Below are 144,179 nucleotides of genomic sequence, written 5' to 3' on the forward strand. Positions count from 1 at the left end.
AAAGAGAGAGAGAGAAATAGGTTATACCTCGCTCGACCTAAAAGAAAATTTGCAGGCAAAATAGTGGACTCTTTTTTGTGTTAGGGTATATTTTTTTGGTGGATATACACAAAGTTTGCAGGGCTTACATCTTCCTTCTCTCTTGGGCTGATAACACTAGGCCGTGGTCTCGATTCATATAATCCAACTAGTTGTAGTTGTTTTAATCTCTTGTAAAATGGAGTGTACATAAACATGTTTTGGGTTTGCAGTATGTTGGGACTTAGTCAAAAAACCATATAGCCAAAAATTGTGTCAAATACCATACAAATTGATGGATCAGATGATACACATTTTTTTGGGGGATAAAATTGGGAGTAAAACATTTGGATTAGAAGGGGTGGTGGCCTTATGATAAGAAGTTTATGTATTTATGTATCTAATTAAAAAAGTTGAAAATTTGGGGTATATAGTAACCTTACTTATACCCTAATTTTTTTTTTCCCACTTGTATTTGAAAGAAGTGACGACCTTTTGGAATACAAGCTTAAAATGAACTTAAAAAAAAACACAAAAAACACACACATCTTTTTACGTTGCAAATATACAAGATTGGTTTGGACAAAAGCTTTTTAAGTTGAAAAAGTTGTAAAATGGACATAGATAGCAACTGATAAAGTTTATCGACACCTTTAAAACGTGTTTAAGGCTAACATATTTGTTGTCTTGTTTGCATGGATACATGTGAGGAATCTACCCTCTCTTGGAATTTTTTTGGCTTAGTTGTTGTCCGTCACTATTATACCAGACTCTTGCTACTTTTGTGAAACGATCAGTTGAGATTACCCTTTCTATATAAACACTAGAATGAGACCTCATTCTTATAGCTATGTACAAAAATAATTCAAAGGCTGAGTTGTTTTTGTGCTACCCATTGTCACTTGTCTCAAGCCAGCTTTCTTTTGAACTGTCATGTTCTTTTGTGTATATTTATTAATGTAAAACAACAACAAACACGTCCTAAACACAACACATCTCCTAGTTTTTTGGGGGAACTGGGATGCTGGCTTTAGAGATATGATTGGACTAAAGAGCTAAGTCCGATCCACTGTCTATAATTCCTGCTTAGGTTGGCTGGTGCTAGGCGGTCTATAGTTTAGGATTCCTCCTCATGGCTATCGTAGTCTTTTGGCTTCGCCTATTTTAGGCCGACATGTTAATCCACCTTTACTAACCTTGATTTTTATATAATCTTTCAGGATCACACTTAGTTTAAAAAGACTTCTCGCATGAGGTCATCCACGACCCAGAGAAACATGCAAGGATTCTAGAACAAACTAGATTTTACCTTAAAGACCATTCCTATAAAAAAACCAGTGTCCCTAGAGCTAGGCCCTTTCTTGCCCGAAAGGCCAAAATTTTGTAATCTTCTACCCATATAATCTCTTTCTAACTCATCAAAACCATTTGTTACAGGCCTTTTCACTCTCCCAAGGTCTGGAATTAACTTTCGAACCTCTTTCTGTGGCAACTTCCTTAGTCTTGAGATGTATAAGCAACTTGGAAGCTTCATAGCTTATCTATGAATCTACCCTGGCTTCTGAAGAAAAGTTTTCTATTTTACACATGCTCTCTTTTAATGATTAGGTCAAAATCTTGGCCGCTTTAGAGAAGGATAGTAAGGATGGTGTTGCTATGATCTCCCAATACATTGCCCAATCGCCTATACTAACTTTACAATACAACCAGCATTTAACTCAGTTCTCTTCCTCTCAGCTCTCTTCCTCTGGGGCTGAAATGTCCAATTTTCTTGAAAACTTATGTGGCCTCAATCCAACTTTTATTAGTACCCCTGCTACTCCTGCTATCCCACAAACTGGCGGTATCTTCTACAGAGATAGTGCTACTTTAGAAGCAGTCAAAGAATTTCAAAACAAACTTTGTTCCCTCAGTGACTCTAACCTGTTGGAGAAGGTTCCTAAAGTTTTCAAAGTCTTTTCCTTTCTGTTGGTCAAACAAATAGAAGCTGAATCATTTGGGGTTGACTATCAACTTTGGGTCCTCCCCACCAACCTATCCTAAGTGGGTGTAACTTGCCAACCTCCTTGCTTCCACTGCGGAGGACTGCAGACTCAAGGTTCTAAAATGTGGACAAAAGGGAACTCATCAAGGCACCCTTGAGCCTCAACTCTGTTGTGTTGACCACTCCTAGTGTTTGTCTAATTCTGGTCTATATATTCGTACAAAAGGGAATATGGATAAAAGCAATCCGGACATCGACACCGAGTCCATTTGGAATATTTTTTGACCTTACCAAAAATGTGCATGCAAGTTTCTGGACCCTAAAGCCTCACGTGATTCCATTATTATGTGGTTTGACCATGCCGTTTGATTTATTCTCAACCACTTAGAACAACTCTTCGCTGAGAAGCCAGTGGACTTTCATTTATCACTTATTTGCTCCTGGTTGGGCAGGCAAGCCTAACCACTAGTTATTGCCTTTTGTGGCCTAATGCTTGATATCTTAAAGAGCTCAAATCTAATGAAGCGGGTACTTATTTCATTGCTTATGCCAATTACAAAGGATATAAAATTATTATTGGACTACTCAAGCCTTGCATTGAAGATGATAATTCCCCCTCACTGAAAAGACCCAACTCTTTAACCACCCCCAATAACTCTTTCACATATTTTCTAACACTTAGCACTTCTGCTAGCTCTAATAGAGGAAAGTCTTGAAGCTTTACTAGAGGAAGAGGAAGAAACACACCTATCCGTCACCTCCTTGACTTGTAATTCTCTTTACCTTGCAGGAAATTTTTGGCCCTTGTGGAAGGAAGAGTCTCTCCAAAAAGACTTCTACGATAGATCTCATCTATATACATTGTTTGTATTAGAATGAACTTTTGGATTGGTTTTTGCCCAAGTCTATCTTCTGTGAGTGTTTTGATCTACTTTTTGGCAACTAAAATGTTAGACAATGCCCTTATTGGGTGGACTTATCATCAGCCTATTAAAAGTTTATTTTACAACAATGACTTTCTATACGCTTGGAAAGCCACTCACTTACTTTTATTTGGTGGAGAATTTACTTGACTTAATTTATCTCCTATTGAAGTCACCAATACCGTTGCTAATCATTGTAATAATCTCGGATATACTCTCGAGACTATTAAATCACCCGTTTTGTTTCCCACCTACAAATATCACAAACACAAATTCAATTGGATTTTTGATCCCTTGAACGGAATCTTTTCCAGCATTACCAAGGATATCACGTTTTGCCTTGACCTTATACTAACAGAGTTTGCATTAGTTTGTGCTTCAAAGCATAAAGTATGTTTGGACTTGATCAATATATAGTATAACCCCTTTTGGCTTGTTAAAAACTTCATCTCTTTTTTGTAGACATTACTCAATGTTACGAAATATTCCCCTTAATGGTGATAAAGGACTGAAGAATGTTCTGAAAGAAATGGCTAAGATTGCATTTAGCCATGCTCGGCTAAGGGCTCTTTCCCACATCTCTTTCATCAATAAACCTAGACGAATTAAAAAATTCAACGTGGCACATATTTCCCACTTTAATAAGAAGTAGTTGAATGATGTCATTACATGGATTCTTGTTATAACCAATGTCTTAGTATTCCCACGGGCTTTTCCTGCTCACCCATTATGTGCAATTTATACCTACCTTTTTTGAGTATAAATGGTTTCTTGAGACCATGAAAAACAAAAATACTATTCATAAACTCTCTTTGTTTAATCATACCTATTCATACATGGATGATAACCTTAGCCTCAATAACATCCTTAGCCTCAATAACATGACCTTCCTTAATGAAATTAAGCTAATTTATCATGACTTCCTTATGGTTGAACCTACTCTCGGTAATGGATTTAATATGTTTTCAGGTTTTTTCTCCACCTCTATACAATTCCTCAACTTCTCAATTCTACTACACAATCCTTGTAATGGTAACTATGAGTACCGCTTCATGTGGAAACAAGACAATCTTAAAATCTCGTCCATAGAATTTATCAAGAAAAGAAGTAACCGACCACATAAAGTGGCATTGAACACATGTATTAGTCTTGTTTATATGATGTAATATTCTTCTTCTAACTGCTTTGTAGCATTTGAAGACATCAAGTATCTCATTCACAAACTCTGTCTCAATGGCTTGAAAAAAAACGACCTAATTATCACTATCGTAAATGCTATTTCACAAAATGACTGGCCTGGCTTAGGATTTAATCGCACTAACCTCATTGCTTTAATTAGTAGTAAGCCCATTCACAATGGGCCTAGTGTCGACCCATTGTGGATGGTGCATGGGATAGAGCGGGTCACACACACACACACACACACACACACACACACACACAGAGTACTGCTTTTAACTATAAGTAACTAGAAGTCTGTTCCACACCTAAACACACTCACACACTCGCATGCATTTCTTTTTACCATACCCGTACAATTCTCCTAACCAAAACCTCTACAAATCTTCGGATGCTGTTTGAACCTCGCCTATAGATACACATTGGGCACCTTGTACCTTCCTGCATCGTATGTTGCTCAAGCTTAACTTATCTCCTCTTGTTCACCCCCCCCCCCCCCCCAAACAAAGGGGCTCCTGGCTCATTTCCCACGGTCAATTTATGTGACACTTACTTTAATGCATTATCACCTCTTGGCGGGTGTACATACTTTGCTAAAGCATCACGCCCCACTCTCTGCCTCACTCTCTACCCTCTCTTTGCTATGCATGCGTGCCTTCTACGTATAGGGCTCTACCTCTATCCCATTGGAGTTACCATGGTGGATGCCTCTTATAATCATAAGCCTCAGGATTCTGACATATTGATGAGCAGATCGGGAGTGGATTCTTCTTGCTGGCGCTACTCAATACATCTACCGGTGATGTATCACTATGTAATTGAGGTGAGGGTTTCTCTATGCTCCTCACTTAGCCTTGTCTTTGGGTATTGTGTGTGTATGTGAAAGAGAGTATTGAGGGCTTTCCCGATTGCCTTCTAACTATGTGGCTATGGAGTTGGTGGAACATGATGGTGCTTCTCAAGTTGGTACCCTGTCAAAACTGGCTTGGTTTATTGTCACTCTGCACTTGCTCGTTTAGATGGTTGTTAATAGTGCGATTGTTGAAGATTATTTTGTTTTGCTTATATGTTACAAGACTTCTGTCTTGATGTCGTTTTTTCTGATAAAAGAAAAAGATGGTGCAGGATTTTTTAAAAAAAAGAAATAGAGAGAAATAAATTATACCTCGCTCGACCTAATAATTTTTTGCAAGCAAAGCAGTGGACTCTTTTTTGTGTTAGGGTATATTTCTTTGGTGGATATACACAAAGTTTGCAGGGCTTACATCTCCCTTGTCTCTTGGGGTGATAACACTAGGCCATGGTGTCGATTCATCTAATCCAACTAGTTGTAGTTGCTTGATCTCTTGTAAAATGGAGTGTACATAAACATGTTTTGGGTTTGCAGTATAGTGGGACTTAGTCAAAAATACATATAGCCAAAATGTGTCAAATATCGTACAAATTGATGGACCGGATGCTACATATTTTTTGGGGGGATAAAATTGGGAGTAAAACATTTAGATGAAAAGAGGTGGTGGCCTTCTGATCAGAATTTTATGTATTTAAATATCTAATTTAAAAATGGTTGAAAATCTATAACCTTTTTTTTTCACTTGTATCTGAAAGGAGTGATGACGTTTTACATTACAAGCTTATAATGAACACAAAAAACACACACACCTTTTTACTTTGCAAAAATACAAGATTGGTTTGGACAAAAGTTTTTTAAGTTGAAAAAGTTGTAAGATGGACATCCATAACAACTCATAAAGTCCATTTACACCTGTAAAATGCATTTAAGGCTAACATATATGTTGTCTTGTTTGCATTGATGCAGGTGAGAACTCTATCCTTTCTTGTATTTTTTTTGGCTTAGCTGTTGTTTGACACTATTATACCAGACTCTGCTAATTTTGTGAAATGACCAGTTCAGATTACCCTTTGTATTTAAACACTAGAATGAGACCTCATTCTTATAGCTATGTACGAAAATAATTCAAAGGCTGAGTTGTTTTTGTGCTACCCATTGTCGCTTGTCTCAAGCTAGCTATCTTTGGAAGGATTTAATTGGGGTCTAGTACTCTACACAAACACAAGGTTACTCTACTTCACTTGAAAAGAGAAATTGAAAACACAATAAAGGAGAGAGAGAGGTAGAGAGAGAGAGACAAAAAAAGAGACAACACTCCATGCGGGATCCCACCCACCCTCAAGGGCCTCCTTGCTCTATTGCCAAAGAAAGTACTTGCTTTTTATTACTTGCACAAAATGCTGATACAATGCTGCTAATGCTGAGATGCTGACAGGTACTAGGTGTAGATGCTTGGTATTGCTAGGGGTGTTTGCTATGGATACTGGATAATGTGAGGATACTGAAGGGAACTTGCCGTTGGTACTTGCTACTGCGGGTCTAGACTTGAATATCTAGAATCCTGAATGTCTAGAGAAGTATTAAATCAATCCCAGAGAGAGAGAGAGAGAGAGAGAGAGAGAGAGAGAGAGAGAGAGAGAGAGAGAGAGAGAGAGAGAGAGAGATGTGAGTGCACAAATGTAGTGCATGTGTGAAGAGGGAGAAAAGAGAGAGAGAGAGAGAGAGAGAGAGAGAGAGAGAGAGAGAGAGAGAGATGTGAGTGCACAAATGTAGTGCATGTGTGAAGAGGGAGAAGAGGGAGAGAGAGAGAGAGAGAGAGAGAGAGAGAGAGAGATGTGAGTGCACAAATGTAGTGCATGTGTGAAGAGGGAGAAGAGGGGAGAGAGAGAGAGAGAGAGAGAGAGAGAGAGAGAGAGAGAGAGAGAGAACACAAGCTGGGCGTGAAGCATCTCACCACAATGTATGTGAGAGAGCCCCTTATTCTTCTATCTAGTAAAGAATAAGGTTTGTACAAGTGATGGGCGGTCGGATGTCTCTAGCATGTTCGACTCGGGCAAGAGGCACACTGCCTTTACCCTATGTCTCTAGCATATCCAACTAGGGTAAGAGGCACATTGCCTTTACCCAAATAATCTTCCACTTGGAGGTGAATGTGCCAATAAGTGGTGCTACTATAGGACCTAGTAGTATGTACAAGAGATATAGGGAGGAATATCGTCTCAACCTATGCCCGTTGCCTCTCTCCAAATGGATTCTATTGTATAGGCTCTATCGGTGTGTGGAAGCATATATCTCTACTAGAATCAGCATGCACTACTCCATGATGAATCATGCTAGTGTCAGTCATCACATGACTGACAATCCCAACTGCAAACACTCTCACTACAGCTGCTATGTCGAGTCTCAACACTAAGAGGTTGTACATGAGAGTCCCGAAGGCTAATGATAAACACGTAATCTTTGGTGGCATATCCATGCCAATCACATCAACTTCATGTCTAGTGACCTCTACCAATCTATCCGCAATCGGTATCTCGACCCTCATTGCATCACCACTAGACCTAGTCATGCATGGACGCGTCACATTGACTCTTGGGTAGTTTTCACTCCCTCATCGTCCATATGGAATGTATTCACATATCTATACATCACCATATCAGCTTCTAGCATGAGCATGTCAAAGAACTCCATATCACCCATCTCCATGGTAGGAGGCATCTCTATCCTAAGAGGATCGATCTGTTGTGTCTTGCTAGAGCATGGCCGCTCTAACTCTACATCTATAGACATGTCATGCACAACACTTTGGAGCTCGTCCATGAAAGATATGTGTCTAGTCTCTCACTAGAGCATGGCCGCTCTTACTCTATGTACATCTACAGACAAGTCGTGCACAACACTTTGGAGCTCATCCATGAAAGATATGTGTCTAGTCTCTCACTGACATGACTGTAATGTTATTTAGGCTATGTCCTCTCTCACCTCAGATACATGCATAGGGTAGACCACGCCAATCCTAGCTCCTCTTGCAATGACTAGAAAATCGTAATGCATCTAGAAAGAGTGCTCTCTAAGCACTACTTGACATTCACTATCTCTCAACTATCTCACCCATATCAAATTGTGTCTTAGGTCAGGAACATATTGCACATGACAAAGTGTATGTGATTCACCTATGGACAATGACAAACATACATCTCATGCACCCTCTATACCATACGCTGAACGTTGAACCATCAGCAAGTGGCACACAACAAAGTGTCCCACTAGAAAAACTACTAAACCACTCGCGACATGGTGTGACATGGAAAGAAGCATTGTCATCTAGTGACCAATGTGAAGAAAGTGTGCTATCCATAGACATATCAGCAAGAGGTATACTCGAGACCAGCGTGACATCACTATCAATGGCATATACCGCCACTGCAAATGTCAAAGCCGCATCTACATCTCGCATACATCTAAGCTACTGCCTTATGTGTCTAAAGCAACAATATCTAATGTCCCCTATGTAATGACAATGCTAATATGTCAAGTGTCAACATGAACAGATTGGTTTCTCACTTGAGTTGTCCTTGTGGACTCAAAACTATCACACATATGAACTTCCATAAGTGACTACCTGTAGCATGTAAACAATAGACTCACGATCGTAATATACGAGAACAAAAAACAATGCATAATGTGTAACTAGTAGCCACATTGAGCATACTCTATAACTTGACCAGTATCACCAAAACTATGGCCATCAAAATGGGATACACAAGAGCTATGCCTCAACAACATGTACAAGGTAAAATGCATAAACCAATGCCAAAGAGAAGTGCACCAAAACGTGGAACAAAAGGAGCTTCCTATGGGGAGAAAGCACTCTCAAAAGATCTCACCAGCATCCGTAGTGCTCAACCGCATCAACACATAAAATCTCCCACCTAAGTGTAACCATATTGTGCTCTGCAATTGTCACACTGATGTAAGTTTCAATTGACAAAAGTACATGAAACTTGTAAAGAAAATGGGAGAACAACTCAACCACTACCAAAGCTCAAATGATGTTAAAAACTGCTCGTATCCAAGAGCATTGTGGGTAATCGATGAATCTATCATCAACAATCTCCCTCTTGAAGAGAGTACCGCATACATGTCAAATTTACAGATATGACGAGTCAAACTCAAGCAAAAAGTGTGAATCACAACCGATGTCACAACACAATGCCAAAACACAATGGCAAAGAAACCACTGAGTGCCAAATGCAATCAAACAAACCACAAATTAATGCGCATAAACAAAAAAACTCACATACATGCCATAAATATGCTCAAGACCATGAGACAATCATGGGCAACACACTCAAGCATACATGAGTTGCACCAACATCTTGCAATCAAAGAAACCTGTGATGAATCCGCTCTCGAATCTTGAGAGTCCGCAAGAGTGCATACATCCACCAAATGTCCTCAACGTACACACAAGAGAACAAGTCAATTAGCCAATATCTTTCAAACCGTCGAGACTTTGTTGAAACTTGCTTCTACAAAGTTGTAGATCTTTAAAAAATGGAAAGGAATAATGGGAATGGGTATGAAAATGAGCCCTTTTTTGCAAGCCAAAACATATCTGTAAAAAAACTATCTACCCTCAACTTGCAGGCAGTCTGTCAAATGTACAACAAAATCGGTGCAAAATTTGGTAAAATTTTCAACTGGAAAGTTGTAGCTAGATCACGTCGTTTTTGGTAAAGATAGTGGAAACTAAGCTAAAAATTGACATTTTGCTCATTCAAAATTTCTACTGTAAAATAGTGCTGCTACGCACACAATTTTAGGGCAGCACCTTCAAAGTACGCACTATCTTCTAAACCCTCTTTTGAGCTTCCACAAGAGCATACATCACTCTTAGCTGATCTTACAAGCTCCCATTGTGTTCTCACAAAGCTTCCAATCTTTCTTGATCTCTCCACTACAAAGAGCGAGCAAGCTATCGCCTCGAATCTCTCGACACTTCTGTGCTCCCCACAATCGCGATGCACTGTGATACCAATTGTGAGTGCACGAATGCGGTGCATATGCGGAGAGAGAGAGAGAGAGAGAGAGAGAGAGAGAGAGAGAGAGAGAGAGAAATAAAAAGATGTCGATGGAGCAGCTCACCACAATGTGTGTGTGAGAGCTTCTTATTCTTCTATCTAGTAAAGAATAAGGTGTGTACAAGTGATGGGCGGCCGGACGCCTCTGGCATGTTCGACCGGGGTAAGAAGCACACCGCCTTTACCCCAACAAGAGAGAGAGAGAGAGAGAGAGAGAGAGAGAGAGAGAGAGAGAGAGAGAGAGAGTCCATGTGGATAGTTTGAGTGTCAAGTCAATTTCACCATCTATTCATGAAAATCTTCTAAGATTCAAGCCTTTGCTTGTTGTCAAATTCGAAAGGAATTTTATTTTTATACATAGAATTGTGAGTGGAGATATTATATTTACTCAGAAGAGAATATACAATCATTCTCAAGCACTACATGTACCTTAAGGGGTATTATTTACAAAAGGGGGCTTGTACAACTTTTTAGTAGGAAACTGACAAAGAACTACTAAGTACTACCACTTGAGTAGCCGATGCCACTAAGTGGATGTTTTCAATCTTTGGCATTAGAGCTTGCCCCTCTCCTAGATCTTGCAACATACATGTGCTCAGTGCTCACTTTCACAATATCATCTAATTGAGCTACAACATATTTTAGATAATAGTATTTGGTTATTTGGTTGCAAACCAAAATGGCTTGTTTATTCCCATCCACTCCCTCCTAGGATCAAGTCATATGTGTAAAATATAATCTTCCAGTTCTTCCATAGCCATTTGTAGATGTTTGTGACCAAACCCTGCGTGATAAGGTAGATTTAAACAAACGTAGGGGATCCTTTGAAACTGTTTCGCAACCAAAGCAAGTGTCAGAGCCAATCCCTCTAGCCCGAATCTTATTCTTAGTTGGGTTGTCTCCCCATATCACTTTCCATGTAAACATCTTCATGGAGTTTGGTCATTTAATCTCTCAGATGACATTAACACTCTTCCACCAATGCTCTTTTGACCTTTTTTTTTTTGCATATCTTGACTAGCGGAGTGAACCAATCCGCTTTATATATCACTTTTTATAGGTATCTTGGGTCTTGGGGAGTGCAAACACTTTGTCTTTTGGCCAATGCCAAGCTTTCCAACCCAGCTCTAACCCAGTCATACAATCTCACAAGTACCTTATCTCACCTTCATCAAATTCTAGGGGCCAAACTGGTGGTGTCTATGTGTAGAGAGAGTGAGTAAGACGTGGCATGTAAGTTGGAAGTGCCGAAATGAATTGCAATAGTGCATGCGTGTGGTGTGGTGATCTTATCGGTTGTGTGAGCATTGGGAATTGTACAGGAGAGGTCATGCTAGTGTGTTTTGTACTTTTTGAAGGTGTTTTTGAGAGGACATGGGTGCTGTGAATATCCTAAGCTATATAGGGACAACTGTTGTGTTTTGAGTGTGTTCTTCATTCCTCCTCTGCATCTTCTGGTGCCCCCAGGGAGGAGCATCTAATTTCTCCTTAGTTATCTCTCCCTAGATCACTCTCTTCCCATACTATTATGGGGGCTCATTGGGAGATATAACGTGCTGAGTACCCTTCTTGTAAGGCACATTTTGGCATTGCATGCACATACTACAATATGATTGGAACAAATTTCCATATGCAAATAAAAAGCATGCAAATCTCAGAGTAGTGATCGAGCACATGCCAACCATTTTTTTTGGTTGACGGCATCATGACCGCTTGCTCTGTTGGCATAGTACATTGCAATTTGCATCCCTATAATGTAATGTTAGATTTCACCCACACAAATAAACCTTGCATCATCATTATTGATTGGTGCATGACGATCAAAAGCGGGTGGCTAATAATTATGTACATAATGTATCTTAATCTTTGTTTGCAATTTTGGAAGCAAAGGACGCAGGAGAACGTGAGCTATCAAAGTGGTCATGGATTGCTTCAGAGACCTAAGGGTCCACAATATTTGGATTCATACACAAAGGCCAATGATATATATACGCTAGGTTTTTTGTATGAGATGTTGATAGATTTTTGGAGTGCAACTAGGAGAGCAGATGAAGTGTTTGTCACCCTAACCTCAAGTATCTCAAAGCTATTCAACGGAAGGTGACACATGGATAAAGTTAAGAGAGGGGTGAAGCGAGAAGAAACGCTTAGACATTTTGCTATTTTTCAAAGAGCATTTAAAGAGAGATCCTAACCATGTTCAATGCATTTTTTGTAAATGATTTGTCATATGGGTTTTTTAGTTGAAGCATCCATCTATAATTGATTGTGTTAATACTATTCACATGAATAGTTTTTCATTTAGGTCAATTGTCTATAATCAATGGTGTTGACTATTGTACACATGAAGTGTGTGCATCAATTATTGATAATCGTGCTAAGTAGGTCAATTGTCTATAATTGTGTTGATTACTCTGCTTAACCATTTTGATATCTTTGGTTTGATGTAATCTTGTCATGGTTGATAAATACTTTAAACTAAAGAGTTGCAAAGTAGATGTTTGAGAGAAAAATATTTGGCCAAAGTATTTAATAATTGTCTATTTGACAATTGCAGCCTTAAGACACCATTGCATGTGACGTTGGAGGGAATGGATAACACACTCGAAACACACACAATTGCCCCTATATAGTTCAAGGTATTCATAGCACCCTATCCTCTCAAAAACACCCTCAAAAGGTGCAAATCACACTAGCAAGACCTCGCTTGCACAATTCCCAATGCATACACAAACGAGAAGAGCACCACACCACACACATGCACCATTGTGGTCCATTTCGGTACTTCCAACTCACATGATGCCTCTTACTCACTCTCTCTACACACAAAAACTATCGGTTTGAGGGGCACACACATCCAAATCCGACATCACGGAGCAAAACAAGAGCAAAAGAAAGAGAGGGGGAAGGAAAAATTGACACCGCACATGGCAAAAATGCCTTGATCTTGATAAAAAAACACTTATAAAGCTTCATAATGCCATAAATATGGTAGCTTTAATAAAAACACTCTCTCTTGCCTTCACAGCCATCATACACCCTAAAAAACCTCCCTTGTGGCTTGACATGCACTCTCTACCTATCAAAAAGCCCGCCTTGGTCCCCAAAAGACCCCAAATTTTTTTTAAACAAAAAACCTCTTTCAGAGGTGCTTTACATTTATTTAGTATATCACCTCCCATTGGTCCATCTAACTCCTTGAATTAGAAATTTTGAGAGGGCAGTGCCCCCTTGTGCACCATGCAAGCCTCACATGAGATCTCCCCTTTATCAATGGTGCCCATTGCTACTACTGCCCCCCAATGGGTAGCTTTGTCATCAATAAAAGGGGTGAAGAGGGGCATGTGGGCATTCTTGAGTGTGAATGGACCCCTAACGGCACAACCAAGTCTGCCAAAAACTATTGATAGTGCTGCCAACCACCATCGCAACCAAACTCCATTGAGCGGCTGCCACAAAACGTCGGGTCAATGCGCACGCCCGTGAGGGGGAGGGAGAGAAGCCATCACTAGATCTCTCTCTCTCTCTCTCTCTCTCTCTCTCTCCCTTGTTTTGCTTTATTGGCATTGCACACCTCCAATATATATAGTGTGAGATCCTCTAATTTCATACCCCATGTGGGGCCATTTGCAATGCCACATGGCATTGCCTAGGGAGCCCTCCTTCATGAGCTCCAAAAAACCTCCCATCAATGCATTAAAAAAAGAATTTTGTAGTCCTCTTTGACCTCCCCTAGTTTCTTGCTCGGTCATTGAATGGACCGCCTGTAAAATTCCAATGTAAGTTTGGATCCTTATTTCCCTGCAATTGCTCCCACCTCCATATCTTGTCGCTCGAGATCCCAATTGACGAGCCATCAAATCCTGTTGACTCCACACTACATACAACCCTTGAGAATCCTAGAAATCTCAAGAGGATCCCTAACAACAGGCCCATTGAGGTGATCAAAACACATGAGATCTGGCTTCTTGAAAAAAAGACTTTGCTGGCCTATGGGACGTCAGAGAGAGAGAGAAAAAGAGAGAGGGAAGGATGAAGGCGGGCTTGCGAGTGGACCATGAAGGTGAAAAATTTAGCTAGGTTGCTAGCGAGGTTTGGGGAAATTTGAAGAAGGTGGGTTTGATGTAGGCGAATAGGGTGTGTGTGTGTGTGGATTTGTGTCCTAGCGCGAATCTCGAGAACGGCGCCAAATGTAGGGTGGCGTTGTAGCAATGGCCCAATCGCAACCCACATAAATTTATCAATCCGTGGATTAAAAACCTGGCTACCGCTTGGAGGCAGATGCATCAAAATAAAGGATTTAAGGGATCCTTCTACCCATCATAGAGAGAAGCCATGGATGGGGCTTCCTCTAATCAACCACACAATCCTACTTTCTAATCACTTTGCACACAATCATGTGATTGAAATTAACATCTCACATCAATCACCCTAATCACAAATCATAATCACACAACTACACAAGCACACAATTAACATACCTACTTTGCATTAGTGTGGCCATTCCGGTGCATCCCCTCAATGCAACATGTATGCACACACACTAACCACACACCTTGTAAAGAGAGAGAAAGAGAAGTAAGGCATAGCCTCACACACCATGGCCAATGGTGTGGATAGAAGAGATTAACTCAAAAAGGGATTAGAGATCTAACATCACACTAATACAATCTCACTTCACATAATCAAATCAAAGAAGACTAATAAGAAAGAAAGTGGAATTGATTATTAGAAATCAAGAGCTACATGGGCATGGAAAGCCCATGAGCCTCATGACCATCCACTCTACAAAGAAGAGAGCTCACCCAAGAATGCCTTGTCATTTAGCATAGGGCTCATTTATAGTTTAGGGATTCAAGCCCTTCCACTATGGGATAAAGTTGAGCCATTTTAGCCTAAGCTTATACAATTTGGAACTCCTAAATGAGCCAAGGCCTTATACAATAAATAGGAAATATTTTTCACAATAGCACATCCCTAGCTTGCTGCATAATCGGTGTAGCATGTGTTAGGCACTGCTAACATTCTCCCCCTCCTAATTTGGTACACATCCTCGTGTGCCATTGAAGCAAAGCACAATGACATGGTAGAAAGCACGTCCATGGAGGTATGTTAAGTTGCAAAACATAAGACAAGTCATGAGTATCAAAGGCCAACAAATATGAATAAAACATGAAGTGCAATGAACAATCATGCAAAGTGAATTTTTGCTTCTAAATAATGGATCAATCATTGTCAAAAACTAAATAACATAAAGCAAAAAAAAAAACCTAAACTGTTATGAAGATTAAACCATTGAAAATTTCATATTTATGCTTGTAACACAAGCAATCAATTATGATCCTAGACTAATGCAAAGTCATAAACCTACTAGCCTTAAAACCATATGATCAATCTTAATAAAGCATCCAATTCTATCATGTCTATGGACACAAAGAAGCTCCTAATCTATTAGTACACTGTCACATTTAGCCTTTTGAAGCTCATGGAAGATTTATTTTTAAAATTTTGATAGAAAAAAGTAAAACACATCACAAGGCTAGCACCGCAAGGCAAGTCTAGCTATGACTCTGGGCTCCTTGAACCCTCAAGGAGGTGTTCCAAGAATCTACTAGCCTACCAAGGTGACAGCTAACGCCTATCAACCCAGGGCATCAATTTGGGGCTTTGACCAAGCTAGCCAAGATGATTCTTCTCACCTTACCAAGTGTCAATAAGGCGCTAGGCCTCACATAGACACAAACATAACATAGAAACTTCCTTTTCATGTGTCTAGTAGCATTTGTGCTACTCTTTTTGGACACCTTTTCAACTTCATTGTTCATTTTTTTTCATTGTTTAGTTCTTCCGTTATGAGATGCTCATGGCAAATGGACTGAGGGACTAAATCCTAATCATAACCCTAGGTCATGTTAGAAGTGAGTGGAGTATTAAGTCAATCACCGAGAGTTTAGGACTAACAAGCAATGATCCTACGTTAACTTAAGGTCAAGGCCAATTACCCATGATCAACACACATAAAACCAAATTTCTATTGAGTTTAATATTCACAAAGCAAAGTGTTGAAACTTTAGTATGCCTTGCTTTAGTAGAAAATCTATGCATACACATCAAAATGAGAGAGATAATGCTTCTATATAAGCAAATTTTCCAATTTTTACAATCTCGCATGCATGATTAAAAGTTGAATAAGCACTAGGTCAATTGAAAACAAGCCAGGATTTAGAAATAATGCAACCTTTAATGAAGTGAATTGCTCTTGATAGACAATCTTTACAATTGAAAGCTCTCCAGAAGTTGGCTAACACTAGCTCAGAGCTAGAAATTACACAACTTTAATCAAATGATATGGGATGGCTCTAGATAGCCAAATTTTGCAATGTTGTGCAATGCGAGCACCTCATATTTACAACAAAATCCAGACCTTTCCACATCCCTTCAAAAATAACTCAACACAAAATCAAATCAAACAAGACTAAAAAAGAAAGAAAGTGGAATTGATTATTAGAAATCAAGAGCTACATGGGCATGGAAAGCCCATGAGCCTCATGCCCATCCACTCTACAAAGAAGAGAGCTCACCCAAGAATGCCTTCTCATTTAGCAGACAGCTTTTTTATAGTTTAGGGATTCAAGCCATTCCACTATGGGATAAAGTTGAGCCATTTTAGATTATCCAAATTGGAACTCCTAAGTGAGCACAAGGCCTTATACAATGAATAGGAAATATTTTGCACAATAGCACATCCCTAGCTTGCTACATAATCGGTGTCGTATGTGTTAGCCACTGCTAACATTCCCCCCCTCTTAATTTGGCACACATCCTCGTGTGCCGCTGAAGCAAAGCACAATGACATGGTAGAAATCACGTCCATGGAGATATGTTAAGGTGCAAAACATAAAACAAGTCATGAGTATCAAAGGCCAACAAAGATGAATAAAACATGAAGTGCAATGAACAATCATGCAAAGTGAATTTTAGCTTCTAATGATGGATCAATCATTGTCAAAAAATAAACATCATAAAGCAAAAAAAACACCTATACTATTTTGAACATTAAACCATTGAAACTTTCAGATATATGCATGTAACACAAGCAATCAATTATGATCCTAAGCTAATGCAAGGTCATAAACCTACTAGTCTTAAAACTATATGATCAATCTTAATAAAGCATCCAATTCTATCATGTCTATGGACACAAAGAAGCTCCTAATCTATTAGTACATTGTCACATTTAGCTTTCTGAAGCTCATGGAAGATTTATTTTTAAACTTTTGATTGAAAAAAGTAAAACATATCACAAGGCTAGCACCGCAAGGCAAGTCTACCTATGACTCTGGGCTCCTTGAACCCTCTGGGCTCCAAGAATCTACTAGCCTACCAAGGTGACGGCTAACCCCTATCAACCCAGGGCATCAATTTGGGGCCTTGACCAAGCTAACCAAGATGATTATCCTCACCTTACCAAGTGCCAATAAGGCGCTAGGCCTCACATAGACACAAACATAGTATAGAAATTTCCTTCTCATGTGTCTAGTAGAATTTGTGCTACTCTTTTTGGACACATTTTTTGCTTCATTGTTCATTTTTTTCCATTGTTTATTTCTTCCATTATGAGATGCTCATGGCAAATGGACTAAGGGACTAAAGCTTAATCATAACCCTAGGTCATGTTAGAAGTGAGTGGAGTATTAAGTCAATCACCGAGAGTTTAGGACTAACAAGCAATGATCCTACGTTAACTTAAGGTCAAAGCCAATTACCCATGATCAACACACATAAAACCAAATTTCTAATGAGTTTAATATTCACAAAGCAAAGTGTTGAAACTTTAGTATGCCTTGCTTTAGTAGAAAATCTATGCATGCACATCAAAATGAGAGAGATAATGCTTCTACATAAGCAAATTTTCCAATTTTAACAATCTCGCATGCATGATTAAAAGTTGAATAAGCACTAGGTTAATTGAAATGAGCAATTTAAAACAAGCCAGGAGCTAGAAATAATGCAACCTTTAATGAAGTGAATTTTCTCTTGATAGCCAATCTTTACAATTGAAAGCTCTCAAGAAGTTGGCTAACACTAGCTCAGAGCTAGAAATTACACAACTTTAATCAAATGATATGGGATGGCTCTAGATAGCCAAATTTTGCAATGTTGTGCAATGCCAGCACCCCATATTTACAACAAAATCCAGACCTTTCCACATCCCTTCAAAAATAACTCAATCATTAGTGCTCTTAAGCATATATTTGTTCAACACAAGCACTAAAAATGTCAAACTCAATCACAAACCCAATTTTTAATGTTATCTATGGTCATCCATACAAGCTCAATGATTGGTGCTTATGAAGTGATTTTTGGCATTCATATTAAGCACTAAAATTGTATCAAGCAATGTTTAAGCACAAATTATACCAACCATGCATCATCTCATCATCCATCAATGTGAAACGTCATGCTCAATTATAGACTTCATCCGTGTACAAAACCTCAATTTATGACACCAATGTGCTCTCATGTAGCAAGTTTATTTCAAACAAAGCAATATGGTTGATAAAAAATGGTTACTCAATCTCTCAAGTAGCTAATGTTGCTCCCACAACTTGTCATTCTCAAATTTATCAGATAACTTTGATGAATGGTCAATTGATGCTAGCATGCATAATTTCTTGGACGACTACCTTTGACTACTGGTCAAATTCCGACATAAGGTCGTTCAAAACAGGATTTGTTTTTTTTTTTCCTTTTTCGAGGGAAGGAAAGTGAGAACCCCTCTTTGATTTTATGAGAAAGGAAACCTTTTTATTTTATTTTGCTCTTAGTTTTCTGTGATGGCGGCATACGGCGGTCTATGGGGACGTTAGAGAGAGAGAAAGAGGGAGGGAAGGATCAACGTGGGCTTGCGAGTGGACCATGAAGGTGCAAAATTTAGCTAGACTGCTAGCGAGGTCTAGGGAAATTTGAAGAAGGTGGGTTTGATGCAAAGGAATAGGGTGTGTGGACGTGGGTTTGTGTTCTAACGTGAATCCTGGCAACGATGCCAAGTGTAGGGTGGCATTATAGCAAAGGCCTAATCGCAACCCACAGAAAATGATCAATATGTGGATCGGAAACCCGGCTAGCGCTTGGAGGCACGAGCGTCATAGAATGCATAAAAATAGAGGATTCAAGGGATCCTTCTACCCATCATAGAGAGAAGCCATGGATGGGGCTTCCTCTAATCAACCACACAATCCTACTTTCTATCACTTTGCACACAATCATGTGATTGAAATTAACATATCACATCAATCACCCTAATCACAACTCATAATCACACAACTACACAAGCATGCAATTAACATACCTACTTCGCATTAGCGTGGCCATTCCGATGCATCCCCTCAATGCAACATGTATGCACACACACTAACCACACACCTTGTAAAGAGAGAGAAAGAGAAGGAAGGCATAGCCCTCACACACAATGGCCAATGGTGTGGATAGAAGAGATTAACTCAAAAAGGGATTAGAGATCTAATATCACAATAATACAATCTCACTTCACATAATCAAATCAAAGAAGACTAATAAGAAAGAAAGTGGAATTTGATTATGTGAAGTGAGATTGTATTATTGTATTCTAACGTGAATCTTTGCAACGATGACAAGTGTAGGGTGGCATTGTAGCAAAGGCCATGAGCCTCATGACCATCCCCTCTATAAAGAAGAGAGCTCACCCAAGAATGCCTTCTCATTTAGTAGAGGGCTCTTTTATAGTTTAGGGATTCAAGCCTTTCCACTACGGGATAAAGTTGAGCCATTTTAGGGAACAACTCCATACACACCCGGAAAGTCGATACATGACTTGTATACGAAAGAGCAACCACCGAGAGGGTAGCCTCTCAAAAAACGACGTAGACAGAAAGAGATGATGGCTATCAAGTTTAGAGCTTCTTACTATGCTTTAGAATTGATTAAGGGCTACCACGAAGCCATCAAAGAGCGTGCACACCGTGAAAAGAGAGAGAAGAGAGTAAGCAAGTAGAGAGAGAATGTTCTTCTTTTTCTTCTTCCTGCGATAAGAGAGAAGATTTTATGGAGATGGTGATGGAGAGCTTGCACCACTGCATATAATAGATAGGTATTATCATACCGTAGTAGACGCAACTCTCGGTACTGAAAACTTAGCACCATAGATGAATTTATAGGCACTCTATCAAGCTGAAGTATATCCCAAGCTGAGATAGTGCACCCCTTCTTCTGCTTGGAATAGCTGGTTTCTTGTCTTTTCTAAAAACATGGCACAACTTCTGGTGGTCGACTCTCATCCTTATCCTTCATTTTTTACAGTAGAAATTGACTAATTGGCTAGTATCCAGGCAACAAATGTGACCATAAATAGACCATGATGCCCCAATATAATTATGACTTTTCATACTGTCACGACGTATTTGCGGTGTCGCTTTTCATAAAAATAATTCTCGTAAAATTTTTGTTTAATCCTGTTTTTTCTTCGGGTATTTGTTTTTAGATTTGACGATAACTAAAAATAATACTTTTATACTTAGGTTATCCAAAAAAGCATGTTGCTTTTCAAAAACACCAAAAGCTTTAAAAAAAGATTAAAAAAGCATACAAAGAAAAAATTGCAAGTGTCCCAATCGACCCATTTACTTGGGAGGGCCTTGTGTTTAGGACGTGTGCGTTGCTGTATTAAACTTAATACATATACTAAAAAGAGCAGAATGTTCAAAAGGCTGCTTGTTTAAATACCTGGACAGAGAATTGTACCAAAATGACTCAGTCTTAGATTAATTTATGTAAAAAATAATAAGAATGAGGCATCATTCCAATGGCCCTATACAAAAAAAGTACAGTTGTGTCGGTCATCCACTGTTAGAATTAGGGTTGCAGGAAAACACACACAGCTTGGAGAAGACGAAGGAAGCTCAAGACTTAGGGTGCAAAGGAAAAGATAGATAGCCCTAGAGTGATGGGCGTATACACAATGCACGGGGGAAAAAAACCTCCTAAAGAGGAAAAAAATGCCCCAACGGTCCTAGTGTGTTCACACAGATCACTACCACATGTATATGGTAACAAATCCCCCCTGGAGTGATGCGGTGAACGAGAGCTGGCACATGAGTAAAGGGAAGTGCCATGCCCTAAGGACATGATCAGTCCACAAAGGGGAGTAAGCCCAAAGCTTTGCGAAAAGCTTCGAGCTTCTCACGAGACAATGCCTTTTTGAAAAGATTTGCAAGGTTTTCCTGTGTTGGCACATATGCCAAGTTGAACCCTCATGCTGAGAGCCTCTCCCTGACATAGTGATAATGCACCTCAATGTGCTTTGTGCGATCATGAAAAACTGGGTTCCTTGCAACTACCAAAGCGCTTTGGCTGTCATTGTAGATAGTGTTGGCAGTGTCCTGTCCAACACTCAAATCAGCCATAAGGCGTCTGAGCCATACACACTCAACCGTACCTGTCAAGACTGCCCTGTACTCAGCCTCACAACTAGAAGTGGCCACAGTAGGTTGCTACTTGCTCAATCATGATATACATGAACTGCCAAGCATGAAACAAAAACCACTTGTGGACACTCGCGTGTCAAAACAACCAGCCCAATCTGAGTCTGAAAAAGCATGTAAGTCTGGCGGCAATGATCCCCCCTTAGGATAAAACAAGCCAAGATATAAAGTGCCACTAAGGTAGCAGAAAATCCTCTTGACAGCCTGCCAATGCTTAGACCCTAGGCTATGCATAAATCTACTGACCTGTGAGACTGCAAAGTGAATATCCGGCCTCGTGTTGCATACATAAATGAGACATTCAACAACAGTTTGGTAAAGAGTGAAATTTGCAAGATCACCAGCATCATGAAGACTCAATTTTAAACGTGTTTCCATGGGAGTGGCATTAGGTTTGCAATCCTCAAGTCCAAACTTACATAGCAATGTCTCCATGTAACGTTTTTGACACAAGGAGATACCACCATCACACTGCTTAAACTGTATGCCCAAGTAATGAGGCAACAACCCCAAATCTTTCATCTTGAAAGTAGCATTCAAATAAGACTTAAATTCAACAATATGTCTCTCATTTGGTCCAGTGATGATCAACAAATCATCTACATAAAGAACCACAATGAGAAGTACATCACGCTCACGCTTTACATGCAATGTGGTTTTTGTTGGATTGTTACGAAAGCCTCAAATGAGTGTCAGCTTTCTCATACCAAGCACGAGGAGATTGCTTCAACCCATGCAAAGCCTTCTTACATCTGTACACTTTGTCCACTTGTCCTTTCTTGACGAAACCGTGAGGCTGCGTTACATAAACTTCCTTAAATATGTCACCATTCAAGAAAGCAGTAACAATGTCTGATTGATGTACGTCCCAACCAAAATGAGATGCCAATGCACATAGAAAATGCACAATAGTCATACGACAAGTGGGAGAAAAAGTCTCTTCATAATCTATGCTTTTTGTTGTTCATAACCCTTTGCAACAAGTCGAGTCTTATGGCGATCGATCTCACCATCCGGCTTGCGTTTCAACTTGTAAATCCACTTCGTACCAATGGTCTTTTTGCCAGAAGGCAAATCACATAAAGTCCATGTGTTATTCTGATTGCATGGTAGCCATCCAATTTTTTGAATTCTGTGCTTCATCAAAAGACAGAGGTTCCTTAACATCATGTAAGCTAGACACAACCAAAGCATAACAATCTCATGCATAAGATACATGGCGAGAGCCTGAATGAGTATGACTAGACAAAGGTGCATCCAATTTACTGTCATGCAATGTATGCACCCACCATTTTGGCATACCTCTAGCCTCCTCATTTTCAGCCCTTTCCTCATCAAGTACATCATGTACATCTGCATCAGTAATAGGCTGATCTGTAACATTTTTGGAAACCCCATAGGTTGTACATTTTTCTCATTGGAATTTACATTCGAACTTCCACCACTGAAAAGAGGCAAAAAAGTGTCATAATCGTCCTATGAGCTTACATTACTGTCTCTAGTACATGACAAGAAGGGCTAAACAGAATCTTTCACAAACACTACATCCAGTGACACCAAAATACGCTTTGTTTGCGGATGATACAACTTGTAACCTTTGCTTTCAGCACTATAACCAACAAAAATATATTTGACAGCCTTATCATCCAATTTTCTGCGCTGCGTTTGTGGCACCAAAGCATATGCCAAACAACCAAAAACAGGCATGTGCTCAATAGAAGGCTTTCTATCATGCCATGTTTCATATGGATTAATAGAATGCAAAGCTTTTGTAGGACACTTGTTAAGTACATAAGTGGCACACATGATGGCCTCAAGCCAAAAGGAATGCAAAAAAGCTTGACTTTTGAGCATACATCGTGCCATTTCCATAAGTGACCTGTTTTTCCTCTCAACAACACCATTTTGCTGAGGCATATAAGGCACTGTATATTGGTGTTTTATCCCACGACTAGCTAGAAATGCATTAAATTCATGAGAAATATACTCCCCTCCTCGATCAAAGGACAGCTTTTGAGTTCAAACAGGCAAAACGGCTAGTTTATTTGAATTCAAATTTTTTTCCCAAAATGAAATTTAAAATCTATTGAGTAAAACCATATCATGTAGCATATCTATGGAAAGAGCTCAACGCGTAGATTGCAGATCTATGATCTTCACTCAAATCAAAGACCATGTTTGGGAGTTATAAAAGTCCGAAAAACATAAAATTGTTCATCTTCTTTTTTGGGAGAAAAGTGCATCCTTTGACCACTTTTACACATCTCTTACACACCCGCCATTCTTGCACACATGGCGTATACGTATTCATCAAAATTTTAATCACTTCCATAAGCTCATGGCAAATAAAGAGGCCCTCCTAGACCCCATCCTCTTCCTAATGGGCCATCCTTTTATTACCTCTAGCTTTGATGGATCCATTTGGATGCCATCTTGAGCGATAATGTGACCTAAATATTGAATCTCTTGTAAGAAAAACTCACTTTTCTTTCGATTAATATAAAGTTTATTCTCTCGTAAGACTTGAAATATCACCTGGAGTTGTTGCTTGTGTTTGTCTAATGAATTAGAGTAGATTATAGTGTCATCAAAGAACACTCCAGTAAAGGTTCGGTGAGGCCTGACTAGCTTCTCCATCAAGCGGTTGAATGTGGCTGGTGCATCGGTCAAACCAAAAGGCATGACAATGTATTCATAAAGACCAAACATAGTGCAAAATGTGGTCTTTACAATATCTTGATCAACTATCCATATTTGATGGTAGCCACTTTTTAGGTCAATTCTACTAAAGTAGGTCGACCCTTGTAGCTTATCAAATAGGTTTTCTACCCGTCGCACGGGAAACCTATTTTTGATAGCGATCATATTTAGTGCTCTATAGTCGACACACATAAGATATGTGCCGTCTTTCTTTTGCACTCATAACACGGGTGAACAAAATGGAGATGAGCTAGTCCTAACCATGCCCTTATCAACTAACTCATGCACTCGCCGCATAATCTCCTCTTGTTGAGATTGAGAAACTCTATACGGAGATTTATTAGATGGTGAACTTCTTGGAAGAAGTTCAATTGTATGGTCATCATTGATTCGTTTAGGAGGTAGTTCACAAGGGATGTCGTCAATAAAAACATCTTGAAATCCCTTGAGAAAATTGGATAACTCTAATTCTTTGTGATTGTTTAGATTTTCTTTTGCTAAAGCATTAGGTTCATTTTGAGAATCTTTAACAACAATCATGTACACGGAAATAGAGCTCTTTATTGACTTATTGAAAGCTTGCATATGTACTATGGGTATGGTGTTACCCAACTCCTTAGCATCTATGTACATATCTTTTTCCCTGAACCTAAAGTAGATTTTCCTTTCACGGAATTTTTGGCATCTATGCGATCAAACCATGGTTCCCCTAGGATTACATCCTCGTGCTTGAGTGGAGAGACAAAGAAGTCCTCTTTGTCCACATGGGTTGGGACATGGAGCCTCAATTTCTCAATTAAGGGACTGACTAAAGCTTCTTGCCCCTTTAAAGCACCATCGGTGGGTAGGACGTCCCATCTCATAGGCTTGGATACCTAGCTTGGTGGCCATCTCTGTGGATATGAATTCGTGAGTAGAACCAAGGTCAAAGAGAATAAAAGCATCATGTTCTCTTACCTTTCCCCAAGCATGGCATAGAGGAGATCCTTTGTGGTGAGCTTCCTCTTCTTGGATTTCAACCAAGGTAGCTCCAAGAGGCTCATAACGGGTGTTCTTTTGGGGGCAAGCGCGGAACGCATGCCCTTGCTCGTTGCATTTGAAACAACGGTTATCTTTATGATAACGCTCAAGATCTTCAGGAGAGAGTTTATTTTTACCTTTATAAACTCCCTTCTCCTTAGCTTTGTTGTTGTTGGTGTTGCCTTTAGGAGAATTTTGGACATTGTCCTTCCCCTTAGGCTCATTGTTATGGTCCTTGTTCTCCATGGGCTTAAGATTTCTCTTAACCCCTGTTTGGAAATTGATTCGTAAAGCCACCATAGTATGGTGTATGATCGCAGATATGGTGCGAGGCCTTTGGAAGCTGACATACTCCGCCATTTCTTCAGTTAAGCCCGCACAAAATTGTTGTTTTTGCTCTCCAAAATCCATCTTTTTGAAGACAATGGCTTTGAGATGTAAGTCCCAAAACTTGTCTACATATTTGTGAATAGATTCGTAAGGAGAGAGCTTCAAGCTTCACCATTCGGTGAGTACTTCGTCTTTGGCATCGGTGGCCAAAAATGGCTTCATGATGGAAGCTCTTAAAGCTTTTCATGTTTGTGGAGCTTCACTGTTTGCCCGCAGGCTAGACCACCATTGCCTGGTGGACTTTTGAAAATGCATAGCTACATGGTGTAGTTTAGAGGACTCCATGAGACCCTCATCTCCAAACACCGTATTGAATTGTTGGATGAAAGCCAAGACTTTATCTGTAGCACCAAAGGTGCCATCGTAGGTAAGGAAAGAGATGCTCTTTCCTCCTTTTTTGAACTTCTTGAGCTTGAACGACCTCTTCCACGCGGCATAGGATTTCCTATGGCCTCTTCTTTTTTATGGTTCAAAAGTTGCACCATCGCTTTCTTCAGAAGATGAAGAATTTGAGGAAGATGGAGAAGAAGGTGACCTCTTTCTCACCTTTTTCTTGCCTTGTTCCTCTTTGTCTGCACCATCACTTTCTTCATAAGAGGAAGAGGATGAAGAAGATGGAGAAGAGGGTGACCCCTTTCTCGCCTTTTCGTTCTCTTGTTTTTTGTCGTCCCCCTTTGAATTATGGTGTGGAGAAGTGTGCGATAGTCTTCTCCGTTTAGGAGGTGATGGAAAGCATTTTGCCCGCCGTCTTCGTGGAGCCATCTCCGCTGAGGTGACAGGAGACTCACTTCTTTCTCGCTCTTTTGGTGGGGGCTCTTGAGTTCTCCTTTGGGAAGGACATGCGTCGTCAAGTAGTAAATTTTTGAGCCCTTTGTAGGATCCTCTTCTTCTTCCCGAATTGGAGAGAGGCCTCTTTTGAAAGTCTCACAAGGAGGCTTCCTAGGTACTCTCTCTTCATAGTGGAGAGTTTGGAGAATCCCATGAGCACGAAGCTGCTGTTGCACTTCACTTTGGAGGGATGGATTGCCCATGACTTGTTGAAGCCTAGAAACAAGGTAGTTAACAAGCATAGGGGCATCATTAGTAGCCTGCTCATTAGCAAAATCAAAGCTAACAACATTAATTTCACTCTCTTTACTATTGTCAGCCATTCTAACAACTTTTAGGTCTAAACCTTTTTTAGGTGTACTCTGACACTTCAAGCCCTAGTCAGTGCTACTCCTCTTTACCCCTTTAGAAAAGAACTCCAAGCTATTGTACGTACGGCTCAAATATCATTAATTGCAAGGAATAGAAGAGAGGGTCTTCCAACACCAAAACAGTACCGGCTCTTGTCAAGCTTCTAATAGCTCAATAGTGGTTAAGCCATAGGCAAACCCCATAGGACTCCACTATAATGACCAGAACTCTTGACGGTGATGCCCCGTTATCTGCACGAAGGCAAGCGCACTGCAAAGCTGAAAAATCCCTATTCTACTTACTCAATTGCAATTAATAATACCAACCATTTATAACTAGCTTGAGGACCTCCCTTCTTAATCAAGAAAAGAGAAACCTTGTGCTCTGATACCAATGTAACATTTAATGGCCTAGTAACTTGTGTGTAGCAGAAAATAGCATAAACATAGTGAGCATTTCATTAGATTAGATTCCTAATGAGCATAGCAAGAGTGCTTGGATGGAGAGAGCAACAAAAAGCATAACACCTAGTTAGATAGGCATGAACAATACTTCAAAAGAGAGAGAAATTAAGCTATTGATAACAGTTGAGGACCGGATTTACATGGAGCCGGTCCCCCCTCCAAAAGGCTTTGTATTATAGGTTTCCCCCATCAAGGGAGACATTTTACAATACAATACTTTGTGTTCCTTCCATAACTTGTTGGTGCAATGAAGATGGAAGCTTCAAGCACCATGCACACAGTTATAAAATACAACACCAATTCCCTCACGGTCTCAGACCCAAGACCTCACACGCCTTCGAAGATGGTGAGAGCTAGCCGGGTATGAGAGTACATTGAGAGGAAGGAGTAGTAGTCTTATGAGAAAGAAGTATATCTCCTCACATAATCACTCATAATAGCTTAGCATAGCTTAGTAATTAGCATGGTAGAGGAGATGAGCATACATTGAAGCTTGGCTCTTGGTTGGATTTGCATCACAAAGCCAAGAGTTGTTGGTGTAGACCTGCCTTCTCACAAGCTTGGAGTAGATGATGAGCTTTTCATTAAAGCTTGAGAAGGAGAAAGAGAGTCTTCTTACTTCACACATGAGATTGTGTGTGTGTGTGTGATAATCCTTGCCAAAATCAACCCCCCCTCTCTCTTGGTGAACCCCTCATGGCTTTTACTCATATTGACATCCCAATGGACCCTGCAAAGCCTAGCCAATGATAATTAAGAACCATAAGTGATAGCCTTGTGATATGTGTCCCCCTTTCCCTTTTGTAAGAGCTTTTGGTAATTAATTAATGCAATTAAACTCTACCCCTTAGTCTTCTCGCCAATAGGAATCGAGCAAGCCATTGGGTTGTTGAATGCTCATTGGACCCCTTGGGAGACTGGCCAATAGTCTTCTAGAGAGCTTAATTCTTATTGGTTATTTTATTAAGTGTTTTTTAAATGAATTAAACTAGATTTACTCTAGCCTAATTCTCATTGGTCCACCTCTATGGCCATGCAATAGGATTTAAATGTACCTTGTGGGCAATTGGGCAATTGGGCTAGGGAGCTGATATGTGTCCACTATGCCCTTTGTGTAAAGGGGCTTGCATGAGTGTGTGTGTGTGTGTATGTGTGTGTTTCTCTCTCATCCCCTACAAAAAGGGCTCGCCCCCTCCTCTTTAGGAGCTTGCAAAGACTTTTTGTACACTATCAAGCATCCAATTTTCCTAAGCATTGACCAATGGACTTAACCTTTGAATTTTGGAACCTTAGCATTTTGGAAGTCTTAATGGACTGAACCTTAGGTCTTTGAAGCCCATTGCTCTTCTGCAGATGGTCCCCCTTTGGATCCCTGTTTTTTCTCCTTTGGATCTCTATTGTAACTAGTCTGCTAGCCTTACCAATAATCTAGCTTTTTCTCCCCTAGTACTTCCCCAGATTAAATGATCAGTTTAACATGAGAAAATCATTTAGGAGAATTAGATATTAGTTATTATGACAGAGGGTGTCCATAGTACATTTTGAGACATTTTCAGCCATAGCCAAAAATTGTTTGAACCACATAAAAACTTCGAACTTCGCTTTAAGCGAAAATACCCATGCATGCCTGGTAATCATCAACGAAAGTCACAAAGTAATAAAGATAATTGCCTAAGGATGCAGTTTGCATGGGCCCTCAAACATCACTATACACAAGCTGCAACCTACATGTGGCCCTAACTGAACCATCCTTTGGAAACTTCGAACGCTGCATCTGACCCAAAATACAACCTTCACAAACATGTTTGACAGGTGCTTCAAGATGCGGCAAAGAAGCAACCATATCAAATTTTTGCAAACGCAGTAAACTGGCAAAATTCAAATGACCAAAAAGTGCATGCCAAAGTTTTGCATCTGAAATAGCCCTTGAATCTGCAACTACATTTGCAAAATTTTATCCACATTTGTCATTTAAAGTGAGCTTATACAGCCCACGGCACAAAAGACCAGATGCAACAATTTCATCACCAAAACTGAGATCATGAACTGTACATCTGTCATCCACAAATTTGACTATATGAAGTGCATCAACAAGTGTGAAGGAGTTGCCATTTGCAATAGTAAGCACAATCTTTCCAACTCCCTAAACCGGATAAGAGGCATTGTTGGCATAAGTGACTGAATTCCCATGAGGGACAGACTCAAGAGAGGTGAACAATTCACGATGTGAGGTAATGTGCTTTGTAGCACCACTGTCAAAATACCACACATATGAATCTGCAGCAATTGACATGCATGCATCATGGACAACAGGATTGTAAGTGCACTCTGCACTAAAAGCCTATTCTGCATCAACATCAGCATCACAATCTCCTTTCAGAGAAGACTCAACAATGGCTGCATTTGTAGTGGAACCAACATTTGCAGTGGAACCGCCCTCAACTTAGAACACTGCTTGATCAAGTGATCATTAGCTTACAATAATGGCAACGCATCTTCTTTTAGCCCTTATTACCAGAATTTCTAGACAAATTACTGCCAACAGAAGTATTAAGAACAGGTGATTTTCAACTCGCGGAAGAAGTGGCTGCATTGCTATTACCACTGTTTCTTTGAGAGGAAATAAAAGCTTGTTCAACTGCAAGCTGTCTAGTCCTATTTTTTTTGGAAAGTGAATCTTACAACAGCAATGTGCACAATGCATCAAACTTGACAACTTTAGGATTTCCTTGGATCATAACTCTCCAAGTACTAGCAAAAATCTGGTAAGGCATCAAGAACAGTCTACACAAGGGAACTGTTTGAAATGACTTCACCTGCAAAAATAAGTTGATTATTGATATCCTTGACACCAGCAAGGAAAGTGTCCATATCATCTTCCTCATGCATAATCTTCGACTCGAGCTCTTTACGCAACAATGCAATTTTTGCCTCATTGCGGCTTGCATAAAGACCAGTCAGAATATCCCAAGTCTTTTTTGCAGATTTCGTTGAATGAATGTGAGGAGTAATGGTGCGCTTCACATACAACACAATCATGCATGAGCCTGCGCATCCTTTACATCACAACGAGCTTGTTTTCTCGTAGGCAAAACAACTCTAATAGCAACAATTCTTGCAACAAGACTTGCCACATCCTCAACATCGCCTACATCCTCAGAACCAGGATGTACATCAATGCCATGCACAATATTCTAGACGCCCTTTGACACAAGTACATGTTGCATCATGTAAGCCCACATAGGATAATTATCCCCATCCAATCTGTGCTCAATAGCAAACATCTTGAACGCATCAGTGTTGTTGTCAGCCATGGAAAATGCATGCACCTGATGTGAAAACTGTCCGAAATGAGAAGAAATTGAGTGAGACCAGCACGTACTATATAGCACAACCTGTAGTAGAGTGTGTAGGACTTGTTTTGCAGTATTTGGCACTGACAAAATCTGCACAAAATGACAAAAATTGCTTATGAAGACCTGGCTGTAGTGAAAACGAAGGCCGAAATGAGCCCGAATCAAAAATCAAAGCAAACTAAGCTGTTTTATCGACCTGCGAACGCTCGTCAAAGCTCACTGAAATCGAAGAAAAATGAGCAAGCGTGTGCTGGGACTGCTAGCGACTAAGCCCGGAAGGACGCAACCTGCACTTATACCAATTTTTGGAATTAGGGTTGCAAAAAAACACACACAGGTTGAAAGACGAAGAAAGCTCAAGGGACACCATAGAGTGTATTACTTAGTGTGCAATGGAAAAGATAGACAGACCTAGAGTGATGGACATATATACAATGCACGGGAGAAAAACCCTCCTAAAAAGGAAAAAAATGCCCCGACGATCCTAGTGTGTTCACACACGTCACTATCACATGTATATGATAACATCCACATTGACTCGACAGTGCTCTTCGAATCCGAACAGCAACTAAGCCAAAAAACTCTTAAGTAAAGATAGCCTTCTTACTTGCATCCATATAAACAAGACAATAAATTCGTTAGCCTTGAATTGTTAAAAACTTTTTAGCTTAAACTCGTTAATATTAGATCAAGACTATAGAAAACAGTTACTCAATGTAAACCAGTTAGATTTTAGCACTAGCATCAAAAGGATAAAATCTCAGCTAAGGGAACCATTTTATGTTTTCAATATTGGCACACTTTCTCCGGTATTACATCAACAAAGCAAGACCTACTCAAGCTAATATCATCACTACCCGCCTTGCTAGTTAGGAGCAAAAGTCATATAAAGGGGGGGTGGAAAAGATGTTTTTATATAAAGCCCATACTAGGGATCAATCATCCAGTTCTCACTAGCATATTATCATCTGTAGGACCAAAAAGGCCAGCAAACTATATAGCTAAAGTCAATTATTCAGAAGCAAAACATATCAAGACTTTAGTCATATGAAGCAGAAGCTCATCCCATAATAACTAAAATCTATATAAGAGAACTAGTCGAGATTCCTAGTAGGAAAGGGTTAGAATCAAGCGAAAACATCAAACCTTAGATTCCCAAGACTAGCTAAAAAGGTATGTCCCAACCATCAGTAATATCTAAGCCAAAATCACTAGTAATTGAAACCATTTCCAATTTTTACGTATGATCAAAGCATCAAGTAATAGCTCCATAATGCCTATTTGTATGAGCGGGCAAGGGAGACCAGTAATAGTTAGAAGATCAGTACAAGCCAAAGTCCCAAGCCATCCCCCCATTTTAACCTTGTCTACGTTCAAAGTGAATAACATCAGGTAGTTAGGCAAAAACCTGAGATGCAGCCCCACCATGGCCCAAAAATTACCAACTATATGCACGGCATTAAATCAAGCAGTAGCATAATGCAAATTAGACTTGCCCAATGTAAGGGACAATTTCATCAAATCAACTACATCTCTCCAATCAGTTTCGGTAGGAGTCCAAAAAAGGTATCAAAGCAAACTAACCCAGTGCAGCATAATTGATCAAAAGTATCTTTGCTTAGCAGAAGAAGTCATCCTTCAAACAACATTAATTTCCAGGCACCTTCCATTGCAGAAGATACACATGACAACCATCAGCCCCCCCCCCCCCCCCCCCCCCCCCCCCCCCTCCAAATTTTTTTAAGTAACCATAGTTTATGCTTAGCCATTTAACAGAGTAAATAATGACAGGTACTTCGTCAACAACGTGAGAAGCCGTAGATTTCTCGATCAATTCCATCATGCAAGCTTTAAAACCACCAGAAGCGCACACGATGATCATCTCTTTCCTTCACAGTTAAAAAAGAAAACAAAAGAAAATCAAGGCTAAGTGAGGGTGTATAAAACCCTTACCTGGGTTAAATAGGCAACCCATCTTTCGCTCAGCGTCTTCGAGATTGGCAAAGCATTAATCAAGGCCTGCAAGAGGATCTTTGAAATCTACACAATATCCTAGTAAGCCGGCTAGAGAATCCACATTCTAACCGAGTGTGCAAGAGCTGAGGGAATGTAGATTAGATGACCCAAATGTCGGGTCAGTTCTAGGGGCCATGTTCATACAGGATCAAGCTCGGTAATAAAAGTTATGCTTCCATAGGGCTTCAGAGAAGACAGAGATCGATATGTGCAGAGGGAAAAAGGAGAAGGATAGAGATACATAGAAAAGGTCGACCCCAATGCAGCTCACGAGGGAGTATAAGAGATAATCACAACTGGTACTTCACATTTAAAATGGTGGGTGGTAGACAAGTTCCCACACAAAGAGCCCCTATCCCAAAATATTAGTCTAAATAAGGTGAGTTCCCATGGATTAGAACAAGTAGCAAGGTAAGTCTCCACAACCAAAGCCGATTTCCCACTCAGTAGTGTTATGAATTGAGCAAGGCATATTGCCATGAGAGAGAGAGAGAGAGAGAGAATGTGATAGGAGGGCTAAAAATCACCCACAAGACAATGTAACCAATAGCTCCAATGAGCATAGCATGAGTCAAATATACCCATGGAGATTAGAGAAAGGTAAAGAGTACTAGTAATTACCCCATTGAGAAAAATACCAAGTCTCGTCACCTAGTAATCACCTACAAAACATTATATTCAACAGCTCATAGCTAACACCAGAAACTCTCATTAAGGGAAGTCCAAGATAGAGACTCAAGGAAATCACCAACGAGACATTATAACCAATAGCTACATTAGCAGCATAAGCGTAAATGTGTGTGTAGCTAGCTGGATGAGGTAGTTCCAACCAGATTGAAGTGACAGTGTGAGTGAGTGAGTGTGTGTGTGTGTGCGCGCGCGCGTGCATGCGCGCACGTGTGCACACAAATAAGAAGAGGAAATTAGAATTACCTTTCTATCACCCAAGTGTGGTAGATGGGTTATCCCGATTCCTCTAGAATATCGGGTCTTGAGTTGAAGACTCGTCAGCTATATCTTTCAGGTTTAGGGATTGTCCTTGCAACCTTAAAATTTCTCTTCTTCTTCTTTGCTAATCTGGTGAGAGAAATGTCGGAGTGTGCAATGGAAGAAGAAACACAAACACAGGAAACATGCAAGAAAGAGAGAGAGAGAGAGAGAGAGAGAGAGAGAGAGAGAGAGAGAGAGAGTGGGGGGCGGGGGGAGATGAAACTGGTAAGTCAATAATTACAGAGGCTAAGTGATACAAGATGGCTAGAGAGTGGAGTGATATAGTGAGCCAACTTTGGATTAGGAAAAACCTCTAAAAATACCCAACACAAAAAATCAACAAAACTATAAAATGGGAAAAATGCATGGCGCAAACCCTATATGTGCCTAGAAACCCTATTAGGACGGTGAAAGGGTGGCCAACCCACAACCAAGGGCCTAAGTGCATGTGAGAGAAGCCTCCAGTCTCCCGCTGTCATCAATATAGAGTCCTAACAATTATGAATTTTCAAGGTTAGTTTTCTTATGTTTTAGTCCTCAATATTTGAGTCCTTGAATTCTAAAATGCAGTTTAATGTTTAACTAGTAGAAAAAAATAGTAACTTTAGTTAAAGTCCTTAATTTGATGAACATAAAAGTAGCTTTACTTTTAGTCCTAAGTTTTAAGAGGTAGTCTTAATTTTAATTATGTGCAAATTTTGTAGCTTTAGGTTTTTTATTAAGTTTTAGTCTTTATCCTACACATTGATTAATATAAAGGAGATGTGTTCTTATTCAAAGGAAGGAAAAAAAGGGGGGAGGAAAGAGAGAGAGAGAGAGAGAGAGAGAGAGAGAGAGAGAGAGAGAGAGAGAAGCTTTATTGTTGTAGGCGCGATTAAAAGAGACCTCAAAGATCTTTTTGATGAGTCTTGAACTCAGGACGAGCTATTTTACAGAGAATGGGGGTAATCAATCCACCACACTTGGGTAATAGAAAGGTCATTGAAGTTCCTTCTTATTATTTATAGATACAAATACATTTGCATGCACATCCATGAAGAGAACTTTTAACATGCATAGAATAATTCCAAGAGACCTCAAAGATCCCAAAAAAATTTGAGAGGCCCAGAGACAGAGAAATGAAATGAAATGTTATATTAACGTCTTCAAAAGGCCAAAGTGACCTATGAGACCAGAAAGTTACGATGTGGTGGATCTGAGACCAAGTCAGAGTAACAAGATGACAAAATGACAAAATGATAAAACGACAAAATAGAATACTATGGAATCTTAAACTGCTAGGTGTGGACTAAGCAGCTAAACCGCTAGTTGGGATAGCTAGATCACAGAGATCCAGCATCGGTCATCAATCTCCTCCGTGGTCAGTAGTCTGACTGGGCGTCGTGCATGTCGAGCCAAAGTGACCCGAATCCTCTGATGCAGCCTCCGTCGATGTTGTGTAGTCCTCCGCAGTGGTGGGCGTTTGGATCTCCCCAACTCAGTCGCTCGGTCGGTCAGTATGCCTCTGGTGTAAAGCGACAAGCTCTGTTGTGGTAGTAACTCCTCCGGGTGTCCAATGGCAACTCTAAAGAAGTCTGTGATCTGTCTCTGAGACTGGCTAGTCTCTCCTCTCATCAGGCTCTCTCTGTGTCTGAGCAGCTTGAGCAAAAACAAGCCCAGGCATCTCTGATCCTCGTATCGCATGACTTTAGAGAATGGTCCAAAGCCCTCTCTCAACAAGCAATGGAGAGAGAGAGAGAGAGAGAGAGAGAGAGAGAGAGAGAGAAGAATTTCCAAGTAGTAGACCCAATCATTAAAAAAATGGCTTAAACGTGCCATGAAGGAATCCATGCATCATAGCTCCAACACAAAAAGAGTCAAAACAAGCGCTTGGTGCTCTCTAAAGCCTCCAATCAACTCAACATTTATCCACTTTTCTTAAGGCTAGAACTACATACCCTCACATATAGAAGCAAGCATGATACTCAAAAGCACATTTATACAGTCTCGTGCACATGCATTACATATACATTACACACAACTGCCAAAGATTTATGTCAAGCTTTTAGAATCAAAATATTGGCACAAGCCTTGAATTCCCGGTATCTTATTGAATAAGATGCATGGTTATTTGACAAGATTTTGAAATTAAAGCCAACATACATAGAAAACTCTAGTTAACTATGACATAATATGTATAGAATCCATATATATATCTCAGAGGCGGGCCACATCAACTATACAAACTCCATAGAAAGAGGGGTATATGACTCGTAGATAAGGGGGCACCTTAGAGCTATAAGATCCCTAGCTAGGGCCCCTCAAGAAGAGACAATTGCAACTCCAATTTGCCTTCTAAAAAACCCTATCCTCTTCCCTCAATTCTCCATCAACGCACATCCATGAGAGCTTCAACACTTCCACACATAAAGTTACGTACACTATGTACATTGCACTATCCACATACCGTATGTTGGCAAGGTTTCCAACAACATGGATCTTTTTCTTTCTTTTTTTCATTCCAAAAAATGCCTGACAACTCTTATCCTCATCTTAGGTGTGCCTTATATTCCCTCTAAGGTGGCGGTTCAATGCCGCCCCCCCCCCCCCCCCCCACCCCTCTTCCCCTTTTGTCAGCATATGCTTGCTTACCTTTTCTGTCCCCTCATCTGGTGATAGTTGCTCAAAAGGTTTGAGGTGCTATAAGTTGAGAGGATGCTGGAGTGTCTCCTACTTCAGAAGATGGACAAGGCATACTTTACTGATTTTTGTAATAAAAGAGTTTTTAACCCAGGCCCTTTATAAACTTTTCCCTTTCCTAGCCCTTGCAGCCGCAATCATGTTAGATTTTCATGTTTACCATTGTTATCAATTCCAAATTTTTAAGGCTTAGTTGTATAAGTTTTTGCAGGTATACAACTTTGTATTGCCTTAGGGATAGACCTACTGTGAGAGAGAGAGAGAGAGAGAGAGAGAGAGAGAGAGAGAGACGCTCACCTGGTAGATGTTGCCAAGTTATTATGCACAGTTTGCTAATCCTATCTTCATCCATGAACTACCTAAAGTTTGACAAATGGAGCTACAAAAGAGCACTCTTTGGTGTTTATTAAAGAGATTCAACTACAACAGCCGCAATGCAAAAACACAAGATTACGTATGCATATGTATCAGATCCCAAAATGATCTGACACAACACTCATTGAAATGTGTTAATCTGCTCAATTATGTATGGATTGCATTCATCTCCAGATTGCACTTAGACAAGCAAAATGTTGTCCATGGTAACCAGACATGGGAGAAACTGTGCGCACCAACTCAATATACTTATTCCCTTTGAATTTGTGTAATACACTATTACAATAGTCTGTCCAATTTGGAACTATAATGTGTACCTTGTAAGAAGGATCTCCAGTCATGGCCACTCATTCTCAGAGGAACCAAAATGTGGATGTAAAAATAGCTTACTATACACTTTTTTTGCCTAAAACCTCACTTAAGTGCTAGTTTCAGCTTTACGCTTTCGGGGAAAATATCAGGAAGTCAACTTGTTGATTATTGTTCTCATCATCACCTTATTCCCAGTTTGATGCCATCCTACACTGAAGGCCAAGGGTTAGTTATGCAAGGCTCCTGTTCGTCTGCCTTTGATGAGCCCTTGTTGATGGCCTCACCCAGCTCAAAAGAGCTGGATCTTTGCAGCAATGAAGCAAGCTGTTTCACTTGCAAAATTCCACGGTAATATCTATCTGATTCGATCAAAGCTCTCTGCTCATGGCTAGCATGGTTAGCCAGTTTAACCTTTCATGGTTCATTTCAAGCATTGCAGTCGATAAGTCCACCGCACATTGCTGGGTTGCCTAAGGGTCCTCTCTCAAGTTTGAAAGACCAGAAGATCCCATGGCTGACTTGTCGACAACACGCACATGGTAAAGTTCGTGAATCCTTGCTTTGTTTTCTTGCCACCATAGCTCTGCTTGTTTCTCGCTGAAGCGTTTCCGGCTGTGTAAAGCAGTTCATCCAATTTCCGTAAGAAAAAGACAAAGAGATGAAAAAATATACGGCTTGTAAGAATTATACAGAAACTAAGGCTTATTTACCTGAATCGCACACGCTTGAGATCTCTACCACCGCCAGGCAAAGACACAAGTGTGATATACACGCCTGCTTCGTCCTGCTCAACCCACTCTACTCCAGGTTCATAGTCACTCTCTGGTGGATGAGAACTGCCCCTTGTAGCATTCTCACTTCTATGATGTGTATCAAAGGTGTCGTTTGATGTCCTGCTTGAAGCCGGAGTAGCAGGCCCCCTTCCATAGCCGTGACCATCACTGGCATGAAAAGGAGTAGCCCCATTGCTTGTCACATTTGAAGACTCTTGACTGGCGTAATGCCGGTTGGCACCGTTAACTCCTGCTGATCCATACACATTTCGCACGGTGGTTGGTGCTTCTATAACGGAACTTGTTGCAGGTGCTAATCGATTGTGATGGTACATGTCTCCTGGCACTCTCTCTGTCATTCCTTTGAGCTGGTTTTCACAAACACGTTTGAGACCACAAATCAATCCATGTTGAGCAGGAGAATGCATCTAATGAGGTTACAGTGCAGTTAGGGGTCATGTTTTACAGATTGGATTGATGCGGTCTAGTGAAGCATCTTGAGACACGAAGTATGCTACTTAGCATGGTGAAGACTGCCACAATGGTGTGTAACTTCACATGCTGGAAATTTGATTCTAATAACTTAACACCCAATAAAAACACTTGCCTTTGTTGGCTACTAAGACCCAGACAAAACTCCACTGCATTCACATGCATGATAGGGCCTAGAGCTTAGTATAAAGATGATCCTTTCCCTACCCACCACATTTCACTCAGTCTAAGATAATTGATGAAAGAAAAAGTAACAAGCTTCTTGGACATCACACGTGCGCATTGAGCGCAAATGTAACATGAAGAAGAGATGTTTTTACCAATTGGATTGAAGAAGAAAAAGCTGACAAGCATAAATGATCAATCCCCAATGCAAATACAGGTTCTGTAAAAGCTGTTCATATATGCTCTCTAAGCACATTCTGAGGTTCTACTCACACCATATGGCACAGGAATAATCAAACAGTTGTCTCCATTGGGACTGATAGGTAGTAGATTGAATGACATAGCAGAAGCATAAATGTAGAGCATTGTTTCTTGAGAAAGAAAAGACCTCAAAAGAGATTTTACAAGCATACACTGACACCTTTCACATGCATGCCTTTGAGTTTGGCTATTGACTTCATGTGCATTTGCCTCTCAACTAGTAGCATGCCTATGCCTACATAAAAGCACCCAAGTATCCTTTCTTTTCGGATGAATAATCCAAAGAAGTTATTATTGGACCTTTCAACTCCACAGGTGCCATCATAAGCATTATTGAGCGAGAGACAAACTAAAATTTCTACATTTCCAAAAACAGTGATTGTAGCGACTGAAGTGCAGATAAATACCTGCACAGTTAAGGACTTGATCACATCCTTTGCAGCTTTGGATTTTGCTGCCTCCTCTTCTGCTATATTGAAGGCTTCTTGTAATTGTTTGGCTGAACGCTTCAGCTCTGCATCTTGAAGCTGGCATCGGCGTGTCAAATTTTCAACCTGGGTTAAACCAAATTTAAATGGTTCCATGTCATAATTTGCTAAACATGGTAGAATCTTCGTACCATTAACTTGTACAACTTGGTGAAGTAAAATCAAAATAAGAAATCATCACACTGTTTCAAAAAAATTTGAGTAAAACAATCATCACACCACCAATGCAAAGACTAGTACAAGCTCCCTCAAGCCAAAGAGAATTTGAAATAAATCATCTCACAATTATTGACATTAGACAGAAATACTGGGCCAACTTTATTAAAATAAAGAAACGTATATATAACCAGATCAAGCGATTCATTAAGATGTTGCTTTATGCAGCTAGTGAAAATAAGGTTTTTCATCTTACTCATTAAGCATACGCAAAACAACCCCCAAGTCTCTGCACAGAATTACCACTGCTTTACTGTTTAGCCAATTTCGGACCATTGTTACCAGATGTTGACGTGGCATAGCTTCTGTATGACGGACTCGAGCAGAAGATTAAAGAGCAGGAGAGAGAGAGAGAGAGAGAGAGAGAGAGAGAGAAATGAAATGAAATGAAATGTTATATTAACGTCTTCAAAAGGCCATAATGACCTCCGACACGAAAGTTACAAAGTGGTGGATCTGATACAGAGTCAGAGTAACAAAATAACCTAACAACAGTACAAAACAAAGATATATACTACGGGGTCCTAAGTTGATCGGTGATCGGTGTGAACCAAGCAAAAAACTAAGCAAAAAAATGGGCGGCTCATTGGGATAGCTGAATCACAAGAGATCTAGCATCGGTCGTTGGCGAATCTCATCAATTTCCTCCATGGTTAGTAGTCTGACCGGGCGCCGTGCATGCCTGGCCAGCGTGCTCCGAATTTTCTGTCGTAGCCTCCGTCGATGCTGTGTAGTTCCTCGCAGTCGCGGGCGCCTGGATTTCACCGGTTCAATCGCTCGGTCAATCAGTGTGCCTCTGGTGTGAGACGAGGGGGAGCTCTGCTGTGGTAGTGGCTCTTGCGGCGGTCTCGTGTCTGCTCTGAAGAAGTCTGTGATCCGTCTTTGAGACTGGCTAGCCTTGCCATTCATCAAGCTATCTCTGTGTCTACGCAGCTCGAGCAAGAACAAACCAAGACATCTCTGATCTTCGTATCCCATGACTCTTGAGAGTGGTCCAAAACCTTCTCTGAACAAGCAATGGAAGCGGCCTCGTATCTCGTAGTAGACGGGGCAGCGACATGTATAGTGTAGCTCTGTCTCAGGTTCCATATTACACAAGAGGCATGTCCTGTCCTCTGCTGGTACTCCGCTGTATCTCCTAGTCTCAATCCGCAACTGGTGAGAAGATGTGCGTAACTGACCAATAGCACATCGTATCCCATGAGACAAGTGGGTATCCATGTATCTGGGTCTCGCCACAAAACCATCTTCCGTAAGCTGGAGAAGGTGGTCTCTGTAGAAAGCCATCTTCATGCCCAATTCCTGTGCTGGTTGTATCCATGTCCTTCTGGTGTCTAGCTGGGTCAGGTCTTGGCGTATGAGCTTGGTGATCTCTGACTGTGTAAGAGTGAGAGATGGTGCATCCAATGAGTAATGGAATGGTGGCATCCGGTCTATGCTGAACCCATGTGCCTGAAACCATGATGTCATCTCCCCATACCAGCATGTTGTATCTCCTTGTATGGCTAACTGTCGAGAGGATTCAAGTGCTATGCGAGCATATCTGTCTCTAGGAAGTTCCCATGTGCGGTTTATGAAGGAGACCGATCTAGTAAGCGCCTCCACCACAAGTGGGGGGGCCGCTAGCTCTGCTCGGATAATGGCCCGTGGTACTGATGCCTTGGCTCTAATGAGCCGCGAGATCATAGAGACGAGAGGTTTCTCCATGTTCCCCCATCCGTCTGAGCGACCCAGGCTCCCGTGGTGATCCAGTGAAGGTCCCCATATCTCGGTTCCATAGAGCAATGCTGAAGCCACCAAGGTGTCAAAGAGCCAGAGCTTCGTCCGGGGCTCCTGAAACTGAACCTGCGAACACATCCTCTCCAATCTACCCAATGCTGCATGGGCTCTAGTAAGTCTGGTTTCTGCTGCTCTTTTGAGTGAGAATGTAGGTCCACTAAAAACCACTCCAAGGTAAGTGTAAGCGTCTGTGTACTCCACAGTCTCTTGGCCGTATGTGAATGTAGGTGCTGACCTCCTGATCCACTGTGGGGTGGTATTAAACACCATAACCTTGGTTTTACTCAGGTTGACAGACAAACCACTTTCGTGGGCAAACGCATGCAGAGCATCCAATTGACTTTGCATTCCCTCTGGGGATTCGGAGATCAACACTATGTCATCAGCATATAACAAAAGTGGAATCCATGTCCCTGCCAACTGAGCACCTTTATCCCCATCGCTGTCAATGTAGTCAGAAATCTCATCCACATACATACCGAAAAGAGTGGGAGAGAGCGGGCAGCCCTTCTTCACCCCAATAGTGGAGTGAACCGGTGTAGAAAGTCCCTCAGGGGTGCGTACATGCCCTACTACTGATCTGTACAATGCCATGATCCCCCAAATGAGTTCTGTGGGTACTCCCATTTCCTGTAATCTGCGCATCAGTCTAGCACTGGGTACCGTGTCGAAAGCTTTGCGGAAATCCACAAAGCTACAATAGATCCGTCTCCTATGAGATCTGCCTTCCTCGATGATGGCCCTGAGTGTTAGGATATGGTCAAGAGTAGAGAAGCCTCTCTTGAATCCTGCCTGCCCAGTTGCACGTATTCCTTCCCTCTCTGCCCATCTACTCAGCTGTTGCTCAAGAATGGATGCATACAACCGTGCCAGTGTGCGCCCAATCATAATAGTGCGATAATTCCCAGGCTCCATGGGGTCTCCTGATTTGAAGATAGGTACGATCATAGATAGGCTCCAAGTGTCCAGTAGGCCCTCACACATGACACGGTTAAACATAACTGCTAGAAGCTCTGCTAGTAGGTCTTTGGCATGCATGAAATGCTTAGCAACTAGGCCCTCATGATCATATGCTCTCCCAGTCTTCATCCTGTCAATAGCTTTCTTCACCATCTCAGCGGTGAAAAAGACACATGTATGTGGGCATGGGTCGGGGGGGTTGGGGAGGGGCAGCTGTTCAGGTACTGTGTACAAAGATGATGCGTACTGATCCCAGGTCTCTGTGGAGGAAATAGCAAGGGGGGGGGGGGGGGGGGGGGGGGGACTGCTCATGAAAGAGCCGCCACGCCTCACGCAAGTCTTGACTCAAGAATGGCTGATATAGATCCTGCTCGAGTCGAGCCAAAAAAGCCCTCTTCTTCCACCGCACCAGGCGTCGAAAATCTATCTGTGATTGTCTGTGGGTGACGTCCCCTAATAGCACCTCCCTCTGAAGTCTGGCTCTAGTCTGGCGGCACTCCTCATCGTACCAGCTGTTTTGAGGCATGCTCCCAGATCGGCGGCTCTGCTCAGACTGGGTGTGTGGGTATGCTTCTGCTGCTGCCTCATGTAATGTCTATGTCAGTATAGTAGTTAGCTCCTCCAAAGGTCGCCCCGGGTCCTCAGTGCATAGGCGTCTGTAGATTCCGTCCATGTATACAGAGTCCTTCTCCCTTGTGAATGTGTAGCGAGTAGGGGCTACTACTCGTGGTCTGTGTGCTACACTGAATTGGAAAGAGATGGTCATTGACACCAGAGCATGATCCACTGCCACCCCGACCGGTCTGGGCCCAATTGTGAGATCCTAGATACTAGAGATGAGATTCGGTTGTGCCATGACATAGTCCACCGTGCTGGCTCCATGTCTGTGTGGGAAGCATGTAAAACCTCCCGCAGCAGGAAATCTCTGTAGGCCGTTCAAGATGGCCAATCCATGTGCAGTGCCCATGTCTATCAGGTGTCGCCCATACTCAGTATATTCCATATCATGTGATAGTCTGGAAAGGCCCGTATCTGCCACATCTATCTCTCTTAGTATCTCCTCTGAAGTATCATAAAACACTACCTGGTGATGGGCAGTCCCCGAGGATGACAATGTCACCGTCCCTAGAGAACTCCCATATGTCATCATCCAAAATAGAGAAAGGGGATTGTCCCCTGGGTGGTGCATAAACTGATGTACTCGGGGGAAAGTAACAAATAGCTAGATAGAGGTATTTGCCTGTCTCTGCTTTCAGCCTCACCCACATGTACCTGGCCTGCTCGTCCCTGCGGGCTATGTGTATCAGTGGCTGCAGATCCTCTCTAAATAACACTGCCACTCCTCCCGAGCCCCGCCCTCTGTGCTCTGAGCGTGTCTCCTGTCTGTAGGCTATCTCCCACCTATATCCACTGATGTGAGGCATGGATTGCCCCGGGGCCTGGTGTGTCTCAGAGTAGAAGATGATGTCTCTTCCAGTAAAGCTATCCTCAAAAGCACCCACATCAAGACGCATAGATCCATTGCAGTTCCAGGCAGCTATTTTGAGTGTGGTCCCATAAGTCTCGCACCGTCATGTGGAGCGTCGCTCCAATATTACTACTTTTCCGTCTCGGTAAAAAGCGATCTTGCCTTTTCCCCTTGCCGCTCTAACTTCTTGCATATGAGCGATCTGCGAGAGGGTGAGATCATCCCCAAGAAAGATGCCAGTCTCTTTAAGAGTTGGTCTTTTCTTCAAGAATGACTTCTTTGCTTCCATGGAGGGAAAACGGAGGATGAGTGCTCTTTCTTTTGAGGTTTCTCCACTGCCTCCAATTTTCTTTATGTTGCCCACTCTCCATGCCCTTGTGTGTGTCGGCTCATGAATCCCCATCAAGGCTGTGAGTTCTTTTACTTCTTCGTCCACATTGCCTTTGTCTTTAAGACAACAAATTCTCACATATAAAGCGCGCACCCTTCTCCTCTGCTCCTCCTCTAGTGTCTAGTTAATGATGTTGTTGGGTGTGGACGTGGGCGTTATCTCCTTGTCTTTTCCTTTCTTGGCCACCTTGATCCATTTCTCGGGTTCGTCCGCCTTCTGTTGGGTTTTGGTAAGAACATCCACCCAAGAAGTCGTCGTTTCTTTGTGTTGTTCTTTTCCCTCTTTGATGGCCCGTACTTGTTCCTTGATCGTGTTGATTTCTTCAATTATAGAGGGTTGCAGTTTGCCCTCTTCCAGTGTGTTTCTTGAGCGGGCTTCGGCGAGTTCTTTCTTGAGTGACGCGATCTCTTCCTCTTGGGTCGTCACTCGGTCTTCCAGCGTGCTTATCTTGCTCTCTTGGATCAGCACACGTCCTTCGAGAATGTTTATTGTGCCCCAGAGATTGCGGTTCAGCTTGGTGATGGTCTCCGTCATTTCCTCTTTGCATTTTTGAATGGCATCCTCTAGGGGTTCGGCTTTATCGTTTGTCTTCCTCATGCTTGATCGCCGTCCGCAAGGGGGTTAGATGCACGTGTGCACCCACACTAGCAGCGGTCTCGGCTAGTGGTGGAGCGCGAGGCGGTACGGCCCGGGGGTGAAAACGGTAGTTACAAGAGAGAGAGAGGGGTGGGGGTGGGGGGGGGGGGGGGAATAAGTATGGTAGATAGAGTGGGGGGAAAGGGGGCGAGAGGGAAGAAGGCAAAAAAAAAAAAAAAAAAAACTCCCTACGCGTAGAGGATGGAAGTCCTACGTGTGAAAGAAAAAAAGGGGGGGGGGGGGAGGGGGACAAGACATACTACACATAGGAAAGGTGGGGGAGACATACTATGCGTAGAGGTTGGGGGGCTAGGGCAGCGTGCAGCGGGAGCGTGGTGCAGCGCACGAGCAGGGCATGGCGGCGGGAGGGCGGGGCGACGAGCGCGCGGGTGCAGGGCAGGGCGGGCGCGAGGGTGCAGCGCGCAGCGCAGGTGGCGAGGGGCAGAGGCGGGCGCGTGGATGCAGTGCAGGGCGGGGGAGGGGCGAGGGGGGGGGGGGGGGGGGGGGGGCAGGGCGCAAGCCAGGCAGCAGCACAGAGCCAAGCGAGCAGCAGAGAGAGAGAGAGAGAGAGAGAGAGAGAGAGAGAGAGAGAGAGAGAGAGAGAGAGAGAGAGAGAGAGAGAGAGAGAGAGAGGAGAAAAGAAGAAGAAGAAGAGAGTTTTAACGTCGTAGGAAACTATCCCAAGAGACCTTAAAGATCTATCCGACGAGGAGAGTTGAACTCAAGACCTGTTATGAGAGAGAGAAATGAAATGAAATGTTATATTGACGTCTTCAAAAGGTCAAAATGGCCTATGAGACCAAACTGTTACAAAATTGTGAATCTGATACCATGTCTGGGTACAAAAAGACTAGAACAAAATACTACTACTACTAGAATCCATCCTCATCTGCACTCTGGATGTCCAGAGATTATGGCTCGAATCCTCTGCTGTAGTCTCCATCGATGCTGTGTAGCCCCTCTCCTCAATCATGGCCGTCTGGATTTCCGTAGCTCCAACGCTCGGTCGATGAGAGTGCCGTTGAGAGAGAGAGAGAGAGAGAGAGAGAGAGAGAGATGAAATGTTATATTAACGTCTTCAAAAGGCCAAAGTGACCTATGAGACCAGAAAGTTACAATGTGGTGGATTTGATACAAAGTCAGAGTAAAAAACTAACAACATAACAAAACAAAAATACTATGGAATCCTAAGCTGCTCGATGTGAACTAAGCAAAGAGAGAGAGAGAGAGAGAGAGAGAGAGAGAGAGAGCTTATATTAACGTCTTCAAAAGGTCAAAATGACCTATGAGACCAATCCGTTACAAACTAGTGGATCTGATACCATGTTTGAGTACAAAAAAAAGAGAGACTAAATTGAATCTAGTAGTGCTACTAGCTGGAACTGTGTGATCACTGATACAATGGCCCATGGGTGCCCAATTACAAGAGAAAGATACAATGGGTGATGAATCCATTCTTCATCTCTTCTTTGGATGTCGAGATAGTACGGCTTGAATCCTCTGTTGTAGTCTCCGTCGATGCTTTGAAGCTCCCATCCTCGGTTGTGGGCGTCTCGATCTCCCTAGCTCCAATGCTCGGTCAATGAAAGTACCGTGGGTGTGAGTATGAGCTGAGCTTTGCAGTGGTGGCCGCTCCTATATTGTCCAATGTCTAGTGTGAAGAAATCAGTAATCTGTCTCTAGAATTGTCTCTCTCCAGATCTCCTTAGTAAACTATCTTTGTGTTTGTGTAACTCAAGTAGATACAGACCAAGACATCTCTGGTCCTGATAGCTCATGACTTGGGAGAAGGGTCCGAAGCCTTCTCTGAATAGACAGTGGAAGCGACCCCGTATCTCGTAATACACTGTGCATTGACATATATCATGCATCTCCATCTCTCGCTCTGTATGGAATAGGTGGCATATCCTGCTGGTATCCCTCTGAATCTACTAGTCTCAATCTCAAGCTGGTGTGAAGATGTCAGTATCTGACCAGTGGCACACCGTAACCCATGAGATAGATGTGTATCCATACAGCTGGGTCGAATCACAAACCCATCCCCCGTGAGTTGGAGAAGATACTCTCTATAGAAAGCCATCTTCGTGCCTAACTCCTGTGTCGACTCTATCCTGGTGTCCAATTGGGTCGGGTCCTAGCAAATGAGTCTAGTAATCTCCACCCGTGTAAGAGACAACGATGGTGCATCAAGGGAGTACTCGAAGGGAGGCAAGCTGTCCATGCTGAATCCATGTATCTGGAACCATGATGACATTTGTGCATACCAGCATGATGTGTCCCCCTGTAAAGCTAATTGTTTGGAGGACTCAAGGGCCAATCTGGCATATCTGTCTTTGGTAGTGTCCCATAAGTTGTGCATAAAGGAGACCGATCTGGTAAGCGCGTGTGGCACGGAGGCCTTGGCTCTAATCAACCAAGAGATCATAGATACCAAGGGCCTCTCCATACCTCTCCACCCATCCTGACCCACAGAGGGTCCCCAAACCTGAACCCCATAGAGCATAGCTGAAGCTACCAAGGTATCAAAGAGCCAGAGCTTTGTTCAGGGTTCCTGGAACTAACCTGCGAACACATCCTCCGCCGCATACGCTCTGGTGAGTCTAGTCTCTACTGCTCTCTTCAAAGAAAACTTTGGCCCATTGCAGACTACCCCAAGATAAGAGTATGCATCTGTGTACCCACACTCTCCTAACCATAAGTGAATGTAGGTGCTGATATCCTAATCCACTACGGTGTGGTGTTAAACACCATTACCTTGGTTTTACCAAGGTTTACAGACAATCCGCGTGGTCGATTACAGGGCCACAAAAGCTACTTTGAAGAATGAGGAGGGCAAAGAGATTGTACTTGATATAAAGCTGAAGGGCGAGTCCGTCCCACTTGTATCGGCTTCGATCATTTCCAAATTAATGAAAGCCAGTCTTTTTGTTTACTCGATCTTCTTGAAAGAACTGAATGATGAACAAAGGTCAAATATGTCTGATTTGGAAAAGGAACAACAAGAATTTCTACACGCACAGGCTAACTGTTTCTCTGAAGGCCCACCAGGCGAGTTACCTCCTCCTCATCTTGAGGATCACACGATTGATTTGATTCCCGGTAGTACACCACCGAACCGCCCACCTTACCGTGTTAGCCGAGCCCAAAATGAAGAGATAATGAATCAAGTAAAAGAACTTTTGAAAAAGGGTCTTATCCAACCTAGCACTTCACCCTTCGTTCACTAGTGCTTCTAGTATTAAAGAAAAATGGATCTTGGAGAATGTGCATCGACTATAGAGCTCTCAATAAAATCACCATCAAAATCAGATTCCCTATTCCTAGCATCGATGATATACTCAACAGACTTCAGGGGTCCACTTGTTTCAGCCGAATTGATATGAAGAGTGGATATCATCAAATCCCTATTGCTCCTGGAGACGTCTACAAGACAGCTTTTGTCACAAACTGATGACATGGCAGCCCCTGCAGTACGGACAGAGCTGTACGTATAGGCTCACGTGGCAGACAGTACGGATTTCCACGTTCTCCGCTGACAGTGCTGACGTGGCAGAGAGTACGGACTTCTGCGTTTTACACTGGCTGCTGATGTGGCTTGGCTGTACGGATTTCCACAATTAGCGCTGCTGCTTTTTGTTGGCAGATATTTTAACCAAGTTGTTTTTGGGAAGCATTGCTTTTGAGTTTTAATGCTTTTGGGTCTCTGCTTTTAGCAACCCTTGTAATCTTTGTAAGAGACCCAAGGGGGCTCACTTCTCAAAGCATCTAGATGCAGAGTCTGAGAGCGAGCACCCACGAGAAGTTGTACTTTGCTCACAGTTAAATATAAAAGAAATACCGAACGAGGCGCCAGTCTTTGAGGCCAATCTCTCTTGGCACGGAACTACGCCGGGTCATGTCGACTCTCTCGTAATTTGTAAATTGTTGTAAGGAATCTCTGCTGTGTCGCCACAGAATCTAGACTTGGGGTGTCCAAGTTTGTTACAGTGGTATCAGAGCACAGCCGATTTCTCTTCTACCGAGAAATCCGATCCTTTTTCTCGCGACACCTACGGATTCCGAAAAGAATCAATCGACCTCTTCTGCAACCGCTGAGGCGAGAGGAGGCAATACAGCAAATTCAAGCGATTTAGCAGAAGATGAGTACGGGCCACCTTGGCCTACACAGTATGAACTTTTGGAGATGCAACCTCGACAACAGGTTGACGAGTGCACAAAGCAGATGCTTCCCAAGTTTGCAAAATTTTTGACCCAGCAGTCCATGGCTAAAGTGCATACTCAGTGTGGCAGAAAGCCACCAAACCACCAATCAAACCGGCAATCAAGAAACCTCCTACTCCGAGGATGTTTACTGAAGAAGAACTTCAAGAGGTGGTTCAGACCCAAATCAGTCAGCTTTTGGACACGAATAATCAATCAAAAAAGAAATTGAAGAAGCGCAAGAAGGAGACTACTACCCTGCTTACTTGGGCCGTCAATCTTCTTTTGCATCTGCAAGAAAGCAGAAGAAGCGTGTGCATTTTGAAGGACTACCCAGTTCTTTCTCTTCTTTTGACGGTTCTTCTAGCTCTTTCGACTCGAGTGAGGAGGACAAAAAGGGCAAGAAGTGAAGCAAAAAAAAAATCTTTGGAAAGAACAAGAAAAAGGCAAAGAAGATCACATACCGACCAGTTTCTGATAGATCTACGGAGGAGTCATCCTCTGATAGTTCGGACTCCGACGACCACATGTTTTATGCGAAGAAGAAGCACTTTTACAGAGCCAACCAATAGGATTTCCTCGAAGATAAGAGCAAGAAGGCAAAGGAATTTAAAGAGGGTGGACAGTCAATAAAATTTGAATCCTTTTCTAGATTCCGAGATGCTCCGAGGGCCTTGGCCTTCATCCAACAGTTTGACATAGCCTTCTCTGGAGGGCATTACTCAGAGCACTCCAAGATCAAAAGGGCTGCATCATTTTTAAAAGGAAATGCTCGAACATGGTGGTCCACTCTTCTTCTGAGGAAAGAAGCCCCAATCAAGTGGTTGAAGTTCAAACGGCTCTTTATTTCTTCTTGGTTGAGTACGAACGAGATGTAAGAACCGCTTGGAACCATCTTCGGATGACCAAGGGAGATTCTTTGGATGCATATTGCGAGAGGTTTTGGGATTCTTTTCTATCGACCTCTTCATTTAAGAAGGTCACCTTTAAAGAACAGATTGAGCGGTTTTGCTGCGGACTCCCTACAGAGATCCGAGATTACTACCTTGAACAAATGTTTGAGTCTATTCAACAACTAATGGATCATGCGAAACGGGGATTCTCAATACCTTTGGAGACTTTGATCTACCCCACTGATGAAATTTTGACTAAGAGGACGAGACTCGAACAATGAAAATAGAAAGAAAAAGAATCCCCAAGAAAAGAAAGATACACGACCCCGATTGACTTTTAGAGAGAGGGATAATTATCTCAAAGAAGCGAAGTGTTTTGGTTGGGGGGAACAAGGACACATCTCTGGAAAGTGCCCCAAAAAGGCACAACGAGGTCAGACTGAAGACAAACCAGAGAGTTCTAGAGCAGCAAAGGAACGTAGCAAAAAAGGTAAGATGAAAGCAGGAGTCAGGACTGGTACCGGATGTCACAAACTGCTGACGTGTCAAAGCCCTAAAGAATGGAGCCAACTTGGAGATGCCGGCCGAGGGGCCTAAACCCTAAGAAGAACAAGTAGCAGAAGAAGAAGTCCTACTAACTTATGGGGACCCCGTCCGATGGGGCCCCCGGTGACATAACGGGTTAAAATAAAGCAAGACCCACACACACACACAGAGAAAGAATTATGTAGCCGTTGATGATGTGGCAGCTGTACGGAAATTGCGCTGACATGATGACGTGGCAGGCTGTACGGATTTCCGCGTTTTGCGTTGACTGTTGTACGGAATTCCGTGATTTACGCTGGCAACTTTTTGGCATTGCTTTTGGACCAGAAGCTTTTGAGTTTGAAGGCTTTTCATATAAACTGCTTTTCATAGGCCAAGGGCCTTTAAATATGTGCTAAGGGCTCATTCTCTGGCACGCTTCGGTGAGAAGGTGCAGAGCGCCAGTACCGGCATTGTACTGAGTTCAAGTAATATAAAGAAATAGCGAAAGTTGCACCAAGGTTTGGGGCCAATACTCTGTGGCGTGGAATTCTGGCACTCCGTGTCGCATGTCGTCTCTCTCTCTCTCAATTCAGTTGTTATTGAAGTGCTAAAAGTCTGTTCAGCCTGTTCTGTTCTATTGGCACGTGGTGCCCATCTTGTGATAGTAGTATCAGAGCAAGAGGTGTGGGCCTTTTTGAAAGCATACCAATCCTACAAAAGAGGAGACAGAGCTATTGGAGTTTTACTTGAAGTATCTTCGGTCCCGATCCCGGACTTATTAGGCACTCCCACCCTTACTTCTTTGCGCATTGGGCGTGCTCCCGTCTTCATCGTTGTCTTACAAGGCATAAGCCATAAAGAACCCAAGACATAGAATTCATGGATTCATCAGAATATTTGCAGTTTCTGCTCAACGAGCTTCACGACATTCTTTCGCGACATCCTCAGCAGAATCTACCGATGCTGCAAAGTTTTCAACAATTTTTGAACTACATGTTACCCCCTCTGATGCCCTAGGTGGTACCTCCTCTGGCATCAAAAAGTACGAGAGCTTCCAACCGGCAACCTTCTCAGCCGTTTGTTCCGATCGGGGGAGTCTTCAAGAATATGGTGCAGCCATCTGACCGTGATCCAGTGCAACCACCATTGCCCCCACCTCCACCTCCACCTCCACCGCCACCGCCACCGCCACCGCCACCGCCACCGCCACCAGGCTACAATGGTTGAAGCCCATATGGATACCCTTATTATCCATACCCGGGATATGCGTCTAACCAACCCAAAGATTTCAGAGATGGCAGCACAACAGTCAAATTTTTCACTTTTTCCGAGGTGAAAGATCGCAAGAAAGCATTGCAGTTCCTACACCAATTCGACAACATCTATGCTTTGGGGAACTATACAAAAGAATCCAAGATTTCTCGAGCAGCGGGATTTCTCAAAGGTAATGCTATGCAATGGTGGAGTTCAATCGCGACACAACCGCATGCTCCCAGGACCTGGGAAGCTTTCAAGACAGTTTTTGCACGTAGTTACATGACTTCGATGTTTGAAGTCCGGATTTTGGCAGAGTGGGGCAACTTGAAAATGCTTGCCACCGAAACCATGGCAACTATAACCAAAGGTTTCTTGATGTGTACCTTCCGGTGTCCTTTAAGTTCATTTCCTTAGAGGACCAGTGCGAGCGCTACACCATTGGACTACCATCACCATTGCAGGAATATTGTCTCTCCAAGCAAGTCTCTACCATGCAAGAGCTTATGGACCATGCCGCGATCGGCTACAAGCTCATGAAAGGAAAGTTGGAGTTTACCACAGAAGAACCTCCGGCCACTAACCAGAACTCTCGGCAACAACGAACAAATTCTCGGGAATCCCGTGAAAACCAACCTCAACGGCCTCGTCTGACACAACGTCAATGAGACGCCTTGGTACAAGAAGGCCGATGCTTCGAATGTTTCCAAACAGGACATACGTTCAATACATGTCCTGAGCGAGCCTCAACGTCCTCAGTGCAACCTTCTGCTCGCTGGTCAGACAGATTTCCAAGGCCACCTCCGGCCAAGAAGGCTAGACCTGCTATTGGACTAGTACCCAATATTTATGGTATACACCTCGAGAGTTTTAATGAATTATGCAGAGCTTATGGAAAAGACAACGGCTTGAAAGCCCTTATTTTCTTTGACCCCAGAGCTATGGAGAACTTCATCCATCAAGAATTCTAGAAGCAAATGCACTTTGATTATGATGCAGAGGGTGGAGAAATTGAAGTTGAGCTAGCCATGGGGCAAACTCAGAAAGTGGTACCGCTCATTGGTGCACTTCCAGTGACTATACAAGATTATCATGGAAAAGCCGATTTCCACATTATGAAGTTGGGCAATTGCGCGTTCTCTTGGGCATGCCTTGGCACGACAAGAATGATGCAACTCTCTAGGTTCGGAACCGAACCATCACTGTGATGCAGAAGGGTAAGCCAGTTGTCCTCAAAGTTCGGTTGTCCGAACAAAGCACTGAATGACCTCTCTAGTTGTTTTCTAGTTAGATACTTTTGAATTTTGTTTGAGAATTCGTTTGAGAACTTGTTTGGTGATCCTGTTTGAAATGGATGGTATCTGTTTTGAACCTGTCTTGGTGCCAATTGAATTGTTTGACTCTGGGTTTAATACTGGTTTCAATGATTGATGATTTTACTCCCGGGTGGAGAAGTGAAAATTATTGTTTTGGTATTGTTTGAACCTCGGAACGACGCACGCCGATGCTTGGGAAGCGTTCTGTTGTATGCTAGAAAACCTCCGAACGACGCAAGCCGATGCCTGGGGAGCGTTTGGTTGTATGCTTGAACCTCCAAGCGAAGCAAACTGCGGTCTGGGGAGCGTTTGGTTATACAGTCCTCTGAGCTCATGGCCCGGACCTTTTTAGGTTATTTGCGGCGGGAGTGACGAGGTAGTCGTTGAGTAGCTTCATACTGCAAACCGTTTGTCTCGGGGTAGTGCTCAACGGCGCTGTTTGTTGTGTCTTGTAACATGCATATATAAGCAATTGTATTGCATTGTGATGTGCCAACTACTGAATATTCCTGATTGGATGAGATTGCCTGGGTATGTAATTTTTACCCATGGAAGATCAGTGCGGTCTGGGTGTGATGGCTAATTTTACTACGCCAGAATATCGAGAGTTCCGATCTGGAAATAAGGAGAAGCCAACTCCTTGATCAAAAGAGTCGAAAGGAGAAGCCAACTCCTTGATCAAAAGAGCCGAAAGGAGAAGCTAACTCCTCAACAAAAAGAGCAAATTGATTGTCCCTCGGAATGACCCTCGAAAAATTATTTGAGCTAACTTGAGTTGTTTTACAGATATGCTGTGATCGCAGATGATTACTCTCTTTCAAGAAGGAGAGATGTCACAAACTGTTGACGTGTCAAAACAGAATGGAGCCAACTTGCAGATGCCGGCCGAGGGACCTAAACCCTAAGAAGAAGAAGTAGTAGAAGGAGAAGTCCTACTAACTTATGGGGACCCCGTCCAATGGCCCCAAGTGACATAAAGGATTAAAATAAAGCAAGACCCACACACACACACACACACACACACACACACACACACACATAAGAGAAAGAATTACGTAGCAGCTGATGACGTGGCAACTGTTCGAAAATTCCGAAAATTGCGCTGACATGATGACGTGGCAGGCTGTACGGATTTCCGCGTTTTGCGTTGACTGTTGTACGGAATTCCGTGATTTTACGCTGGCAGCTTTTTGGCATTGCTTTTGGACCAGAAGCTTTTGAGTTAGAAGACTTTTTATGTAAACTGCTTTTTATGTTCTAAGGGCTCATTCTCTGGCACGCTTCAGTGAGAAAGTACAAAGCCCCAGTACCGGCATTGTACTGAGTTCAAGTAATATAAAGAAATACCGAAAGAGGCACCAAGGTTTGGGGCCAATACTCTGTGGGGTGGAATTCCACCACTCCGTGCTGCATGTCGTCTCTCTCTCTCTCAATTCACTTGTTATTGAAGTGCTAAAAATCTGCTCAGTCTATTCTGTTCTATTGGCGCGTGATGCCCGTCTTGTGACACTGGATTGCATGGGAACCGATCCAAGCCAGATGAATGAAAGTACAGAACTTTGCCACGCTTGGGGCAAAGTGAAAGATAAGGAAGCCCTTATCTTTTTTAATGGAGGAGCCAAGGCCAACTTCATTTCACCTGAATTGGCGGTGCGGCTTGAGATTACGCATGACAAGATGGTGCCACCAACGGAGGCAGTTCTAGCAGCACTCGAACGGGATGTAGCCACTACGCCTGTCATTGGCAAACTACATTTGCATTGTCAAGGGTATTTAGGGCACGAGAACTTTTACATCATGCCTTCGGAAGGGTGTGACGTCCTCCTAGGAATTTCTTGGTACCATAAGAACAACGTCGTGATCGACTATCGGGCCAAGAAAGCGACTTTGACAAATGAGAAGGGCAGAAAAATTGTACTAGATGTAAAATTGAAGGGCGAGTCCATCCCTATTGTATCGGCTTCGCCCTTTTCAAAATTAATGAAATCTAGTCTTTTTGTTTGCTTGATCTATGTAAGAATTAAATGATGAACATCGAACGAACATGTCTGAACTGGACAAAGAACGACAATATTTTTTGCACACATACCGACTGTTTCTCATAAGGCCTGCCAAGCGAGTTACCACCATCTCGTCTTGAGAACCATATTATTGATCTGATTCCTGGAAGCACACCACTGAACCGGCCACCTTACCATGTTAGCCGAGCCCAGAATGAAGAAATCATGAACCAAGTAAAAGACCTTCTTGAAAAGGGTCTCATCCAGACAAGTACTTCACCCTACTGCTCTCCGGTTTTACTGTATTAAAGAAAGACGGATCTTGGAGGATGTGCATTGACTATAGAGCCCTTAATAAAATCACTATCAATAATAGATTTCCGATTCCAAGGACCGATGATTTTCTTAACCGACTTCAAGGATCCTCTTGTTGCAGCAAGATTGATTTGAAAAGAGGATATCGTCAGATCAGAATCACTCTGGGAGATGTCTACAAGCCAACCTTTCGGACAAGCTTTGATTTGTACAATTTTTTGGTGATGCCTTTTGGACTTACCAATGCTTCAGCGACTTTCAACCAAATGATGGATAGGATTTTCCGAGAGCATCGATCTTTTGTGGACACTTTCTTTGATGATATTATAGTTTTCTCCAAGGATGAAGCAGAACATCGACACCATCTGCAACAGGTCTTTCAGGCATTGCGTGATCACAAATTAGTTATCAATGCCAAAAAGAGTGAGTTTTTCTTGCCGGAGATACACTTTCTGGAACACATCGTCTCAGCAGTAGGAGTACAGATGGACCCGGCCAAGATTGAGACTCTCCGGGTTTGGACAGACTTGAAGAATGTTTATGAAGTTAGAAGCTTTTTGGGCTTGTGTTCTTACTATCGGCGGTTCATTCGGAAGTTTGCAGAGGTAGCTTCCCCTTTGCACATATTGACTCAGAAAGGAGTCCCTTTCTCGTGGGGACCGACAGAGGTGACTGCCTTTCAAACACTTAAGGAAAAACTGACTACTTGACCAGTGTTGGCTTGCCAGACTTGCAAAAGCCATTCGAAGTTTATAGTGATGCTTGTGGTTGAAGTCTGGGAGCGGTCTTAATGCAAGAAGGCCATGTGATTGCTTATGAAAGCAGAATGTTTTCAAGGCCAGAATTGGTAGCACAAATTTATGAGAAAGAGCTATTGGCAGTGATCCATGCTCTTACTCAATGGCGACATTACCTACTCGGAGCCGATTTCACGGTCTTTACTGATCATCAGAATTTAGGCTACTTCTTGTCACAGAAGCAGCTTTCAGAAAAGCACATGTAATGGGCTAGCATCTTGTCACAGTTTCACTTCCAGATTGTCCATGTTCAGGGACAGAAAACTTAATGGCAGAAGCTTTGTCTTGGAAGCCCCTCGTCTTGGCTATTTCCGCGATCCATCATAGAAGCTTTGAGGATATGGTTGATCAAGACACCACCGATCCGGATTTTTCTGATGTTTTTACTTGGATACAGAATGGGGAGATAGTACCAGGGTATTCCATATGGGATGGCTACTTGATGAAGAAAACAATGTTGTGTGTTACACAATCGTTGAGGAAAAAGGTTTTGACTGAGTGCCATTGTCCACCTTTTCCGGGTCACCGCAGCATTGACACCACCTTGAAAGGTGTGGAGCATTATTTCTTTTGACCGAGACTCAAGAAGGATGTGGACGACTTTGTTCGCAGTTGTTTAGTATGCCAAAAGGTCAAGTTTGATAGGCATAAGGCACAGGAATTACTACAACCTTTACCCATTCCCACCCGCCCCTGGGAAAGTATTGCAATGGATTTCATCTTTGATCTCCCGAAGACACAGAGTGGGCACGATGGCATTTGGACTGTCATTGACAGATTTAGCAAGCAATCTCACTTCATTCCAATGAAGAAAACAGTCAAGTCGGACCATTTAGCGAGACAGTTCATTACATAGATATTTCGATTACATGGCATGCCTGAGACAATAGTCTCCGACAGAGATCCCCGATTCACGAGTTTGTTTTGAAGGGCTATTTGGGAGAACATTGGCACGCGGTTGCAGTTCTCGTCATCATTCCACCCGCAGACAGATGGGCAATCTTAGATTGCAAATTCAGTTGTTCTGAATTTATTGAAGTCTTACATCTCTGATCATAAGACTCAATGGGGGAAAAAAATTCCTTTGGTGGAATTTGCCTACAATAACACGGTTCACTCTTTGACAGGGAAGGCGACATTTGAGATAATTGAAGGTGCTCTGAAGGTTCCACCCTTTCTCAGCACTAAAGACAAGATTTTTGAAGCAGACCGGTACACGAGAGACTTGGACATTGCTTTTGCTAAGGTCCGGGAGGCTTTAGAGAAATCTCAAGAACGACATAAGGCAGCAGACCAACATCGACGAGACTTGGAATTAAAGGAAGACCATTGGGTGTCTTACATTTTGAGAAGGCACGCCTAAGGAAACAAAAAGGACAGGAGCGGCTTGTTCCAAAGCTTAGCATGAAGTATTATGGCCCTTTCCAGATTAAAGAAAAGATAAATGATATTTCCTTTCGACTCAAGCTGCCCGATACTTGAAGGGGAAGGAGCGGCTTTTTCCAAAACTAAGTATGCAATATTATGGCCCTTTCCAGACTCAAGAAAAGATAAATGATGTATCCTTCAAACTGAAGTTGCCAGATACTTGGAAGATTCACAATGCTTTTCATGTGAGTCTCTTGAAACCTTTCAAGGGTGAGTTGTCAGTCGACAAGGAGCCTGAGGAGCAACCTGAAGTAGAAGAGAGCGAGGAGATGCTCGTTCTTGAACACATACTCGCTCACAAGGAAAGGAAAGTGAAAGAAAAAGTGATACGGCGGTTCTTAGTGAAATTCAAGAGTTATCCGACATTGGATGCGAAGTGGATGGAGGAGGAGGACCTAGCAAATACTCCTCGGATATTGGAACTTTACCATGAGGCTTTCGGTCTAGCTGCGTCTATTCTGAGAGATCCCACAGATCAGCAGGGTTGAATATGGTCCAAACGGGGCTGGACAAGAGGAGAGTTACTCTGCTCCTTTGTCACAGATTACCAAGATGGAATAAAGTCACTGATTTTCCTTTGGATTTCAGGGATACTGATGTGATGACAGTATTCTGCTTTATGACTTTATGAATGAAGTACTTTGAAATGGGAATTCCCGAAAATGAATCTCAGTTATGTGTGCTCTCTCATGTGATTGTGTTTGAGTGCAGGTTTGAAAGATAAACTGACTGCAACATTTTGGTCTTGAGATTCTATGGACGTGATAGCAATAAAAATTAGTCAATCCGGCATCAATAAGGTCCAGTGTGGATCTAGATGCGATTGCTAAACACGTTGCCGAGAGATCATGGTCCTAGATCTCGATCTATTTTATGTGATTTGATGTTCAGTGACTGTCGTTTTGTGCAAGCAACAACCCTAATACACATGAAAAGAAAAAAGAAAATGTGCATATCATGGAGTGCCACCACCGGCATGCCCCTTTTCTCTTGCTAGTGTCCCATACCACCCTATCAGAAGTATAGTGGACCTGTCCCGCTGGATCATCACAACCACAAGAGCTCTAATGGTTTCATGCATGTTGCCATGCCACAAAGAACAGAGAAGTTGCTCCCATACCAATGTTAGTGCTCCCCTAGGATTCATCCAGCCCACATGAGATAAGACGAGCAAACTTGCACATAAAACAGTATTAGGGATACACATTTTACTCACCTCCTAGCCATAAAGCCTAACCAGCTCACCCCCAAACCTAAGAGTCGGTAGCTACTTCGGCTTAATGCCACACATGAAGAACTGGCCTCCAATGCCACCAGCCCAGACCTTAGCTTGGCGTCCAGGTACACATTTTCCAATGGTCTTCAGTATAGGCATCGTGATCACACAAGATAGCTTACAAAAGATCCTAGGGTCCTATTTATAAGAGCCCCATAACCCCCCTAACCTTAGGGCCTAATGCGTCGTAGCCGGACATAACTTTAGATACATGTGTGCGTACGTGCTTGTTTAATATAAACTAAATACCCACAGCAAAGCAGAACAACTGTTACAAATGACGGCTGACAACGGAGAGGAAAGGTTTTTTGTACTATGATCCAAAAATTTCCAGATCTAGTACAAGAGGATTAGATCACAGTTTTGATAAGAATTGAGTCTTATCTATGTTTGAAGATCTTTGATCTTCCTTTGAACAACACCAAACCAAAAATGAGAGAGAGATCCTCACCTGCATTCATACAAAAAAAAAGACAATTGTTTGTTAGTCCTTTATGCATTTTGCAGGCCTCAGCAGACTCTCTACTTGTTATCAATGTCACTCACTTTGCTAAGTTCTACTATTCACATGCATTAATATGCTTTGTTCTAAAAAAAGCCACCAATCAAGCCTTTTTTTTTTTTTTAAATCCAAGTTCAAACCACTTTTGTATTGTTGTCCATGTTCACTCTCATTTATGTCACACATTTTCACTGCTTAACATGTTCTTGTGGATAGAGGCCCTTTTTCAAAAAACATGTATCTTTTTGTGCCTAAGAAAGCTTGAGCTGCAAAATCATGTTAGTGAGCCAAGGTATACCAAAATTGGCAGAGGCATACATTTGCCAAAAAAATTCATGAGACGAGATATCAAAAAACCATAGAGTACAGGAGCAATATGCCCCTCCTACAAGTGACATCCTTCTCATGAGCCATCTTTGATCGTTATCACAACCAGAAAAACTTCATTGTTTGCACCACAGGGGGCATAGAGCAAAACATATTACGATGCAGTAAGATTAAAACCAGTAAACCAAATCTCATGCGCCGAAACCTGTAACATAAGGCTGGTAAAAAATACTATCATAGCCATGCTGAGGTGGTCACTACTCCATGCATATTCATTCCAAAGCGACAGAGGGTTCCCCTCTACAATCAGTCACGTGGGGCCCTCACATGCTCAGTAAGGACCAAGCCTTCAAATGCACACAAAAAAAAAAAACAAAAAAGATTCACAACTTAAGTACAAGAATTCCAAGTCACAAAATACGCATCAGTTCCTTTGCAAGGGGAACCTATCAAGTACAACATTTATCTAAGCATGGCACACATCCCTACAGTATTGAATAAGCACCCGCCCCACAAAGGGAAGCCCATCACTAATCAAGGATCATACCCAACTACATGCCTCTACACATGGTGACAAATACCCACTTGGTGTGTGGTGAATAGCAAAACGGCAACTCTAAACCAATGATTAATCATTATTAAGGGTATGTTTATTATCTCGGCAAAAAAAACAGCAGAAAGGTTACTCTTCCTTGAAATGTATAATCAAAATAGGAAAGCCAGACTACCTATGATGGAGTCGGTTCTCCTCTACTTTCTTTCCCTTGTTCTTAGTCATGTTGACAATAATCACTCCTTATGCAACAATAGTAAACACACACACAAAATGGAACCGAAAAATGGATTGAGTGAGCTCCAAAGGGGGCTCACGTCTCAATCTTATATGGCAATCCAAAAAGTTCATCAACACCACCACGATCTGAGGCGGTCCGCACTTCTACTGCGAGTAGGGAAGATCTTAGCATGAAGAAGATCGGGAATGACAGGTTAACTACCCAATGCTTTAATGAACTCCATTTGAGTGTCTAGTACGAGGGCCCATTCCTACCATGCCAATTCTCCAGGGTAGGACCCTATTGTCAGGTAGGGGTTTTAGTGCACACAATGCCCTATGTGTGTTGTGAGGAACTAGTGCACACGAGTGTGTGTGTGTGTGTGTGTGTGTGTGTGTGTGTGTGTGTGTGTGTGTGTGTGTGTGTGTGTGTGTGTGTGTGTGTGTGTGTGTGTGAAATGAAATGAAATGAAATGATATATTCTTAAAGAGGCCAAAATGACCTATGAGACCAATCCGTTACAAACTGGTGAGTCTGATACCATGTCTGGGTACAAAAAAAAAAACATAAAGAGATACTAAGGTGAATCTAAAAGTGCTACTAGCTGGAACTGTGTGGGGTATGTGTGATCACTAATACCATGGGTGCCCAAAATAAGAGGGTGATATAATGTGTGGTGAATCCATCCTCATCTGCACTCTAGATGTCGAGACAGTATGGCTCGAATCCTCCCCTATAGTCTCCGTCGATGCTATGAAGCTCCTCTCCTCGGTCGTGGGTGTCTCAATCTCCCTAGCTCTAATGCTCGGTCAATGAGAGTACCGCGGATGTGAGTATGAGCTGAGCTTTGCAGTGGTGGCTGCTCCTCTATCTGTCCTGTGTCTGGTGTGAAGAAATCAGTAATCTGTCTCTGGGATTGTCTCTCTCCAGATCTCCTCAGTGGTGGCTGCTCCTCTGCTGTCCGGTGTCTGGTGTGAAGAAATCAGTAATCTGTCCCTGAAATTGTTTCTCTCCAGATCTCCACACACACACACACCACACAGAAATGAAATGAAATGAAATGTTATATTAACGTCTTCAAGAGAGCAAAAAGTTACAATTGGTGAATCTGATCTACTGTCTGAGTACAGAGAGTACAAAACCTGAAAAACTGAAGCTGAAACAAAATAGGCGGGGGGAGAGAGAGAAATCACCAGATCAATTTATTTGTTTCGCGTAATTCAGTTGTTTATGTGCTTTTCGTAGCACCTTCCATGTCATGCCACATAGAGTTGGATTACCTAAATTCGGTCTTAAATGATGAAAGGCTTTCGCTACTATTGAATAATCAACAAACCCAGTGCATGGATCCTATTTGAGAAAGGTAATGTTTCTTCAAAGTGGAAAAAACGTGGCAATGTGTCTAGAATCGATATTTACAGATTGAACACATGACTGAAAATTTTTCCTAAAACAGCGGTCGCAAGAACACGAAGAGAAGTAGCCATTCAAAAACAGCAAAACAAAACATTCACCCAGAAGTTTTCGCATTTCACGGTTTCCTGGTTGCAGACAGATAAAACACATTTTATATCGCATTGCAGCTGCATTAAAAGACATTCAAAGAAGATGTATGTACAAAATACGTCGAACAGTGTACATGGCTTCCTGTTATTATTCAATTTAAGCCAGCCAGAAAGTGAATGTCACTGATCCTTTAAATGGAAAAACTACATCCCCATACCTAAAAGTGTGCCGATTCATTTGTAGGCACCATTAAGCTATGCGGGGCAAAAGTAATACTAAAAATTTCCTATTAGAAGTTGACAAAAGCAATTCAGATACACAAAAAATACATTGTGGAATCTAAAGCATACTGCTCGACCTCCTTGCAACCTATTATATAAGCTACGATCCAAAAAAAAAAAGTTGTTAATGCATTCATTCGCTCTTGGTCACAAGCAATTCACAAACTTAAACACCAGTAAACAAAAAGAAGTGCCCGATAAAGCTCTAGAAGTAGGTTAATCAGAGTGTGGCAATGCAAGTGAATAGAACGTTCCCTACCTGTGACCTTAATTTTGCAACTTCATTTGCAAGACTTTCGTTCGTCCTCATTATATCACCTTCTCCTTTCCTTGGCGATGCCAGGCCCACGAAAGTAGGTGTTGGTGTAGTTGAACGAGGCGGACTCGATCTTCTTGAAGCTATAGGAGATGTTGCCCTAGACACTATTCTCGACTGTGGAACTGATGCAGAAATTTGCCTTCTTGGTTGACTATAAGCAAATTGTTGGGATGGTCCACTTCTAATGGGTGAAACTCGGCTACTCGTTGAATCAGACCTTCTGTTCTTTTTGGAATACGAAGTGTATTCATTGAGCTTGAACTGTTCAAGAGCAGTTAACTTGGAAACAGGTGGCTGAGACCTTGGTAATTTTGAATCCCACTTGTCTCGTCTCTCTCTGTTATCAATCGGGGGCCTTGTGCTGGTTATTCTTTTATTCACTGAGCCTGTATTAGAGATCAGGCTACTGTTGGCTGCTTTTTTCAGCTTCATATAGCACGTGTCACACACACGGTAGGGCTTGCTCGGATTCGGGGCCATTGATGCTTTCAGTGCCTTCTTGGAGCTGCAAGAATGGCAGTAAACAAGCCCACAGTTATAGCAATTATGGCGTTTTCGAGTAAATCCAAAGGGCTGTTTGCAGCCTGAGCATACAGAATGATCGGCTCCTGATACCCATTTATGAAGACAGATAGCTGCGGTGATACTTGTGCCACAAGCGATACTTCTAACTTGCTTGTCTTTGAGAGCCTCAACTAAAGTGGGAACTTTTCGGTCTTCAAAATCTCCATGCCCCAGCCTGCCATTAGCTCCTTTTCCCCACGTCAACACCTCTCCTTTTGAGGTCAATACAGCAAGGTGGAAAGCACCACAAGCAACTTCCTCCACAAATGCATCACGAAGTTTACCCTCCACACGCTTGGGTACCTTCCCGTCTGCATGAGGATCTCCTAGCTGTCCATAAACTGTGCTACCCATCGTAAAAACCTGACCAGAGAGAGTGAGCCCCACTGTAACACTGTGCCCACAAGCCACATTACGAAAATTGTGTTCTACAAGGGCTGCTACACATGTTGGGACCAGCTTCTGTTCTTTATCCCCATGACCAAGGCGACCTTTGTCTCCATCACCCCAGGTAAAAAGTTTTCCTGATGAGCAATTACTGGAACTACTTGATCCTACCATTACTTCTACCACTGCAGCTGAATGCCACACACCACAAGCAACTCTTACAGTTCTCAAACCCTTCAAAGAGTCAACTTCCCGTGGAATCCAGGTGCTACTTTTGTCACCGTGACCAAGCACTCCAAAGGTTCCATCACCAAAAGTGAAAAGCTGGCCAGAGGATGTTACCAATGCTGTATGCCAAGGGCCACAGGAAACTGAAGCAATGCGCAACCCCTCAAGGGGACTATTTAATCTTTTAGGTAGCCAGTGGCCCACATCATTACCATGGCCTAGTAGACCAACATTATGGGTCCCATCACCCCATGTGAATAGTTCGCCAGATAAAGATACCGCACAAGAGTGGTACTCACCACAAGCAACAAATTCAATATTGGTGCTTGAGAGTGCCTCAACAAATTGAGGATGTGCCACATCGGCATCAATGCCATGCCCAAGCCGCCCTCCAGATTCTTCACCCCAGCAGAAGACTTCACCTTGCTTGGAAACCAGTGCAGCATGTCTGCCACCACAGGCCACCTGCTGCACATCTAATACAACTGCTGACTCCAGAGCCTTTGGCAAGACAGCATCCACTTTTGCTCCAAGGCTTTGACCCACTTTAAGGGTGCCACCACCTAAAATTCCATCACCAACTCCCTCACCCCACATGTAGACATCCCCCAAGGCATCTGCATCATCCTGTCCTGAGCCCTGACTTGATGAACTCACAGCACTGGACATACTGACTCTAAAAACATCCGTTGATGATCCACGCATTTGGGAGTGGACACTGTCTGAGCCTATATCGGACCCAACTGAATGCACAGAGCCATTGAGGTAATTTGAATCGAAGAAAGTCTTCATTCCCAAATTCCGCATATCATCCTCTGGAAAAGGCTTTCCCATTGTTGCTCGAGGTGGGGAACTGTATGCAGTTGGGCTACATTGCGTATCTCCAACAGTCTGCATTCATACTTTGTGACTTATAGTGTGCAAGTATAGTAGTGGAAAGTAATTAAACAGCGCAAACAGCATATACGGTTCACCTGGCTTAAATTTTCAGTACTTCCAAAAGGAGAACTCAGAGAAGAAGTCTTTAGGGTGTATCCTACTGGGCTGTAGGCATCAGATGATGCTGCTTCGTCCCGCCTTAACCACCTCCTAGTTTGACCTGCAGAAATTCGAGCCCGTAATCCAGTGAACCACACTTCTGCTTCTTCTTTGTCCTTACAAATCTGTTTGAAAATCAGACAGCAGATTTACACCATAGCATCAACGTTCTAATATAAACTTACGTATAATAGAACATGCTTTGTTCATACATACATTGTTGTACCTTGGGGAGAAAGTTTTACCAGATCAAGTGAGCGATCCTCACAAATCAATGAAAAAGACTGATACTCTTTTTCTGGACGAGGGTGTCGCTGAAAAATGGCCTAAAGCATTGACGACGCAAATTCTTGCTCTTAGAGAAATCCATAGTTGGGCATAGCATTAACACACAATCTATACAAACATCTCACCGATTAAAGCATGAAGGTAATTAGACGTTTGAAAAACTTACTGTTCGTTGTCCTGGTATGATGCTAGATACCGAACTAAGCTTTAGTTGTTTCTCTTCTTTTCCAGAGTACCAAATCAGGGATGCCTCATCCTGCAACGCAACTGGCTGGGGTTTAGCTGCTGAAACTAGAAAAATATTACACAAACTGAGTATTTTGGTTTTCAAGCATAACAGGCTTTTTAACACATGTACTCACATTTGAAAGTCTAAAGGGACAAAACTTAGGCTTCCCTCTGCGTCCGTATTTCAGTAAGTAAGCTCCCTTTTTCAAAGCAATTACTGCCTGTAAAAAGAGCAAGAATACAGAAAATTTACCACCATGAAAGTACAATGGGAAAGACAAAAACAAGGAAGAATTTCACATGAATAGTTTTCCAGAGGCGTAATAGATCTATGAGGGTAAAAGTTAAAGCACTATCTCTTATGTGAGCTGCGTTGTGAGTTCATGATGGATAAAAAGGTAAATTCCAAAGTGTAGAATCCACGTATAATATGTCACAAAGCTAGTGAGCCGTACAATAAAGGGGGCAAGATTGGCTATGGAGATGGAAGTTCAACTCCTCCCATGATAGCTGTTGAAGTGACCTTGAGCTAAATAATGCAACCTGTGGATGGGTGCATTGAAACTTGGTCAAATGTTGCTTACTCTAGGTTGACACCTCCAGTAGCTTGGTAGCATCTTTTGGAAACACTGCATTATGACCAAAAAACCTCCAACTGGTGATTGTGTCAGGTCCCTCAATATACTATCTGCCCCTATATTCCTCTATGGTGATGAAGGCCTTCTAGAAAGCTTAAATCCATCAGAATAATAAGGCATCTGGAACCGCTCAGAAGAGACAATAAAGTCATCGCTGTATTCATAATGCACTCGGCATCTGCCCATGTAATGCTCCTCTGTCTCTGGCCCAAACTGACGAGGCTAACATGTGCTGCTGAGTCTAATCCTTAATGCTCATCTGTCTGAAGATGAAGCTCTTACATTGAATAACATAGCTGAGAAACAGTGCACCTGAGGCCACGTGAGAGAGGTGTACACTTGTTTTATTTTTTTGCCGAAAATGGGAGCTATATACTGTGTACAAGAGACCTCTGAGGATGCTCAATGGGCCTATCTCCCAGAGGGGGTACAAACTGGAGGAGTACAGTATGAGTGCTAGCTATACATCATGGCGGCATATAGGAAGAATGCAGTATGAACCACCGAGCAGGTGCATAATGCCAAGTGATGTGTCCCTGATGCAGACTGAATAACATACTCATAGCTGAAGAAGAGAGTGTCTACACCGCTCCGCTGCCCCGAAGGAGCCTGCCAATGTATCCCAATGAAATGAAATGAAATGAAATGTTATATTAACGTCTTCAGAAGGCCAGAATGACCTATGAGACCAGAAAGTTACAATGTGGTGGATCTAATACAAAGTCAGAGTAACAAAAATGACAGAATAAAATGCTAAATCACAGATCACAAAAGATCCAGCATCGGTCGCTGGCGGATCTCATCAATCTCCTCCATGGTCAATAGCATGACCGGGCGTCGTGCATGTCGGGCCAAAGTGATCCGAATCCTCTGATGCAGCCTCCATTGATGCTGTGTAGTCCTCCGCAATCGTGGGCGTCTGGATCTCCCTAGCTCGGTCGCTCGGTCGATCAGTGTGCCTCTGGTGTGAGGCGGCGAGCTCTCTTGTGGTAGTAGCTCCTACGGGTGTCCAGTGTCTGCTTATTTATCTAAATAAGTCTGTGATCCGTCTCTGAGACTGGCTGGCCTCTCCTCTCATCAGGCTCTCTCTGTGTCTGCGCAGCTCGAGCAAAAACAGACCCAAGCATCTCTGATCCTCGTACCGCATGACTCTGGAGAGTGGTCCAAAGCCCTCTCTGAACAAGAAGTGGAAGCGGCCACTATCTCATACTAGACAGGGCAGTGGCATGTATAGTGCAACTCTGTCTCAGGTTCCAGGTCACATAGGAGGCATGTCCTGGCCTCTATTGGTACTCTGCTGTATCTCCGAGTCTCAATCCGCAGCTGGTGTGAAGATGTGCGTATCTAGCCAATAGCATTTTTTACTTTTTTACTTTTTTGGGCTAGAGCCGGCAAGCCAACAAGAAACTGCCTTTGCTTCGCGTGCACGCAAACGAGTCAAAGACAAGTTATCTTGCAGACTTGCCGACAAGGGGAAAAGCGCCTCCATGCCGTATCGTGGCATGTCAACGGGGAATGGAAGCAAGTTTCCCCCTCGGGGGAGTAAAAAGTCTTTTCATGCCATGGTAGTCAGTCCATGTTCCCTTGTTAGTCACGCCACCCGAGGGTAGCGTCGGGAAATCACCAAACGAATTCAGTGATGCACTTAAGGACCAAACCCTTGTAACTCACAGACCGTGCTGAATCTTGCCCAGGTACTCCAGGATTTTCGCCTGGTAGAAAAAGGCCCCCGTCCAGCGGATGTCCGGTAGGACTGCCATACCCAAAGTGGGCGTCGGCTCAAAGGAGGCTTTGAATCTTGCCCAGGTACTCCAGGATTTTCGCCTGGTAGAAAAAGGCCCCCGTCCACCGGATGTCCGGTAGGACTGCCATACCCAAAGTGGGCGTCGGCTCAAAGGAGGCTCTAGCCAATAGCACATTGTATCCCATGAGACAAGCGGGTGTCCATGTATCTAGGTCTCGTCACAAAACCGTCCTCCGTAAGCTGGGGAAGATGCTCTCTGTAGAAAGCCATCTTCGTGCCCAGCTCCTATGTTGGCTGTATCCATGTCCTCCTGGTGTCTAGCTGAGTCGGGTCCTGGCGGATGAGCCTCGTGATCTCTGACTGTGTGAGAGTCAAAGAGGGTGCATCCAGTGAGTACTGGAAGGGGGGCAGTCTATCTATGCTGAACCCATGCGCCTGAAACCATGATGTCATCTACCCATACCAGCATGTTGTATCTCCCTGCATGGCTAACTTTCGAGAGGACTCAAGTGCAAAGCGGGCATATCTGTTTCTGGGAAGTTCCCAGATGCGGTGTATGAAGGAGACAGATCTGGTGAGCACCTCAACCACTAGTGGGGGGGCAGCTAGCTCTACTCGTATAATGGCACGTGGTACTGAAGCCTTGGCTCTAATGAGCAGTGAGATCATAGAGACTAGTGGCTTCTCCATGTCCCCCCATCCATCAGTGTGACCTGTCCTCCCATGATGGTCCAATGAAGGTCCCCAAATCTCAGCTCCATAGAGCAATGCAGAAGCCACCAGGGTGTCAAAGAGCCAGAGCTTCGTCCGAGGCTCTTGAAACTAAACATGTGAACACATCCTCTCCAATCTACCCAATGCTGCATGGGCTCTGGTCAATCTAGTCTCTGGTGCTCTTCTCAATAAAAATGTTGGTCCACTAAAAACAACTCCAAGCTAGGTGTAAGCATCTGTATACTCCAATGTCTCCTGGCCGTATGTGAATGCATACGCTGACCTCCTGATCCACTGTGGGGTGGTATTAAATACCATGACCTTGGTTTTACCAAGGTTGACAGACAAACCACTTTCATGAGCAAAGCTATGCAAAGCATCCAAGTGACGTTGCATCCCCTCTGGAGAGTCGGAGATCAACACAATATCATCAGCATATAACAATAGTGGGATCCATGTTCCTGCCAGTTGTGCACCTCTATCACCATCTCTCTCAATGTAGTCAAAAACCTCATCCACATACATACCAAACAGAGTAGGAGAGAGCGGGCAACTTGCTTCACCCCAATACTGGAATGAACCGCTGTAGATAGGCCCTCTGAGGTGCATACATGCCCCACTACCGACCTGTACAGTGCCATGACCCCCCAAATGAGCTCTGTGGGTACTCCCATCTCCTGTAATCTGCGCATCAATCTAGCTCTGGGTACTGTGTCAAATGCTTTGCGGAAGTCCACAAAACTGCAATAGATCCATCTCCCATGTGATCTGCCCTCCTCAATGATGGCTCGGAGTGTCAAGATATGGTCAAGAGAAGAAAAACCTCTCCTGAATCCTGCCTGCCCGGCTGCGCGTATCCCTTCCCTCTCTGCCCATCTACTCAGCTGTTGGTCAAGAATGGTTGCGTACAACCGTGCCAATGGTGTCCCATCATGATAGTGCGATAATTCCCAGGCTCCATAGGGTCTCCTGACTTGAAGATAGGTACAATAGTAGATAGGCTCCAAGTTTCAGGCAAGCCCTCATACACGGCAAGGTTAAACATAACTGCTAGGAGCTTTGCTAGTAGATCTCTGGCATGCATGAAATGCTCAGCCACTAAGCCATCATGATCATATGCTCTCCCAGTCCTCATCCTGTCAATGGCCTTCCTCACCATCTCAGCGGTGAAAAAAGCACATTGTGGGGGCATGTATCGGGGGGGTTGGGAAGGGACGGCTGTCCAGGAACTGTGTACAGAGATGACGCATACTGGCCCCGAAAGAGAGTGCAACAATTCTGACCAGAGAGCTTGAGCAAAGAGCTGTCAAGGTGGTAGATGTTAGGGAAGGCTGTGAAACCAAAATGTGAACACAGCAATTCTTATATACCTAGATGAATTTGGGATAAGCCCGGATTCACCCCTAAAGGAAAGTGCAAGGTATAGACTCATGGTAGTCACCCACAAGACAATATAACCATCAACTCCATTTTGCATAGTATTGACTAAATACCACGACATTCCCACTAACGTCATCAGTGCCCAATAGTGGGTGTAGAACTAGGTACTAACATATCTCCAAACACAACACACAACACACAACACACACGAGCATACACCAATACAAAGTTCAGCGTATTAAGTTTCTGTCATGACTCTCGACATCAAGGGCAGACTCGGCCATAATGAAGCCTAGCACTAAAAGAAGCATTAAATCAGAAAAATTAGCACAAAAATGAGGTAGTTGATAGGGCATACGCGCATATAAAAAGTGCCTTGATTGTAACCCGAACATGTGAGCATGAAGACCAGATCTGTATGAGAACCCTCAAACAGAGTGTGTGAACCAGAAATCGAAATAACCATACAACCGCCCCCCACATTACATACCCATCATGAATGCCAACTCTGATAAGCAAACAACATACTATTTTTAAAGGCCCTTGGCTGAAAAGCATCAGACACAAAAAGCTGGTCTTGCATCCAAAAGCAACTGCTGACAGACTCTATGCCCAAAAGCTCTGATCCTTTCAGCACAAAATCCACGCGTTTTCAGCTGCCCACTTCACTTCTTACATAGGTGCCACGTCATCACTTGATGATCCTTTCTCTCCCCTCTTCTTTTACTTTTGTGACAAGCGTGCTCCTCCCTCAGAAGGATCCACCACCCGATGCGAACAGTGTACTCAAAGAAAGAGATTAGCTACCCATCAGTCTACTTAGAAGGCCACTGCCACTCACCAAGATCCAAGACCAACTCTGCCAAGGGGACTCCATCCCAACTCCATAATCTCAAGAGAGCTGCCTCCTCTGTGGGGAAACTGGATCAAGACAAGCGAGAACCCACTACTCAAATAGGCTGCCAGTGAGCACCTAGACGCTGATCAAGTGGTTACACACCCTGAAAGACCAGCTATAGATAGTGTGTACATGTTTTTTTTTTTTTAAAGAAAAGCATAGCTAACATTCTATTACTTTACCGGGTACCCCCCTTGGAGTAACCAAAATGGTGCCGAACCGAAGGGAAAGTAAAAACTATTACAACAATGCCCGTAGGGAATTACGAAGGCCATAGACCAAACAATAAAAACCGACTCAATTATAAACGTGCTAGAGGAAAAAAGCACTCCCAATGAGGGTAAAAAGTGCCCTCGCAACTACAGCAGAGGAGGAGAGGAGAGAGTACCCACCAAAACCTCTGAAAGATGGGCACTTCCAAGCTGTTGTGAAGAGGGAACCACCCAAGGAAAGTATGGGGCGTGTTTAAAGAGGCCCAAGGCGATGTGTTGAGAAGCAACCACTGAACACGAGGGTGAAGGATGGGCAGGAAGAGGCTGAGGAGGATAACCAAAACTGCTGCACAAAAGGTGCCCATCCAAGAGAACGAAAAAACCACCAGCGAAGTGCCAAGAAGAAATTGAGAAGACCGCCAGGTGACCACCAGCTAGCAGATAAAAAGCACCACTGAACGAGGAGGCCAACAAGGTCCACATCGAAGTCTGCAAAGCAACCACCACATAGGGAGGAAGAAGGAAGCACCATCAATGAATGCCCCGTCCAAAGCAACCAAGCCACCTTCGTAGGGAGGTATCAACACATTGAAGATAACCATTGCAGCCATCCCCCAGAAAAACAAAAAACAAAGGACCAAACAGTAAATAAAGCAAACGAAACGAAACAAATAAACTCACGCCCAAGCACACAGACCAACTCACAGCCACACACACTCCCACTCACCCACCCAACCCGGATACGAGAAACACCAGCAAAAACCAAAAAACAAAAAAGAAAGTAATTCCCTCACATAGACATAGACACGCACAACCACTCACACAGCCTATAGCAAGAAAATCAAGAAACCAAAAAAACAGACAACAAATACACACATGCACGCATACCCAGCCTACAAGCCAAGAACACGCAAAAGGGAGCGGAACAAACAATCCAAACAGAAAGGAAAACAAAGGAGGAAAAAAGGGGGGGAGGGGGCGGGAGAAGGGAGAAGAGGAAGAAGAAAAAGAGAATTTTAACGTCGTAGGGATTCGGGAAGTATCCCAATAGCCTCCATGCCTCACCTGAGTCCTGACTCATAAATAGCTAATCCCGCTCTAACTGAGATATATAAGCCCTTTTCTTTTGTCGCAATAGGCGGCGAAAGATAATCCGTGACTGTCTATGTGTGATAATACCGATGAGCACCTCCCTCTGTAGTCTAATTACCTCCTGCCAAGACACCCTCCTGAGACACCCTCCTGTGGTGGTCCGTGCGGTCTCTCAGTTACTACTGCAGTACACAATATCTTCGACATTGGCTTGATCATACATGGGCGTACGATCCTTGGGAGTTCCATTCATTCCAGTCATCATTCGGAGGTTGCGCACTTTAGAGGGGATGGTGACTTCTGGTTTGCTATGGACACACCTATGCACTCATCAGAGGAGTTCACACGAGATATGGCCATGCTCATGGCATATGGGATTCCGACATTCCCAGAGAAGACACCACCATCTTGGGTGGACAGACACTTACCACTTGACCTCGACACGTCCAATCACTTGCTTACACAGGAGCATCTACATGGACTTAGGGAGAGGATCTTGGATATCTTCTTGGACAGGTTCATTGCTTGGATCTTCAGACTGGAGTGAGACTTCAGTTCTTTGGACTCTCTTGAAGAATTTACCCGCAAGATGCGGGAGATCAGGCATCCCGCGACTACATCCGGAGTCACCCAGAGCAACATATCTTGCGGCTGACCCAAAGGGTCAAAATGCATGACCAGAACTGTCTTTGGAAGGCGGAAGGATGCGCTGATCCTGCCAAACCTCTGATTGGCGTGGACGACGAGGAGGGTGCCGAGTCTGCATCCCAAGTGAAACAGAGTACTCAAAAAAGGATAGAGGGGCTCCATCATGGCTCAACGAAGGCCACTACCACTCACCAAGATCCCACTCCAACTGACAAGTGGCTTTCCTTGCCAAATCCACAGTCTCCAAAGTGGTCCCTCCTCAGTAGTGAAAGCTGGGTACAGGACCTCCTCTGGAAAGAGCCTACCACTCTAACAGGCTGCCAATGAGCAATCAATTGTTGATCAGGTGAGACCTCACCGTGAAACTCGAGTCTGATGTGACATCCATGATGGCTTGTCTCTGCAATGCTAAAGACGAGATTCTCCTGCTGAGCAACAATCGGATCTCCCGAGTGAGGATCGAAATACACCCACCATCTGTGATGAGAAGGTAAAGAGATTGTCCCCCGATGAGGGCGTGCCAATCAGGTGGAATAGCCTCATCAATCTCTCTCATACAAGCAACAACCCCTCAACGGATCTCGTAGGTGGCTCTAATCGCCTGTGCCCCAACCAAGGAAGCTTCTGACCAACGGTGTAAAGAGCCTGCTGGCCCATCATCCCATCTAGCCGAGTCAATGTATGTCCTCTCGGCTAACTAGCGGCCTTCTGAATCTGTCACGTATGCATTCCATACCAGGGGCCGCCTCGCTACCTCCTAAACACATGAAGGCGGGTGGCGAATCAAAGCAAGACGTAACTCCTTCCAAATTCGTAGCAAGCAGCACATATGATGACAAATGAGACGTATCCAAGGGCGCATCTGTAAAGATGAATCTAATGGTTGGGCACCAAACACCTGTAGTATCTAGAGAGCCAAAACAAGGAGATGTATGTGACAAAACATTGTGTAAAAATTGTTTCCAAAGCTCTGCCCCTGGAAACAATCCGCGAATTATCAGCTTCACAAGCAATGTCTTGCTTTGCATCTCTGGATCAATAATCCCCAGTCCTCCCTCCTCTCTAGGCATCATGATTGTGTCCCAATGGACTCGTTGTTGAGTGTCTATAGAGCCATCTAGGCCTCCCCACAATAGTAGCACAGAAGGCATTTCAACCGCGCCATGATGCCTGAGTGAAGAGTCATGCAAGGTGTGGTGAACCGAGCCGTCGCAAGAAGAACTTGATTCACCACAAGGGCTCTGCAAGCTAGAGATAAATGCAAGGATGACCAATGGCAAAGTTTCTTCCTGATAGACTGCAGCGCAGGCGCAAACTGCTGCTCAACTGACACATCAATGCTCACATGGGAACCCAAATATCTACAAGTCTGCCCTCTAGGTAGCCAAGTGAAATTATCCTGCAGGTCCCATTGACAATCCGCATCCACTCCTACAAGAAAACCAAAGGACTTGTGCCAATTGATTAGAGCACCGATGGCCAAGCAAAAAGCCGCAAGAGCATCCCGTAGACTGTCCAGAGTGGGTGTGTCATATCTGACATAGAGCATAGTATCATCTGCATACTCTTGATCAAGCAAAGCTGGCGAGTCCGCAAAAGGCATAGCAAGCCCTCTTAATTGTGGTGTTCTACTGCACAAGAATAGAGACATGGGCTCAGCAAAAAACAGAAAGAAGCAGGGTACCAGGGGACATCCTTGTCGAATTGAACAAGACCGATGAAAGCATCGTCCAATGTGGCCTATAATCATGACCACAAGAAGTAGTACGGTATCAAGCAGATACACCTGATCCACCGCAAGAGGCAACCCATCCTCTGAATAGGGCCCTCCAAGAAACCCAATCTACTATATCCTAAGCCTTCTCATAATCAAGAAGCATGCATGCTTTAGGCTTTTCTGTCTGACCAGCCCATTCAATTGCCTCATAGAAAGTGAAGGTGTTATCCAAAATACAGCGGGAACTGAGCTACGCGACCTGACCTGCCTGCACGACCCCTCCTGCCTACGCGAACTGAGCGTCTTGACCTGCATGAGCTTTGCGCGATTTTCTTGCAGAAAGCCCTCAGCGCTGTGGTTTTGCCCCTGCGTAGTCACCCTCAATTCTCTGTACAGCGCTGATGGCCGCCTGTTGCGAAGAGTGTGCGCAGAATGCTCTGGACAGCCAGCTCGCGAAGGTTTCAGTGGCACGCAGGTGCTGAAAACCGCGCAGGCCTGAAGTTAGTGCAAGTCAAAAGGCGAGCAGGAGCAGTTCTGCAAGCTCCTCTACGCGTAGAAAGACTTTCTACGCGTGCCCACACGCCCCGGCACCCCCCTTCTTTTGCATTTATCTACGCGTAGAGGAGCCTCATACCTCCTACGTTAAAGTTTAAAGACTTTTAAGTTTTAAGTTAAACTCTTAAGTTTTGCCCTATTCTCAGTCCCTCACCCTAGTACCCTACCCCACATTTGTGGCTCGGGTTCGATGGATCCGCCTACCGAAGGGGAAGGGCCGGGTGTAGATAGCTACACCACCCCAAAAAAAACAACAGCTACATTTAAACGGAGAAACAAAGATACTGTACTGTCACCAGGATCCTTACGAGTTGGGAAAACCTCTAGGATACATAACAAGCTAATGATGGAGAAGGTCCAGGTGATGCTCAAATCAGAGCTAAACTATATGAGGGATGACATCAGGAAGGAAATGCACGCGAGCGCTGAGAGCTACAGGAACTCCATGTATGGAGACATGATGAGAGAACTAAGGAGAGAGATCCGGGGGATACAGAATGAGGAAATTCAGATCTTGAAAACGGAACTACGAAACCTAATCAAGGCCGAAGTAAATGTAACAGAATGCGTTATGCAAAAGAAACTCGATGAGGCAGTAGCAAGTTTTGAAGCATGGAGAACAAATATGGAAAAGCACATGGGGGAAAAAGATGCAATAATCGAGGAGCTAAAAGGAGAACTTGCGGCTTGCAAATCTGCAACTAAGGAGAAGGGAGAAAACCAACCTTCGGTGCTGAAGGAGCTCGAGACATGAAGGATCAGATGAAAGCTCTACGGGAAGGAGATGAACAGAAATCGAAAACGGCATCTTCATGGGCAAAACGTCTTTTTAAGACACAAGAAAAGGTTGATGAAGCAGAGAAATGGATTGAGGATGCGAAGAAAGGGAAGGCCCAGATGCCCGAGACCACACCTACCTCCACCATTATTAATATGACCATTGAGGAAGAGCAGAAAAGGAAGAATCGGGCTCTGCATGTGCGCGTCACAGGAGTCAAAGACAAAGAGAATGTAGATGAAGAAGTGAAGGGAACTGCTACAACGCATGGGCATCACAGAGCCTACTCACACAAGTGCATGGAGAGTGGGCAAGAAAGGAATCGATGAGAAGGGAAACGTAAAGGATAGGGCACTTATTCTCCGCTTCCCAAATATAGAAATAAGGAAAGAATTTCTAAAGAAGAGGCCAACTCTTAAGAAAACCGGTATTTTCCTCGGAGATGACCTTACATTGGCACAAGTGGCACACATGCAAGAGTTGATGCTAGAGATCAGGGCAGCAAGAGAAAAGGGGAAAATCGCCTTTTATAGAGGAGGGAAAGTAGTGGTTCTGGAAAAGCGCTCATCATGACGGTATGAGACCTATGGGGCGACGCTCCGGATAGCGGCGTGGAATTGTAATGGATCATATAGGCTAGATGTAGGTGCCTTTGAAGACAGCTTTAGAGACAGACATAGTTTTCTACTCAGAGACACACCAGATACCGAGACAGCTTATGCCACAAGTGAAGGGTTATTTATGGGAAACAGCTGGTCGACCAGACAAGAGATCTCTGCGGGGTAGCCGGGGTTCAAGAGGAGTAGCAGTCTTATTTAAAGAGGAGCTGAAACCACTACTACAGATTATCAGGAAAGATGAGCAAGCAAGGCATATGTGGGTGAGAATGAGAGCCGAGACAGGTAGATTTCTATATATCGCTATATGCTACTTCCCTCCAAGTACATCAGTCTACTCCTCACCTAAAGGACAGTCCCCTTTCTCCATATTGAATAATGACATATGGGAGTTCTCTAGAGATGGAGACATCGTTCTCTTAGGAGACTTTAATGCCAGAACGGCCAACTCTCAAGCAGTATTCTATGATACTTCTGAGGCAATGCTCAGAGAAGTGGATTTATCACAGAGAGGGCTTACTAGAAACTCACAGGATAAAGAACACACTGAATATGGGAGACATCTCATGGAGATGGCAACTATACATGGTTTGGCCATACTTAATGGTCTAGAGAATTTCCCTTTATCTGGGGGATTCACATGCTTCCCGCACAGGCATGGGGCCAGTACAGTGGATTATGTCATGACTTCACCAAGCTTTATTTCTAGTATCGAGGACTTTCAGGTGGGACCCAGACCGGTTGGGATTGCAGTGGAACATGCTCTCTTGACCTTATCAATCTCCTTCCAATACAATGCCTCTCAAGTACAAAGGAAGAAGACACACACAAGATATACTTTCATGCCAGAGACTGATTTAGTCTATGTGGTATAATAGGATGTGGGCAGCCGAGCCAGTATATACTGTAGAGGAGATTACTTCTCAGTTAACAGAGATACTACATGGAGCAGCACAAGAGGCATACCCACATACTCAACCTGATCAGAAGAGAGGATCTCGGAACACGCCTCAAAACAGTTGGTATGACGAGGAATGCAGAGAGACGAGAACCCAGGTCTAGAAAGAGCTTACACTTGGGATCATCACATATAAGCAGTCTCGGATTGCTCTTCGGCGTATAGTACGTCGCAAGAAAAGGGTATTTTTAGCCAAACTGGAGAAGGATTTATATCAGCTCTTCTTGAGTCAGGACTCACATGAGGCCTAGCGTTTATTTCACGATCACTCACCGCCTCTGACGATTACGTCTCCTGAGATTTGGGGTCAATAACATCATTATATATGGTATTTGGACAGCCTCCATTACCAGAGCCCTGCTACTAGTACTTTCTTTACTACGGAAATGGTGAAAAAGCCATTGATAAGATGAAGACAAGAAGAGCATATGATCATGATGGTTTAGTAGCAGAACATCTGATCCATGCCAGGGATCTACTTTCAAAAGTCCTTGCTCATCTATTTAATCGGGTCATGTGTGAAGGATTACCTGAATCTTGGAAATTATCTACTATCGTACCTATTTTCAAGTCAGGGGATCCTATGATACCCGGGAACTACCGTACCATTATGGTAGGTCACACATTGACCCAACTGTACGCATCCATTCTTGAACAAAAATTGAGTAGATGGGCAGAGAATGAGGGCATAAGGGCAACAGGACAAGCTGGATTCAGGAGGGGTTATTCCACTTTAGATCATATTCTTACGCTCAGAGCCATTATTGAGGAAGGAAGAGCAAGCGGGAGAAGGATGTATTGTTGCTTTGTGGATTTTTGGAAAGCTTTTGATACAATACCAAGGGCCAGATTGATGCGCAGGATGCAAGAGTTAGGGGTCCCCAAAGAGATTATTTGGGGGATCATGGCCTTATACGGGTCAGTAACTGGTTATGTACGTACTCCAGAAGGGGATTCCGACATTGTTCATTCCACCGTTGGAGTAAAGCAGGGATGCCCATTGTCCCCTACTTTATTTGGTATGTACATATATGAGGTATCAGATTACATTGATAGAGAGGGTGACAGAGGTGCTCAGCTTGCAGGGTCATGGATCCCTTTGTTGTTGTATGCAGATGATATTGTATTGATAGCAGAATCATCGGATGGAATGTAGAGGGAGCTAGATGCATTACATAAATTCGCGGAGGATAGTGGACTGTCGGTAAACTTGGGTAAAACCAAGTTATGGTGTTTAACACCACACCGCAGTGGGTTAGGAGATCCGCACCTACATTTGCATATGGCCAGGATACAGTAGAGTACACAGATGCATACACATACCTTGGTGTGGTATTTGCAGGACCGAAGTTTACTCTTAAGAAAGCAGTGGATGCTAGATTGTCCAGAGCCTCTGCGGCCTTGGGAGGGTTGGAGAGGATATGTTCACAAGTGCAGTTTTAGGAACCACGAACAAAACTTTGGCTCTTTGATACTGTGGTGGCTTCGGCTATGCTTTATGGGGTCCAGATTTGGGGACCATCTGTGGATCAGGATAATTGGAAGTCAATGGAGAGACCTTTGGTATCTATGATTTCCCGAATGATTAGAACCAAGGCCTCCGTACCACACGCGATTACCAGAGCGGAACTAGCTTCCCCTCAGATAGAAATTGAAGCTCTTACCAGATCAGTGTCCTTTATACATGGTTTGTGGGATACAAAATAATTGCCGATATACTAGACTGGCCCTCGAATCCTCTCAACAATTAGCAATGAAAGGGGATACATCATGCTGGTATGAGCAGCTGTCCTCGTGGTTTCAGAGACACGGGTTCCGTATGGAAAGATTACCCCCCTTCCAATACTCTCTTGAGGCTCCATCACTGGCAATTACACGAACAGAGACTAATAAAATCATCCGTCGGGATCTTATACAGTTGGATACTAAGAGGACATGGGTAGACCCTACACAAGAATTGGGCACGAAGATGGCCGACTACAAAGAAAACTTTCTACAACTATCTGAAGATGGATTTGTGATTCGCCCGAGCTACATGGATACCCACCTGTCTCATGGTTTGAGATGTGCTATTGGTTAGATTCGTACATCCTCACACCAGCTGGAAATTGAATTTGGCAGATTTAGGGGAATCCCACCTGAGAGCAGAATTTGCAAGTTATGCGGAATGGAGCCGGAGACAGAATTACACTACATATGCAATTGCACCGTATACTATGAGATACGTGGGCGTTTCAATTGCCTATTTAAAGAAGGCTTTGGACCTCTAGATAGAGTCATGCAATACCAAGATCAAAGATGCTTAGGCTTGTACCTCCTGGAACTACATCGGCACAGGGATAATCTAATGAGAAGACAAAGAGCACTACACCCTCAGAGGCAGATCACAGATTTCTTTGGATCGAGAGAAGTAGGAGTGGAAGGAGAAGCAAGAGGCCATCAGCCAGCACAAAGGAGTACCCACATTCATACCAAAGGCACCCTCATTGACAGGGCGATAGAGCTTAGGAAATCGAGACGACCACGACCGAGATGCAGAAGCACACTTCACTGGAGGAGACTACAACAAAGGATTAGAAGCATTCTAGCCAGACACCCAGAATGCTCCTAAGAAGTTTATTTAATACTTTGTATTTAGTTTTTCACATTTATTTTCACACTTTCACACTTAGTACTTTAGTACTAAGGTACCCAGACATTGTAACAGATTCACCACTTTTGTATCAGTTTGGTCTCATAGGTCATTCTGGCCTTTTGAAGACGTTTATATAACATTTCATTTCATTTCTCTCTCTCTCTCTCTCTCTCTCTCTCTCTCTCTCTCTCTCTCTCTCTCTCTCTCTCTCTCTCTCTGTGTGTGTGTGTGTGTGTGGATAGATCTTTAAGGTCTCTTGGGATAGTTTCCTACGACGTTAAAATTCTCTTCTTCTCGGGTGTGTGTGTGGGTGTGGGGGTGTGTGTGTGTGCGCGCGCTAATAAGAAGAGGAAAATGGCATAACCTTTCTATCACCCAAGTGTGGTAGATTGGTTATGCCATTTCCCTCTTGAATAACAGTCTTCAGTTCAACTCTCCTCGTCGGATAGATCTTTAAGGTCTCTTGGGATAGTTTCTTACGACGTTAAAATTCTCTTCTTCTCGGGGTATGTATGTGTGCGCGCGCGCGGGCGGGCGCTAATAAGAAGAGGAAAATGGTATAACCTTTCTGTCGCCCAAGTGTGGTAGATTGGTTATGCCATTTCCCTCTTGAATATCAGGTCTTGAGTTCAACTCTCCTCGTCGGATAGATCTTTAAGGTCTCTTGGGATAGTTTCCTACGACGTTAAAATTTTCCTTCTGCTTCTTCTCCTCCTCCTCTCTCTCTCTCTCTCTCTCTCTCTCTCTCTCTCTCTCTCTCTCTCTCTCTCCACCCTGCCCGCCACCCTGTCTCTGCCCGCCACCCTGCCTGCTCGCGCAGCACCTCCCGCCAGCCATCGCCCAACCTGCACCATTCGTACCACTCGCCTCCTCAGCAACGCACCCCTCGCCTTCAGCCCACCTCTCGCCCCTGCACACCTCTCGCCTTGTGTTGCATTGTGCTGCAGCTCCACCATCACAGCAGCCCAGAGACGGGCAGCCCAGGCCACCCCCATATCCATTAGCAGCTCAACATTCAAGGGGATGGGCTGTAAACACTAGGCTTCCCATGTGCTCAGCCTCGCCTCCCCGAGCTCGACCATGGCACCTCTTGACAAGAAAGAAGTGGAGGACATGATAGCCAGAGCTATCACACAGGCAAAGAAAGATGCGGACAAGGCACTGAACGCCGAAGTAAGGAGGATGACGGAAAAGATGAAGCAGATGGAGGATCACATCAGAGGCCTCACAGAAGAAAAGGAGGCCTGGAAGAAAGCATTCGAAGAACTCCGTGACACATCCAACACGGAGATACACCGTATACAAGAAAGCATCAACCACCTCCGGATCTCCAGGGAAGAGGGGGAAATCTCGAGCTTCGAAGATATAGAAGTAAAGATCAAAAATAAATGGAAAGCAAACATCAAAGAAGAGATCCAGACAGAAATGGAGGCCAAACAATCGGGATGGGTGGAAGTAGTTAAAAAGAATATCAAGGAGGAGGTATGCGAGGAGGTTCACATGGGAGAGCACTTGAGGGTTCAGCTTACTCTCGAGGAGGAGCGATTGCGCCATATGAGGAAACACAATGTTAGGATCACTAGCCTTAAAGAGGGACCTTCAACAGAGGAGGATGCACGAGAGCTTTGTAGCCACCTAGGCTACAAAGAGACTATGCCTTTTACAAAGGCATGGCGAGCTGGCCGTGACACCACTCGAGCTCGCCCGTTGATCATGCAGTTACGAGGAGATGAGGACCGCACCACCTTTTTTCGCAAAAGGGTGCTCTTACGAGGCCTCCAGGGCGGCCATATCTTTATGGACGAGGACCTCACTAGGATGCAGATCGAGCACAGGAAATCATGCATGCCCAAGGTCCTTCAGGCATGGAAAGAAGGTAAAAAGGCCTTCTTTCGAGATGGTAGAATCTTCATCGACGGCCCCCCAATCTCATAGGAATTCGGGACCTATGAGACACATACACTAGCACAGGAGACACCACTCAGAGGGGCAGTCTGGAACTGCAATGGTTCTATATGGACACATCCGGAGCGCCTAGAGGAGATCATCAGTGAGCATGACTTTGTATGTTTTACGGAGACACATGAGAGCCCAGAGAGAGGACTACCTGTAGTCACAGGATTTCAGTGGGAGTCGACTTACAGGACCATCACCAGACAGAGTACAGCTCGGGGGCCAGGAGGGGTGGCCATACTATTCAGACAGAGCTAACACAACCGGATACAGGTGATGAGTAGAGACGAGGAGGCATGCTATATGTGAGTACGGCTAGAGCTCACCCACGAGAGGGCTATACATTGCCATATGCTACTTTTCACCACATGGATCACGATATGCTATCCAGGACCCCTACTCTCGACTGTCGGAGGACATTTCTCACTACACATCACTCGGGGAAGTCCTCCTCATGGGGGACTTCAACGGGAGGACACAGAGCCGACAGTGTGAGATCTATGATATGGAGCAGCCGGAGATCATGAGGGCACTTGATGCAGACGACATGGGGATGAGTAGAGTGTCTACAGATGGGGGACAGGACAACACTGGATATGACAGACACCTTCTTGAGGGGGGTATGTCACAAAGTGATGACGTGGCGGACAGCAGAAACCCTAAAATTCCTGCAAACCTTAATTTTTGCCAAAAACCCTAATTTCCGGAAATCGCGGAGACTGGAAAAAAAAAATGATGAGCGACGCGAATTTCGCTTCTGAAGAGAATGCTTTTTTTTAACAAAAAAAAGGAGAACTTGAGAGAGAAGAGCTTTTGGGCTCTTATGCTTTTTATTTTAAAAGCTTTTGGGGCTCTGCTTTTGGGCATCCTTTGTACCTTTAAATACGTGGTGAGGGCTTCACTTCTGAGAGCATCTGGACGCAGAGTCTGAGAGTGAAACCCTAACCGCTCTTTTGTACTTTGATGATTGATTAATACAAAAAGAAATACCGAAAGGGGCGCCAGTCTTTGGGGCCAATATCTCTAAGCACGAACTCCGCCAAGCCAATGCAAATCTATTGTGATCTATGAATTGTTTTGAAGTGGTTATTTGGTGCTGTCGCGGTTGATTCTTGACTTGGAGTGTCCAAGTCTGTTAAAGTGGTATCAGAGCACAGCCGATTTCTCTTCTACAGGAAATCCGATCCCCGAATTTTTTTTTCCACGGCACCTATGGCTTCAGGCAATGATCAGTCGACTCCCTCTGCATCTGGAGATGCGGGCTGGGATCACAACGAAGATTCAAACAGAGAGTATGGCCCGCTAGGCCTACTCAGGCGGAGCAGCAAGAGATGGAGCGTCGTCAATTGATTGGCGATGCAACAAAGATGATGCTCAATTTTGCCAAGGACCCGAAGATGGCAAAATATATGAACCAGACCTCTTTGGAAGAGGTACAGATGGAGTGGCAAAGAACCACAACACCACTCCCGAAACCCGCTCTCAAGAAACCTTCTGCCTCCAAGAAATATACGGAGAAGGAACTAGAGAACGTGGTTGATGCACGGATTGCTCAGCTTTTCGACGTGCAAAAGAAAGGCAAAAAGCACGGCAAAAAGCAAAAGAAAGGCACTGACTTCCCGGGATATTTGGGTCGTCGGTCGACATTTGACAAGGCAAAGAAACAGAAGAAGCATGTTCGATTTGAAGGAGTACCAGTTCTTCTTCTTCTTCTTCTTCTGACAGTTCTTCTAGCTCTTCAGATTCGAGCGAAGAAGACAGAAAAGGTAAAAAGCGAAGCAAGAAACAAAGCTTCGGAAAGGGCAAGAAGAAGGCTACATCTTGCCCAGAGACTAACAGTTCTACTGAGGACTTGTCTACAAACAGCTCAGATTCTGATCATGGAAACTTTTATGCGAACAAGAAGAATTTTTACAAAGCCAACCAGTATGACTTTCTCGAAGATGAAAGCAAGAAAGTCCGAGAGTTTAAGGAAGATGGCCACTCGATCAAGTTTGATACTTTTCAGGATACTCAGATGCTTCGAAGGCTGTCTTTTATACAGCAGTTTGACATCGCTTTCGCGGGAGGACGTTATTCAAAGCACTCCAAGATTCAGAGAGCTACCTCTTACCTTAAGGGGAATGCTCATACTTGGTGGTCCACGCTTCTTTTAAACAAGAGTGTGCCAGTTAAATGGCTGAAATTTGAAAAGCTTTTTATTTCTTCTTGGTTGACGCAAGAATATGAACGAGATATACGAGCTGCTTGGAACCATCTTCGGATGACCAAGAAAGACACAATCAATGCTTATTGTGAAAGATTCTGGAGCTCATTTCTACCCGCCTCTTCATTCAAGAAGATCTTGTTCAGAGAACAGATTGAACGGTTTACCTTGGGCTACCTACAGAGATCCGAGATCACTGCTTGGAATAGAAGTCAGCTTCTATTTAGGAGTTGATGAGTCATGCGAAGCGGGGCTTTGCCATTCACTCTGGCAGTTTGACCTACCCCACAAATAAGGCCATGACAGAACGAGCCGAACAAACTTCTGGGAATGAAAGTAGAAAGAAAAAGAGCAACCCAGAGAAAAAGGATGCACGACCCAAGCTTACTCCTGAGGAGAGAGCTCGCTTCATCAGAGAGGGGAAGTGCTTTGGATGCGGGGAACATGGACATATCTCCGTGAAGTGCCCTAAAAAGGCACAGAAAGAACAGAATGATAAAGAAGACGATAGGCCTAAGAGTTCGAGAGCAGCTGAGGAATGTGGCAGAAAAGGCAGATAGAAAAGCAGAACTGGTACCACATGGCGTGGGACCTACACCGAATCTAATGAATGAAAGTACAAACTTTGCCGCTTTTGGGGCAAAGTGAAGGATCAGGAAGCTCTTTTGAAGGAGCCAAGGCCAACTTCTTTTCACTTGGAATTGGCGGCTCGATTTGGAATTACGCCCGACAGACTGACGCCACAGGCGGAGGTAGTTCGACTGGCACCCGGATGGGATGTTGCCATTACACCGAGCATAGGCAAACTTCGTTTGCAATGACAGGGGTGTTCAGGGCACGCGAGTGACGTTCTACTCAGGATCTCTTGGTACCACAAGAACTACGCCGTGGTTGACTACCGGGCCGAGAAAGCTACTTTGATAAATGAAGGGCTTAGAGATTGTACTTGATGAACTTCAGTTTCTTACTCATTCTTTTGGGAGAGAATTGAACGATGGATAAAGGTTAAATATGTTTTGACCTGATCAAAAGAACGCTAGGATTTTTCTCCACACTCATGCCGATTGCTTTTCAGAGGGCCTGAAGATCAAACCATTGATCTGATACCTGGAAGCACGCCACCGAATCGGCCACCTTACCGTGTGAGCCGAGTACAGAATGAAAAGATTATGAACCCACTGAAAGACCTCTTGGAAAAGGGTCTTGTCCACCCTAGTACTTCACCGTATTGCTCTCCAGTGTTGTTGGTTTTGAAGAAAGACGGATCTTGGAGAATGTGCATTGATTATAGCACTCTCAACGAAATCACCATCAAGAACAGATTTCCGATTCCTACGATCGATGATATACTCGACAAGTTACAGGGATCCTCGTACTTTAGCAGGATTGACTTGAAGAGTGGATATCATCAGATCAGGATAGCGCCAGGAGATGTCTACAAGACAGCTTTTCGGACGACTTTTGGGTTATTTGAGTTTTTGGTGATGCCTTTTGGCTTAACCAATGCTCATGCGACATTTAATCGGATGATGGACAAGATTTTTCGAGAATACAGGCTATTTGTTGGCACTTTCTCTGACGACATCGTTGTTTTCTCCAAGAATGAGGCAGAACACAGAGATCATCTGCTTCATGTCTTTCAGGCATTACGAGATCACACATTAGTGATTAATGCAAAGAAAAGTGAATTTTTCCTACCAAAGATACACTTTTTGGGACACATTGTGTCAGCAGGAGTGCAAATGGACCCGGCCAAGATAGAGACTATCCGTGATTGGCCCGATTTGAGGAATGTCCATGAAGTTAGAAGCTTCTTGGGACTGTGTTCGTACTACAGGCAGTTCATACGAAAGTTTGCAGAGGTTGCTTCCCCTTTGCATACCTTGACACAGAAAGGAGTACCTTTTTCGTGGGGACCCACAGAGGTGACTGCCTTTCGGACATTGAAAGAGAAATTGACTACGGGACCTATTTTGACTTTGTCGGACTTGCAGAAGTCATTTGAAGTATATTGTGATGCTTCTGGTCGTAGTCTGGGTACGGTCTTGATGCAAGAAGACCATGTCATAGCTAACGAGAGCCGTTTGTTCTCTAGGCCGGAGATGACAGCACAGATTTATGAGAAAGAGCTTTTGGCGGTTATCCATGCTCTTACTCAGTGGCGGCATTAGCTACTCGGAGCGGATTTTACTGTCTTTATAGACCATCAGAGTTTGCGCTACTTCTTGTCACAGAAGCAGCTTTCGGAAAAGCAGATGCGGTGGGCGAACATCTTGTCACAGTTCCACTTCCAGAGTGTCCATGTGCAGGGACAGAAGAATGTGGTGGTAGATGCATTGTCTCGGAAACCGTTGGTTCTGGCTATTTCCGCGATACATCATAGGAGCTTCAAGGATATGGTCGATCAGTATGCCACACATACAGATTTTGCAGATATTTTCACACGGATACCGGATGGGGAGACAGTAGCGGGATACTCCCTTCGGGAAGGCTACTTGATGAGAAAGACTATGTTGTGCGTTACACAACCGTTGAGGGATAAGGTTATGACTGAATGCCACTGTCCACCTTTTACGGGTCACCGCGGCATTGCTACCACCATGAAAGGGGTAGAGAGATACATCTTTTGGCCGTGACTCAAAGAGGACGTGGAAGAGTTGTGCGCAGTATGCAAGAAGGTCAAGTTTGACAGGCATAAGACGCAGGGATTGTTACACCCTTTTACCCATACCCACCCGCCCCTAGGAAAGTATTGAAATGGATTTCATTTTAGATCTCCCGAGAACACAGAATGATCACGATGATTTTCCGATTACATGGCACGTCTGAGACGATTGTCTCCGACAGAGCCCCCAGATTTATGAGTTTGTTTTGGAAGGCAATTTGGGAGAACATTGCACGCGGTTGCAGTTCTCGTCATCGTTTCACTTGCAGACTGACGGGCAATTTGAGATTGCCAATTCAGTGGTTTTAGATTTATTGAAGTCTTGTATCTCGGATCAGAAGACTCAATGGGAAAAGAACTTACCTTTGGTGGAATTTGCCTACAATAACACGATACACTCTTCGACGGGGAAGACGCCATGTGAGATTGTTGAAAGTGCTGCGAAGGTTCCATCCTTCCTGAGCACGAAAGATTAGATATTTGAAGCGGATGAATATTCGCGAGATTTGGATACGGCTTTTGCTAAGGTTCGCGAGACTTTGCAGGAGTCTCAAGAACGACAGAAAAAGGCAGCGGATCGCCATCGTCGCGACTTGGAACTGAAGGAGAGTGATTGGGTGCTCTTACTTTTGAGAAGGCACGCCTACGAAAGAAAAAGGGAAAGGAGAGACTTTTGCCAAAGCTTAGTATGCGATACTACGGACCTTTCCAGATCACTGACAAGATAAATGATGTCTACTTCCGATTGAAACTGCCAGATACTTGGAGGATTCACAATGCATTGCATGTGAGTCTCTTGAAACCTATTAAGGGTGATGTGCCTGATGATGGGGAGCCTGATGAGCAACCCGAAGTGGAAGAAAAGGAGGAGATCCTTGTTCCTGAACAGATTTTGGCACATAACGATACGAAGAAAGGTAAAGTCCGAAGGCGGTTCTTGGTTAAGTTCAAGAATTTTCCTACATTTGATGCGAAGTGGATGGAGGAGGAGGACCTAGCAGATACTCCTCGGATTGTGAAACTTTACCTCGATGTTTTGGTTTAGCATAGTCTACTCCAAACGGAACCCAGAATTCAGCTTGGCCGGAGATCTGGTGCAGTGGGATGCACAAGAGGGGAGTCACTCCGCTCCCTTGTCAACAGATGCCTTGATTTTGATACTAAAGTCACTGATGTCTCTTTGAGCTTCAGGGATACTGAAAGCTGACAGTATTCTGCTGGATGACTTTATGAAATGGAATTCCTGATAATGATACTGATTTGTTCTTGACTTCTTGTGAGTGCAGGAACTGATAGCCGAAATGACTGCAGCATTTTAGTCTGGTTGATCTCGAATAGACATGGTTGCAATAGGGGTTAGTCAATCGGACATCGATGAGGTCCCAATTGGACCTAGATGTGATTGCTAGCTACATTGCCGATAAATCATGGTCTAAGATCCGAATGAATGTTGAATGTCATGTGATGTCCTGTGATGTCTGGTGATGTCCTGTGATGTGACTGTCGATTTTGTACATGTGCTAGATGTGTGTTCCTAGTACGTAGGTACTAACAGTCAGTGTCTGCTAAGACGGTTTATGGCTTTTGTCGGTTTTGCAGGCGTAATCGCGGTCGATTACAATGCTTTCAAGAGGGGGGTATGTCACAAAGTGATGACGTGGCAGACAGCAGAAACCCTAAAATTCCTGCAAACCTTAATTTTTGCCAAAAACCCTAATTTCCGAAAATCGCGGAGGCTGAAAAAAAAAAATTAAAAATGATGAGCGACGCGAATTTCGCTTCTGAAGAGAATGCTTTTTTTTAACAAAAAAAAGGAGAACTTGAGAGAGAAGAGCTTTTGAGCTCTTATGCTTTTTATTTTAAAAGCTTTTGGGGCCTCTGCTTATGGGCATCCTTTGTACCTTTAAATACGTGGTGAGGGCTTCACTTCTGAGAGCATCTGGACGCAGAGTCTGAGAGTGAAACCCTAACCGCTCTTTTGTACTTTGATGATTGATTAATACAAAAAGAAATACCGAAAGGGGCACCAGTCTTTGGGGCCAATATCTCTAGGCACGGAACTCCGCCGGGCCAGTGCAAATCTATTGTGATCTGTGAATTGTTTTGAAGTGGTTATTTGGTGCTGTTGCGGTTGATTCTTGACTTGGAGTGTCCAAGTCTGTTACATTGGCAACAGGCACCATCTTGTTATTTATAACGGGATGGCGAGGTGGCCAGATTCTGGGGGATTCACTTGCTTCCCACACAGTGGCGGAGAGAGCACAATGAATTATTTGCTGGGCTCTACCCAGACAGCAGAGCTTGTACACTCCTTCAGCGTTGCACGCACACCGATAAGGGCGGATCATACTTATCTTACATTCTCCCTTCTTGCTACACAGCTTGCTGACCCCCTCACTCATGAGCTCACTCCTGTTTATATACATCACCTGCATGAGCACCTTATACACTTAGACCCCACAGCACCTCTGGACACACTCACCACACACATTACATCCATCTTACACGAGTCAGCCACTCAAAGTTTCCCACATCGCATACACACACACCCTCCACGCACTGGCACTATGCCACAAAACAGGTGGTACGACAACGAATGTCGAGATCTACACAGACACCTACGTATATTGGAGATCAGAGGGGAGATTACACATCGCCAGGCTCAGCGCAGGATGCGAGCACCAGTATTGGGACATCTATCATTTACTCATGAGCCAGGATAGTGCTAAGGCATGGTGCCGGATCAAACCTCCCAGGCCATCCACTCCTATTCAGGACCCAGCGACATGGCGCAGATATGCTGAGAGCTTATACGAGATCCCAGGACAACCACCCATACCTACGCCATCGGCTACCCGACCCACATCATCTACTTTCTTCACCACCCACATGGTGAAGAAAGCTATATCCCACCTACAGCATGGGAGGGCTAGAGATCAGGCATGCCTACAAGCAGAGCATCTTATATATGGCTGTGATGCATTGGCATCACTCATTGCTCACCTCTTCAACCGCGCGCTTTCAAAGGGATTCCCAGAGTCGTGGACAGAGCACACCATCGTGCCTATCCACAAATCTGGGGATGCCATGGATCCTGGCACATATCGCACTATCATGATTGGTCCTATACTGGCCAAACTATATGGCGCGGTTTTAGAGGAGGAGCTCAGTTCTCTAGCAGAGGGAGAGGGCATGAGGACACCAAGACAGGCAGGCTTCCGCCGAGCTTTCTCTTCATATCTTCACCCTTCGTTGTCTGATCGACCAGACACAGGTGAGGAAGAGGAGATTATATTGCTGCTTCGTGGACTTCCGCAAAGCATTTGACGCAGTACCTAGAGAGAGACTTTTCAGACGCCTGGCTGCGCTTGGGATTGGAGAGGAGATGGCATGGGGGATCTATGCATTGTATGAGCATGTATCTGGCAAAGTGAGATGCCCGGGTGGATTATCTAACACCCTTGTGAGCACCATTGGTGTGAAACAAGGTTGCCCTCTATCACCTACACTCTTTGGCCTATACATTGACGAGATTGTAGACTTCATCTTGCACAGGGGTGGAGAGGGTGTGGATAGTGCAGGGACTACTGTACACATACTCTTATATGCAGATGATATTGTCCTGATGGCAGAGATGGCAGAGGGACTACGGCTACATTTGCAGGCCCTGGATGATTTCTGCTCACAGAGAGGACTCACGGTGAACCTTGGCAAAACCAAGGTTCTCATATTTCATACATCGGCTCACATTCGCCGACAGAGTAGATTTACAGTAGCTGGAGGGGATATAGAGGTGACAGGCTCATATGTATATCTGGAGGTTACATTCACCGCAGCATCAGGGACCTTCTCCATGACACAAGCAGCCAGAGATAGACTTACCAGAGGATACACATCACTAGCTATGATGGAGAGACAGTGCCACCAGGCCCACTTCCAAGAGCCCCGGACGAAGGGGTGGCTCTTTGACACACTGGTCACACTTGCACTCATGTATGCCTCGGCCATTTGGGGACAGGGACTGGCAGACTCGATATGGACACAGATAGAGAGGCCACATATTATTATGATCTCCAGGATGATTCGCAGCAAGCCATCAGTTCCACACGACATTATTAGAGTTGAGCTGGCTGCACCACCGATGTTGGTAGAGGCACTCTTTCAGACTGTTTGCCTTCTTCACAGATTCAAAGATATGGATCCAGATAGGATCTCTCATAGAGCCTTCATTGCATCTAGAGAGATGGCACAGGCAGGGGACACTAGCTTATGGTATGCCCAGACACGAGATTGGCTAGCTCAGCATGGTTTTGATATCGATAGACTACCACCACTCAAGTATGACACCCACGCCCCGACCTATTCCCTCTCACGCTCTGAGAGGAATAGGGTCATCAGACAGGAGATATGGCATACATATATTCAAAGGACATGGCGCAGGCCCACAGACACCCTACCTCCTAAAATGCTATATTACTATGAGCATTTTCTGAGGTTCTCAAAGCAGGGATTCATTGAGATTCCATTATACATGCAGGAGTACATGCCACACCGACTTCGGGTCAGCATTGGCCAGCTACGATTGTCATCACATCAGCTAGAGATTGAGAGTAGCAGAGCCAGAGGTATACCACGAGAGGAGCGTACATGCCGGATCTCCCAGACAGAGGTGGAGAGTGAGGAGCGTTTTGTCATGAGATGCCCAGCATATACAGAGCTGAGAGAGAGATATGGCATTGGAGACTCATTACAGCAGCATATGATAGGCCGAGAGCAGAGGAGGTTTGGCCAGTTCCTGGTTGCGGCTTTAGAGGTTCGAGAGCAGTTGTTACAGCCACGCTAGAGTCAGGATAGCAGAACACAGACTACCATCACACAGTTTTTCCGACGAGCACGGCCAGACCCCCCCACACTACCTACACAGAGCAGAGGGCTTACCCTTCAGCAGGCAGAGTCTCAGAGGGCACGTCGGAGACCGAGGCTCCCAGGATACAGGACACATGGGTATCACCAGAGGGAGATCTCGAGGATACTAGCTCTACACCATCAGTATCTAGAGCAGAGTCATGCACCAGCACCAGGGGATCCAGCATTCCAGAGATACCTGAGCAGGCCACCACCGATGTACCACATTCTCTACCCTACATATGTTGCTTGTTTTTAGATACCCTCCCTATCATCTCATGGTGGTATCACCTTGCAGCCCCTAGTTGAGCCTCATGATGCGTGAGCACACCTCAACACGAGGACCCACACTATACATTGTACACCACATGCACCACCCTACCACACCCTTTTGCATACTATAGGCTCATTTCAGTTTGTACCTTTTTTATTATTTTCCAATGCCTAGAGCATCAACACATGTATATGATATTGTCTCATAGGTCGAGTTCGGCCTTTCGAAGACGTTAATAAAGCTTTCTTTCTTTCTTTCTTTCTCTCTCTTTGGACCTCTAGATAGAGTCATGCAATACCAGGATCAAAGATGCTTAGGCATGTACCTACTGGAACTACATCGGCACAGGGATAATCTAATGAGAAGACAAAGAGCACTACAACCTCAGAGGCAAATCACAGATTTCTTCGGATCAAGAGAAGCAGGAATGGAAGGAGAAGCAAGAGGCCAGCAGCGAGCACAAAGGAGTACCCACATTCATACCAAAGGCACCCTCATTGACAGGGCGATAGAGCTTAGGAAATCGAGACGACCACGACCGAGATGCAGAAGCACACTTCACCGGAGGAGACTACAACAAAGGATTAGAAGCATTCTAGCCAGACACCCAGAATGCTCCTAAAGTTTATTTAATACTTTGTATTTAGTTTTCACATTTATTTTCACACTCTCACACTTAGTACTTTAGTACTGAGGTACCCAGACATTGTAACAGATTCATCACTTTTGTATCAGTTTGGTCTCATAGGTCATCCTGGCCTTTTGAAGACGTTAATATAACATTTCATTTCATTTCTCTCTCTCTCTCTCTCTCTCTCTCTCTCTCTCTCTCTCTCTCTCTCAAGAAAAGGGGTTGTATTTCGTGTACAAAAGAGACCTCCAAAGATGCTCAATGGCCTATCTCCCAAAGGAAGTAGAAAAGTGAGAATAGCAATGTTAAGGCTCTCCTCAGTCGGGAACTATAAGTTGGAACAACATTTTAGTTTAGGTTTATAAGCCTAACCTCTTCCGGGCCTATCACCCAAAGGAAGTAGAAAAGTGAGGTAGCAATGTTAAGGTTTCCCTCGGTCGGGATCCATAAGTTGGAACAACTTTTTAGGTTAGGTTTTTAAGCCTAACCCCTTATGGCCAGTCGACGACACGGGCTGCAGTCTAGTGAGAGTTTAGTTGTGTAACAGACTTGGACACACCAAGTCGAGATTCTACAGCGACACCACAAGAATACACTTCAAAACAGTTCACAGTTCACAATTGATTCGACACTAGCCCGGGGGAGTTCCGTGCCTAGAGATATTGGCCCCAAAGACTGGCGCCCCTTTCGGTATTTCTTTTTATATTAATCTATTGCAAAAGTACAAGCGAGTGGGAGGCTCTCACTCTCACACCCTACATCCAGATGCTCTAAGAAGTGGGAAGCCTGTCCACTTATTTAAAGGTTTACAAGGGATGCTAAAAGCAGAGCCCAAAAGCTTTAAAAATCAAAAGCTATTCCAAAAATAAAGCACAGCCATTCTTCTCACAAGGCCTCTTAGGAAAATAAAGCAAAAGTTCTCTCTCTCTTGCAAATTGCGTAGTCAAAAAGCTCGACCAAAATTTGCCCTACTTTTCCATACGCTGCTGCAACGTCAGCATACCGTAAATTGCGCCGCAAATTCCGACCTGTTCGTACGGTGCCTGCCACGTCAGCATTGCAGCGAGCGGGAATGTCTGTCAGAAAGGAGTGTGTGTGTGTGTGTGTGTGTGTGTGTGTGTGTGTGTGTGTGTATTGGGCAGCCAGCAGCCATGTCACCAGTTTGTGACATACCCCCCTCTTGAAAGCATTGTAACCGCCCTCGATTACGCCTGTAAAACAGACAGAAGCCATACATTGTCTTAGCAGACACTAATTGTTAGTATCGACGCACTAGGAACACACATCTAGCACATGTACCAATCGACAGTCACATTACACGACATCACAGGACATCACATGACAAATCACATTCAACATTCATTCGGATCTCAGACCATGATTTATGGACAATGCAATTAGCAATCGCATCTAGATCCACTCAGGACCTGATAAATGCCCGATTGACTAATCCCTATTGCACCCATGTCTATCGAGATCATTCAGACCAAAATGCTGCAGTCATTTTGTCTATCCGTTCATGCACTTAAACAAGTCAAGAACAAATCAGTATCATATTATCCGAAATTCCATTTCATAAAGTCATACAGCAGAATACTGTCAGCTCTCAGTATCCCTGAAGCTCAAAGAGACATCAGTAACTCTAGTATTCAAAGAACCAGGCATCTGTTAACAAAGGAGCGGAGTAGCTCCCCTCTTGTGCATACACACTGCCTTCTCGAAACGTAAGAGCACCCAATCATTATCCTTCAATTTCAAATCGCGAAGATGGCGATCTGCTGCCTTTTTCTGTCTTTCTTGAGATTTCTGCAAAGCCTCGCGGACCTTTGCAAAAGTCGTGTCCAAGTCACGCGTGTACTCATCGGCTTCAAAAATCTTATCTTTCGTCCGCTTAGGAAGGGTGGAACCTTTGCAGCACCTTCAATAATCTCAAATGGCGCCTTCCCCATCGAAGAGTGTATCGTGTTGTTGTAGGCAAATTCCACCAAAGGTAAATACTTTTCCCATTGAGTCTTCTGATCCGAGATGTAAGACTTCAATAAATATAGTACCACAGAATTAGCAATCTCAAATTGCCGTCAGTCTGCGGGTGGAAAGATGACGAGAACTACAACCGCGTGCCAATGTTCTTCCAAATAGCCTTCTAAACAAACTCTTGAATCTGGGGCCCCTGTCGGAGACAATCGTCTTCGGCATGCCATGTAATCTGAAGATCTAGGCCACAAACAATCTTGCTAAGTGATCCAACTTGACTGTTTCTTCACTAAAATGAAATGAGCCTGCTTGCTAAATCTGTCAATAACAGTCCAGATACCATCGTGACCACTCTATGTTCTTGGGAGATCAAAAATGAAATCCATTGCAATACTTTCCCAGCGGCGGGTGGGTATGGGCAAAGGCTGTAACAATCCCTGTGCTTTATACCTGTCAAACTTCACCTTCTGGCATACCAAGCAACTCCGCACAAACTCGTCCACATCCTTCTTGAGTCTCGGCCAAAAGAAGTACCTCTCTACCCCTTTCAAGACGGTAGCAATGCCGCGGTGACCCGTAAAAGGTGGACAGTGGCATTCGGTCATAACCTTTTCCCTCAACGGCTGTGTAACGCACAACATGGTTTTTCTCATCAAGTAGCCATCCCGAATGGAATATCCCGCTATCGTCTCCCCATCCCGTATCCGTGTGAAAATGTCTGCAAAATCTGTATCCGTGGCATACTGATCGACCATATCCTCAAAGCTCCTATGATGTATCGCGGAAATAGCCAAAACCAACGGCTTCCGACACAAAGCACCTGCCACCAAATTCTTTTGTCCCTGCACATGGACAATCTGGAAGTGAAACTGTGACAAGATTTCGCCTATCCCATCTGCTTTTCCGATAACTGCTTCTGTGACAAGCAGTAGCGTAAACTCTGATGGTCTGTAAAGACAGTAAACTCCGCTCCGAGTAGGTAATGTCGCCACTGAGTAAGAGCATGATTAACCGCCAAAAGCTCTTTCTTATAAATCTGTGCTGTCAATTCCGGGCTTGAGACCAATCGGCTCTCGTAGGCAATAACATGGCCTTCTTGCATTAAGACCGCACCCAGACTACGACCACAAGCATCACAATATACTTCAAATGACTTCTGCAAGTCCGGCAAAGTCAAAACTGGTCATGTAGTCAATTTCTCTTTCATTGTCTGAAAGGCAGTCACCTCTGTGGGTCCCCACGAGAAAGGGACTCCTTTCTGTGTCAAGATATGCGAAGGGGAAGCAGCCTCTGCAAACTTTCTAGTGAACCGCCTATAGTACGAACACAAGCCCAAGAAGCTTCTATCTTCATGGACATTCTTTAAATCGGGCCAATTACGGATAGTCTCTATCTTGGCCGGGTCCATCTACACTCCTACCAACTCAGACAATGTGTCCCAAAAAGTGTATCTCTGGTAGGAAAAATTCACTTTTCTTCACATTAATCACCAACTTGTGATCCCGTGATGCCTGAAAGACCTGAAGCAGATGTTCTCTATGTTCTGCCTCATCCTTGGAGAAAACAATGATGTCGTCAAAGAAAGTGCCAACAAATAGTATACCTAGATGAATCCAAGATAAGCCCAGATTCACCCTTGAAGGAAAGTGCAAGGTATAGACCCATGGTAGTCACCCACAAGACAATATAACCATCAGCTCCATCATGCATAGTATTGACTAAATACCACGACATCCCCACTAACGTCGTCAGTGCCCAATAGTGGGTGTAGAACTAGGTACTAACATATGCTCCCCAACACAACACACACCACACGTACACACACATGAGCATACATCAACACAAAGTTCAGCGTACTGAGTTTCTGTCATGACTCCAGAGATCAAGGGTAGACTCAGCCATAATGAAGCCTAGCACTAAAAGAAGCATTAAATCGAAAAAATTAGAACAAAAATGAGGTAGTTGATAGGGCATACGCACCACAAAAGATAGAAAGAATTAGCACAATATCAACTGGTCGTAACTCGGACGAAAACGTCACAATATGAAGTCTGCATGTCCGCTATACGACTAAAAAATATACCTAGATGAATCCAGTATAAGCCCAGATTCACTCGTGAAGGAAAGTGCAAGGTATAGACCCGTGGTAGTCACCCACAAGACAATATAACCATCAGCTCCATCATGCATAGTATTGACTAAATACCACGACATTCCCACTAACGTCGTCAATGCCCAATAGTGGGTGTAGAACTAGGTACTAGCATATGCTCCCCAACAGAACACACACCACATGCACACACACATGAGCATACATCAACACAAAGTTCAGCGTACTGAGTTTCTGTCGTGACTCCAGAGATCAAGGGCAGACTCAGCCAAAATGAAGCCTAGCACTAAAAGAAGCATTAAATCGAAAAATTAGCACAAAAATGAGGTAGGTGATAGGGCATACGCACCACAAAAGATAGAAAGAATTAGCACAATATCAACTGGTCGTAACTAGGACGAAAACGTCACAATGTGAAGTCTGCATGTCCGCTATACGACTAAGAAATATACCTAGATGAAACCAGGATAAGCCCAGATTCACCCTTGAAGGAAAGTGACAGGTATAGACCCATGGTAGTCACCCACAAGACAATATAACCATCAGCTCCATCATGCATAGTATTGACTAAATACCACGACATCCCCACTAACGTCGTCAGTGCCCAATAGTGGGTGTAGAACTAGATACTAACATATGCTCCCCAACACAACACACACCACACGCACACACATGAGCATACATCAACACAAAGTTCAGCGTACTGAGTTTCTGTCATGACTCCGGAGATCAAGGGCAGACTCAGCCATAATGAAGCCTAGCACTAAAAGAAGCATTAAATTGAAAAAATTAGAACAAAAATGAGGTAGTTGATAGGGCATACGCACCACAAAGGATAGAAAGAATTAGCACAATATCAATTGGTCGTAACTTGGACGAAAACGTCACAATGTGAAGTCTGCATATCCGCTATACGACTAAAAAATATACCTAGATGAATCCAGGATAAGCCCAGATTCACCCTTGAAGGAACCCGTGGTGGTCACCCACAAGACAATATAACCATCAGCTCCATCATGCATAGTATTGACTAAATACCATGACATCCCCACTAACGTCGTCAGTGCCCAATAGTGGGTGTAGAACTAGGTACTAACATATGCTCCCCAACACAACACACACCACACGCACACACACATGAGCATACATCAACACAAAGTTCAACGTACTAAGTTTCTGTCATGACTCCGGAGATCAAGGGCAGACTCGGCCATAATGAAGCCTAGCACTAGAAGAAGCATTAAATCGAAAAAATTAGCACAAAAATGAGGTAGTTGATAGGGCATACGCACCACAAAAGATAGAAAGAATTAGCACAATATCAACTGGTCGTAACTCGGACGAAAACGTCACAATATGAAGTCTGCATGTCCGCTATACGACTAAAAAATATACCTAGATGAATCCAGTATAAGCCCAGATTCACTCGTGAAGGAAAGTGCAAGGTATAGACCCGTGGTAGTCACCCACAAGACAATATAACCATCAGCTCCATCATGCATAGTATTGACTAAATACCACGACATTCCCACTAACATCGTCAATGCCCATTAGTGGGTGTAGAACTAGGTACTAGCATATGCTCCCCAACAGAACACACACCACATGCACACACACATGAGCATATATCAACACAAAGTTCAGCGTACTGAGTTTCTGTCGTGACTCCAGAGATCAAGGGCAGACTCAGCCAAAATGAAGCCTAGCACTAAAAGAAGCATTAAATCGAAAAATTAGCACAAAAATGAGGTAGGTGATAGGGCATACGCACCACAAAAGATAGAAAGAATTAGCACAATATCAACTGGTCGTAACTAGGACGAAAATGTCACAATGTGAAGTCTGCATGTCCACTATACGACTAAGAAATATACCTAGATGAATCAAGGATAAGCCCAGATTCACCCTTGAAGGAAAGTGCAAGGTATAGACCCATGGTAGTCACCCACAAGACAATATAACCATCAGCTCCATCATGCATAGTATTGACTAAATACCACGACATCCCCACTAACGTCGTCAGTGCCCAATAGTGGGTGTAGAACTAGGTACAAACATATGCTCCCCAGCACAACACACACCAAACGCACACACACATGAGCATACATCAACACAAAGTTCAGCGTACTGTCTGTCATGACTCCAGAGATCAAGGGCAGACTCAGCCATAATGAAGCCTAGCACTAAAAGAAGCATTAAATCGAAAAAATTAGCACAAAAATGAGGTAGTTGATAGGGCATACGCACCACAAAAGATAGAAAGAATTAGCACAATATCACCAAATAGTCTGTACTCTCGAAAAATCATGTCCATTATCCGGTTAAATGTCGCAGGAGCATTGGTTAGCCCAAAAGGCATCACCAAAAACTCAAATAACCCAAAAGTCGTCCGAAAGGCTATCTTGTAGACATCTCTCAGCGCGATTCGGATCTGATGATATCCGCTTTTCAAGTCGAACCTGCTACAGCACGAGGATCCCTGTAATCGGTCAAGTATATCATTGATTCTAGAGATCGGAAATCTGTTCTTGATGGTGATTTTGTTGAGAGCTCTATAATCGATGCACATTCTCCAAGATCCGTCTTTCTTCAAAACCAACAACACAAGAGAGCAGTACAGTGAGATACTAGGCTAGACAAGACCCTTTTCCAAGAGGTCTTTCACTTGGTTCATAATTTCTTCATTCTGGGCTCGGCTCACACGATAAGGTGGCCGGTTTGGTGGTGTGCTTCCAGGTATCAGATCAATGGTATGATCCTCAGGATGAGCGGGTGGTAACTCACCTGGCCGGCCCTCTGAGAAGCAATCGGCATGAGTGTGGAGAAAATATTGGCGTTTGTAACTGACTTCGACACTCCAAGTCAAGAAATCTACCGCGACACTACAAGAAATCACTTCAAACAGTTCACAGTTCACAATTGATTCGACACTGGCCCGGTGGAGTTCCGTGCCTAGAGATATTCGCCCCAAAGACTGGCGCCCCTTTCAGTATTTCTTTTTGTATTAATCTGCAACTCAAAGTACAATTGAGTAGTCGGGACCCACTCTCAGACTCTGCATCTAGATGCTTTGAGAAGTGAGAGCCCAAAGACTCTTATAAAGGTTTTACAAGGGATGCTAAAAACAGAGCCCCAAAAGCTTGGAAATTAAAATCCCTCAAAAAAAAAGGCTCCCTCTCTCTCAAACTTGCTTGTAAAATTAAAGCAATTAAAAGATTCTCTCTCTTTCTCTTGTCAATTTGCGTAGCAAAAAGCTGCAACCCAAAAGCTGTCCTTGCTTTTTCCTGCTGCCGCGATTTACGGTATGCCACGTCAACAGTCTGTATGGCAACGCCACGTTAGCATTTTCTGCAAAAAATCCGAGAGCTGCCTCCTACAAGAGAGTGTGTGTGTGTGTGTCACTAGGTTGGTCTGTGACCCTAGGGTTATGCCACGTCACTGAGTTGTGATCTACCCCCCTCTTAAAAGCATTGTAATCGCCCTTGATTACGCTTGCAAAACAGACAGAGGTGTCTTAGCAAACACTGATTGTTAGTACCGACGCACTAGGAACACACATCTAGCACATGTACCGATCGACAATCACATCACACGACATCACAGAACATCACTTGACATCACAAGACATCACATGAAAAATCACATTCAACATTCATTCGGATCTCAGACCATTATTTATCGGCAATTAGCAATCGCATCTAGATCCACTCAAGATCTCATAGATGCCCGATTGACTAATCCCTATTGCAACCATGTCTATCGAGATCATTTAGACCAAAATGCTGTAGTCATTTTGTCTATCACTTCCTGCACTTAAACAAGTCAAGAACAAGTCAGTTTCATATTTTCCGGAATTCCATTTCATAAAGTCATACAACAAAATATTGTCAGATCTCAGTATTCCCGAAGCTAAAGAGACATCAGTGACTCTAGTATTCAAAAATTGAGGCATCTGTTGAGACAAAGGAGTGGAGTAACTCCCCTCTTGTGCATACCCACTACACCAGATCTCCGGCCAAGCTGAATTCGGGGTTCCATTTGGAATAGACTATGCTAAACCAAAAGCTTCAAGGTAAAGTTTCACCATCTGAGGAGTATCTGCTGGGTCCTCCTCCTCCATCCACTTCGCATCCAATGCAGGATAGTTCTTGAATTTAACCAAGAACCGCCTTCTCAGTTTACCCTTAATCTTTCTGTCCTTATGTGCCAATATCTGTTATGAAACAAGAATCTCCTCGTTCTCTTCCACTTCGGGTTGCTCGTCAAGCTCCCCATCTTCGGGCACATCACGTTTAAAAGGTCTCAAGAGACTCACATGAAATGCATTGTGAATCCTCCAAGTGTCAGGCAGTTTTAGTCAAAAGGAGACATCATTGATCTTTTCGGAGATCTGGAAAGGTCAGTAGTATCTCATACTAAGCTTTGGAAAAAGCCTCTCCTTTCCCTTTTTCTTTCTCAGGCATGCCTTATCAAAACGTAAGAGCACCCAATCATTCTCCTTCAATTTCAAATTGCGACGAAGTCGATCGACTGCCTTTTTTTGAGATTTCTCGAAAGCCTTCCGGACCAAGTCCCTCGTGAACTGGTCGGCTTCAAACAAAAAATCTTATCTTTCGTGCTAAGGAAGGGTGGAACCTTCATAGCAAATTCAATAATCTCAAATGGCACCTTCCCCATCAAAGAGTTAATCGTGTTTCTGTAGGCATATTCCACCAAAGGTAAAAACCTTTCCCATGTAGTCTTTTGATCCAACGAAGAAGACTTCAACAAATCCAATACCACTGAATTAGCAATCTCTGATTGCCCGTCAGTCTGCAGGTGGAACGATGACGAGAACTGCAACCGCGTGCCTATGTTCTCCCAAATAGCCGTCCAAAACAAACTCGTGAACCTAGGGTCCTTGTCGGAGACAATCGTCTCAGGCATGCCATGTAATCTGAAGATCTGGGCAATAAACAATCGTGCCCACACTGTGTTCTCGGGAGATCAAAAATGAAATCCATTGCAATACTTTCCCAGGGGGCGGGTGGGTATGGGTAAAGGCTGTAACAATCCCTGTGCTTTATGCCTGTCGAACTTGACCTTCTCGCATACCAAGCAACTGCGCACAAACTCGTCCACATCCTTCTTGAGTCTCGGCCAAAAAAATTATCTCTCTACCCCTATCAAGGTGGTAGCAATGCCGCGGTAACCCATAAAAGGTGGACAGTGGCATTCGGTCATAACCTTTTCCCTCAACGGCTGTGTAACGCACAACATGGTTTTCCTCATCAAGTAGCCATCCCTAATGGAATAGTCCGCTACTACCTCCCATTTTGTATTCAACTGAATAAATCTGCAAAATCTATAGTTGTGGCGTACTGATCGACCATATCCTCGAAGCTTCTATGATGTATCGCAGAAATAGCCAGAACCAACGGCTTCCGAGACAAAGTATCTGCCACCAATTTCTTCTGTCCCTGCACATGGACAATCCCGAAGAAAAACTATGAGAAGATGTTTGCCCACCGCATCACTTTTCCCATAGCTGCTTCTGTGACAAGAAGTAGCGTAAACTCCAACTATCTCTAGAAAACCATATAATCGGCTCCAAGTAGGTAATGTGGCCACTGAGTAAGAGCATGAATGGTCGCCAAAAGCTCTTTCTCACATATCTGTATTGTTAATGCCGGCCTTGAAAACAATCGGCTCTCATAGGCAATGACATTGGCCTTCTTGTATTAAGACCGCATCTAGACTACGACCAGAAGTATCACAATATACTTCAAACGACTTCTCCAAATCCGGCAAAGTCAAAAATTGGTCATGTAGTCAAATTCTATTTCAATTCCTGAAAGGCAGTCACTTTTGTGGATCCCCACGAGAAAAGAACTCCTTCCTATGTTGACAAATGCAAAGGGGTAAACAACCTCTGCAAACTTTCTGATGAACCGCCAGTAGTAAGAACATAAGCCCAAGAAGCTTTCAACTTCATGGACATTCTTCAAATCGGGCCAATCACGGATAATCTCTATCTTAGCCAGGTCCATCTGCACTCCTGCTGCTGCTGAGACAATGTGTCCCGAACAGGTGTCTCGGCTCACATGGTAAGGTGGCCGATTCGGTGTTGTGAATCCAAGTATCAGATCAATGGTATGATCCTTAGGACGAGCTGGTAGCAACTCGCCTGGCAGGCCCTCTGAAAAGCAATCGGCATGAGTGTGGAGAAAATCTTGGCATTCTTTGTTCAGGTCAAAACATATTCGACTTTCATTCATCGTTCAGTTCTCTCCAAAAAAAAAAGTGAGTAAAGAAACTGAAGTTCATCAAGTACAATCTCTGAGCCCTTCATTTGTCAGAGTCGCTTTCTCGGCCAGGTAGTCAACCACGGCGTTGTTCTTTTGGTACCAAGGGATTTCGAGTAGCAGGTCACAACCTCCCAAGGAAATTACGTAGAAATCCTCGTGCCCTAAACACCCCGGTCATTGCAAACGAAGTTTGCCAATGATCGGTGTAATGGCAACATCCCATCCGGCACTAGAACTACCTCCGCCTGTGGCCTCAGCCTGTCGGACGTATTTCCAAATCGAGCCGCCAATTCAAGTGAAAAGAAGTTGGCCTTGGCTCCTTCAAAAGAGCTTCTTGATCTTTCCCTTTGCCCTAAAAACGGCAAAGTTTGTACTTTCATTCATTTGATTCGGTTCAGGACCCACGCAATGTGGTACCAGTTCTGGTTTTCTTTTTTTTCTTTCATCTGCCTTTTCTGCCACGTCCCTCAGCTGCTTTGGAACTTTCTGGCCTTTCTTCATCCTGTTCATTCGGTGCCTAGTTAGGGCACTTCGTGGAGATATGCCCAATTTCTCCGCATTCAAAACACTTTCCCTCTTTGAAATAGTTGATCCTCTGTGGACGAGTGAGCTAGGATCGTACATCCTTTTCTTTCGTTTCTGGGGTGCTCTTCTTCTTTCTACTTCCATTTTCCGAAGTCTGTTCGGTTCTCTGCGTCATGATCTCATCATTGGGGTAAGTCAAACTGCCTGAGTGAATGGCAAAACCCCGTTTCGCATGACTCATCAGCTCCTGAATGGAAGCTGACTTTTGTTCTAAGCAGTGATCTCTGATCTCTGTAGGAAGACCCAAGGTAAACCGCTCAATCTGCTCTTTGAACGAGATCTTCTTAAATGAAGAGGTGGGTAGAAAAGAGCTCCAGAATCTCTCGCAATAAGCATCCACTTTATCCTTCTTGGTCATCCGAAGATGGTTCCAAGCAGTTCGTATGTCGCGTTCATACTCTCGAGTAAGCCAAGAAGAAATAAAAAGCCTTTTGAATTTCAGCCATTTAACTGGCGCTGTCTTGTTTAATAGAAGCGTGGACAACCAGATTCGAGCATTCCCCTTGAAGTAAGAGGCAGCTCTCCGAATCTTGGAGTGCTCTGAGTAACGCCCTCCAGAGAAAGCTATGTCAAACTGCTATATAAAAGACAAAGCCTTCGAAGCATCTCTATAACCAGAAAACGTGTCAAATTTAATTGACTATCCACCTTCCTTAAACTCTCGGACTTTCGTGCTTTTGTCTTCCAAAAAGTCATACTGGTTGGCTTTATAAAAATTCTTCTTCTTTACGTAGAAGCTGCTGTCATCAAAGTTCGAACCATCTGAAGACGAGTCCTCTGTAGAACTGTCAACCACGGGGCGAGATTTAGGCTTCTTTGCCTTTTTCTTACCCTTTCCGAAGCTTTGCTTTTTGCTTCGCTTTTTGCCTTTTCTGTCTTCTTCGCTCGAGTCAAAGGAGCTAGAAGAACTGTCAAAAGAAGAAGAAGAAGAACTGGATACTCCTCCAAATCGAACACGCTTCTTCTGCTTTCTTGCCGATGCAAATGTAGACTGACGCCCAAATAACCCGGGAAGTCAGTTCCTTTCTTCTGCTTTTTGTCGTGCTTTTCTGCTTTGTTTTGCGCATCAAAAAGCTGAGCAATTCGTGCATCAACCACCTCTTCTAATTCTTGCTCTATATACATCCTTGGCGTAGGAGGTTTCTTCAAGGCCGATTTGAGGGGTGGTTTTGTGGTCTGCCGCCACTCTGCATGCACCTCATTGAAGGAGGTCTGGCTCATAAATTTTGCAAATTTTCGGATCCTTTGCAAAATTTAGCATCATCTTTGTTACATCGCCGATCAATCGTCGACGCTCCATCTCTTCGATCTCCACCTAAGTAGGCCGAGGCAGGCCGTACTCCTCGCGTGAATCTTCATTGTGATCTCTTCCCGCATCTCTGGATGCAGAGAAAGTTGACTGATCTCTGTCCGAAGCCATAAGTGCTGCGTAAAAAGGATCGGATTTCCCGGTAGAAGAGAAATCGGCCGTGCTCTAATACCACTGTAACAGACTTGGACACAGCAAGTCGAGATTCTACCGCGACACCACAAGAATACACTTCAAAACATTTCACAGTTCACAATTGATTCGACGCTGGCCCGGCGGAGTTCCGTGCCTAGAGATATTGGCCCCAAAGACTGGCGCCCCTTTCGGTATTTCTTTTTGTATTAATCTGTTACAAAAGTACAAGCGAGTGGGAGGCTCTCACTCTCAGACTCTGCGTCCAGATGCTCTGAGAAGTGGGAAGCCTGCCCACTTATTTAAAGGTTTACAAGGGATGCTAAAAGCAGAGCCCAAAAGCTTTAAAAATCAAAAGCTATCCCAAAAATAAAGCATAGCCATTCTTCTCACAAGGCCTCTTAGGAAAATAAAGCAAAAGCTCTCTTTCTCTTGCAAATTGCATAGCCAAAAAGCTGGACCAAAATTTGCCCTGCTTTTCTGTACGCTGTTGCCACGTCAGCATCCCGTAAATTGCGTCGCAAATTCCGGCCTGTCTGTACGATGCCTACCACGTCAACATTGCAGCGAGTGGGAATGTTTGCCAGAAAGGAGTGTGTGTGTGTACTGGGCAGCCAACAGCCACGTCACCAGTTTGTGACAAGTTGTAATTGGAAACCTCCGAACGACGCACGCTACAGTATAGGGAGAGTTCAGTTGTAATTGGAAATGTCCGAGCGACGTAGACTGCGGTCTAGGGAGCGTTTGGTTGTATATGGCCTCTAAACGACGCGAACTTCGGTCTGAGGATCATCTAGTTGTACTTGGGAACCCTCTAAACGACGCAAACTTCACTTTGGGGAGCATTTGGTTGTATATAATTGTTTTATGTTATATGTTTGCACATCTATAAAGCATTTTGTGAAGCGTATGAATCTGGTGCATCAATAGTTCCAAGTTGTATGAGATTGCTTGGGTATGTGATCTTAGCGCATCAAGACACCCCTTTAAAGCACGGTCTAGGTGTGATGGCTAGCATTGCTATGCTGGAATATCAAGAGCTCCAATGCAAATGAGATAACTAGATGACCCTCAGATTGTAGAACTATATGATGTATTGTGTGCTAGAGAATGTGCTCTTTGGTGATGATGGACATTGGCATGTATGCATAAAGGCTATGTCTGCTAGAAGATTGAATTGAGTTTTGCAAGTCTAATAGCAAACAATTCCTCCTCTATCAAGAGGGGTATGTCAAAAGATGGCAATGTGACACCCCTAGGGGGGGTTAAGAGCCACTTAAACCAGAGTGTGGACATCTGGCCAAGGGGACAAATTCCTAAAAACACGAGCAAAGCCCTAAAAATGCGGAACAACTCCATAAAACGTGGGCCAGTGCTAATGTGGGATGTATGGACTGCTGCAAAACGCAGAACCTATTTTTGGCACAAGATTTTAGCAAGGCAGCTTTTGGGTAGCAGTGCTTTTCAAGGCCAAGGCCTTTAAATATGTAAAGGGGGGTCTCCTTATGGCGTTCCACGTTGCAAGAAGTAGAGAAGCACCCGACCTGTTGAAGTAACATAAAAGAAATACCAAAAGGGGTGCCACGGTTTTCGGGCCAATCCTCTCTAGGAGTGGAGCTCTTCCATTCGGTGTCTCTCGGGTGGATTCTCTCTCTCTCTCTCTCTCTCTCTCTCTCTCTCTCTCTCTCTCTCTCTGCTGCTCCGCACCCGCCCTGCTCGCTGCTGCTCTGCACCCACCCCTGCACCTACTCGCGTACGCTCTGCATCCCCCTTGCTGCTCTGCACCTGCTCGCGTACGCTCTGCATCCCCCCGCCTCTTGCCCTCTCTCTCTCTCTCTCTCTCTCTCTCTCTCTCTCTCTCTCTCTCTCTCTCTCTCTCTCTCTCTCTCTCTGCTCACGATTGCTCTGCACCCGCCCCTACCCCTCCTCGCGCACGCTTTGCTGCCCCCCCCCCCCCCCCCCCCCCCCTCTGCCTACCTGCTCCCGTTCCCGTGCCCTGTTTTCCCCCGCGTAGCCTATTTCCCCCCGCGTAGAAAGAGAGTGGGCTTTTTGGCCCCTTTCCCAGCGTAGAAAGAGAAGATGGTTTTTCCAACGTAGAGAGAGAAGGAGATTTAGGCGTAGAGAGAGAAAGAAGGGAGTCCAAGCATAGAGAGAGAAGGGTAGAGAGGAAATCCGAGAGCGTAGAGAGAGAATAGGCCTGCGCGCGTAGAGAGAGGAGAGGAAAAAAAAGGCCTGCGAGCGTAGAGAGGGAAAGAGCTTGTACGCGTAGAGAGAGAGAGAGAGAGAGAGAGAGAGAGAGAGAGAGAGAGAGAGAGAATTTATAAAATTAAATTAAATTAAACTTTTTTTTAAACCTCTTCTTCTCTTCTGTGCCCCTCTCCCTCTCTTGTTGCGGCCTCTCAATCATGAGAAAGCAAATGACATGGACGACCCGGTGAAGGATGCCATTCAAAAATGCAAAGAAGAATTGAGTGAGTCCATCAGCAAGATCAACCGCCACCTTTTAGGTGCTATTAATGACACGTGGCAGTGCAGGAAAGCACGATACATACACTCGAGGATCGCGTGAAGGCCCAAGATGAGGAAATCGCACTACTCAAGAAAGAGCTTGCAAAGGTGCGCTCGCAGAATGTTCTGGAAGAAGGAGAGCTTCAACCCTCTGTCATTGAAGAGCTTAACATGATTAACGAACAAGTACGAGCCATCAAAGAAGGTGGGGAGCAACAATAAGAAATGACGACCTCGTGCGTAAATGTCATCACAAAGACCCAACAAAAAGCAAAAAAGGCCGAAAAATGGATTGAGATTGTCAAGAAAGGAAAAGGCAAGGAAACAACCCCCACCCCCACACCAACCATCATCAACTTGACACTAGAAGAAGAGCAAAGGAGACGTGTGCGGGCCTTACACGTAAGGATATGTGGCCAAGATAATGTGGATAAAGAGGTGAAAGAACTCATGACTCTAGTGGGAGTCAACGAGCAGACGCATACGAGGGCTTGGAGAGTGGGCACTAAGAAAAGTGGGAGCAATGGAGAAACCTCGAAGGAAAGGGCACTCATTCTCCGCTTCCCCTCCATTAAGCGAAGGACTTCTTGAAGAAGAGACCGACTCTAAAGAAGACTGGCATCTTTCTTGGAGATGACGTCACCCTCTCGCAGATTGCTCTGTCACATGACACATCCAACCCTATGTGTCTGTGGACAAGCTACATCATGACCAGGGTTCAATTCAATCAAGTCAGTCTAGAATAGGCAGTGATTTGGCACTTTTGTAAGTCTGTTCGCAGATCGTGCATGTCCAGACACTTAGATTAAATGCATATCCTCTGGTTGCACACAGAATGACCATCAGATTCCAATCAGATCCCATCAATAGCATTTTTACAATGCATACCTATTTTTCCTATTTTTGACATTTTTCACTTATTATTTTTAAGTGACTTTTGTTGGAAAGTAGGTAGGGAAATTTTGCTAAGTTTGTATAAATAGAAACCTAACGCTAGCACTTTCTGGCAGCAGAGGCAGCAGGAGCACCTTGCTCAACAGGCAACTTCTCAACAGAACCCCACAGAGGCCTAGAGTTTTGCAAGAGACTGCAACACCTAGCATTTTTGGACCAGAGCAGCGAGCGTTTTTGCTTATGCATCATCCTGACGACAGAACCCCATCAGATCAGCCTAGCGTTTTGCATTGCAAACCACCGGCAGCAGCAAAAGACAAAGATCAACCCTAGCGTTTTTGCATCTGCATAACACTTCAGAGTTTTGCAAATTCATCGCGACGGAACCTCATTAAGCACCAGCGTTTTCAGTTTCCAGCAGTCAGACATCGCAGTAGAACCCCCAAACCTCGCAGATCTCACCTCCCCGCAGCAGATCCTCGCCGCATGGTCAGATCCATCGAAGTTTGCAGTTTCAGCCCGGAAAACGCAGATTTCAGCATCTGCATTTTCAGCGCGTCATCGTCGTACTGTCATTATCGACCTCGTCACCGACATAGAGTCAGAATTCAGCAGATAAAGATTTGCAGATTTCAGCCATTAGCGTTTTCAGATTTCAGCCCGTCCCGTCGTCGTCCTCATCGTCGTCGACATCGTCGCGGCAAGTCCAAGCATTGTAGAGATTTGTGCAATCAATAGTAGACTGCTCTCGTCATAGAGAGTGGGGCCTTCGGAGGAGGGTTTGACAACATTCTGGTGTCGTATTCTCTTCTCTCTCTATCTCTCAGTGTCATGCACCTTCACGCACAGTGTCCATTCACTTTGTTTGTGTCCATTGCACTCTCTCATTAAAGAACGGAAGGCTCTCCCTTCGATAAGAAAAACGAACCCTTGAGCACAGTTCGGAGCACTCATCCTGAGCAAAGTTCAACATTCACTTCCGCTGCACCTTACATGCTCATATGCAAAAAGTAATGTCGGAAATTAGAGCAGCAAGAGAAAAGGGGAAGATTGCTTTTTACAGGGGCGGAAAGGTGGTGGTATTGGAGCGACGCCCCGCATGACGGGGCGAGACCTATGGGACCACACTAAAGATGACAACCTGGAATTGTAATGGGTCACTCTGTCTTGATGTAGGGGGCCGGGGCCTTTGAGGATAGTTTCACGGGGAGAGACATCATTTTCTACTCTCAGACAAATCAAGCACCCGGGCAATCCATGCCACAGGTGAGCGGGTATAGATGGGAGAGCCTGCAGATAGGAGACCAGATCAGAGCATCGAGGACAGGGCTCAGGGGGAGTAGCAGTTCTATTCAGGGAGGAGTTGCAACCACTGATATATATAGCGCGCAAGGATGAACAGGCTAGGTACATGTGGGTGAGGCTCAGGGCAGAGACGGGCAGATACCTCTACATTGCTATTAGTTACTTTCCTCCTAGTACGTCAGTATATGCATCACCCTGAGGACAATTCCCCTTTGCTATTTTGGATAATGACAAATAGGAGTTTTCCAAGGATGGTGACATTATCATACTAGGGGATTTCAATGCTAGGACGGCCCACCACCAAACTATATTTTATGGTACTTCCGAGGAGATGCTTAGGAAGCTGGACGTCAAGATTGGTCTATCCAAACTATCACAAGATGAGGAATACACTAAATATGGCAGATACTTGATAGATATGGGAACCGCACATAGATTGGCCATTGTGAATGGCCTACAAAGATTTTCTACAGCTAGAGGTTTTACTTGCTTTCCACACCGACATGGTGCCAGCACAGTGGATTATGTTATGGCCCAACCAGGTCTCATTCCATTCTTTCACGATTTCATGGTGGGCACTAGGTCAGTTGGAGTAGTAGTTGATCATCCTATCTTGTCTTTCACGCTGACCGTTCTATTCAGCACAGCTCCATTGGGAGAGGTCCTCACACACTATCGGTATACCTTCATGAGGGAGACGGATTCTGTGTATATGATGAGATATACAGGCAGCTATGCACCCACGAGCCAGGACGGCCACTAGATGAACTCACTCAAATACTGACAGAGACGCTCCATGATGCAGCATCAGAGGCATACCTCCACAGCTAGCCCACACGGAGACGATCTAAGAGCATGCCCCAAAACAGTTGGTATGATGAGTGTAGAGAGATGAGCATCAAATTACAGAGGGAAGTGCTCATGGGTATTACCACACATAGACAGTCAAGGATTATCTTTCACCACCTAGTGCGACGAAAGAAAAGGGCTTATCTATCTCAGCTAGAGCGAGATCTGTATCAGCTATTTATAAGTCAGGACTCGGGCGAAGGTGGAGGCTATTCCACGAGCATTCACTACCACCGGCAATCACCTCCACTGAGACATTGGGGGAATATGCCACATCTCTCTACACAGCATCATGTCAACCACCTCTGCCGGACCCACTAGAGACATGCCCGGAGACATGTTCTTTCTTTACTGTCGAGAGGGTAAGGAAAGCCATTGACAGGATGAAGACAAGGAGAGCACAGGATCATGATGGTCTGGTAGCAGAACACTTCATCCATGCCAGAGATATGCTTGCAAAGCTCCTAGCTATGATGTTTAATTGAGCCATGTATGAAGGCTTCCCGAAGACTTGGAGTATGTCTACGATTGTGCCTATTTTCAAGTCAAGAGATCCCATGATTCCCGGGAATTATCGCACCATCATGGTTGGTCACACATTAGCTAGGCTATATGCATCCATTCTGAGCAGGAGCTGAGTAGATGGGCAGAGCGAGAGGGCATAAGAGCACCAAGGCAAGCAGGTTTCAAGAGAGGTTTCTCCACTCTTGACCAGATTCTGACACTCGGAGCTATTATTGAGGAGGGTAGACACCATGGCAAGAAGATCTATTGTAACTTTGTGGATTTCACCAAAGCTTTTGACACAGTGCCGAGAGCCAGATTTATACGCAGACTACAGAACATGGGTGTGCCTACAGAGCTGATATGGGGTATTCTGGCTCTATACAGGACAGTGATGAGGCGGGTACACACCACTGAGGGAATGTCTGACATGGTCCACTCCACTATTGAAGTAAAGCAGGGATGCCCCCTATCCCCAACTCTTTTTGGGATGTATGTGGATGGGTATTCGGACTATGTAGAGCGTCAGGGAGACAGGGGGGCTCAGCTAGCACGGACATGGATTCCGCTGTTACTATATGCTGATGATATTGTGTTGATTTCTGACTCTCCAAAGGGGATGCAGCGTCATTTGGATGCTCTGCATACATTTGCTCGTGACAGTGGATTGTCTGTCAATCGGGGGAAAACCAAGGTTATGGTGTTCAACACCACACCACACTGGGTCAGGAGGTCGGCACCCACATTTATGTATGGCCACGAGTACACAGATGCATATACTTATCTTGGGGTAGTCTTCGGTGGACCGGTGTTTTCACTAAGGAGAGCATCAGAGACTAGACTGACGAGAGCATATGCAGCTTTGGGAGGACTGGAGAGGATGTGTTCGCATGTTCAATTTCAGGAACCGCGAACAAAGCTCTTGCTTTTTGACACTCTAGTGACTCCAGCTATGCTCTATGGAGTTGAAGTATGGGGACCCTCAGTAGACCACCATGGGAGATCTGGCAACACAGATGGATGGAGATGTATAGAGAGGCCTCTGGTCTCTATGATTGGTCGGATGATTCGGGCTAAGGCCTCAGTGCCACATGAGATTATCCGAGCCGAGCTAGCTCCCCCCCCCCCCCCCCCCCCCCCCCCCCCCCTTTGTGGTGGAGGCATTGACTAGATCAGTATCCTTTATGCACGGCGTATGGGATCTCCCCAGGGACAGATACGCTCGGCTTGCCCTGAAGTCATCTCGACAACTAGCTCTATAAGGCGATCCAGCATGTTGGTATGGACACATGACAGCATGGCATAGTTACCCGGAACGCGAACAGGAACAAGACGGGAGAGTCCGGAACAAGACGGGAACGGGGAGGAGGAGGGGGCCCCGGAACGGTCGACTATAGTAAGGCTTGAATTACCTCCATTCAACTTAGTCCCAAATCAACTCCAAAATTGCCTCCAAATATGCCCCCAAACCTACCCCAAATATGTCCCCCAAACAGCACCAAATGTGCCCCTAAATGCCTACTTTTTCGCCCCCAAACGCCTACTTTTGCCCGTTCTGCCCCGTTCCCCCCGTTTCGGAACACCGTTCCAGTTACACCCCGTTCGTCCTGGCTCCATTTCGGGAACAGGACTCGTCCGGAACCCCGTTTCGGAACGTTTGGGCTGTGTTCTGCCCGTTCCCTGTGCAGCATGGTTTCAGTCACATGGTCCCAACATAGATAGATTACCTCCATTTCAATACTCCCTGTATGCACCCTCCATGTCTATCAAACGGACAGAGATCACCAGACTCACACGCCAGGATCTGATTCAGCTAGATACCAGGAGCACATGGATACAACCGACACAGGAGTTGGGCCCGAAGATGGCCTTCTACAGACAGCATCTTCTCCAACTCACGAAGGACGGCTTTGTGACTAGGCCTGCATACATGGATACGCACTTATCTCATGGGATAAGATGTGCTATTGGGCAGATACGCACATCCTCACATCAGCTCCAGATCGAGATTAGCCGATTTCGAGGGGTGCCAGCAGGGGCCAGGATATGTCACCTATGTAACTTAGAGCTAGAGACAGAGCTGCACTACACGTCACTGTCCGGCATACTATGAGATACGCGGCCGCTTCCACTGCTTGTTCAGAGAAGGTTTTAGACCTTTTTCTACAGTCATGAGATACAAGGATCAGAGATGTCTTGGATTGTTCCTGCTAGAGCTGCGCAGACTTGGGGAGAGTTTGCTGAGGACGTCAGGGGAAAGACGGTCTCAAAGACGAATCACAGATTTCTTTATACCAACCAGTGGAGAGCCAACGGAGCAGTCATTACAGCAAATCTCACAGCCTACTCATACTAGAGGTACGCTGCTTGACCGAGCCACTGAGCTTGGCAGATCTAGACGCCCACGACCTCGCAGGGTCTCCCACTACCGACGAAGGCTGCAACAGAAGATACAGATTACTCTAGCTCGACATGCAAGACGCCCAACCAAAATACTGACCATGGAGGAGGTCGATGAGATCTGACAACAACCGATGAGAGATTTCATATGAACCCACCAAACCCCCCCCCCCCCCCCCCAATCCTTTCCTCTTAGTGTTCTAGTGTTAGTTCTTTGTAACTTTGTAATTTCCGTACTCAGACATGGTATCAGATTCACCAGTTGTAACTTTTTGGTCTCATAGGTCATTTTGGCCTTTTGAAGACGTTAATATAACATCTCTCTCTCTCTCTCTCTCTCTCTCTCTCTCTCTCTCTCTCTCTCTCTCTCTCTCTCTCTCTCTCTCTCTCTCTCTCTCTGTGACATGGTACCTAAGACAGAGTTACACTACACATGCCACTGCCCCGTCTACTACGAGATACGAGGCCGCTTTCACTGCTTGTTCAGAGAGGACTTTGGACCACTCTCCACAGTCATGAGGTACGAGGATCAGAGATGCCTGGGTTTGTTTCTGCTCGAGCTGCGCAGACACAAAGAGAGCCTGATGAGAGGAGAGGCTAGCCAATCTCAAAGACACATCACAGACTTCTTTAAAGCAAACATTGGACACCCAAAGGAGCTACTACCACAACAAATCTTGTCGCCTCACACCAGAGGCACACTGATCGACCGAGCGACTGAGTTGGGGAGATCCAGTCGCCATGATTGCAGAGGACTGCACAGCATCGACGGAGGCTACATCAGAGGATTCGGATCACTTTGGCCCGACCTGCACGAAGCCCGGTAAAACTGCTAACCAGGAGGAGATTGATGAGATCCGCCAGCGACCGATGCTTGATCTCTTGTGACTTGTGATTTAGCTATCCCGGCTAGCTACTTAGTTCACACCTACCAGCTTAGGATTTCATAGTATTTCATTTTGTCATTTCATTTTGTTACTCTGACTTTGTATCAGATCCACCAGTTGTAACGCTTTGGTCTCATAGGTCATTTTGGCCTTTTGAAGACATTAATATAACAATTCATATCTCTCTCTCTCTCTCTCTCTCTCTCTCTCTCTCTCTCTCTCTCTCTCTCTCTCTCTCTCTCTCGCTAAATATGTATCCGTTTTGTCCTATAGGTCAGCTTTGGCCTCAACAGGACATTAACAGACTTTCTTTCTTTCTTTCTTTCTCTCTCTAAACCGCCTGCGTGCCCTCCCGGGGGCTACACACCCGCCCTCTCTGGCTTGCACAGTCCTCGACGGTTTAGGTCACAACAGTAGGGTGGCTGCCCTAAGGGGGGAGAGGGGACCCTCTTAGGAGGCCACTTCATGACAGCCTCCCCTACTTCCAAATAGCAGCACATAGAAAAGATGGAGAAGAAGACATTTGCCACAGCCTTATCACATTCTATACCATCAGCCAAGCCGTCGGCATGGGAGTCATATCTCCTGCAAGAGTTGAAGAAACCTCAAGGAGAAATGGCAGCCATGAAGAAGGAAATTATCAAGAAGGATGAACAGATCAGTGAGTTGCAAACACAAGTCTGTGTGCATAACTTTGGCCAAATCCTCTTTGCACACAAATTCCACCCCTCATCCTATAGGGCAAGGTAGGCAACCCCATACTCAATACAAGGGGCTGCCCATCAGCTTCACAAGGCCTAAATCTTCAGAATTCATCGTCCACCCAAGTTGCACTTACACAAACTCCTTGTAAGTTGCAAAAAGAAAGTGCTTCAAGTTCCAGAAGACTCTATCATTTTTCTTTATCTATCAAATGAAGATCCAGTCCATCTGCGTAGGTTGAAAATCTACACTCTGTGTCAGCTTGTCCACGAGTGACAAAATCACCTATTATGCCTTTTGTGTGATTTATTTTACCAGCATTGAGCTGAAATGTAGAGCCATGCAGAGGAAGAGGAGCAAGAGATCAATGAGATCTTTGAAAGTAGAAAAGGAGCGATATGATTGACGATAAAATAGAGACCTTAAGTTGAATGGAACGTGTACCTGTTCAACATCGCGTTCCAAGGGAGCGTTTCGCATAGGCTCTCCCATTTAATGATGACGCAGTCTTGTTTGAGGAGCTGAGAAAGAAGCAGTTTAACAGGCAATCTTCTCATTTGCAACATTAGCCTGGTGGACTTCCCTGCATCCGTCGTGGAGGAGATTTGTAAGCAAAATGGGCATGCACTTCGTCGAGTTCAGAAGGCCTGGCTTAATTGCCCAAGGAGCTTTTGACTTTAGTTGTTGCGAAAAGAAAGCAGTTCAGGAGGCCAGGCCCTGGCTTAACTAAATTCACAAGGAGCTTTTTGACTGTTTCCTATATGAGAAATTCCTCCCTATATAGGGAAATCTGAGGGCTCATATCTCCCATAACTAGGGTGCAGGGGTGAGCTCCTATCGTGGCAAGCGATCATTGGTCACCGAAAAGATCAACCCTTTACGGACCCACCATCCTCGCGGGTAGCATCCCCCCCCCCCCAACACACACACACACAGCATTCCACCTTGTAGTAGCGTTAGCGGAGTAAAGCCATATGTGACCTTCGAGCTATGGTTGTAGAGCCGTGTGATAAAACCTGAAGGCAAAGCATCCAGTACCACACTAGTTGTTAGCTTTAATACTTACAAAGTATTGCGCGGTGTGAACTTCAAGATTGATGACCCTTTGCTATTGATGTCATGATGTTTGGCAATTTGAACAAGGCCTAACTAGCAAAATTGTCTCCTATTTAGAGAAAAGGATAAGTATACGCACAAGTTGCAACCTGCACGTAACATCCTCTAAAAACTTTGAACACTGCATTTTGCCCAACATAGCCTTCACAAACATGCTTAGAAGGTGCTTCAAGAGGGGGCAAAGAAGTGACCATATCATATTTCTTCAAACGCATCAAACTAGCAAAATTCACATGCCCAAAACATGCATGCCAAAGTTTGGCATTTGAAACAGCTTTTGAATCCACAACTGCATTTGCAAAATTCTACCCACACTTGTCATACAAAGAGAGATTATACATCCCACCGCACAAAATGCCAGATGCAACTATTTCATCACAAAAATTGAAATCATGAATCGTCCATATGGGATCCCACAAATTTGACAACAAGACCAAGTCTTGCAAGTGCAAATACAGACAAAAAGTTCTTTTTTATCCCTTGTACATAAACTGCATCAACAAGTGTGGAAAAACTACCATTCGTAGCAGTCAGCATAGTCTTTCCAACTCCCTTGACCGGATAAGAGGCATTGTTGGCACAAGTGACCATGTTCCCATAAGGAACAACCTAGGGAGAGACAAACAAATCACGATGCGAAGTAATGTGCTATGTAGGACCACTATGAAAGTACCAAACATGTGACTCTGTAGAAACTTACATGCATGCATCATGAATAAAAGGATCATAAATACACTCTACACTAAAATGTCCACTTTGCATCTACATCAATATCACAATCTTCATTTACAAAAGATTCTACAATAGATGCACTAGTAGTAGATCCAGCCTTTTTCTTCTTGGCTTCTTTTGCCTCCAACTTGGGACATTGCTTTATCAAGTGATTGCAATAATGGCAATGCATTTGCTTCTTGCCTTTTTTCCAAGTTCCCAAATGTGTTGCTCCAAGTAGAAGCATTAGACATAGGTGATATGCTACTCACAGAAGAACCATGAGAAGTGGTTGCAATGCTATTACCACCTCCTCTTTGAGTAGCAACAAAAGCCTATTCAACCGCATGTTGTTTAGCCCCTCAGGGAGGTGCAAAGTGCGATTCACAGATAATGCAATCAATCCATGAGCCTGCTCATCTATAACATCCCAACAAGATTGCTCAAATGTAGGCAAAGCAACTCTAGCAGCGACAAACCTACAACATTCTCAATAGAGCCTACGTCCATAGAAGGCAGGCGTACATCAATGCACTGCTCAACACTCCAAACGTCCTTTGAGACAAGAACATGCGGCATCATTTAAGACCACATTGGATAGTTATCCCCGTCCAATCTGTCCTCAACAACAAACATCTTGAAAACATCTATGTTGTTGTTACCCATGGCAAGTGATTGCACCCAATGTGAAAACTGCTCTGAAAGAGAAAAAATGAAGTAGGACTAACACATGATATGTAGCACAACCCAAAGAGGACTATAAGGGACCTGTTCTTTAAAAAATTGGAATGATAAAAAATTTGCACAAAATGATAAAATTGCTTATGTACTACTGCCTAAATGAGCCCAAATCAAAATTATGAGAACACCAAGCTTTATGAGCCTTCTTAAGGTATTATAGTACATACGATACCATCTAGTCCAAAGGAGGTGACCTCTAGCTACATGCCAAAAAACCAAATCCAACCATGGCATTCTCCCCACACGATCTCTTTCTAGGTGAAAGTTTGAGGATATAGCTTAAAAAATTTACGTGGAAGAATTACAAAATATCTTTATTGGTAGGATAGTAAAAAAAGGATGGGAAATGTCCTCCTCATACATATTGCATTTGCAAACATATACCATTTCCAATTCCAATCCTTCTAGCCTTGCTCACAATCCATATAGCCTTTTGTAGCACCAACCATAGATTGACATCATGTTTATTGGTGGGAGAGAAGACCCATATTCTCTTGAACCTGTATCTCCATTATTCTACTTAATGCTCCACCTAGGATTGAGTTTTTGATGAAGAGAACTCTCTATTTGCCCGAGTGTTGTGTGATTGCTTTTAATGGCAAAGGCCTTAAATCATTGTGGTAGTTAAATTGCTTGTAGTAGGTCCTCTTCTAGGTAAATAATGAGGTATCTGTTGTTTTAAACACTTCCATCCTTGGGCTAATAGTTGCATTGCTCTGATAGAAATTCCATGTACAATTCTAAGGACCTCCACGGAGATCCATGTATCATTGTGCCTCAAATCATTTCAACACTAAAATTCAAGCTTAAATAGCTTGTGAGCAAGTATGAGATGATGATTCCAACATCCAAACTAAATCATTATAAACTCTTTATTATAGTATTCAAGGTTTGAATGACCTACAGCTTCTTTGACCTTCATCTAGGAAGACCAAAGTCTGCATGAAAAGTGAGCAACTTTGGGTTTATATGAGCTTGTTGAAAGTAAGTTATCTATCAAGACAAAGTAGTATACCCTTGTGGGTCATGGTCCCTAGGCAAGGCCAACTATAGATAATGCTAAGTAAGGGGGTCTCCTAAAGATATCCACTAAGAACCCTATAAGAAGAGGTGGTTGGGTGGAGAAGAGCACGTCCATAGCTTCTATGGCTTTGTAGTGGTACCGAAGCACTATACGATTTTGCCTTCACGATCCTTTGCACGAGAGAGACTTCTGGTACCATTTGAGGACATGGGTGCTATTTTTCAGCTTCATCCTCCACGTGGGAGCAATCCTTGACAAGAAAGAGAGAGAGGGTGGGTCAACCTATACCAACATGGTAGCAGCTAGCACCAAGAAGTGTCGCCATGACCTCTACAGTATGTGGATCTCACTTCTATGGCTAAGCTCAACTTGTCGTAGACATATCGCTACAAGCTATCTCTGTCCCATTCGTTGTTCAACATGCCATTACAAGCCAAAGAGGAGCTTGTTTCATATATTTAGCCTTTTTAAAGTGGGCGCCCTATTTTGGGATGTTCCCTCACCCTATTGAGGGTTTGTTCCCACGTGTTGATAAAAATTGAATATGCCCATGTGTAAGGAGATACAGTGTTGAGAGCAAGCGTGCAAAGAGAAGACTTCAAAAGTAGGAAAATGTTTTCTCCTAGGCTAAAGAATTCAGTGTTGTTGATTGAGAGAGAGCCTCGAATGCAATGAAGAGAGAGAGAGAGAAGTTAGTTAGAAGTCGGTAAAAGGAAACGTGAAATGGGCACTTGAAAGTTGATCCCATTTGAACATGCCCGTGTGATGTAAGGTAAGGGAGCTAGTAGAACGGTGGCCCCCAATTCCAACTATGCCATATGCCAATAATATTGCTTGTGGCTTTGATTTTGACATAGAGAATAGAGTTAAAGTGGCTATGGTGACTAAAGAAGGATGTACACGTGATGGGTTCTAATCTGCTTGCCTTCTGATCGGTCAGTGCCACATTGGTTGGAATTACTAGCAAGAACCACATGAACTTTTTCTCCGAATGTGGACGAGCCGAGCGAAGAAAGATATGGAGGCGAAAGTTGAGGAGGGACATGTTTTTTCTCCTAGGCTACCTACATGCTAAGGCTACTATTTCTAAAGGTGCAAGACACGTCAGCGTTGGCCTCTGCGCAAAGCTTTTGGCTGGCTGGCTAAACCCGGTAGAGGTGAAAGCCTAAAGGTTAAATGGGCAGTTGAGCCTTGGGAGTCCCGGGTCACCATCCATCGAGCATGGCAACCTTTTAGCATAAGATTGTCATTGCTCCCACAAGCCCTTATAATGAGAGCGGAAGAGCTGGTAGCATTTTAGCAGGAAGGAAGAAGAAGAGTGGGGAGAGTTCGTGATGATGAAGGAAAACGATGGGGACGAGCAGCAGAGAGAGAGAGAGAGAGAGGGGGGGCTCTTCTTTCTAGGTGCCCTTGACTCTCTCTCTCTCTCTCTCTCTCTCTCTCTCTCTCTACAAATTGCTTTTCTTTCTGCATTTTCTAAGTTTATGTTTTACGCCCTGCTCTCTGTTTCCCAGGTGCGTCTTTACTCCTTGTTCCCAATCTGGTGTGCTTTCAAAGTTTCAAGGCTCTGCCACTCATCTCTCGATGCGGTGTTTGAAATTAGAACCTGGGCTGGTCTGTGAATGTCGATCGTGTGTGGAAGAATACAATGGCGGCATTGGTCTTGCCTCTTGCAAACCTCGCTCTGCTCCTCCGGCTATGGCTATGGTGGAGAGAGTTGAGAGATGCTTCCGCAGGGAAACGGCAGTCCCTTGAAAAACTGTTCCGTTGCTCGTTTACTTTTGGGGGAAGTGGAGCCTAGCCCTAGGTATCAGACGCAGGGCCCCTCGCGCATTCGTGGTAATAGAAAAAGCAGAGAAAACAGAGCGGGGGACTCAGTCCCCTCGACACAAGAGCTTTGAGGAAAGGGGCAAGAGACGGCGGCTCCCAAACGTTGGGTTACGTGTTCAAAAGGAGATGCGGTCTAAGGCTGGGTTCACATTGAGGAGACGGAAGAAACACTCCAAAAGTTGCTTTTTCGGATGCAAGAGTTACATAGTGCACATTTCCGCCACCTATTTGTTCACATAGAGGGTGGAAGAAAAAGTCGCTCTATTTTCTTTCATCGTCTTGTGTGAACATTGGGTGGCGGCGTAACAAAGAGTGAAAGGAAGAAGCATTTAGCGATTGCAGCAATAAACCATAGCACAAAAATTATTAAATTGAATGCATTTGTTACAAAAACTCTAACTTTAAGATGATGATGAATCTATTTCTTCTAAAGCTTCATTTATAAAAAAAAAGGACATTTATTCGTACTTGCTCTTTGTAAATTGCTTTTGCAATATTGTCTTGCCTCTCGGAGCCAAGTCCAAGGTCATTGTAACCTCCCTCATCGCTGCTTTGAGCACGCTCCATAGCCTCCTCTATTCCGACTTCCCGTGTTGCCAAAAGCTCCATCATGGATATAGCACCCGCTCTTCAATCCTCTGTTGCACGTCCACCATGACCCGCCAATTCTGCTTTCGCCTCCTGCATCCACTCCATATCAAAAGATTCTCCATGGAAAATAAAAGAGTTGTGAAGCACAAGACAAGATCTGGCACATAGTGTAGATTCATATCACCTCTTTTTAACGAAATGTGAAACCTTGTCTTCAACATTCCAAAAGCTCTCTCAACTAACATCCTTGTACTTGATTGAATGAACCTTGTCTTCAACATTCCAAAAGCTCTCTCAACTGACATCCTTGTACTTGATTGAATGAACCTTGTCTTCAACATTCCAAAAGCTCTCTCAACTGATATTCTTGAAATTTAAGTAGTACTTGAGACGTGACAACCTTTCCTTGCACCCTTTGAAAGACACTAGCATATATAGTCGTGTCGGATAAGCGCAATCACCAACTGCACAGTAGTTGCCTAGCTCCCCTTCTGCGCATCTTTGTCCTAGCTCACTTCTAGTGAAATTCAAGGAGTCATGCACTGATCCGGCCCATCCAACATCAAAATTCCACATTGAACAATTAGCGGCTACGGTTAGTTACAACAAAATAGAGTGGAAACCTTTTCGATTGAAGTAGTCGACATGGTTGTCCCTTGGTACAATGATGGGAATGTGGGAACCATCTATCGCACCAACAACAAGGGGATTTCCCTTGCAGCCTCAAACTTGCACGCCAATGTCGCAAACCGAGAGCTTGAAGGCCATCTGATGTACATATCCCTAAGGCCAAATTTCATGATTGCCTTGTAAAAATCAATTACAATTCCACAAGATGTACTCTTGGCACATCCATAAGTGTCACCAAGGGCTCAAGAGTCCATCTCTAGTAGCAAGTCATCTAAGAGCGATGGCTACTCTATCTTCTATTGGCACAGCCTTGCGAAAGTTTATGGATTTCTTATGCATGAAGGGTGCAAGCTTCCCACAAAGATAATTGAAGGTTTCCTTGTTGACCCTTAGACGCCGCTTGAACATGCTAGCATTATAAGCACTTAGAAGATACCATCGAACAAAGCCTTGTGGACGTGGGTATGCCCACGCTCATCGCCATTCACGACCCCCTCCTTCGGTTGGCGATATTCTTAAGGCTTACAGACCGCGCCATGCACTCGGAAACATACAACCAAGTTTGCACTATGGACCTATCATTACGAAAGCTGGGCTCCTTTAGCAGTTCATAAATGGCTAAAGGACACAACCATGCACAATAGAGAGCCATTTCCCTGGATATGGCCATTGAATCCATCAATCGTTGACAGGGTGGAAGATATTTAGTTTAGGCTCCACTTTAATTTACTACATTTTTAACAAACTTTAAAACCTTGAGGCATTTTCATACACTTCGGAAGCACAACAATAAAATTTGCAAGCTTTGGAAGCTTTGACAAATTACAACAAAACTTTGAAAAATTTGAAAGCTGTGGAACATGGAAAGCTTAAAACTACTTGTCACCCCCTTTAGACTCCTTAAAAAAATCACTCATAGTCATGCGCATTGATGCTAGTATGTTGAGCCACTCCTTCTCCAAGGCAATATTCTAGCTAGCGGTCTCCTTGAGGTGCTCCAAGAGAAGTTTCCCTCTACTGGTCATCTTGGCCAAGGACTACTTGTACTTCAGAGTGGCTTTACGGCTTGAGGACAGGGTGGGTTTGGTCTTCTCTTGATGTGGGGAGGGGTTTTCTTCTAAGTTGTCACCAATTGTTGGGGTAACATTCTCCATTGTTGATGAAGAAGCATGGCAACAGGAGTAACAGTGGCTCTGGTGTAATAGTAGTTATTCACTGTGTCGAACCATTTGCATATATGCCTCCTATCATTACCAAAAATTCAGTTATGGGCTTTGTCGTGACGATACTATTGTAACACTGCTTGCCACTTTTTGCGGTAACTTTCACTATCTTTATCAAATTCAGGATAAGTGGCAGCTAGTTTAGTAGCCACCTGCCCAATCCCTTGCTTCTCGGGATTATTGAACTCTTCATTCATACCCCCCTAGACATGAATGAGTTGGTCCACCCACCAATCTTTCCACTTGCTTTTCTTATTGTTGCCGTCATCATCATCTCCCAAGTCGATGGTGCTCTTCTTATTCGAGGCTTTGGGCATCTTTGTTGTTGTTTGGTTTTGTAGCACAACCTCCTCACTTCTTTCCTCTTCGACGATTTGGCACGGCTTGCCTTGGGTTGAGAAGCTCGCATGGGATTAGGGGTAGGGTTGGGTGATGGAGTGGATGCCACATGATTTGGGGGGGGGGGGGGGGGGGGGGGGGGGGGCGGGAGGGCATCCATATTATGGTAAAAACTCGTGGTGGCTGGTAAAAACTAAACTAGGGATCTCAAGATTAGTTTTTAAAAATCTAAACTTGGGATCCCGAGTTTAGTTTCAATAGATCGATGGTCCAGATCGATCTTTCACTTGGGACATTTGATCCCATGGTTGGGACCCCGTGGCACTTAAAAGGGAGGTTCAACATCCCCTCTTCCTCCTTTTTTTCTTTTTTCTTTTGGGGGGGGGGGGGGGGGGGGCATACTTAGTAGAGATAATTGTGAGTGGAGATGTTATCTATCTACTATCTATGTGTGGGCCTCCATGGGAGTTGAGGCTTGATTTCAGGTGATGCCCATCTTGCTCCTCACCCAGTTACCAACAGGTAACTTAGAGAGAGAGAAAATGCAACGAGAGCACTTTGTAAGTTGCGCTTGAACCTCATAAGCTACAATATATTCAATATTGGGCTCAAAAGAAGTGAGATTCTGACAGCAGCCGTCCCGCTCGTTGAGCTCTCCCTTTGAATGCCTTCCGCTTGAGAAGTTGACCTACTCTGCGGAGGTAATCATTTGCCGATGATTAAATGCATGGCAATCGAGTGACTGGGCAGGTTGGCTGCTTGGCAGCCTCACGTGACTAGGTCCTTACCTCCGTCCCCTTTGAGGTGCAGTTACATTTTAGCTTCTTACCCCCCCCCCCCCCCCCCCCCCCCGAAGGAGTACGAGCGGAAGTGCGACGCGAGAGAGAGTGCGAGAAGAAAAGCACGACGATATGGTGAACTCGCTCTACTGTAATGTGTAGAACATAGTGAGTTCTTATTAGGTTTTAACAAAAGAATATGTGTACATACCTGGCGGTCCGCCCACTTACCTGGGCGACCACATTGGGCTTTATACCCCAACAACCTCCCACTTAAAGTCCAATGTGGTACTTTAAGTGTGAGAGAAGCTACTATACAAGCTAATATACAAGAGATGTAGAGAAGTGATGTACTACCCTACACCTAACTACTTGCGAAAATGCGCAAAGCTCTCTGAGGGAAGTCCTTTTGTAAGTAGATCAGCAGGATTTTCTGTGGTGTGAACTTTGACAAGCTGAAGTTGCTTATCTTCGAGCATTTCCCTGATGAAATGATACTTCACATCCACATGCTTTGTCTTTGAGTGATAAACTGGATTGCGAGCCAATTGTATAGCACTTTGACTATCACAATATAACACATGCATCTCTTCTTTGATTCCCAAATCTGTTACTAGTCAAGCCAAATTGATTCTTTGCATGCCTCTGATGCTGCAACATATTCAGCCTCTGTAGTAGATTGAGTAACACAATCTTGTAATCTAGAACGCCATGATACTGCTCCACCAGCCAATGTAAAGACATACCCTGATGTAGACCTTCGGTTGTCTAAGTCACCTGCATAATCTGAGTCTGTAAAACCCTTTACACTTAGCTCCTGACTCCCATAGCATATACGCATACTCTTTGTAGCTTTCAGGTATCTCAATATTCCTTTCACTGCCTCCCAATGTTTCTTGCCTGGGTTTGACATGTATCGACTTACTACTCCCACTGCAAATGCAATGTCTGGGCAAGTAGCAATCATTGCATACATCAAACTACCCACTGCAAACGCATATGGAATCTTATCCATTTCAGTCTGTTCTTCCTCAGACACAGGACAATCTTGTTTGCTAAGTTTCACATATGGTGGCAATGGAACACTCAATGCCTTTCCCTTCTCCATATTGAAACGTGGCAAAACCTTGTCAATATACTCTGTTTGAGATAACCAAATCAACTTCTTTGATCTGTCTCTCTCAATGCGCATACCAAGTATATGACTTGCCTCACCCATGTCTTTCATGTCAAACGATTTTGCCATCTTTGACTTCAAAGCTGAAATTTCTTCCAAGTGCTTGCCAGCAATCAACATGTCATCTACATACAAAATAAGGATCAGCCAACTGCCATCCTTAGCCTTCTTTGTATATAGACAATGATCGAACTCACTACGTTTGTAGCCTTGAGAAAGCATAAACTTGTGGAACTTATGGTACCATGCCCTCGGTGATTGTTTTAAGCCATAAAGACTCTTTAACAACTGGCATACCAAATCTTCCTTGCTTTTCTCAACAAACCCTTCTGGCTGCTGCATGTAAATTTTCACATATAAATCACCATGCAAGAACGCTGTCTTGACATCCATTTGGTGCAACACCAAATCTAATATGGCAACCAATGCAAGAAAGCATCTCAATGTAGTCATCTTGACCACCGGAGAGAAGACTTCATCAAAGTCAATGCCTTGTTCTTGCTTAAAGCCCTTGGCAACAAGCCTTGCTTTGTACTTTGGCTGACTATCATGAGCGGTGATCTTATACCTGTAAACCCATTTACAAGGTAGACCCTTTTTGCCCTGTGGTAATTTAACTAGCTTCCATGTCTGGTTTTTATGCAGAGCTGTCATCTCTGACTGCATGGCCAATTGCCAATTCACGGAGTCCTTCATTTGCACTGCTTCCTTGTAACATGAAGGCTCATTGCAATCAATCAACATGACATAGTTCATAGATGGAACAAACCAATCAGGAGGTCGTGAGATCCGTCCCGATTTACGCAAAATAGGTGGCTGAGGCTCAGCCACAACCTATGGTTCCACTCTATCCTGTCCTTTCTCCTCTTGAGCCCTGACATTTTGTCTTGCACGTGCAGGTCCATCTTCTTGGAAGACAACTCTTCTAATCTCCTCAACCCTCTCTGGTTTAGAATGATATTTGGCTTCATTAAAGTGAACATCATTGCTATGGATAACCTTTCTGGATTCGGGATCCCAAAGTCTGTACCCCATCTCACCAGATTTCCCACTATATGCTGTAACCGCTGTGGCGGTTGTTTGCTGCGTGACTCACAGCCAACAAACCCTCAACAGACATACATCATCTTTGACAATACATCCCATGTGGAAGTACCTGCAATGTCAGGATGAAATTTGGAATATCAAGCAGCAAACACAAGCTACCTGATGAACTAGTGGATGTCACCTACAGTCTGTGTGTAGATGCGCTCGTGTCGTATGTGACACGCCTCCAAAAACTGTGAGCCATCCTTCGTTGTGTAGACAGCCACAAATCAACACTCTAGAAGAGCAGATATCCTTAGCACTTGCAGTCGTAGGCCGAAACCCCAAATTTGCAGAGTCGGATCTGCACCCGCCGAGACCACGTAGTCAAAAATGGCATGCGCAGAACTTTGTCGAAGCCGAACGGTGGCCGAGATGACCTCAGAATGAAATTTTGAGAACACCAAGCCCTTCGGGCTTACCCACAGGATTTGGGGCTGTGTCTTCGCCTTTCAAATCTCACTCCAATCTGAGCAGGTGACTCTAGCTTTCTGCAATGCTGCCCCGAGCCTCGATCTGAGCTCTGATACCAGTTGAAGGAGTACGAGCGGAAGTGCGACGCGAGAGAGAGTGCGAGAAGAAGAGCACGACGATATGGTGAACTCGCTCTACTATAATGTGTAGAGCATAGTGAGTTCTTATTAGGTTTTAACAAAAGAATATGTGTACATACTTGGCGGTCTGCCCACTTACCTGGGCGACCACATTGGGCTTTATACCCCAACACCCCCCGCCCCTGGTGTATACATGACGTCTTGTCTTTTCAAAAGGGTCTAATCACCTTACTTCTATCTATCTACTATATATTAAAAAGACAAGATCTATGATCCACATGGATATACATTGAATTGTTTGTACAAGCTTGTGCAATCTTGAAGCTTGAGTTGCCACACCAACCAGTAGTTCTTTCATTTCCTTGAGTTGCGAGTGTGTGTCCTTGACTTGCGGGGCCCACTAAGTGTTTCTGTAATAGCAAGAGTGACATGATTGAAGCCAAGCTTGGCCATGGCCACAACGATTCCAAAGCTGTCATGTTTGGGGAGAGGATGTCTAAAGCCTCCCTTCAGCCCACAAGCTTTCCTTGGAGAGCTCAGCCACGAGAGAGCTAGATAAGATGGGTCCAACACTTTAGCTGCAAAGGAGAACTCAGCTAGGGGAGAGCTACATAAACAAGCCCTCTTGCACAAATTTCAATCCTCCCATGCTCTCTTAGGCCTGCTCTCCAACCTACTTGAGAGTAGGTGGGCAGCGAATTTGTCCTCTATTGCTATGATCGTGCTCTCCAAATGTGCACTAGACACTTCTATTATAATTTATGCACAAGAAAGTCAATACTTTCATTAAAGGTAGTATTTTGATAGTATTAAAATGGTGTTTCGCAAATAACCGTGTTCACAGACAACTATCGTCGGTAATTTTGGAAGGTGTGGCTTTGAGGCAATGTTGTATGCAAATCCATAACACTGTTAATCTAAGTTTCTTCATGCTGCTAGAAGGTTGTCAATGCCACCCCTCTTTTTAATCCTACGTCATACATGAGCTCAATGCTTTCACACACAATATCAACAAATTGAGACACAACAGATTTCCCTCTAAGATGTGCAAGTGCTTGGCTTTCCATGTCTGTTTTAGATAACAAAAGGTAATTTGGGTGCAGATCAAAATGGCTTGGTTCTACGATCTAATTCCTCCCAGGATCAGGTCATTTGTATAGAAGATAGTCTTCTAGGTCTTCCGTATCCATTTGCAATTTATTTGTAGTTGAAGACAAAGCGCAAAGACTTGACTTGCTCTTGAACACTTTGTCTTCAACCTTATAAAAATAGGTTGGAGGTTATAAAAGGTTGGGTAACTAGAAATTAGAGCTTGCTTTAATGAGGATGATCATATGGAGCCGAGGTGAACATAAGAAAAAATGACTCAGCTACACACAATAAGAGGAGAAATCTCCCACCTTTTTTTGATCCCCCTCCCCCCCGGCCTAACCCAAAAAAAAACCTCAAGAAATTGCCACACAGGATGTTGATAGTGCTTTACTAGCTCAAACCTAATCATTTGCACAACCGATAGTAGCATGAGACATGTGTCACACACGTTCGTCCAAAGCGTATATGGTGTATCAAAAGCACAATTGCATGCCCCTCCATAGTGGTTCCATAAAGGCGGCCTAAGGGGATGCATGTCCATGCCTTAAGAATGCCGACAATAGGCTGCATAAAGAGACCCCTAGGCCTATATAGGTGCCCAAGGTAGCTGTTATAAAAAATTAGAGTATACAAGACCTGGGAGAGCATGGGAACTTGAAAATCATGACTCCCCACATACTTTCACAATCAAAACTTGTTTTTTAGTTTCTCTTCTTAATTTTTGGTCAACTTTGTCTCTCCATGGCCTTTTTTGCATTAGAAAATAGCTCTATGATCAATCATCATGACCTCAAGGGCTTTTTCAGGCCTCTCTAGGGCCCTGAAATGCATTTATACACTTTTAAATATCCTGTTATCTTTTTTTTTTCTATTTTACATTTTATTTTCACACACTTCCACTCACCATTATACATACACACGACCTATTAGTACTAATGAGCAAAATATAGCGTGGAGAACATCATTAAATTAGCCATGGATTCATTGTATATAGCTCCATAATTCACATTTGTTTACTATTTGTTGGAATTAGGGTTGCAGGAAAACACACACAGCTTGGAGAAGACGAAGGAAGCTTAAGGCAAACAACAGAAAGTGTATTACTTAGTGTGCAATGAAAAAGATGGATAGCCCTAGAGTGATAGGCGTATATACAATGCATGGGGGAAAAACCTCCTAGTGAGGGAAAAAATGCCCCGATGGTTCTAAGAGTGGTCACACACATCACTACCACATGTATATGGTAAAACATTCCCCCTAGGAGTGATGCGGTGAACTAGAGCTGGCACATAGAGTATAGGGAAGTGCCATGCCTCAAGGACATGATCAATCCACAAAGGAGAGTAAGCCCAAAGCTTTGCGAAAAGCTTCAAGCTTCTCAGGAGATAATACCTTGTGAAAATATCTGCAAGGTTGTCTTATGTTGGCACATAAGCCAAGCTGATCTCTCCTGCTGAGAGCCTCTCCCTGACATAGTGGTAATGCACTTCAATGTGCTTTGTGCAAGCATGAAAAATTGGGTTTTTCTCAACTGCCAATGCACTCTGACTGTCAGTGTAGATAGTGCTGGTAGTGTCTTGTCCAACACCCAAATCAACCGATCTGAGCCATACACACTCAATTGTAGCTGTGAAGACTGCCCTGTACTCAACCTCTCAACTAGAAGTGACCATAGTAGGTTGCTTCTTGCTCAACCATGAGATACATGAACTGTTGAGCATGAAACAAAAACCACTTGTGGACACTTGCGTGTCAAAACAACCGGCACAATCTGAGTTCGAAAAAGCATGTAAGTCTGGCGGCAATGATCCCCCTTTGGGATAAACAAGCCAAGATGTAAAGTGTCACTCAAGTAGCAAAAAATCCTCTTGACAATGTTCCAATGCTTAAACCCTGGGCTATGCATGACCTGTGAGAGTGCAAGCTGAATATCCGGCCTCGTGTTGCATACATAAATAAGGCAACCAACAACAATATGGTAAAGAGTGACATTGACATGATCACCAACATCATGAAGGCTCAATTTCAAACATGTTCCCAGGGGAGTGGCAATAAGTTTGCAATCCTCAAGTCCAAACTTATATAGCAATGTCTCTTTGTAACTTGTCTGACACAAGGCAATACCACCATCACACTGCTTAAACTGTATGTCCAAGTAATGATGAACAACCCCAAATATTTCATCTTGAAAGTAGCATTCAAAGCAACCTTAAATTCATCAATATGTCTTTCATCTGGTCCAGTGATAATCCACATAGAGAAAGACAATGAAAAGTATATCACCTTCACACTTTACATACAATGTGGTTTCTGTTGGACTATTACAAAAGCCTCGTTTGACCAAATGAGTATCAAATTTCTCATACTAAGCAAGAGGAGATTGCTTCAACCTATACAAAGCTTTCTTACATCTGCACACTTTATCCTCTTGTCCTTTCGAGGCTGCGTTACATAAACTTCCTCAAATACATCACCATTCAAGAAAGCAGTAACAATGTCTGACTGATGTACATCCCAACCAAAATGAGCTACTAAGGCACATAGAAAACGCACAGTAGTCATACGACAAGTGGGAGCAAAAGTCTCTTCATAATCTATGCCTTTTTGTCGTGCATAACTCTTTGCAACAAGTCGAGCTGTATAGCGATCAATCTCACCATCCGGCTTGTGTTTCAACTTCTAAACCCACTTTGTACCAATGGTCTCTTTGCCAAGAGGCAAATCACATAAAGTCCATGTGTCATTATCTATAAGTGCATCATATTTTGATTGCATGGCAGCCATCAATTTTTTGAATTCTATGCTTCATCAAAAGACAGAGGTGCCTCACCGTCACATAAACTAGACACAGCCAAAGCATAACAATCTGATGCATAAGATGAATGTCGAGAACTTGAATGAGTATGACTAGACAAAGGTGCATCCAATTTATTGTCACAAAAAGTATGCACCAGCCATTTAGGCATACCTCTAGCCTGCTCATTCTCAACCCTTTCCTCATCAAGTACATCATGTATATATGCATCAGTAATAGGCTGATCTGTAACATTTTCATCAGAAACCCCCATAGACTAAACATTTGCCTCATTGGAATTTACATTCGAACTTCCACCACTGAAAAGAGGCAACAAAGTGTCATAAATGTCATGTGAGCTTACATTACTATCTCTAGTACATGACAACAAGGGTTGACAAAAATCATCCACAAACACAACATCCCGTGAGACCAAGATACGCTTTGTTTGCGGATGATACAACTTGTAGCCTTTGCTTTCAGCACTATAACCAACAAGAATACATTTGACAGCCTTATCATCCAATTTTTTGCGCTACGTTTGTGGCACCAAAGCATATGCCAAACAATCAAAAACATGCATGTGCTCAATAGAAGGCTTTTTATCATGTCATGCTTCATATGGAGTCATAGATTGCAAAGCTTTTGTAGGACACCTGTCCAATAGATAAGTAGCACACATAATAGACTCAAGCCAAAACGAATGTTGTAAAGCTCAAATTTTGACCATACATCGTGCCATTTTTGTAAGAGACTTGTTTTTCCTCTCAGCAACACCAGTTTTTTGATGTGTATACGGCACTATACATTGGTGTTTTATCCCACGACTAGCAAGAAATGCATTAAATTCATGAGACATAGTACATTTTGAGACATTTTTAGCCATAGCCAAAAATTGCTTGAAGCACAAAAATACTTTGGATTTTGCCTTAAGCGGATAGACCCATGCATGCTTGGAGTAATCATCAATGAAAGTCTCGAAGTAAAGGTAATTGCCCAAGGACGAAGTTTGCATGGGCCCACAAACATCACTATGCACAAGCTGCAACCTGCATGTGGCCCTAACTGAACCATCTTTTGGAAACTTGAACACTGCATCTTACCAAAAATGCCTTCACAAACATGTTTGACAGGTGCTTCAAGAGGCAGCAAAGAAGCAACCGTATCAGATTTTTGTATACGCAGCAAACTTGAAAAATTCAGATATCCAAAATGTGCATGCCAAAGTTTTGCATTTAAAATAGCCTTAGAATCCACAATTGCATTTGCAAAAATCTACCCACACCTGTCATACAAAGTGAGCTTATACAACCCACAACATAAAATGCATGAGGCAACAATCTCATCACCAAAATTGAGATTGTGAATTGTACATTTGTTTGCCACAAATTTCACAACAAGATTTTGGCAAGTGCAAAAATACAAACAAAAGGTTCTTCTTGATCCTAGGTATATAAAGTGCATCAACAAGTATGAAAGAACTGCCATTTACAGCAGTTAGCACAATCTTTCTAACTCCTTGACTGGATAAGAGGCATCGTTGGCACAAGTGACTAAATTTCCATTAGGGACATCCTCGAGAGAGGTAAACAAGTCATGATGAGAGGTAATGTGCTTTGTAGCACCATTGTTAAACTACCACATATAAGCATCTGCAGCAACTGACAAACATACATCATGGACAGAAAGATCATAAGTGCACTCTGCACTAAAAGCCCATTTTGCATCAACATCAGCATCACAATCTCCTTTGACAAAAGATGCAACAATAGCTACATTTGTAGTGCAACCAGCCTCTTTCTTCTTAGCCTTTTTGCCTTCAATTTTGGACATTGCTTGATTAAGTGATCATTAGCTCGACAATAATGGCAACGCATCTTCTTTTTGCCCTTATCACCAAAATTACAAGACGAATTGCTACCAATATAAGCATGAGGAACAAGAGATTTACCACTCGCAAAAGAACGATGAGAAGTGGCTACATTGTTGTTACCACATTTTCTTTGAGCAACAATAAAGGCATGTTCAACTGCATGTTGTCTAGTGCTATTTCTTTTGAAAAGTGACTCTTACAACAACAATGTGCAAAATGCATTAAGCTTGACAACTTCTAGATTTCCTTAGGTCATAAGTCTCCAAGTACTAGCAAAAGTCTCGTATGAATCTGGCAAAGCATCAAGAACAGTCCGCACAAGGGAACTGTAAAAAATGACTTCGCTTGCAAAAATAAGTTTCTCATGGATATCCTTGACACCAGCAAGGGAAGTGTCCATATCTTCTTCCTCATGCATAATCTTCGACTCCAAATCTTTACGCAACAATGCAATTTTAGCCTTATTGCGACTTGCATAAAGATCAACAAGAATATCCCAAGCCTGTTTTGCAAATTTTGTTGAACGAATGTGAGGAATAATAGTGCATTTCACAAACAACACAATCGATGCATGAGCCTGTGCATCTTTTACATCCCAACTAGCTTGCTCATCTATAGGCAAAACAACATTGGAAGCAGCAACCCTGCCACCAAAACCTACAACATCCTCAACATTGCCTACATCCTCAGAACCAGGGCGTACATCAATGCCCTCCACAATGTTCCAAACTCCCTTTAACACAAGGACATGTTGCATCATGTAAGCCCACATAGGGTAATTGTCCCCATCCAACCTAATCCTCGGCAGCAACAACAAACATCTTGAGCACATATGTGTTGTTGTCAGCCATGGAGAATGATGCACTTGATGTGAAAACTGTCCAAAAAGAGGAGAAACAAAGCGGGAACAACACGTGATATAGAGCACAAACCGTAGAAGGCTGTAAGGGATCTATTATGCAGAAAATGGCACTGATAGAAATTCTACACAAAATGGCAAATTACATGCACATCACTGTTTGTAGTGAAAATGGAGGCCAAAATGAGCCCAATTGAAATTTTTGAGCAGACCAAGCTCTATGAGCTTACCCAGAATATTTGTCGACTTGCGGACGCTCGCCAAAGCTCACAAAAATCAGAGAAAGTGAGTAGGTGTGTGTTGGAGCTGCTGGCGACCAAGCCCGAGAGGATGCAACCTGCTCTAATACCAATTGTTGGAATTAGGGTTGCAAGAAAACACACACAGCTTGGAGAAGATGAAGGAAGCTCATGGCACACAAAAGAGAGTGTACTACTTACTGTGCAATGAAAAAGATGGATAGCCCTAGAGTGATGGGCATATAAACAATGCAGGGGGGGGAAAACCTCCTAGTGACGGAAAAAATACCCCAATGGTTCTAAGAGAATTCACACATCACTACCACATGTATGTGGTAACACTATTTTCTACCTCTCTTACTTATTTCATGCTCTTATACACCTCCAATGCTCTGATGAGAGAGAGCATTCCTATTCGATTTCATGCTAATTTCTCATTTCACACACTCTACCATTGTAGTTTCCATTTCTATTATATCTAACCTACTAACCTCAATCATAGCTCTACCACATATCTCTCATTTATATCCCCTCAATACCAAAAAAAGAATAGCAGTGTTGCTACCTCCAGTGCTTTTGCACGTAGCAAGCTTATCCTCGTAGGTGCTCCTCCTTCAAAAATCAATAAGTCTCAGAGAATCTAGTATTTTCTTATAGATTCAATGGACTTATGAAAGGAGAGATTGTTTCCCTTAAAATAATTCTTTAGAGGAGACTAGAGATTGTGTCGGGCTAATTCATTGCACATTCACATATTAGAACATTGAACTATGTACATAACTCAAAGAGAATACCACAATTACGATTGACAACTTGAAGAGAACCGAATTTTCTTGGAGCCGGTCCCCCCTCCAAAAAGGACTTTTTATTATAATTCTCTCAAAGAAAGATTTAGCTACAATAAAATCTTGTCTTGTTACAGAGATCTCCTTAAACTAAGAAGATGGTGTACTTCTAGATTCAATGGTGTAATCTTTCTTCCCAAATCCTAAACACCCTAGCGGGAAGAAGGAACTGCAAGGTGAAAGGTAGATGAGAGTGCAATAAGTATTTTTCAAGAAAAAGAAGTAGTACTCTGTATATACTTACTTCTTGAGCAAGCGCTTAGCATAATAGAGAAAAAGATGATAAAGAAGAAGACTTTGGCTTGCTTGGATTTGCATCCACAACCAAGTCCTTGAGTAAGAAAACCCACTCGTGAGCTCCCATGTGTGAGAGAGTGTGAGAACACTTGCTTAACCACCTTGAGCTCTATGGGGAATGAAAGAAAAATGGGAGGGAGAGAGAGAGAGAGAGAGAGAGAGAGAGAGAGAGAGAGCCAAAAATATCCACGTTCCCCTTTTTTCCTTTCTCCTACTTGCCAAGAATCTCAAAAAGGAATGCCAACTACATGGACCAATCACAAGTGAATACATAAAATGCAACTTAATGCATTAGCTTACACATGTTTCCTCCCTTCCTTTCTAATCTTGAAGAACTCTCCCCCTCCTCTTTTGACTTGAATTTGGCAAGGGAACATTCATACACACACCCACATACTTGCTACCTTCCCTTAAAGTAAATGCAAGCTATTTTGGACGTGTGGCCTAGCCAAACTTGGTAAAGAGGGACTAGAGTCAACTTACCAAAAATGGCAAGGTCGATCTAGCTTTAGGTTTTCAATTCACTACAACACGTCACATGGATATGGGCAACTATACCGACGAAAATAAACTGCTTATAAAAATCCAGGGCATCGGTATCAGTGTCAATATAGGCGTCGGAATATACAACATCGATACATGCATTGAAATGGTAAATGCGCATACCGGCGCTTATACCAATGCCTATACCAACCGTCTGTATAGGTGTCAAAATATACAATGTCGGTATATATGCTGAAATGTTGAATGTGCATACAAACGGGCATACCGATGCCTATATAGACACGTATATCGATGTCAAAATTTGCAAAATAAATTTGAGCAAAGAAGGCTAGCAGATGGTGATGCATGTACTGTAACACCAAAATCATCCCTCTCTGCTCAAAGAAAAGAGTGCAAAACCAACTGCACTCCACCTTGATTTTGTCTAAAAATTGAGCGGATGTGTGAGTACTAGTACATATTAACAATGTAACAATTACCATAACAAGATTTTGGAACTATAGCCATGACGAGATTCACAAAAGATAACCATAACAATACTCGCAAACCATAACCATAACCAAATTTTAAAACCATAACCATAATCTTAAGCAAATTCCAAAACCATAACCATAACCTTAAGCGGATTCCAAAACCATAACCCTAACTAAAGTCTCAAACCAAAACCATAACCTTAAGTGGATTTCAAAACCATAACCATAACCAAATTCTTAAACCATAACCTCAACCAAATTTGCAAACCATAAACATAACCTTAAACGGATTCCAAAACCATAACCATAGCCAAATTCTCAAACCATAAGTATAACCTTAAGTGGATTTCAAACCATAACCATAACCAAATTCTCAAACCATAACCATAACCAGAACCATAACTTTGAGCGATTTCCAAAACCATAACCATAACCAAATTCTCAAACCATAACCATAACCATAACCATAACTTTGAGCGATTTCCAAAACCATAACCATAACGAAAATCTCAAACCATAACCATAGCATTAAGCGTATTCCAAAGCCATAAGCATAACCAAATTCTCAAGCCACAACCACAACCATAACCATAAACATAACCGAATTTAGAAGCTTAACCAAATTCAGAACCTTAACCAAAACCATAACCATAACCACAACAATGTTCATAATCAAAACCAAAATGAAAATTGAACATACATGAATATATCTAGAACCATGCCTATTGTCTAAAAGTATACATGAACCAACAGCATAAACATAACTAGCTATACATCAACATGTTGCGATGAAAATACATACAAAGAACATATTGATCAAGGTAGGGCCTCGAAGTCGACGGCCCCTTCCTCATCCTGAAGCTATAGGAGAAGAGTTGATAGTCCATGTTTGAATCCATATTTCTCTTCTCTACCCGTCGGAGGATGCTTCATAAGCTCCTGTAATATAATACTTAACCATCATATAAATATTAGAAAAACATATTTACATACGCTATTTAAAAAGTGTATGACACTTACAAACTCATGCTGAAGAGTCTCATAGCCTCTACTCCCAAGATGAGAAGATCCTACACACACCAAGCGTGCTCTGGCTGCATCTTGCTGCTACTGAAACATGTATGGATGCTCTTGTGTCTCTTGCGTGATCCCTGTCCACTCCTATGCATCCCATCATGCTAGCTTTGTCTCATTCTTCTTGTAGCTGTCTCGTGCCTCATATCAGTTATGTGACATCATTGCAATAGCCATGCCCAAGATCCAATCATTGGAGATTATATTGTATCCATCTGTTGGCATGTACTCTCTATAAATGGCATCAGTGATGTGATTCTTTCTCTCTTGATCCCAAGTATCTAGATGCTCCATCATATAGTGCCCAAACTGCATTGTACAAAGGTGGTGAACCCTCTGTCACATGTCCTTTTCGGCCCCATCCATAACTAGTACCGCATCCATGGTCTTGTACACCTTGCTAGGATCAAACTCATGTGATCCCCAAGGTGTACGTGGTGTGCTAAGAGGTGTACTATCTACTTGTTTACTACATGGAGCAACTTGGACAATAAAGAGCCAACACGATTTAGTCAAATCTTCTTCATCTTTTTCTTTCCATAGTGGATCTATGATAAACACAACCTGTTCACAATGCTACGGAAGTACAAATGTATCTTGATCATCCGTCCACACCTGCCTAGAGTTCACTTGAAATAGTCCACTCCTATCTTTGCGCACAGTTCCATTGAGACCGCTAGTAATAACCTTGAACCACTTCACATCAAAAATGAAAATATCAAACTTTCTAAAGCTAATTTCAAAGATGTCTTGGATGTAGCCAAAGTATTCAAGTTGGCCAGTCTATGTATTGTCATCCCTGGCACTAGTCCGACTTTCTTGAACACAGCTTACCTTGCCACCACTGTTGAAGGTGACCCTTTGTTTGTCTATCCATTGCATTGTAAAGTGTTGCCCATGGGCTCCGTATTTGTGATACTAGTGGCACATAAAACAAATTCAAGCTCACTATGCAAATATTTTCATGTGGTTAAAAATAAAAAGTAGGTACAATACATACATACCAATCGCATCCCCTTGACATCTCCTGTTCAACAAAGCTTACCTGGACACCACTGCTGAAGGTGACCCTTTGTTTGTCTATTCATTGCATTGTGAAGTGTTGCCCATGTGACCACAAAGCTCCATATTTGTGATACTAGTGGCACACAAAACAATTTCAACCTCACTATACAAATATTTTCATGTGGTTAAAAATAAAAAGTAGGTATAATACATACATACCAATGGCATCCCCTCGACATCTCTTGTTCTTCTTCAGTGATCAATACTCCATTTTGCTTGCCTGCAAAGTTGTTTCATCGAGCTAGTGTCCAGTAGAAAAATCTAGCAGTTTTGAAGATGATCTAGAAAGGGAAATTTTCTAGTGATACGACTGCGCTTGAATTGCATTCGATCAGCCAAATGTTGTTGCTTTTCCACTTCATATTTCTCTTTCCACTTTTGCATGACTTCTGAGTTGAGAAAACAAAATCTCATAACCTTTTCACGCATTTTGACATCCATTTTCCTCATGATGCCCTGTCCTTGTGGCTCCTCCCCAGTTACCTTGGCGTTTGTCTTAGAAGTCCACAATTGAGGCATCCTTAGGTCAAATGAACCCAAGAACTCACTGATAAAAACAAGAGACTCTTGCACAAGCCATCCCTTGGCTATGTTATCCTCATGGTGAGCCTTTTGACAAACAAACCCTTTTAACGTCTTCATGAATCTCTCCAAGAAGAACATCTACTTGTAATGGACCGTTCTAGCTACTGCAACTTCAAAAACCACATGCACAAGTGAATGCATCTGGATAATAAGAATGTTAGTTGGAAAATACTTCTCCAACATACACACTGCCTCTATAGCATTTAAGCGAGAGGCATCTATGCTGTCTCTCCGGATCTGTTTTGATGAGATCCAACACACTAACTCACTAATCTTGTAAATTGTGTTTCTTATGTTATTTGTCAGGTAGTCTTTGATGGAAATTGGCAAGATAATTTATAAATTTTTTTGCCAATCATGAGACTTAAGACCACTTAGTTTTTCATCTTTAGTAAAAGCTATTTTCAAGCATCGCATGCTCCGAGAAGGAGTTTTGAATGTAGCTATGACTTTCTTTACTTGTTTCTCCTCTACCTTTCTCAAAACCCATGGAGCTTTTGGAATAGCATAATTGCCATTGGATTTAATTCAAGGCCACATCTCTGGCATTCGTCCCATAACTTGCAGGTCATCTCTTTGTGCCTTGCTGTCCCTTTTTCCAATAATTTTCTTCCATAGGATCTCCTCCACATTCTTAAAAATATGCATTGGGTCGAGCAAAAGATTGATAAGTAAGTCACTCCAATATGGAAGTTTGTGAAAAATAGAGAGTCTTTTAATCGCATGTGGCATAAAATCTCATGATTCTTGTCACGTGTTCTTCCAATCACTCACCTTCAGTCGTGCTATAGACTTGCACTTGAACATACTCTTTATTCTTGGAATGATTGGAAAGTGTGTCCTCTCTATACCTATTGATCCGCATTTGAGACATTATTACAAATACTCATACTCATTTCAAAAGAGTACACAATCATTAGGACATGCATGAATTTTACTATAATCAATCATCAAGTTCGTAAGCAGTTATTTCACGGCAAGTTGAGTAGGGGACATGTGATTTCCTTCTAGCAAAATTTGCTCATTTGAGCAATCTGTCAAAACCATTTAAACAATTTAAACAAGAACTTTGGCTTTTCAGGTAAATTAGTATGACATATAAATATTTACCTGAAAAGCTCTGCAACACTCGTGTCGGACCATCCATAAATAGATTCTACGTTAAGCATTTTCAAAGTTGTATGAAGAATAAAAAGTTTGGCACCGTTGTAAAGTAGCATGCCGGAAAGCGTTCACATAATTTCTCCTTCCTCTTCATCATTCTCACGCCCTCATTGTGGATGCGATTATTGAGGTTGAGAGGTAGTTTTGCCTTGACCGCTAGAGTTTTCTCCACTATGGCTTTCAATGATGGGGTCCATGTCGAAGAAGACATCCAACATCTGTTCCATCTCAACTTCTTGAAATGTGGCATTGAATGTTGATGGGAGAGACTCCATCGACAATGTTTCATTTGATATTTTCCTCCTCTGTTGAGTCCGTGATGAAATTGGAGCAATATTTAAGAGTTGACCTTCTCTCTCACGACCATGCGAGTGATAATGTATACCTTGTACTTGAGTGTGTGATGGAATTGAAGCAATATTTAAGACGACCTATTCTCTCATGTTAACCCTCACGCACATTCCTATCACTTATGACGGACGCTGTATTATTTATTTGGTAGAGTCAGGTACCAGGCTTGTCGGTCCAATAGGAAAAGGGTAAGAGTGATCGCCGATGAGAGGCGCACTCTAACTGGAACATTCAAGGGATTAGTTGCTTAAGCATGGGTGCCCAAGTGTGAATGGGGAGAGCTCATATAAAAGTCAACTAAACCTAAAATTCACTCATTCTCACATTTGTGCAATTGAAGAGTGCTCTTTCTCCATCTCCATCTTCTTCTTCTTCATCTCCTTGTCTGTGTGTGTGTGTAAGAGAGAGAGAGAGAGAGAGAGAGAGAGAGAGAGAGAGAGAGAGAGAGAGAGAGAGTGTGAATGAGCATTGCGGCGGCACGAGGGCGATGAGGCGGTTGAGCGCGGCGTAGCGACGTCTCCCTCTTCTTCGCGACGAGGAATCCTCCACGACAGCAACAAGGGTAGAGCGATGAGTGACACACCATCGCCATCTTTGAGCTTACTAGTTTAGGCTTGTTGTGTGCTTGGAGCCATTTGTGGCTCGTACACAGTGTATCGGCAAGTTCCTTGCATTGACACGTGCGACAGACGCGCACATTCTTGGCGCCGCTGTCGGGGAATGCCATACACTAAGCTTGAATGGCACTCTGTGCTTCTTTTGTGGTGCAATTTCAATTGTAGGAAGGGTAGGGAAGGAAGGTGTGTGTGTTGAGGAGAAGGATTTTGTGTTGCTACTATGTATTTCTTTGTTAATGGATTTTTCAAAGGTACTGTGTTTTTTCTTTGTGATAAAGTCTTAGTATTAAAGTTGTTAGTTCTGTGTAATGCAAAGTACAGTAAGATAGAAGTAGATCTATGAGAGGTAATGAAGTGTGTTAGTGTGTAACAATAGGTGTATTAGTTGTAAGTAGGTAGGTAGAGTGTGTGTGTGCTCGCGCAGGCCGCGGCGACCTTATCCTTAAAAACATAAAAAAATAATGATAATAATAATAATTTCAAAGGTAGGACTGGGCTCGAGAATATCTCCCATACCCAAACCCAAGCTCACGCTCAGGCTCAGGCCTCAATCGCCCTTTAAAATTATGTGTTTTAGCTTCACACATAGCTAAAAATTGACTTTTTTGAGGACCAATGGAGCTTCAGGTGTCTGAACATTGTGCTGTAAAGCACATCGCAACCCTCTGAGTGATGCGCTCGTTTTGAGCTATCATACACTTTAATCAAAAAATCGATCATTAAAAAACGTTAAAAAATATTAAAAAAACGAGTGAAAACGGACGCCTAAAAAAGTAAGCGGTTAACCTTCGAGGTTATTCGCCGATGCTTGTAGGGTGTCAAAAGGCACATGCATCTACGCTCTGGTCGTGTGCTAGAGACGGAGCAACTAGAGAGAATTTCGACTTACGCGAGTTCTCATTATCCACCTACTTTAGGTTCCGGGCCCTCGGCGAGGACCCAAGGTAGTACAAACCAAGACCCGAACATAGCGGCTAGTGACTCTTCCTCTGACTACTACGTCATGGAGGGTTTCCCAATGCCTAATCTCGATAGCTCAAGCCAAGACATGCATGCTATGGGCCCATGGTCCGGGCAGAGCGTGCTTAGCCGCTTGAAGAAAACCTTTAGTAGAGCCACTCGCTCCGAACATGGAGCTAATGATGTAAATGAGGGAGGTGGGGAAGTAAATTCTCCATTCATGACCAACGTAGATCCTATACCCTTAGAGAATGTGCACGTGAATACTTCATTCATTGCACCTCCTGACTCTTCAGAGCTCATTCCCTCCGAGGTCATATTACCCGATGGTAGAAGCCTTGCCGAAGTGCAAGAGGTTGAGCGATATATCCTTACAGCGAGGGAAAAGGAAGTTGAGAGCTTACACAAGGCGGAGCAACGAAGAGAGTTAAAAGCGAAAGCCCCTATGTCAATATCCTTGCTAAGAGAGCAATCGAGTGCTCCTGACGTAGCAACCGCTAAGGGCCAACCCCTAGAAAGCAACATTGCATCTAGCTCAAAGGACACCCCTAGCACCTCAATCCTAGATGGAGCATTCTTAAATGAGAACTGGGAGTACGAACTAAAAACGGAAACTATGACCGTTCTATACACGGGTCACACCTATCACGTGGGATGATTAGATGTCCTACAATCCACAATGGGTGCTACTAGTGTGGAGGATCAACAACAAAGAGTTTGTGAGGTCATCCATAGGGTGATTGAGTTAGAGAGACAGAACAAGGGGATCCACATGCCTTCAACGGGTCTCCTGAGATTCTTGGATACAGGAAAGTCTAAACAACCGACCTTATCGCAAATGGAGACTCCGTCGATAAGTCCGATGGAGCCCCCATATGTTGTTTCACCAGGGGTCTCGGTGCAATCTGAGCCCACAAGTGATAGCTTTACCTTTCCAAGTCTAGCTGATCTTTGCCTTGATGACACCACGGCTACCATGCCTACCCCAATGATGGGCATGCCAAGAAACACGCAATGGACCTCATTTGTTAGTAAAGCACCACTACATGGTAGCTCAAAGCCTGCAACAATACCTACAAGTGTGTACCAATCATATGCACCTATGGGTCATCACACTCATGTAGTCCCTACCCCTCCCATTGTTTCAACAACCTATGCTCCACAACCACAACACCTAAGTTCTTATTTTCATGGGACTATACCGCGTAGCGTTAGCATGTCATATCCGACGTCTGCTATGCCTAGGGCCACACATATGAACTATGGACCACCACATGACACAACATCGTACCCAACATGGAACCCAAGGGCTTCCTATGCGCCAAGCCCAATGCCAATACCTACTCCACATGTAGTCTCTAGAGCGCCTTCACCCACGGTGCCTGCTCACTTAGGTGACTTGGCAACATTTGCTCAAGCTATTGGTCGATCTATTGCTGAGAATATGCGTAACATGCTTGATAGAGAACCTAGAAGTAAGGCAGTACAAATAGCCAATCTCACACAAAAATTTAGTGGAGACGGGGATGTGAGAAAGCATATCGAAGTGTTTGAACAAATATGCGATTCTCTAGGGGAACACAATGACCTGCATAAGAGTAATGCTTTAAGCCTAACCTTAAGTGGGAAGGCAGGGGATTGGTATAGAACCCTAAGGGTGGAAGAAAAAACGATTTACCCTACTCTTAGGAGACTGTTCTTGAAAGAATATATACGAGAGAGAGTGCTTTGGGGTGTAGCCTCTCAACTCCAGAAAGCCCAACGAGAGGAAGGAGAGTCGGTGAGGGACTTTATTAGCCGCTTGAAGCATTTGAATTCTCGTTGTAATCCAAATGAGTGCTTCAATAACAATCAATTGCTTGATAGATTCATTAGGGGATTACGACATGAGGATATCTACAATGGCCGAGTCATTAGAGGTATCACCACTTGGGGAGCAGTCACCACCAATGCGATCCAATTGGAGGATAATTTAATGATTCAAGGAGAAAGAGTATTTGTTGAGCCTAGATCTATTAGCTCGCAAGCATCAGGGCATCAGCCAATGACCCTAAAGCCTATTGCTAAGGAGCCAAAGATATTTGAGATGACTTTAGCAGATCTCACCAAGGCTATTCAAGAGAGTCTAAGAGACAATCGTGCTCCGCAAAACAATCATATGTATTCAAGATGGGAGAAACAATGGTGCTCAGTATGCTATGGACCGCATAATACCAGTGAATGCCCTACTTTTAGAGTAAAATTCAATGGGAATTGCAATGCCTGTGGAAGGTATGGTCATCAAGCTAAGGATTGCATAGTATTTAAGTGCGCGATGGCCAATAGACCAACCTTAGCATGGACAGACACACTTCGAGTGCCTGCATTGATGCCGGCCCCACCTCTTGAACAAACAACAAAACACATGGTCCCTAGGGCCCAAAATGTTGTTCAAACAACACCCTTACCACCTCCAGTGCTAGGACCGCAACCACCACATCCGAGAATCACTTCAGTGAATCAAGTGGGTTGTGAGTCATCTATTGCTTGTTTGGAAGGCTGTGAGGAAGATATAGATCCTAATATTGCCTATGGGATGGATGTGCTTGAAGAAAGTCCACAATACTATATGGAGGACTATTGGGGACAAGTCAAACCTGTCTATCAAGTAGCCGCTCTTACGGTAAGAGGCCAAAATATCAATTACACTGCTAAGAGACCACCTCTTTAATGTTATGCGTGTGGAGGTCCACATCGTGTAGCCGAGTGTCCTATTAGGCTACATAAGAATGCTACACTAATGCAAACCAATCAAGCAAGCAC

At 43.7% G+C, this 144,179-nt stretch overlaps 1 protein-coding gene and 1 long non-coding RNA gene across 7 annotated transcripts; both read right to left on the reverse strand.

Moving 5' to 3' along the window:
- Positions 1-16,524: 16,524 nt before the first annotated feature.
- Positions 16,525-33,068, reverse strand: LOC147454232 (uncharacterized). 6 transcript variants are annotated; one of them, XR_015188611.1, is made up of 5 exons: positions 32,623-32,993; positions 30,866-30,956; positions 30,643-30,759; positions 22,863-23,004; positions 18,713-22,692 (listed from the first exon to the last, which is right to left on the reverse strand). It is a non-coding gene; the product is annotated as an uncharacterized LOC147454232 (long non-coding RNA). The 6 variants fall into 6 exon arrangements; XR_015188612.1 differs by having other exon boundaries at positions 22,850-23,004; XR_015188610.1 differs by lacking the exons at positions 18,713-22,692; positions 22,863-23,004 and adding an exon at positions 16,525-16,875 and having other exon boundaries at positions 32,623-32,988.
- A 3,890-nt stretch (positions 33,069-36,958) lies between these two features.
- Positions 36,959-115,497, reverse strand: LOC147454233 (PH, RCC1 and FYVE domains-containing protein 1-like). The gene is made up of 9 exons (XM_086516243.1): positions 115,229-115,497; positions 65,253-65,339; positions 65,057-65,146; positions 64,848-64,928; positions 64,539-64,727; positions 62,326-64,455; positions 39,140-39,286; positions 37,752-38,182; positions 36,959-37,653 (listed from the first exon to the last, which is right to left on the reverse strand). Exons 1-9 carry the CDS (start codon positions 115,274-115,276, stop codon positions 37,512-37,514), a joined length of 3,345 nt encoding a protein of 1,114 aa, XP_086372369.1. The 5' UTR covers positions 115,277-115,497; the 3' UTR covers positions 36,959-37,511.
- Between the last annotated feature and the right edge of the window lie 28,682 nt (positions 115,498-144,179).

The sequence above is a fragment of the Adiantum capillus-veneris genome, chromosome 7, assembly GCF_014529385.1.
Source record: "Adiantum capillus-veneris isolate H3 chromosome 7, ASM1452938v2, whole genome shotgun sequence".
In the NCBI taxonomy this organism is placed as follows: domain Eukaryota; kingdom Viridiplantae; phylum Streptophyta; class Polypodiopsida; order Polypodiales; family Pteridaceae; genus Adiantum; species Adiantum capillus-veneris.

Coding starts and splice junctions, on each gene's coding strand:
- LOC147454233 (XM_086516243.1), bottom strand. CDS start 115,276: ATGGGAGAGCCTATGCGAAACGCTCCCTTGGAACGCGATGTTGAACAG. Junction 65,340..115,228: donor TGGAACGCGATGTTGAACAG/GTACACGTTCCA, acceptor CTCTTTTTACAG/GCAGTAATTGCTTTGAAAAA. Junction 65,147..65,252: donor GTCCCTTTAGACTTTCAAAT/GTGAGTACATGT, acceptor GTTGCGTTGCAG/GATGAGGCATCCCTGATTTG.